Raw genomic sequence first — 120,819 nt, 5'->3', positions numbered from 1 at the left:
TAAAACATCAGACATTAAAAGCTTCCCTATACTGGGCTGCCTTCAGATGTCTTCTAAATGTCCAATAGTTGTTTATTTCCTTGACATCTGATGGGAGGATGTTCCACAGGGTGGGTGCCACTACCAAGAAGGCTCTCTGCCTGGTTCCCTGTAACCTCACTTCTCGCAGGGAGGGAACTGCCAGAAGGCTCTCGGTGCTGGACCTCAGTATCTGGGCAGAACAATGGGGGTGGAGATGCTCCTTCAGGTATACAGGACCGAGGACATTTAAGGCTTTAAAGGTCAGCACCAACACTTTGAATTGTGCTCGGACACCTACTGGGAGCAAATGTAAAATGGGCCTGCAGCACACTGTATTCCAAGGTCTCAATAGAAGTAGCAAGGGAAGGAAGAGTGTAGCAGCTGCATGAGCAGATTCCCCCAAACATACTGGAACATTTTATAGATATAGATATCTAGACATGCATGCACACACAAGCATCATACTATGCTTCCATCACCATAGTCAGTGGGGATGAGACTGCAAAGGGATACTTGCATTAAAACTGGTGCAGGGAAGAGGCAGGTGGTGGTGGGAGAAATTGTCCTAGTGGAAGCCATTAAGGTGTAGTGGTTAGAGTGTTGGACTAAGGCTGGGAAAATCTAGGTTCAAATCCTCACTCTGCCATGAAGTGCACTAGGTGACATCAGGCCAGTCAGCTTTAAAAAGTTGTTGTAAGGATAAAATTGGGCTGGTGCGGGGTTGGGGCAACATTGAAGAAATGGTTTGCCTGCCCATCTCAAGGCCAACAGAGAAGGCACCAGCCCAACCTGCTTTTGGAGGGAGTGCCACAACTGGGGCAAAGGTTCCTCAGCTACAAAATGGAGATGAGTCTGAGACAAGACCAGTTTTGCTAAGTGAGTTTGTGGCTGAAATGACATTTGAACTGGGGGTTGTCATGGAAACCTACCCAACCTACATACCATTCCTTCAACCTCCATTTCATAGAGGCAGACAAACCACATCTTTCCCTCCTCCTCTGAAGCTGAAAAACCCTGCTGTCAAGCAGAGAAGCTAAATCGCTCCAGCAATAGTTGATATTTTGGTAGCTGCATCTCTTTGCCATTGACACCTTGATCATGTCATCTTCTAGCCCTACAAAAAGGTCCTAACCCTACTTTCTTGCTTACCTGCAACTCCATCTCATAGGTTGTCCCTCCCTGCAGCCCCTATCACTCAAAGTCACGAAGCCCTGAACCCCATCAGCATAGAAGTGAGTTTGGTGTGGTCCCTCATTCCTCACCATCAATGTTGCTGCATGGGTTTACTATTGAGGTGACCCTTGTATTGTGTATTGTATTGTATTGTATTGTATTGTATTGTATTGTATTGTATTGCATTGCATTGCATTGCATTGCATTGCATTGCATTGCATTGCATTGTATTGTATTGTATTGTATTGTGTGAGTATATGACTCCAGAAAATAAGCTTGCTTCTTTCATTAAAGTTTAAGCTATTTTCTTTAAGCACCTTCTTTGCCTTTCCCTTTTATTCTCTTTAGACGTATTCTTAATAAACCCTCCTAATATTTTCTGCTGGAGTTTGTGCATTTATTTTGTGTCAGGCTTTTGTGTGAGTAGGGGGAGATTTTGAAAGAAAAGCAAGCAGCCTTGCTCTCTGGTGAAGAAGAGGGGCTGAAAGCTGGATGCTCCCACCACCACCCAAAAAAATACCCCAATTCCCTTGGAATTTCACTTCTGCCTATGGGGAAAGAGAGAAAGGAAAGCATGGTGTCAGCATGCTGATGGTAACACCTCATTGCATGACCAGCCTACAGGCCCAGTACCAAGTCAGGCACTAGCTAATGGCTCCAGGGGGTCAGAAAGAGCCCCTCAGCAGCCAGCCCCAGCTGCACTGCCTCTCACTGACCTGAACGGCTCTTTTAGAGATGGGCGGTGCCACTTTGGAATGAGATTGAAGCTTGGCACCCATTTGTAGTGGCCCCCTGTCCTTTTAATATATCCAAAATTCAATGCCCGTATAGATCTAAAAAATGTATGATTGAGTAAATTAAAATGGTGGGCAACTGCTGCCCAGCTGCCACTAAAATGCCAAGGGTCCCCCAAATCCTTCTGGCATAGCCCATCTGGCAGACATGACAAGAAGAAGAAGAAGAAGAAGAAGAAGAAGAAGAAGAAGAAGAAGAAGAAGAAGAAGAAGAAGAAGAAGAAGAAGAAGAAGAAGAAGAAGAAGAGTTTGGATTTGATATCCCGCCTTTCACTCCCTTTAAGGAGTCTCAAAGCGGCTAACATTCTCCTTTCCCTTCCTCCCCCACAACAAACACTCTGTGAGGTGAGTGGGGCTGAGAGACTTCACAGAAGTGTGACTGGCCCAAGGTCACCCAGCAGCTGCATGTGGAGGAGCGGAGACGCGAACCCGGTTCCCCAGATTAGAGACTACCGCTCTTAACCACTACACCACACTGGCTCTCGCCACACTGGCTCTCGGGACTTTTTACCCACAATGCTCTACTGATGTGCCAGAATGTTCCATGCAGCAGTGCTAAGCAACAGCTCTGGCTTGCTGACAGTTGAAAGAAATAACTAGGCAAAACATTCCAGCATGCTTTACAGGTCTTGGGTTAACTGTAACATACTTTGGAGTGTGGAAGTCTACCAGGTGGCAATTTAAGCAGATGTTAAAAATACATAGAGGAAGCCACACAAGCCAAACTATGGGTCTTTGAATGTGAGTCAGCTCCCCACTGTGTGCAAACCCAAATAGCCTTGGGGCTCCTATCATCTTTAATCTGGCTCTGTTATAGGGCAAGAAGAAGCTGTGCTCGCCTTCCACTTCACCTGCAGCCCCCCTTCTTTTTCTCTTTTCGTGTCAAAGTAAACCTCAATAGTTTCCGTCTTCTGTATCTGCCTGATCTACAGCTGCAGGAGCCGCTTCCTTTCAAACAAGAACCTCTTTTGTTTTTTTGAGAACAGTGCAGCTTCAACCCTGATCACAAAAAACCTGCCTGCACTTTGATGGCACTTGCTAGGTCAGGGCTGCTGCTCAGCTGCAACATGAGAAAAACCAGAGAGACAATGGTTGCAAGTCCTTTTGAGCTCAGTGAGGTTTCATCTGTGCCTTCCAGTCCTTAACAAAGCCTGTTAAGCTAATTCTTAACTTACTGTTGAACTGTTTCTCTAACACCTTTTTCCATTAACAAGGTGAAGCATTGTAATCTGATGCAGTTGAGATCCAGATGGTTTTGCGGTAAAATCTTGATTCCCTCTGCATAGTGGCCACAGATTGGGCTAGGAATGCTAAAATCAACTCAGACAAAAGTAGTGCATCTTGCAGAGCTGTCTATAATGAGATTAATTCCAGCCTCACAATGGACAGGTTCCTACAGTCATCTCTATCAATGTACTGGTCTGAAACATCTCCACAACCATCTCCAGTAAGCTCTGGAGTCTACTTTGGCTCAAAGGAGAGGATGCCCCAGGCCCCACAACTTTCCCCTTATAGCGCCACTTTACCAAACTGAAAGGAGGCCTTGAGAGGCCTTGAGAAAAAGGTCTGCCTGGCCAAATGCAGCATGTATTTAGGAAAGTGTAATTTCATCTGTTGCTTGTACCACAATGTCAGTCTCACTGCCCCGACCCTTACTGCAGTGGCTTCATGCAATAGCCCTGTCTAATCTGTACACAGATCACATCTGAAAGCAGGGATCAGCACTTTCTCTCTCTCTTGTACTTTGAGCCCTGGTCTTCACCTTCCACAATACAAAAAAATATCAGTACAGTGGTACCTCTAGTTATGAACATAATTCGTTCCAGAGGTCCATTCTTAACCTGAAACTATTCTTAACTAAAGGTGTGCTTTCGCTAATGGCGCCTCTTGCTGCTGCTGCGCCACCGGCACACGATTTCCGTTCTCATCCTGGGGCAAAGTTCTCAACTAGAGGTAACTCTTCCAGGTTAGAGGAGTTTGTAACCTGAAGCGTTTGTAACCTGAGGCATTTGTAACTCAAGGTACCACTGTACTTGTCTCCATTTTGAATGCTGATCTACCACACAGACTTTCCATTCCACCCTACCCTACCCTGCCTCTTTTGCTTAAAAGGAGTACTTGCATGTCTTTCCATTCCAGCACTTAAACACACACCTGCACACCCACACACAATCAGATTTTTTCAGTTGAGGGGTGCAGGTGGCTTCATGATATCACAGGCACTAGTCAACCAACCAACAGCTCAGGGCCACAATACAGCAAAGACCACCTCTCCCCATATGAACTGACCTGGACCCTGCAATCACCATCTGAGGCCCTTCTTTGTGTGCCCCCTCCATGAGTGGTCCAGAGGGTGGCAACACAAGAACAAGCATTTTCTGCGGTGGCTCTCTGTTTATGAGCCTCCACAGGGAGGCTCACCTGGCGCCCTCATGACGCCCTCATCTTTAGATGCCAGGCAAAAACATTCCTCTTCACTCAGGTCTTTGGCTATTAAACAATCTATGACCTTTTAAACTGGGTGGATGGGGTATTGTTTTGTTTGTTACGATGTTTTGTATTTCTGTGTTTTTGTACTGTAATCCACCCTGTGATCCTTGGATGAAGGGCGGTATATAAATTTAACAAACAAACGAACAAACACTGCACGCAGCCAGTTCTTCTGTAAAATGAAAAAAAATAAAATATCTGGTACTGACTGAAATTGACCCTGAAGAGAAATGGTCCTTTTGACCAAAACACAATGAGCTTCCATGGAATCACTTGATTTCTATATTTCTATGCAGCCTATTTTAAAAAACGTTATATGAGTTGGATATACAGTACACTCGAATCTTACACACATTTAACTTGTGCCATTTCAGCAATATGTGGCCATGATGGAGATCCTTTTGCAAGATCTCATGAGAAGTCAGATTGTCCCATGAGATCTCACAAGAGCATCCCTACCAATCCCAGAGCTGGTGTGCAGAGTTTAAAAGCTCTTTTCATGCTGGGTAACCCCAAGCTGCCCTGGCATGAGAAAAGCTTTTAAGCTCTCGGCCTTGCTTCCCAGACAAGGCCTGCTCTACCACTGAGACTGGTAGAGATACTGCCTGTCACCTGCCGCCTTACAGAAAGTAAGGGTAATGTGATTTTGGCTATACTGTATGTGCTTTTCGCATTCACGCATTACAGTTGGAACTGAACCCCCACATAAGATGCAAGCCAGCTTTACAATAAGTGGATTTGTTTAACACTAAGCAGCAGGGGTCATCTAGTCCAAACCCCTGCAGTGTATTCAGCTCCCTAGGTCTCAGGGTTCCCAAATGGTTCTGGGGTAGGGGGCAACCCAGCCAGATGGATGATGATGATGATGATGATGATGATGATGTAACCACATTCCAAAATGGGTAGGACTTCTGAAGAAGCTATAATTTCCACAGACACAGCCTTTCCTGTTTGGAACAATGAGGAAAGCCATACCTGCAGAATATCACTTTGTTTTAGACCCTTTCAATGGGAAAAAGTGCTTTGCTTTTTGGAATATAGATGCCCCAGTTGTGTAATTAACACTGAATGTTTATTGTTGTAAGCCCTGATAAAGCTTTCTGTCCCAATGAAAGTCTTATCCCTACGCTCTTCTAAATCCTCCTGTTCTAAGTCTCTTGTCTTTTGTGGCCAGAAGTTTCCCAAATTCATTGTGCCCTCTGTTGAGATAATTTTTCTTCTGACACTTTGCCTTTCGGTTCAATTGAGCTATTCCCTCTTTTATTATGAATAATGGAAACCAGAGCAAAGCCGCTTGACATTTTCCAAGCGTTGCTTCTCATAGAAAACAAGGGTGTATGACTGTGGGGGAGAGAGAGAGACAGCTTTTGAAAGATGCTGTCAAATGTTCCTGAAACCAAGGTTTTCATTCATCATGGGGGTTTATAGTTTAAAGAAGAAAAACAAAACCTAGCTTGTCTGTTTCAAGCACCTTGGAGGGGAAATATTTATCTTCTCTTTCTTCAAGAGCCTAAACATGCTAGAGAGGCTGCTAATCTATTTCCTCTTTATCTCATTCACCAAGAGCAGATGAATGGAGTGTGTTAGCTGTCGCAATGAAGGTGCTGAGTACAAATTGTAGAAGTAAATCAGTGGAGTGGTCTGTTGGGGAAGGGCCATAACTCAATAGCATAGCATCTGCTTTGCATGCAGGAGGCACCAGAGTCAATCTCTGCCAATCCTTCCAGGCAGGGCTAGCCCCCTGCCTAGAACCCAAGACATTTGATGCCAATCAGTGTAAGCCATACTGGCCTAGAAGGATCAATGGTCTTACTCAGTGTAAAACAGCTTCCTGCATTCCTATGTTTTGTTTTACATGGAGCCTGAGCTACCACTCACATTCCTGTCTCACCTTCTCATCCCTGTCTTCTCAATTCGCTTCCCAATCATAGGAGCCAACCTCAGGGGGCCATGGGTGTTTGGGCACCCACAATAATATAATTGTGGGGGCCAGGCACCCACAAAGTCAATTAAAAAAGCCAGCAGGCAGCAGCGAGAGAAAAGCAGTTCAGCTCCATCCTCCGCAACTCGCCAGCTGCCACCTCTGGCCGTTGCAATGTGGACATGCTACGTCACATGATGCACATGCCAACACATAGTGTGCATGATGTCATGTGATGTCATAGTGTGTGTGATGTGCATGTGACGTTGCATGTCTGTGTTGCAGCGGTGAGCACCCACAATCCTGAGGGGGAGATGGCATCCCTGCAAGCATGAAATGCCATCAGGCTCCTCATTCGAGGTGTCATAAAAGGGCAGCAGATTGTTAGCTATTTAAATGGTTGTTGAATCTTTATTGCCAGGGAAGGAGAGAGGTGCTTGGGAGATTTTCTGAGTTGCCAAAACAAACATTGGATAATATATTATATACCTTGCCTCGAAGGCGGTGGGGGGTGGGTGAGATTTCTGCTGCTCCTTAGGCAGCAAAATATCAGGTGTTTAATCTTAGCTACTTGCCCTTTCATAGACACATTCAGCTATGTGTGTTTTTGTTGTGGTTAAACAAAAGGTCAGAAGTACTGATACTGCATTAACGACTGCATGAGAGATATGGAAAGCTACACTTGTTGAGTTCCTTCACTGCATCTTCAACTGCTGAATAATCTGCCTGTCATTCAGCTGTTAAAAAAAAGGTGCAGAGCCTCTGTCAAGTGCGGGGGCAGGGGAGTGGCAAGTACATTTTTGCATTTCCGAACTTTTAATGAAGCAGACTTCATTCCCCAACGGCCTATTTTTGTTTAGCGGCCTGCTTAGATGAAGCATCCCCCAACTGTATTTTTAATCTATATGATAATCCCACAGTCCCAAGGAATGATAAGACCTGCTATCTCCACGTAGTGGAGGGGCCCACAGTTAGCCAGGCTATCATCACCCTTGTTTAAATAACTGAAGAAGAAGAAGACGACAAACGAGCGAAATCCAACAAAGAAAAGGGGTTTGCAAAACAGTTGGATGGTGAAGAAGAGAGGGAGGACAGTAACAAGGTGGATTTTCTATATTTAAACAGAAGGACCCAAAAAGGGTAGGGACAGGTTAGAGGAACTTGCTTTGCCAGTCAATGTATGTGTCACAGGGAATATCCAGTCGGCGCTTGTGACACCTGTAGACTCCTCGTTAACTACAGCTATACTGGGGTTTTGTGTGTGAGAGAGCTGCCTTGGGGGATCTTTGGATCCGAAAGATGGGATAGTAATTAATTAAGCGGAAGGTGCTGCCTTATACAGAGTCAGACCAATTATTCACATAACCCAGATCTGTCTATGCTGACTGGCAGCAGCTCTCCAGGGTCACCCACAGAGCTCTTTTCAGCCTTGCTATTTGAAAACCTTTAACTGGATGTGCCAGGGACTGAATATGGGGCTTTATACATGCAGAGCATGGTCTCTGACACTGAGCCACGGCCTCTCCTTCTCATGCTGCAGTCGCGGTAGCAATGGGGGCGCCATCTGGAGAAAAGGCTGTGTTTCCCCTTGAATAGCTGCCTCAAAGAGCTCCAAAAATACTGCATTCCCACTCATTCTCACTGCTTCTGCTCAGGGCCGACCCTACCGTTGGGCAGAGTGGGACAATTGTCCCAGGTGGTGAGACAGAAGCCCCACTGCACCGCAGCCATTTCTCCCGAGTTCCTTCGTCATTCCTCTGTTGGGACATCAGAGCTGTGCTCCACACAGCCTACCATACACCTTTTCAATGAGTCTACTGCCCTCAGGTGGAGAGGAGAATGCTGTCCCGTTGCTAGTGCTGAAGCAAGATTAAAATTGCCAGTCCAGTCAGTTTCTATACATGGTATTGGGGGGGGGGACTTTTTTCCCTAAAGCAGCAAAAAGCCTTGCACCGCCCCTGCTCCTGCTGCTCTACAGCAAGTCTGCTCCAAAGCTCAAGGATGCAAAAATAACAAAAGGAAATGCTTGAATATTGTAGTCCAATCAGACATTAACATTCCCAGAGCTGCAAATTTTGTCACTGAAGTTCATTTTGCTCCCCTGCTCCCTCTCGTTTTGTCACTCCTCCTACCAAGGCAGTTAGGCCGGCAGTGCAGTGACTAGACCACTTGCTTGCTGGAATTGTTAATGCACCAGAGGCTGCTATCCTATGCACACTTAGCTTGGGAAAACATCCCATTGAACTCCATATGAGAGACCTCAGAGTCAGGCAAGCCTAGGATTGCATTGTCAGGCACTGCTTATCATGCCCTAGCTTTTCTAGCTGATGGTGTGTGTCAAACAGAAGCCTTCTCTAGCTGAATAAGACAAAGAAGACAATGACAAGTGCTGTGATGCCTTAGTGGTTGATTTATTCTGGCAGTTGAAGAGTAATGCCTACTTCATTAGAAGCTGGTACAAGGCCCATTTTATCTCCCAAGTCACAACAGCTAAAAGGCTGCAAAGACAGATTGTTGAAAAGTGTTCCTGCGTGAATATGCCCTATCCTCAACGTTAGCACATTTGTGTCTCTCTCTCTGTGTGTTTAAAAGCTCTTCACGGCATCACAGTGTCTTCTTTCTTCTATTTTATAATGGCTACTATGGTAGCTTCCATTTCTAGACGCCATTTTTCAGGTGTAAAAGGGATTCGGATGACACTATGGTCTGGGAATCCACAGGAGCCCTTACAAACCATAACCTGTTTCTGAAATTAACATTATTTACCAACATGGACCTTCCATTTAGAACCTCTAAACTGGAGCTCTATAACTGGATGCAGGTGGTGCTGTGATCTAAACCACAGAGCCTAGGGCTTACTGATCAGAAGGTCAGCAGTTCGAATCCCCATGACAGGGTGAGCTCCCGTTGTTCAGTCCCAGCTCCTGCCCACCTAGCAGTTCAAAAGCATGTCAAAGTGCAAGTAGATAAATAGGTACCGCTCTGGTGGGAAGGTAAACGGCGTTTCAGAGAGCCAGGGTGGGGAGAGCCAGGGTGGGGTAGTAGTTAAGAGCGGTAGTCTCGTAATCTGGGGAACCGGGTTCGCGGCTCTGCTCCTACACATGCAGCTGCTGGGTGACCTTGGGCCAGTCACACTTCTTTGAAGTCTCTCAGCCCCACTCACCTCACAGAGTGTTTGTTGTGGGGGAGGAAGGGAAAGGAGAATGTTAGCCGCTTTGAGACTCCTTCGGGTAGTGATAAAGCAGGATATCAAATCCAAACTCCTCCTCCTCTTCTTCTTCTTCTTCTTCTTCTTCTTCTTCTTCTTCTTCTTCTTCTTCAGTGCACTGCTCTGGTTTCACCACATGCTGGCCACATGACCCGGAAAAACTTTCTGTGGACAATCGCCAGCTCCCTTGGCCAGTAAAGCGAGATGAGCGCTGCATACTCAGTTCATCAGGTCGTTTTCCATAACCTTTTGCCACCTTTTAATCTCTAGACTTGATTTTGAGAGTCCAAACAATGTGTGGAGGGCCACGTTCCCCACCCCTGCCATAAAGGGTGCCAACAGGAACCTTCTTGATTCTGCAGGATCTCTGGGACCATAATGTCCTCCTGAAATACTTGCACATGTTGGGAGCAGCAGGAGTGACTTTTAAAAAGTTCTACCCTCCACAGAGCCATGTTCCAGAAAGTGCTCTTCCCTATGAGAATTTTCCCTCAAGCTCCCATCTTGTCTCCTTTTAGCATCTACACAAAACTGCTAGGATAAGCGATTCACAGGACTCAGGCACGGTGTCATCAGTATGCTTCTGATGTCCCATTATGTTTCTCTTTTCCCTCTGCATCAGGTGTGCACGCGCTTGATGAATGACTGCCCGAATCAGTAATAGACTGGGCGAGAGTGAATAAACTGAAATTCAATGCAGGCAAAATGAAGTTGCTGATGATGGGAAGATCTGCTGATCCAGGTGTCAGGGGAATTACCTGTTCCTTCTCCCATCAAGATTCGCAGCTTGGGAACGATCCCGGATTTAGTGTTACCTTAACACAGAGAGCCGATAGCCATTGCCAGGAGTGTGGGGTTTGGCTTTTGGTTTATTTCCACGTTGGCTGATTCACTAGTTGTGCTCCTTTCTGGAGACTAAAGGCTTGGCCACTGCTGTGCACATTCTGGCAACTTCCCTAAGTGACAACGGCAATGTGCTAAATGTAAGGCTGTCCCTGGAAACTGTTCTGAAAGTGGTTCAAAAGATGGCAGCTTTGCTTTTAGCTGGCATAAGCCACAGGGTACATATAACTGAATCCTTTCCATACACAAAAACTTGCACTTGCTACCACATTGTGTCTAGGCAAAGTTCAACATGCTGGGTTTGATGTGAGGAACATGTGGCTCTCCAGATGTTGCTGGACTTCTATCAGCCCATGCTAGCATGGCTAATAGACAGGGCTGGTGGGAGTTGTTGTCCCAAGAGCATCTGGTTCCCCATCTCTGTTTAGAGCTGTGAATGGTCTGAGTCTGGGATACCTCAGCAGCACCTTCTCCTATGTGCACTTCTGTCCTTAACCTGACCCTTCCCCAATCACAACCAGTGGATTGAGAGCTGCTGCAAAATAACTTTTCCAGATACCAGCAACATTTTCCTTGGCCAGGAAAATATCAGCTGTATTTTCAGTGCTAGCTGTGGCATTATGGAACTCACCCACAAGCGAGACCTGCTAGTCCCAGAAAACCAGTTGTTATTTTAGGTGACTAGTAAGAACTACCAGGTTTTTGTAGAAGGTCGACAGTTCGAATCCCCGTGACAGGGATTCCCATTGCTCGGTCCCTGCCAACCTAGCAGTTCAAAAGCACAAAAGTGCAAGTAGATAAATAGGTACCGCTCCAGCAGGAAGGTAAACGGTGTTTCTGTGCGCTGCTCTGGTTCGCCAGAAGCGGCTCAGTCTGCGGACAAACACCAGCTCCCTCGGCCAATAAAGCAAGATGAGCGCCGCAACCCCAGAGTTGTCCGCGACTGGACCTAATGGTCAGGGGTCCCTTTACCTTTATGTGTTTTAGTCCTGCTTTTAATCTCTTGAGTACCACGACCAAATCCATCTCCCCACCCACCCCTGTTTAGTGCCCCCAGCAGAATGCTGTTACAGGAGAGGCTTGTCTGCCAAAGCTGCTTTTCTCCTCCTAGGAATTTTAGCATTATTTATTTTTTTCCTTTCCAACAGTTTGTAGCATGCACACTCTCTCGCTCTCCATTTTCCTCTGGCGGGGGTCTGTGGTGGTTCAGACTTATGTTAAGGGATGGAGGTATTGCTTTTATGATTTGATTACTTTGTGTTGTGCTTTGGTTTAAATTACTTTGTGTTTCATATATTGTATGGTGTATTTTACTGTATCTTGCTTTGAGTGATTTGTAAGAAGCTTAACTACTGCTAGTAATAAAACCGAACCAAAACCGGTTTCGTTTTATTGTTGATTGATTGTCTTGCTGTAAGCCATGTTGAGGACAATTTTTGGTAGAAAGGCAACACTAGAAATTTAAATATAAATAAATAAGTCTTTTTGTTGGAGTCTGGCAATATACCTGGTATAATACCTGAAATCCAGCCTCTAGAAAGCACTGCTACAGTCGCTCTTGCTAGGATATAATTCAGCTGAAAGTCATTAAAAATTACATTCTTGTTCTCTCTATTACAAATCCTGTTACATTAACATCCTCCCCATAGTAATCCAGAACCAGTTCTGTAATTTGCACATCTCATAACTGCTGTCAAGAGAAGGTCCAAACCCGTAGAGAGACACATAGCATTCAAGAGGCCAGCAGAGTTTAGTCTCGGGACAAGATAAGCTTGTTTTCATAAAGCTTGGTGTGGGATTAGGAGATTGGAGAGAGGACTTGCAGTGTCAGCTGTAAAATGATGCCCCAATATTGAATCCCCAACAGCAGCTGCCAGAATACAAGGAAGCTGAGGGAACATCTTTGACTCATGAGAGTCAGTTGAGAGAGAAAAGAGCATTAAAATTGGACAGACATCTGTGTGCGTTAATTCAGCCTTCCTCAGTTTAACGCCCTCCAGATCCACAAATGAGGTCAATTAGGGTTGAAATCCAAAACATCGGGGGGGCGCCAGGCTGGGGAAGGCTGGCTTCATTCATCCCTTGATTGCATCTGCAATAACCACCATGGCAGAGAGGAGGGAACCGAAAAGGGTAATTTGGCAGCACAGCCTCAGAACGCTGAGACTATGATTGGAAAGTGCTGGCTAAGTGGTGTGAACTAGACATAGACACCATGACCTGGCACCTGCCAGCAAGAGAGAGACCTTTCTAGAAACTATTCTAGTCCTCTAATGCTCACTGCCCTAGCATCTATTTAAAAAGTTTTAGGGCCGTTTAAAATACTCTGCAAAAAAAATAGAGTTCTCTTTCTGTATATAGATATATATATAAAATATAGACATAAATATAGATAGGCATTTGTTGAGATTTAAAAGCACCTCGGTTATTTTCATAGTTCCCAAATATAAAATTGTCACAGTATTTCCCCCTCCCCTCTCTAATAGCATCTCACTCCATCTGCTCAGCACTCGGATTCCACATTCTGTTCTCTGTCACCCACAAGCTCCCCACCTTCCCTGTCCCTGGCTTATACAGTGGTGGCATCGTTGCTCAACAAGCCGTTGGTGGCTGCATTGTCCTGGAGTTTCATCTGGGCACCGTTCGCCTGATCTGGAATCCCTTCTTTGGCTGCCTGTTCCTGGAGGAGCCTGCGGCGGTAGAAGTAGAGGTAGCTGGGAAGCAGGAAGCCCACAAAAGAGAAGATGAGGAGGGGAAGGTTCACCTGGGGAGAAGGGCAAGGAGAATCAGCAACGGGAGTGCAGACCCAGTGATGTACACTTATGCTAAATGCTGATGGGGGGCAGAGAAAATGCTAGCCCCACCTCCTGGCCTGCCCTTAAAGTGGGGTACTGTCTTCACTGTGAAGTCCCAACTCAGAAAAGGAAGACAAGTGAACAGAAACTTTTAATATCCTCCCTTTAATGAATTAAAAGGATGCATCCTGCTGTTTCCACATGTAAAATAATATTATACCCTGCCCATCTGGCTGGGTTTCCCCAGCCACTCTGGGCAGCTCACAAAATAATAATAATAATAATAATAATAATAATAATAATAATGCAATAAAACATCAAACATTAAAAACTTGCCCTAAGCAGGGCTGTATTTGGATTTAGATGTCTTCTAAAAATCAGATAGTTGTTTATTTCCTTGACATCTGATGGGAGGGCATTCCACAGGGTGGGCACCACTACCGAAAAGGCCCTCTGCCTGGTTCTCTGTAATTTCGCTTCTTGCAGTGAGGGAACCGCCAGAAGGCCCTTGGCATTGGACCTTAGGCTGAATGATGGGGGTGGAGACGCTCCTTCAGGTATACTGGGCTGAGGCCATTTAGGGCTTTAAAGGTCAGCACCAACATTTTGAATTGTGCTCAGAAATGTACTGGGAGCCAGTGTAATGATGTGCAGGCACATGCCCACTCAGCCACCATCCTGTGATTGCTCCTTTTCCTGCACTGCACCAGCATGCTAGAGAAAGGGTCAGAGCATAATGCTGGCTGCAGCAGGCACTTATTGCTCAGCACATGTGACATTACCAACCTCTCCACACAGGCAGGGTAGTTTTGTAACTGTTTTTAAAATGTTAGTGGATCTCTTTCTTTCTTTTTTTGCAAGATGTGGGGTGAATGCACAAATGCTGATGCTTGTTTCTTTGTTAAAAGAAGTGCACAAATATAAATCAGATCCAGTGCTGGATATACGTATAAGCTAAACAAGCTATAGTTTATAACTCTCTTGGGTTGGGGGCCCCAAAAAAATTTAAAGGGGAAAAAACTGAATGTACATTTCCAAAATATAAGATAAAAAACAAATAAAATAAAACCTACATACAGCAACAGTGTTTTGTGTTGTGTAGGCTCCTATTTGTTATGCGCAAATGGCTTTAGATACCTATTAGCTCCATTAATTACCATATAGCATATATTCAACACAAAAAACAGTGACAATTTGTTATTGAGAAAGGACAGCTGGACATATAAAGGGCCCCATTACCTTCAATAGCTTAGGGCCTCATCAAGCCTAAATCCGGCCCTGACCGGATCCACACTGCAAGTGAAAAGTTCAATGCGATCCCTCTTAAAAAGCAACCTCAGTCTTCACCCTGAGAAGCCATAACTCACCCAGAAGGGATCACCGTGTAGTGGTCCCACCATAGCCATGAAGAGTGGCTGCTGGAGGAGAGCAAATACAGCACTGATCAAGGACTGTAGACCGGTCAATGTACCAAAGTGATTGGACGGATACCTGGCAACCAGAAATTGCGTACAGAGGGTGAGACTCAAAATGCCGCAGAAGCTGGTAACACCCCTCCCCCACTCCCAAGACCCATTGCACACACCTTCCAGATATCTGGGAAGTAGATCAGCTGCTCAAAAGTTTTTAAAATCTATCCATATTTTAAAGCAGCCTTTGCCAACCTGGTTCCTTCCAGATTGCTTTGGGTTTTAAATCCCCCCAAAAGTAATGCGGTACAAAACAACTGGAGGGCACCAGATTGGCAGAGGCCAAGCAAGGACATGTGAAACACATAAGGATGTCTATCTATGAACAGGAAAAGGAAAAGAATGTGTGAATGGCAGTGGCGTAGCGTGGGTTGTCAGCACCCGAGGCAAGGCAAGTAATTTGCGCCCCCTAACCCGTGGATTTGTGCCCCCTTACCCTAACCCCCAGATGTTGCGCCCGGTGCAGCCTGCCCCCCTGCACCTCCCCACGCTACGCCACTGGTGAATGGGCAAAGTTAGTAGTGACATGAACAACAGCTTCTACTGAAAAGCAGGAACAGCTTTAAGGTTTGGCAACAGAAATGCAAATATAAACTGCCTCTTTATTGCTGCTCCTTCCCCCCTGCTCAAACTCTCAACTGTTAGGGAAGATATGCTGCCTTTAGAAAAAAGATAACTAGAGATAAAGAGAAGGGGAAAGCCAGCCGATAGGACATCTCCTCCTCCTCCCTTCCAGCTCTCTTTGCCTGTCAGCCAATGAGTAGAGCCAGAGAGCAGAGCTGCTCTTCCCACAGGTGTCACAGCATGAGATTTTGGAGTGGCAGACAATCCTACCAGAATGCAAACGCACACAGGGCCCTCCCTCTCCCCCACCTCTATGGTCTTGCTTTGCAGCTCCAAAACGGAAACTGCTATTAGGAAGGGGAAAGGAGCACACTTGGCTGTCTCTCCGGCTTCATCCACCACCTCTGGAACTCTCCCCATGCCTTGTGCTTTAGCCACATAGCTTTGGGAGGGGGAACTAAAACTAGACCCAAATCAGGGTGTATCCACATTTGAAAGCGTTTGATAAGAGGCCTTCTTTGGCCTGAGATTTCCATATCCCTGGTGTAGCGTAAGAAGCACAGTGCAAGTTCTCCTCTCTCCTGACCATGCTAGCTGGGGCTGATGGGAGTTGGGGGTTCAACTACATCAGGAGGGCAGGGCACCAGGTTGGGGAGAAGCTGGTGCTGACCATAATCTTGCTCCCACTCTGAAGCTGGGAAGGCAAGGGCGCTCCACACAGTGGCATAACTCACACAGCGGCATAGAGACCTCCGCAGGCAGAATGGAAAAAACCACGCACCATGGTGTGAAAAATGAAGGTCACATACTGTTGAGAAAGAAACAAAATGAAAGAAGCCACACTGGGCTGATCTGATGAAGGGCAGGATCAGAGGGAGGCCATATGCCAAGGTGCATCATGGGTGAAATGAGACGTGGGGCAGAAGTTACCTGGAGAGGGAGGTTGTTGATCAGGCAAGTGGTACCAAATCCCACCAGCAGTAGGTTGGTGATGACAAAGGCACGAATAGCATTGGTGAGCTTCTGGATTTTACAGTAGCGAACTTTGGCTGGCTTTCCTTTTGTCTCAGTCCTAAGGAGAAAAAAGGAGAACGGTCAGCCCCCTGTGACTGTATCAACATCCTCACACCAAGAGCATTCAGGTTTGGTCTTCGTACCGATTCAGCTTTTGAAATTAGGAGAATTGTGACTCTCACCTTGCCGATCCAGCGCTGTTGACATTCCCTGGTGCATCCACACAGTCCTTCATGCGCCAGTCCATCACGTAGCCAATGAAGGGACAGGTGAGAAGGCACAGTAACTGCATGACACCAAAGATGGAGGAGTAGAAGCCAACTGCCCAGCAAAAAGAAAGGGGGTAGGAATGAGAGAACAGTCCGAAGCTAACCAGCAGTGGTTAGACTGCCATCTGAGAGGCCTTATGAACACCACTCTGAACTCGCTGGAGGCAGGGTGGAACAAACACAGGAGAAATAATAATCCTTTGCGCCCAGTGCAGATGGTGTGGGAAGTATTTACCAATTGCCATGGGGAAATGCTTTGGTCTAGGCCTGTCCACACAGCATGAATTCACCACTCCACATTTCATCCTTTCCTCTTTGTCCCTGCTTCCCATTATCTTTCTCTCAGCTAATCAAGTCTGGCCCTCACTTTCCCCAGGTAAGCTTTTTTTATTTAAAAGTGTTTCTAGGCCACTTCTCGGGGCAAAGGGCCCATCCTAAGCAGCTAACATTCAAAAGATAAAAAGAAAACAAAATTGTAAACCAATAAACTACCACTCAACAGTGCCTAACATCACCTGCTATGTTAGACAAAGGACCAGAAACCCAGTATTCCTCCCATGGGATAAAACTTGCTTTTCCCCCATTTCCAGTCTCTCCATTTTGTATACAGCTCAGCACCAGGTTACTTGAGAAACTGTCTTATCCCTTATATACCCAGAAGGGCAGTGCCTTCAGCCGGAGAGTTTCTCCTTAAAGTGCCAAAAATATCAGAAGCTTGCCCCATAGTAAAGTAACTCAGAGCAGGGCTTTCAGTGTGGCTATCCCTTGTTTTGTGGAACAGCATCCCTGTGGAGATACAGCACTATCTGTACTTTCCAGAAACAACTGAAGACATTTTTGCTCTGACAAGCTTTTCCGGCTAGAAGAAAAGCTTTCTTGCCTTAGGTGTTCATTTTGTATTGCTTCAGTTGTTGTTTCCTACCATTTTCAAAATTATATTTAGCTGTTCTTATGGTTTGTTTGTAAGTTGCTTTGAGACACATGTAAAAGGTAATTCATTTATTAATAACAGCAGCTGCAGAGGCAGCCCTGGTTATCAGTCAAGATGGGCCAGTTCTGCTCCATCAGCGCTCATAACTTGCCACTGTGAAAAATTGCTACTTGGACTTATTAAATTTTCCAAAGCAGGCTGAAAACCATTTTATGTTTGCAGGGAGGCGGCTTTGAGATTTTAAAAGGAGACTTGGGATCCCTTGTCTAGGCTTTGTTTCTTAGGAAATGGAAGTTCCCAACCAACCCAAAGCCTGGGCAGGCAGAGCGATGAACAGAGGGCTTGTTTACCGCACACATACATGGAGAGGTCTGCACTAGGCTCATCTCACATGAGGGTTCCTACCTGTTTCCTCAGCTTCATCCGCCAACTCTTCTGGAACTGGAATGCCCAAGAAAAGAAGAAGGAAAGAACAAGACTGCATCACAGTAATTGAACCAGGACCTTGTCCCAACAGACCCAGATTCACTCCCCTAGCAACTCTACACAATTATTCTGTAGGTCACCCTGCAAGCAATACTTCTCCCAGTCTCCTATGTTGTTTATTCTCCCCCCAACTCCCATCTTTCTCTCCTTTGCTTCCTGGTGTCCTTTGGCAGCTGGGAAATCTTTCCCCTATCAGTCCTCACCGCCTGTCACTTGGAACTCCAGCATCTTGTTCATGGCTGCCATGTAGAAGATGACACGCAGCTGGGTCATGCCCATGGTGAAGAGACTCCACAGAAAGATGGGGGAGCAGACACTGCGGCGGAAGGGGGTGGTACCTGGAGCCAAACAGAGCACGGAATACAGATCAGGAATGGAGAAAACTTCAAATTTCCCTGGACTGCAACACCAACAAGCCCTGCCACTGGCTATGGTGGGCTGGGGCCTAAGGGGCCAATCATTTGTAGGTTCCCCTTCCTAATTTAGAGGATTGATGTGGCACAGCAGCCAGAAGGACTAATAAGGCTGTGCAGATAGACAAAGCAGAGCAAAATCTTGTGTTCACTTAAGGTAAAGTTAAAAAGGTAAATAACCCCTGGACGGTTAAGTCCAGTCAAAGGTGGTGGTGTGGCGCTCATCTCACTTCAGGCTGAAGGAGCCAGCGTTTGTCCACAGTTTTCTGGGTCATGTGGACAGCATGACTAAACCACTTCTGGTGCAATGGAACAGCATGACGGAAACCAGAGCGCACGGAAAGGCCTTTTACCTTCCTGCCATAGCAGTACCTACTTATCTACTTGCACGGGTATGCTTTTGAACTGCTAGGTAGGCATGAGCTGGGACAGAACTATGGGAGCACACCCCATTGTGGGGATTCAAACCTCCGACCTTTCAATCGGCAAGCCCAAGAGGCTTGGTGGTTTAGACCAGTGTTTCCCAACCTTGTGCCTCCAGATGTTTTTGGCCTACAACTCCCATCATCCCTAGCTAGCAAGACCAGTGGTCAGGGATGATGGGAATTGTAGTTCAAAAACAGCTGGAGGCCCAAGGTTGGGAAACACTGGTTTAGACCACAGCGCCACCCTCTTAAAGTATATGGGGGCGTCGAATTTTCCACTTGCTGCCCATCCCCATACACCAACATGGAGCACACTGGCTGGGCTAACAGGGCAATCCTGCTCCCTATCCATCATTGTTGAAGGCATAAGGGGTTTTATCTGAACAGCCCTGCGGGTGGCAAACACCAAAAAAGATGATGGGAAAGATTATCTCATGGAAAAGCACTAGCTTCACTATCATTTCAGCTCTAGAAAAAGGTGAGTTTTAGTAGAGATGGAGGCACTTCTGAGACTCAAAGGTTTGGAAATTATGCCTTGTTAGAGAACAAGAAGGTGGTGGCTTTTTTGTAAAACCTTTACCTTTTGAATTCAGGCTCAACACAGTTGCTGGCAACTTCCACTGGATTATTTACAAGGCTATATACATCTCCCCAGCAGACCTCTTAACTCCAGCCTGCAGCAGGGGATTCATCTGGTTTATGGGACGGGAGGTGAGACTCTTTAAGGGGACAGTGTGTAGTTAGTGTACTGTGCCTGAATACAGGAAAGGGTTTTTTATTTTTAAAAAAGGAAGGACTCAGGAATGGGCTTCAGCCCTGTTTTCTGCTATGAACTAGAATAACCTCCTCCTCAAGTTTAATTCCTTCACATTATGCAGGCAGAGAAAGCCCAGCCACTCCCTAGAAGTTGTTTTTCCTCACAAGAGCGAGACAGATGTCAAAAGGAAACGGCAATGGCTTGCTCCTGCCGATAGATGGAGCCAGATGCCAGGGCCTGTTCTCAGCTCTTGCAGCCACTGCCAGGAACGGAGCCTGACGCAAGAGGCCCAAGGCCTTGCAGGAATAAATCTATAGCGCTTCCCATCCCTCAGGAAGCCTCGAGGAAGCCCCTTGACCTGCAAGAGACCTGTGTGTGTTTGTGTGCAAGCCATGGAACACTAGATGGGCGCTAAACCAAACCGCAGGCTTTGTTCGACAAGCCGGGGAAGCCGGGATTTCCTTCCTTCTTGGGGAGCTGTGGTGATGTGATGAGGGGGCACTCACGATCAGAGGATTTCATGGGCTTTCGGTGCAGGTCCTCCACAGATGGATAGAGGCCATCGAGATGTGGCGCTCTCTGGCTCAGCCGCTGCCCCACGGCCGTCATGTGCACATAGAACCGGTCGCCCGTCACCTTGTGGTCAAGGGCTAAGCTGCTCAGTTTGATCTTCTTCCTATCTCAGGGACATGGAGGGAATGTTACATGCTTGCTGTCCCCCCACATTGGGCAAAGCCTATGGGAGAAATTCAGTGTTGTGCTATGATGGACGCCATCTTGTCTCATGGGAAATTGGTGCCAATGCCAGTGCCACTTCTACACCAGCAGCAGAGGCAGAGGCGGCATTTCCGGTTTCGCCTCAAGCAGCAAAACAGGACACGCTGCCACAGCTCTAGTGGAAAATAAAGTGGACCCTGCAAGCCTAAAGCTTGCCCACCTCTGGAGTAGTGAAAGAGCCCAATGGGCCCAAGTCCAAATATGAGCTGCGTTGGGCTGAAGGGGGGCGATAAAACTGAGTCTCAGATATTGTGGACTGCTTAGAGTGGAAACAGGCATATGTGGTAGAGGTGCCTCAGGGTCAGGGGTCAGCAGCAGCACCTGGCGTCTTTGGCCATGTGCCATGACTGGCAGGGCCCACTGCTGCTGCCCTGCCTGTTTTGGTTGTTTTTTCCTGGCTTGGCACTTCAAGCAGCACCAGACAGCTGGTTTTAGACACTCTTTAAATTTCCCACAGTGCTCATTTCCTAGGAAATCAGAAAAGGTTGCCAGACCCAGCTGCCCAGTTTGCCCAAACAGAGAAGGCCACTCAGCGTACCCAAAGTGCTGCTGCTCTTGGGATAGGCACCTCCCCACTCCCTCACAGAAAGCAGCTCTCTCTGTCCAGGGGACAGCCTGCCCCAGGTGACGGGAACAGGAGCAACCTTCCTCAGTTAAGGCTGAACCGGCTGCTGCTTACATGTAGCTGACTTCTTCGGGAGCCGGGAAGGATTCACGGGGCCAGTTGATCACGCAGTTGAGGAAGATGAGGCAAGCCAGGCCTGACCAGACGAGCATAATGGTGATGAAGGAAACTCCGCTGTCGTAGATCAGCTAACAGCAACGGGACAGGAGACAGAAATGAAGGGGTGGGAGAAGAGAGAGGGCGGCAGAGGAGGCCTCAGGTGGGCTTGGGCAGTCTCCCAAAGTAGAATCAAGGGGGAAGCCAACAGGTAGTCCAGAACACCTGGAGAACACAGAGTTCCCATCAGCCCCAACCAGCATGGCTGATAGTCAGAGAAGATTGGAGCTGCAGCCTGCAATATCTAGAGGGCACCACGTTGGCTGCCCTACACTAAGGCACGATTGGTTTTAGCCAAAGTGTCTTTTCTTTGAGCATCAAACCCAGTCTAGCACTAACCATGGTTTGTTGTTGGTTTAGAAACCATGGCTTGCTTTAACTAAGTGTGGTGTTCTGTCTGAACCCAACAGCCTTTGTTTAACCATGGTTTGTTTGGCCACCCCACCCTAGACACTTGCCAAGCTACAGAGGCACAGGGCAAGAGCCTCGGGGAGGGGCAAGTATCAGAGAAGAAAGCCATGGTTTGTTTGCTCATGTGAGAGACACCCTGTGGATTGTTGAACAAACCATGGCTAAAGCAAGCTATGGTTTAGTGTTATGTATGAACTCAACCAATGCCTCCTGGATTCTACCCTGCCTCGCCTTATGCCTCCCTTCAATACCCCTAACAGGTCTAATGGAGGAAATATTATCTCTGACTCAACTGTAAGGCTCCGTCAGCCAGGAGAGAAGCACATCTGGGAGCTGCCTCAAGCCCTAAGTAATAGTGGGACACTCCACACTAGGCAGCTGGGGTGATTCAGGTTTGCTACATACCTTGACCCCAGGAAATGTAACAGCAGAGGAAGCATACGAGCCAATCATGAGGGCCATGAAGGTAGACCGCAGGTGTCCAAACATGTTGGGCAGCTAAGGAGAAACAAAAGGAGAAAAGAATTAGCAGAAATGTCCTGCTTCCACTCCAATTCAAGGGCTTCTTCTGTAGGGCTGCTAGAGTCCTTCTGCCTTATTCAAGAACTTCACAGAACACCATGGAAGCTCCAAAGGCTGTACTGGAGAATTATCACACTCCAGGCATCAAATGGCTGGAATCTTGTTTATTTTCCAAATTCTCATTGCATCTCTCATTCTGAGCTTTCATTTACTACAGATGAGGCACATTCTACATAAATGTATCACAGCTTAATCCAACATGTGTTACAGCCCAACTTAAATATGCCTGCTTAGAAGTATTTCTCACAGAGTTCAAGGGGGCTTAATCCCAGGTAAGTGTTGCAACTTTAACCAAGTTCAGTCCACAGAAGGTAAAAAGTAGGGTTTAGTTCGCTCTTTCAATTCATCTTGGGAGGGGTGTTTCTAGGATGAAGGGGAAATTGTGAAGCTCCCTTGTCATTTTTGCTATTGGGTTCTGCATGTTCTTTAAGGAATGCTATATTTACAGTTTTGGAATGTGGTTTTCTGGTATGTTATTATATTTGCTATTTGCCATGTTATTATGAAATTGCTTTTGTTTTGAAATTGTTGCTATGTTGTTTTGCTATGTTACTATGATATTGTTTTTATTGTGTTTGTTTGAAATGCATCTGTTTCTTTGTTGTAAGCCACTTTGAGCATGATGTGTGTGTGTAAAAGCGGCACACAAATAAAATGGGTGGTGAATGCATGAAAGAAAATGAATGGTACATGGATACATGCAGAAGATCTGGATACATGTGGTTTGTTGCAAGTGGAGAACTAGGAAGTGAGAGTCATTAGCCCAGATTTACTAATCCACAGTAAAACAAAGCAGAGAAAGATGTGGCTAATATCCAAGAGCAGAAAAGATAAAGACTATTGTCTTCTAATCTCTGCAAATCAAGCTGCTGTTTAAGGTACTGGAGCAGAGGCTGGTAAAACAATTGGGTGTCTCAGAGACACCAAAAAAAAGCCACCTGTTTATCAGGAGGGGAGTTCAGGTGTTGTGAAGAGTTAAGAAACCTCCGGGTAGGAATGTGTATAAGTCAGTGGGGAGCAGGAGAAATAATAACCTGGCTTCCATTTAGTTTACTGTTCCGGAAGGGAAACTCCAATTTCTAGATTGATTGCAGCATCTTAAAAATGCAAGGTTGGGTATAGAACAGCTGTGGCCCTCAGAATCCTTAGTAAGATGTAAGCTACACCAGCATCAGAGAGAGATAACCGAACATATGGTGTCGCCTTATTCTGCCAGGCCATTGACCCACCAGAGACCATCCAATATCTCAGGCAGGGGTAAAATTCCCAGCCCTATGACTAGAACCGTTTCAACTGGAGATGTCCGAGGCTGGACCTGGGGCCTTCCGAGTGCCAAACATTTACATCCACTGAGCTATTTGTACTCCACTCCCGAGAAAATATGCTTATACTTGGAGGGAGAACCTTCTAGTTATCCACCTGTTTTTCCTTTGCAACAGCCCCGGGGTTGTGGCGTGCTGCCAACCAAGCACTTTGCTTGGGTAAACAGTGGCGCACAGGGAGAGTCTGCCACACTCCAGCTCTTCAACATATGCCCTTGCCAAAGGCAAGGGGGGAGCGGGTGGGGCACTCGACCCTGCCTTCTGATTGGCCAGATGCTACCCTTTCCTGGCTTATGTATATGTACCCTGTGGGTACAAGAAGGCACAAAAAGGCAGTGTAATCTAATAGTGAGGCAAGCACCGTTCCTTATGTGTTCTGGGAAGAACTGGAAACAATCAGAGCATGCACACAAACACCACCACAAAGGGAATGAGGTAAGCACCAGGTAAGATATCTCTCCCCTCCCCAAGGTTTCCCAGACTTGGGTCTCCAGCTGTTTTTTGGACTAAAACTCCCATCACCCCCCAACTACTGGCCCTGCTAGCTAGGGATGATGGGAGTTGTAGTCCCAAAACAGCTGGAGACTCAAGTTTGGGAAACCTTGTGCTAGGGTGACTGTAGCACAGAAGGAAAGGGTCCATGTGCCTTTTAAAAAAAAGTATAATAAGAGGGAATTCCAGTAAGTGCAGCTCTTCTCAGTCCCAGATGATGAGATGCCTACAACATGCCCTCTTTGACATGGCTCTAAAAGGTACAGGGTGTCTTCGGTCACTTCTCCCAGGTCATGTCACCACAGAGCTCTGTCCTCAAAACTTTGCACTCCCTGGAATCTTACACAACAGGAATGAGAAGGCACGCATGTCCCTCCTAATACCTGAACAGGAGACGGATTACACAATGAAATACGCACACCCTATGCCAAAACAGACAAGTTGTGGACTTGCACGCGCACAGAGAAGTGCTCTTGCAACCAGTAAAAGGGGCTTCACATTTTACACGAACACTCTCTGCGCTTGCAAAGAAGACACGCATGCAGAGCAGAGAGATGTCTCAACCTGCAGGGCTGAGTTCCACCACACAGATTTGCATCGCTTTAATTGCTGAGCTTTACGAGGGCGGATTTTTCTCAAATTAACTTGTTGCCAATACTTCCATCATAAATCACGCAAATTATACCACAGCGCAGAGAAACAAGGCATGAGAGAGCTAGCGGGACGGAGAGATTTAGTAGAAAACAAACACCTGGGCTTTTAATTATGGTCTCAAAGGGAGACTACTTATTTCTTCGTGCTTTTATCCTGCGTAGGTGTCCTTCCCTGCACCAACCCACCCATACAGCAGCCGAGCTTTGCTTTCCCCGCTTGTTTTTAAATACAGCGAAGGAAGAAAAAAGCCTATTTCTGGACAGTACAACCTCAAAATGCAGATGGAAGCTGGCATGACTTAATGGTCCTCCACACAAAGAGGAGGGTGAAGATGATGTGAGTCATTTGTCTTCTGTGTACAAAGATTTAATTCCATGGGAAAGTGCTCAGTCACATGAGTCTCCCTCGGGCCCAGGGGCCAGATGAAACTTCTCTATCTGACCCCTGGGACTCTTCCCAGGCCAAACTTGTCAATGGTCCTTCTCTTCACCCCCTTGAGTTCTTTTGCTTGGCTGGAACATGTCCTTGAACAATGCGCATGCATCTCAGTGGCCGGAATGGGGGTTGGGGAGATGTGTTTGTGTGTGCAGAGCAACCCCTGACTTGTGCATAGCTGGAACATAGCTTACGATACAAAGGCAAGAGGACTATCAATGGCTATTAGCCCTGACGGCTCTGCTCTGCCTCCAGTTGGAGGTAAAAAAGCTTCAGAATACCAGTTGCTGGAAACCACAGGAGGGGAAAAGATTCTTGTGCTCAAATCCAGGCAACAAGATTTGAGAACAGGATGCTGGACAAGATGGGCCACTGGCCTGATCCAGCTGACTCTTCTTATGCTCTTAGGAGTCTCATCTGTCATTCAGCCCTGTGATCTTTGGATGCAGGGCGGTATACAAATTTGACAAATAAATACTAATATAAAATTTAAAGTTCTGAGCAAAAGAGGCTAACCTCCAAATTTCCATTCTATGATTTCATGGACCATCATGGCTTTTACATGCAGATCTCAGAAACCCGACACATTAACAGCAGCAGATGATCTCTGGTATCTCCTCTTAGATATCATGAGGATTCATGCATCTGGTCTATTTTTTTGCAGCATGGCAGTGTCATGAAGTGAGGGGTCTATGGTGTTCACAGAGCAGACTGTGGACACAGATGTAAACTGATGGTTGAGAGTGGATATAGGATGTCCCCATGTAAAAATCACACCTTCTGGGTTCCTTGCAGCTTCAACTGCAGGAGCGGGGCTGAGATTCCCAGTAGGTGTTTATACACAGAACGCAGTATATTTAGCTCAGAATAAAAGATGATGCCTAAGCTCAGATACGAGCAAGTATGCAGCTGTGTTTGAAATGAGAGAGGGGCCCAGCACTTCAGTTAGTTCTTGCCTCAAGTTATCAGACATTATGAAAGAAATCAAAATGGTCTCAGGTGCTATCAAAGAAGAAAAACCTAACTCCTGAGCGATGCAAAGAAGCTCAGTGAGAAATGCAAATGACGAGGAGGCCAGCTCTGCCCTCTCTTAAGTACTCCTGCAGCCACATACTCAGCCTTGACACAGGACTGCAGCAATACTTGTTGCAAAGTATAGATAGGCACCCTGCCAGTCCTGTGCAGTGCCCTGCCCCTGCCACACCTTGCCTCTGAGCCAATCATTGTGTGCGTCCCCGTTTCTTGCTGCTGGTTACCCTGTTCCTTGGGAAACAAGTAGCAGCTACCGCCTGGAACAACCAATTATAAACAAGGACAGGGCTTCTGTATGCTCAATAGCCGTACAAAAGAGGGAGTCTTTGGCAGGTTCAACTTTTGCACGCCACACCCTGCTTGGAAAACCACAGGTGCCCAAAGCTGCACTTCTCCACCAGGGTTAAAGAGACAGAAGCCCTGCCCTCACTGATCTCCCTGGCAGGGGAATTACGTCATTATCATCTGCAGTTTCCCCAACCCGGTGCCCTCTGGATGATGTTGGACTGCAATTACCATCAGCCCCAGCCAGCATGGCCAGTGATCAGGGATGATGGGAACTGTTGTCCAGCAATATTTGGAGGGCATCAAGTTGAGGAAGGGGGCTGTCTGAGTTCAATGAGGACGGTGCTTTTTTAAAAAAAAAGCAAAAAGAGTGTTCTTCAATAGATGAAGCCAAATCCCAGCCTAAACCAAATCATACAGATCAATAAATGTGCGTATGTGTTTTCATACTGCCTAACCCCACGACGGTGACAAAAAAGCTCCACTCATATACTATGTAAAGAATGAAAGTTGAATGTGTCCCTCACCTTCCCCTTATTTCTCTCTCTTTCTCTCTCTCTCTCTCTTCTCTCTCTCCCCACCTCTCTTTCTCCCTCAACCCACCTTGTCTACAAAAAAAGGCCTCAAACTGACTGCAACTGACCTGTATGAAGGATTTTACCATTTGAAAACAGCGACACTGAATGTACTTTTGCTACCTATGAAAAATCTTTCAATAAAAACATATGTAAACTGTAAACTGAAAGTATTTGCAATGCCATTCTGTGCAATTTCTTTTTCGCTGCAGGTTTTATGAGATCTGGCTTTTGGGGTGGTATTATTGAAGGAGGACAGGGAAGGAGGGGGATGCTGTACAGTTCTGGCAATGTAACCCACCCCTCTCAGCTCCTGTGAAAATGGGAGAGAGGCCACCAGTACAAGACAGACCCTAAAGGAGGGGTGAGGAATCTGTGACCTTTCAGAGATCGCTCAACTACAGCTCCCATCATTGCTGTCCATTGGTGTGGATGGGAGATGGAGCCCAGCAACACCCAGGGGGCTACACGTCCCCCACCCCCGACTTAAAACTCATCTTGAACTCAGGCCACGTGGAAAGCTCTCCAACGTCCTTGGAATGAATATGGGTGAAGAATCTTGTTCCGGTATCTCCTACTATCGCCACCCATCTCCTTATGCAGTGAAAGGGCCAATATGTCGGTTTCCCCCATACTTACAGTTAAGGAGGTGAAGGTCAGGCAGATCCCACCAAAGCCATTCAGGGAAAGGCCAAGGAAAATCAGCTGGGAAAGAACTAGCAGGAAGAGAACAGAAATGTGGGGTGAGCACAAAGGAGATTGTGGGATGCTGCAAAGAATGGGGGCACAAAAAATAGTGGGGTGACATTGTCCACAGGGCTTGAGAGTACCATGTGAGTTTGCTAAGGGAAGGGGGTGGAGCAGACTGCAACCTAAAGAACCATCCCATCATCTTTAGGTTTCTGCAGCCAGAAAGGGGGATCCAGCCATGGCTTCTGCAGCAACTCTCCTTTGCAAGCCCCAATGCTCAGGCCCACATGCTGCCTACTGTGGAGGCACAGCAGGAGGGGGAGGGTGGGCTATGGGAGTTGGTCAAGAGGGGTGATGCTGCAGAACCATCCTCCTTGCTGGTGGGAAGGAGGGAGGGTGGGGGAATTCTCCACACTGCTACTGAAAGTAAAGTGCCACATGGCCAGTCTTACCTGGTGGTTTGTAGGCTGCCAGGGCCATGAGAGCGCAGGAAACAGCAAAGCTGGCACTGCAGAGAAATTAAGACAGATGCATGAGAACAATGCAAAGCTAAGTCATGCCTTCAATGAGATGCCCCACAACCGTGTCAGGAAGTCATCCCCCCAAACCACAACCCATTCTCAGTTTCTCCGCGGCCTATCCAGTACACCCCACCCTGCCATTCCAGAGAACCAGGCAGAGGGCCTTCTCGGTGGTGGCACCCACCCTGTGGAACACCCTCCCATCAGATGTCAAGGAAATAAACAACTATCTGACTTTTAGAAGATATCTGAAGGCAGCCTTGTTTAGGGAAGTTTTTAATGTTTGATGTTTTATCGCTATTAATATTATTATTCTATTGGGAGCCGCCCAGAGTGGCTGGGTATAAATAAATAAATTACTATTACTATTCCAGACCCCTTTGAAACAAGAACCCACTTGCCAGCACTCTCAGGGCAAATTTGTCACTGTCCCTAGACCAGGGGTGGGGAACATCAGGCCCACGGGCCAAATCTGGCTTTCTAGGTCTTTCTATCTGGCCTTCAAAATTTTCCCTAGGCCACAGCCCTCCCTAGGCCTTCTTTTGCCTGGCTGGAATGCGTCCTTGAACTCTGTTAATGCCTCTTGCTTGTCCAGATAGATAAGAGAAAGGGGCATGTCTAGAAACTCGTCTACCATACAAAGGCAAACTGTACATTACTGGCTCTGCACACCCCTGGAAAGTGGCCCTCAGAACATTGTCCAGAAAGGCCCTTCAGTTGAAGAAAGGTTCCCCATTCCTTCCTCTCAATCTCTGATCCATACCTGCCGACCAGGCGCAGTGGCCTGGGGCCAAGCCGGTCCATGAGGATCCCCAGAGGCAAAGTGGCAGCGCTCAGTAAAAAGGAGCCGATGGTGAAGCCCAGGTTGAGCATCTCCTCCTGCTCCACGCAGCTGGGCCAAGGGTGAGATGAGTTAGTCGCAGCTGAGCCGTTAGTGGCATCGGTGTCATTCGCACCTAGGAAGAGAAAGAGGCAGCTTGGGTCAGAGACTTATCTCTGACTTATCTCTCACTTTCACCCCCCCAGTGTCCTACAGCAAGCAGGCTGCTCTCTACCCCTGAGGTCCCATTTCTCATCCTTCCCCCTCCCTGATGTGCTGGAGGAAATGCAGGAAATGTTGCTCCACAGCAGGTTGAGCAACAGAGCCTGGGGTGGAATAAGGTTGGGGATCCAGCATCAGTGCTGTCTTGGACCTGTAAAGCTATAGAATGGTTGCCTCGTTTACATTGTGGTCAAGGGAAGGAATCTACCTGAGATATGCAATCACGGGAAGCATCAGTGTGAGGGCAAAGTGGTTCCCTGGGGCAAGGGCTTGGAGAAGGGAGGGTATCACTTCAATTTATAATGGAAGCAGGTGTTTCTAAAGTTTTGCCCCATAGTAAGATAAGATGGCCATCTGCGGCTTGCAAATTAGCATCCTGGGAGGGGAACAAGTGTCTTGCCCTGAGGCCTGTAGGAGGGAACCAGGCACTCTCACTTCAAGACAGGCCCATAGGCTATGTTTATCATGTGGAGAATGTTTGAAACAGCCTCTGTGTGATTGCTTCTGCCTACTATTGCCCTAATGGGTAGCCGCAGTTGCCATATTGTGCTTCCACAAGGTGTGAAATGTCTCCCACCAGCCCTACCCACTTGACCTCAGCGTGGGGAAACTCCAGAGGGATGCCAAGTTTGTGGGGACCCATGACAAGGCCTTTACAGAGGTGGTTCCCCATTGGCGGAGAACCCTCCCTAGTGAGGCGTGTCTGACTTTCAGGAGGAATTTAAGAACATTCTTGCTTACCCTGGTATTTGATGGCAGTAAGACACTGTGCCCAGCAACCCAGAGATCACAGGTTGTGAAAATTTTTCACTGTTTTTAGAATGTTTCTTAACAGTTTTTCATTGTTCTTAATAATAATAGTAATAATAAATTACCATTCCCGTGTCTGACATCCTGGGCGCCTTTGAGAGGAACAGGATATAGATTAAATGAATAAGGATAAAAAAGTATGATGTGGATGTATGTGGCGTCCTACTTCGTGTGCTATGATGGCATCAGTAGTATGGCATTGTCTAGAAGCTCTCAAACAGCTTCCGTGTGATAAGTCTAACATGCCACTTTGCTTTGACTTTCAGTCAGTCACAAAACCCCACATGCTTGAGAGTGGGGAAGACACATGAATTAGGTATCTTTGCAGTAGTGGTAGTACCAGTACATATTTAATTTCTTACCCACCTTTTTCCAAGAGGTCCCAGGGTGGCTTATGATATAAAAATACAGTATCAGAAACAGATAACAATCAAGAAAATTGTGTGCAAGGATACAGAACTCCTTTTGCAGAAATAAAATTCATTAGAAGTGTTAATACAAATGGAAGTCAAAAACTCTGTGGCAGTTGATAAGGGATTAAGATCAAGACTGAATGTAATTGGATTAAATAAGCTTTCGGAAGCAGGATGAAATAAAATTATTTTACCTTGAAATCTGGCACGCTCAGCGGGTCACACAAAATGTACAATTGGCTTTTTAATTTAATAATTATAATGATATTTGAATTTGAATTGCAATCTGGTATTGATAAAATGTGGTTTATATTGGATTTTAGTAATTGAAAACTAATTTACAAAAAAATTACAATTTACAAAAAAATTACAAAAAATAGTAATAAAAGAAAACTATGTGCAGTGTCAAAAGGTCAGGATAGAACCAGAGGCAGTTGAATGCCAGCCCTACCAAGGCTGAAGTGGATGTGTCCTTTTGCTTGGTCTCATATCCACACCAGAGTTTCTACTGCACACAGTACAACCTTCTCTATCAGGCTAGTTCATAAAAACTCTGCTCCAACCAAGACCCACAGCCAGAAGAAGTCTGACCTGGTTAGAAACATCCTTGTGTTGATTAGGAATCTCAAAAGAGCAGAGTGTGAGGAAGGGGTTCTGCAGAGCTTTTTGGAAACCATCAGTCAAGGGTTCTGCTCAGGATCTTTTCTGAAATTCACCCTGCCCAGTCCCTACCACATTCTTCATCTGCCTTACCCCACTCTCTCCCTCACCATAAATGTGCAAGCAGCGCCCTGGGCTTTCCCCTGTCTCACCTATGCATATATGGGAGTAGAACCCTTCGTGCTTGAGCATGATGAGCAAGGAGCCCCAGCCCAGCAGAACGGCAGAGAAGAAGAGGTTTTCCACCACTGCGGTGCAGGCCATCCACCAGCGCCTCTGGTACGCCTGCTGCAGGCTTGGCGCCATCTTCCCTTGGACTTGGAGACCAGGCTGAAAAGAAAAGGAAGGTGGAGGTCACTCCTCGCACCCGGCAGTCTTATCAGAGGCATGGAAAGCAGACATCGCTGAAGCAAAGCAGAGATGGGGGAGTAGTGTGCAGTTTGCCACCCCACTGACAACTATGACCAGGGATGTATCTTGATGCAGGAAAGTAAACAGGTGCAAAGCAGAACAACAGCTGCTGTGTCCTGATTCAGAAAGGGAGAAAGGAAGGGACTGAAAAATCTAAACATGAGGAAAACAAAATAGTCTATTCTCCACACTGTATTAGCACTAATCCTGATGCAACATCCTGTCTGCATGTTAATACTACATGGTGGGGTTGTATTACTATTATTATTATTATTATTATTATTATTATTAAAGTGGATGGGGACTGCTAGCAGGGTTAAGATAAGGAAGGGGTAAGGCACTGGAGAGGGAGAGCATACAATTCCCACCAAGTCACAAGTGCATTTCCTGGCCCAGCCATCAATGGACCAATGGCTGCTCTCCCACAGACAACTCAGCTGCATTGTGGCTCTTCATATGAGGGAAGGAGAGCCTGGCAACAGCAGCCATTCAGAGGGGTAAGAACTGCAAAGAAAGTTGCAAGCCCACCCTCCCTGCAAGAGCACATAGCAGACCTGCCAGCCACTCTCTGCTGCAGAGCACTGACTGCTCTAAGAGCCTATATATGCTCTACATTTAAAGCTGTATCATACCACAGTCATAGCTTCCCCCTAAAAATCCTGGGGAGTGTTGTTTATTAAGGGTGCTGAGAGTTCTTAGGAACACCCCCCTCCGGAGAGTAACAATTCCCAGAATTCCCTGTGGAAAGAGAAATCCCCCTTCCCTTTTAGAAAGGAAAAAATGTGAAATTGAAAAGATTTACATATAGCTATCCAGAACCTGAGCAAACAAAATAGCATGGTGGCTTGTGTAGTTATACTACACAGAATTAAAACCCAAAAGGAGAGGACTTCCACATGTTCAGCTGGATGTCTGCAAACAGCAACATATGTATAGATGCTCATGGGTTCCATGCAGATATTAAATTAATTATATTTACATCAAGGATAGGCAGCAATCCAGCTACACATGTGAACTGGGCACAGTTTGAACATCTGTGTGCTATTTTAGCTGTGAACCAAGGAGGCCTCTATTTCAGGATGACAACACCATACATTTAAAATGCATGGCTTTTTCCTACTGTCATTCGTTAAGGATGCTGGGCTCTATGAGGAGTAAGCTACAGATCCCAGGATTGTTTGGGGGAAAGCCATGTACTTTAGATTTATGATGTGAGTGTGACTAAGACCTCCCCTCTGCCATGAACTCCCAAAGCAGCCATAAGCAACTTGCTATATCTTAGTCCCCATCTAAAACAATGGGATGATACTAATGTTGTCCTGCCATAAAGCGCTGCTGTAAAATGCAGGCAAAATGTTGTATGAGCGAGCAGAAAGCTCAAGTGTTAGGAGCTGCAAAGGGAAGCTTGAAAACATGACTCCCTCATGAGACTTAACTACAAGTGCCCCAGCCAAATTGCCCAACCGCAGAACCTTATCCTTACTTGTAAGGGCTCCAAGTGTTATGCTGGGCTCCCGAGTCCTGAAGGCAGCCTTTTGCTTCTGAGCATTTGGGGCTGAGACTTCTGAAGCTCGACAGATACAGCGGAGCTCCCAGAAGACTTAACGCTTCCTGTGGCAAGGTAGAAAGGGAAGCAAACAGCTTGGCAATGGAATTCAGAAAAGACACTCAACCCAGCAGCATTTGTAAACAAGCAACATCAGGGGGACGGAGGCGGGGTGTTGATAGACCCAAAAGAAGAAAGAAGACCAAGGAAATGTGGCCACCGCAAGATTTCGCATGGAAGCAAAAGAAAGAAGAGCCGTAAACACAGATGTTGCCTTTGGGAAACAATGCCAGAAAGCAGCTGCTTCTTGAAGTGCTTGAAGGAAGCTGCCGTTACGGGAATGTGTTGTCGAACACAGGGAACATGGTGGAAATTATTTATTTTTTAAAAGGTGTCCCATTCAACAGAAATGAGAGGAGACAAGGAGGTGAGGACAGGTGGTCTTTTTGAAACATTTTGAACGTTCCAGGTGAGTGTAAGTAAACTCTAAACTTTAGGATTCATCCCCATCCCAGCACCATGATGTTGCTAAGGACGTTGGAAAAGCCCTACTGAATGAAGCCCAGTGGCCATTTTGTTAAGCATTCTCTTCATACAGTGCCCTTCCTAGCAACTGGCAGGTGCTCAAAGGCATAGGCCCCAGACAGTGGTGAGAACCATGAATGGTAGGCATGGGTAGGGTTGTCATTCATGAACCTACTTAACTTACTTTTAAAGCCATCCAAGTTGGATTTCTGTCACTGTGCGCATTAGTTTCATAATAAAAATAACTCCACAAACACATGCACACAAACTCCACACAGATCAGCTGAGGAAGAGGGAAGCTGAGCAGGAAAAAGAAGGGGTCTGTGTGTGTGACTGTCTGGCTACAAGTGGCTGTGTGTGCGCATGTTAGGAGAAGAAAACATCACTCCCGGCTCCTCAGCTGACCTGCACACGTCAGCCAAGGAGAGGGAACAGAGGAGCAATGTATGTGTGCATTTGTGCATTAAAGATGTGTGATTATGTAGGTGTCTGGCATCACCTCCTGTGCGATCTGGCCCCAACTACTCCAGGCCCTTGGTCAGAAAAAGATTCCCCACACCTGCCCTAAAGAGAAATGAATTCCAAGGGTGGAATGTTTCTATTGCTGCCCCATAATTTTTCCTCAGGCAATTGGCTTACAAAGACAGGTGAGAAGGCTGAGCCATTTGACTGGAAGTATGTTTCCATGTCTTTATTCTCTTATTTCCTCCGAGTACATCCTGTTATAGAAGGAAAGGGTATGAATTATAGAACTAAAGAATACATAAATAAATATTTCCCCCTTGTCTCTTCCAGCAGCGATAAAGAAAAATCGCTGTGAAATATGCTGATCTGCTATAGGGTTGCATGTTATTGTTCAATTCAAAGTTGCGGGGAGGCAATTGTTCTGTTAGCACAAGCCATTCTGCTTGCCAGGCAGAATGATCTTCCCCTCTTCTCCGGGCCACCCAGAGCCCCATTGCAGAGGGAGGCAGCCCCATTGCCCTAGTGTGACTTGTTCTGCTGGCTCCTGCAAGTGCAACAACTCAGCTGAATCCACCCTAGAGATTCTGAAATTTCATTTTACAAGAAAGCAAGCTTCTGTTCTTATGGAGGCAAAGGAAAACCTGGAAGACATCTGGGAACCAGTGTTTATTAACTAAGATGGGAGCTGAAATAAACACTGAAGAGAGAAAGATGTTATTGAACTCTGCACAGTTCCCCACGGTCTAGTGTGCCTGTATCTCCTGCTGCCCATCTAAGTTTCTCTGCTTTCCTGTGCTCCACACACCCCTTAAGGTAAGGTGATCAAATTGCACAGGAAGGCAAAGCTCCTAGATGTCTAACAGAAGAGGGGAGTTCAATAGATTCAGCTTTTCTGAACACTGTGTGTCCTGCCAAAGCTCTGCTGCTGTCCTCCTTTACACAAAGCCACTCTAGCTGAAAAAACTTCAGAAGGGGGAAAGAAGTTCCACAAGTTATTTAACCACCGCAAGGTTACAATAAAAACAAATAGTGAGACGTAAGAACATCGAAACAAAGTTGCATCATTCATTCCAAACCCTGGAAGCGACCTTCTCCAGAAGTCTATATTTAGGCATACACACACACACACATATTTGAAAGTAACATATGTGCACACCACTTCAACATAAGCAAAAGAGGAAAGGAAAGACAAGTCACTGCACCAAGGAACTTGCAATTTAAAATGTTGGCCTGGCAGGCACCAATCTGTCAGTCATCCAGGTGTATTAAAAACAAGGATGCATCAACACAATGCATGCTATCACTCTCTCGCTCACACTAGCTGGATGACAGCATGTACACAGCGAATGGGTTTGCCATGCCCCAAAGTGGCTGCTTCAGATGTCTGCACAAACCTTCAAACAACCATTTCTTGGCTCTGATAGTGGTAAGGTGGGAGGGGGCATGAGAAACTCTCCACCACCAAGACAGAAGGAATAATGTGACTTGGCCTTAAGAAAGACCATTAGGAAGAGGAGGGCAAGATGTCCAATGGACCCCATTCTCCCCGACAGAAGAGTTGAAGATTATGGTGGGAAATCTGTGGAACATATTGGGGTTTTTTTTGAGAGGGGCAGGTTCTAGCTGGGCATCATCAACCCAGCATTGGCCCTGGGATGGAAATGTTTTCATCTTCTCCAGACATCACAGGGATCTGAGAGTCTGAGAAGAGGCAGGCTAGTGCATTTGGGCAGCACTGCACACCAGCAGATTGTCAGTTATTATGACTATTGTGGGGGGAACACAACTGGGCTTTCTGCCCAATGGACACCAAACAGTCTAGCAGAGCCCCCTTAGGAATGGGTCCCTCTCTGTAGCTGAGACCCTGTCCTATCTGCATCCCCCGGGGGGAAATAAGCAGCAGAAGAAAAGCTACAAGTTCCCATATGCCAGGGGCTGCAGTTTGGGGGAGGAGAACAAAAGGCAAGAGTTTCCAGGAAGATGCGATTTCCGGGGAAGAACATCAGACTGAGCGCCCTAACGGCAAAAAAGGAGGAAAAAGTTGCCCCAGGAAACTGTGGAGTCTCCGGAGGTGTGAAGAAGAGCAGAGGGAAGAACATCTGTTAGGATTTAAGTAGAGGGAATTCAGTTGTTGCTAAAGGGCAGTGCTCGGATTGGAGGGAGGGGGTCCTTAAGTTCCCCACAGAGCCCTGGCCGACCCTCCCGCCCGCCCCCCACGCCGCCACTGCCCCACTGAAGCCAAACCATGCTCCCCGTCGCCTCTCCACCCACAAGGAAAGGGGCAAAGTGGGGCATCGCAACAGGTAGGAAGGAGATGATTCTAAGCAAGCCCACATATGTTTCAAGCACTGCAGGGATTGTCCCATTTCCTCGGTGACCTCGCCTACCCCCATTTATGAACCCCGCAAAGCCCTCCGGTATGGGGGGCCAACTTGAATAAAAAATTGGGGGTCTGTAAACCCCGCCTCGCATATTCGATCACAAGATGCGGTGCTCAAACACCATTTGAATGCCAATGCTCATAAATTTGAGGGGTCCCAGCCCCTTCAAATATTCTATTGGGGGCCCAAAGATACCCTAGGAGTATCCTGTGCCCTCCGGAGATCCTGCCGCTTTATTCCCTTCCAGAATGCCCGTCGACTTGGAAATGGGGGCGGTGGAGGGGCAGCGATCAGAATATCCTTATCTCCATGCAGAAGGAGCCACCCCATTTCGGTAGCTATCAGGAAGGTGAGGGGGGAGATCATTGGTTTTAGTACGACCCCCTCCCAGCACTTTCTAGCGACTCGATCCCCCCTTGAAGCGATCCCTTCGCTCCCCCCCCCCTTTCTTCCAGCTTTCGGCCAGGCCCGGGCCGGCCCTGCTTCTCCCTCCTGCCGCACACCCAAAATATCTATGGCTGGCAAAATCAACACATGGCCGAAGTTATTTGTTTTTCCCAGCCCAGAGGAAGCGGCTGCCACGTGGAAAGGAGAGCCCTGCCTGGCAGGCGAGCGGAGCGCAATCCACAAAGGAGGCTTTCAGGGCGAGCCCCGCCCGGGCCACTCGCCGCCCCGCGCCCCTTTCCCGCCCGTCGAGCAACTCACACGGGGCGCCGGATCTCCGGCGGGCGGCAATGGAGTCGCGCCTGCTCTTCCTTGGCGAGGTGTTGCCGGCGCTGCGCTCGGGAGGGGTGGAGAGCTGGAGAGGGGATCTCCTTCTGGCCCTGCCCTCCACCTCGGCGAAGATTACGCGCCACGCCGCGCTGGCGGGTCTTGCCAGCGGCGGCCGCGGGGTGGCTTGTCCCGCCCGCCCCGGAGAAACAAGCGTGTTGCGCGCCTGGAGGGCTGGGGAGGGCGCGCAGCGGGCGGCCGGGAGGGAGCCGGAGGCGCGTGTTACTTTATAAGGCCATCGGAGAGTGTGTGTTTCTGTGTTTCCGTGTCAATCAGTCAAGAGGGGGGAAAGAACATGGGACTCGGGGAAAGTGGAGCAAAAGAGCCCCAGGCCAGGAAAAGAAGGAGCGCAACCCTTTCCACGTGGGGCATCGTCGCCCCAGCCTGCGCGCGCACACAGAGCCTCTTGTTCTAAGCGCTTCTCGCCCGCCTCTCTCGCTTTGGAGCAATAAGCAGCTGGGATATTGTTGGCGCTAGAGGACTGGCTTTGTAGCCAGGGGCAGAAGCGCAGGATTCGAATTCACCGCTACCCCAGGCTACGGAGCCGGGGCTCCATGTATGTGCATGTACACACACACACAATGGGGCTGGGACCGCTGGGTGGCTATGTGAGCACGTGTGTGTGTCCCCTCGCTTTTCTCCCCTATGGGGGAAATAAAATTGACCCGCCTCCCTTTTGCTCCTGCCGCTCTTTATTATGCGCAGCAGCGGAGTAGAATTTGTACTAACGCCTATTACTGTACTTTTCATATTGCAGGTGCAGATATGCATCCCTTGGTGCTGTGTGCGAATATGAAAAAAGTATTTTCAAAGTAAAAATAAAAGAGGTAAATACTGAAAAGCTTTTCAGAACAAGCTTGCTTAGAAATTCAACCCTTGTCTATCTGTATACCAATGCAGCTGGATTAAATGCATAGGGTGCAGGGAATGTTGCAAGACAGCATGTTTCTAAGTTAACCATTCCTCTGTGTAGCCGAGTCATTGGTTATTTTATTTTTTAAAAAAATCCAACTCAGAACACCCTTGTGCTTCCCCTTTCTCTTCTCTGCACACATTCAACCCTATTGGACTGAAGTGCAGGAGCCGCGCTTTGGTTTGAAATAAACAGTTTCTATAGTTTAACTATGTGCTGTGTATAGAAAAACTTTCTTCTGTCCAGTGGCGTAGCGTGGGGGGTGCAGGGGGGCCCGGCCGCACCAGGTGCAACATCTGGGGGTTAGGGTTAGGGGGCGCAAATCCACGGGTTAGGGGGCGCAAATCCACGGGTTAGGGGGCGCAAATTACTTGCCTTGCCCCGGGTGCTGACAACCCACGCTACGCCACTGCTTTTGTCTGTCCTGAACCTTCCAACGTTCATCTTCATTGGATACCCATGAGTTCTAGTGTTAATGCAGGAAAGGATAAAAACTTTTCCCTATCCGCTTGCTCTGCACCATGCATAGATTTATGCACTTCCATCATGTCACCTTTTCTCTAAACTACAAAGCCCCAAATGTCCTCTCCTCGTTGAGGAGTCGTTCCCTCTCCTTGATTGTTTTGGTTGCCTTTTTCTGAAACTTCCAGCTCTACAGTACCCTTTTTGAGGAGAGACAACCAGAACTGTACTCAGTATTCCAAATGTGGGCGCACCATAAGATTTGTATTGTCCAGCTGGCCATGGCAGAAAACAGGATGCTGAACCAGGCAGGTCTTTTGTTCCAGGAGGGCTCTTCTTACGTTGCTAGCTGGAGGACTTATTTTTTTTGTTTTCAGCCCCATGTTCTAGTTTATCCATGTCATTGTCTAGTCCAGACACAGCCAATGCAGTGCCTTCCAGATGTTGTTTGATTCTCATCGATCCCAGTTAGCATTGCCAATGGTCAGGAAGAGTGGAAATTGTTTTCCAGCCTTGTATTGAGGACATCACATTGGCAACCCCTGGACTGCTGAACCTGGAGTTGTGGATTTGTATTCCTAGCAAACTAGATGAGCATCCTCCACACTCCTCTGTGCATGTTATTAAAACAGCAAATAGAGCAGGAAGACCCACAGCTGTTCCTTTGGAAAACCCCTTGCTCCTTCATTCGCTGCGATTCATTCCTGGCTACATTTTGAGTGCACTTTTTCCACAACCCGACACATCCCCCCACCTTACAGGAGGCAGCTTTCCAATCCATTCTTCTTTCCATTTTATTTATGACAGTGTGATGTGGAACCATGCCAGAAGAGAAATAGCTCAAAGCTCCTCCTGTAATTAAGAAACACAGCCTATTCCAGGCCATTTCAACATCCTGAACACATATAAGATCCTTTGTCCAACCCCCCTCCAAGGGTTCCTGGGTATGCAGTGAAGATGTTAAATGCCTTCGGCCCATAGGAGAAAACTGCTGCCGGATGCAGCACCGGTAGGTAATGAGGACAGAATGCATAAAATAGCTGCTCAAAATAACCTTGAAGCAAGCAATGATGAGTTAGTCCTGTCCAATTTAATTGGAAGGGCAAACGGAGCTGGAAATGCAATGAAGGGTTCTGGAAAGGGCAGGTCTGGAGAAATCAAGGCAGCTGGTTAATGAGGGAGGTGAGCTGGGCAACGGAACTACATGCCCCCATATGCAGACGAGGGTTTTAAAGGTTATAACCAGCAGTGAGTCGCTTATGTACCATATGAATGCCAAGGAAGGCAAAGGAGCCCGAGGGAAGTGGCTCCAGGCCTAATTGGATGTGTATCATGCAAGTCAGCCTGGAGCTTATGGGGCAGCGTTCATGTCAGAGGAACAAACGCAGCTTTGCTTTCCTGCAGCATCGTACATGTGGAAAGTATAGCTGACACAAAAAGCTCTACCCTGTGAGCTACTGAAACCCCTACAGTGGAAAGATAGACCTGCATAAATGGGCCCAGTCAGACACAAGTCTGGCACTGGGCAGGGTGACATGCCAGAAGGTGATGGGGACTGTCCCATGGCAGACTTACATGCTGGTTCCAGCAACGGGATCAGCTGGGCTGCCGTCACCCCAATAGACCTGTACATTTGGGCTGCAAGGCATATCCTTGGAGTGGAGAAATGCCAGGAAAACAACTTGTTTGAGGAAACTGGCTCCCTCGGCCAATAAAGCGAGATGAGCACCGCAACCCCAGAGTCGGTCACGACTGGACCTAATGGTCAGGGGTACCTTTACCTTTATAGGAAATAAAACCAGTTGGGCCAATTAAAAGCAAATTGCAAGCATCGGTGGCTGCAGGTGGAGGCTTCCAAACGAACTCTGCAAAGTCCCTTCCTTTTTGGTACACTTCTGCCAAAACATACATGACAGCAGATTCCAAGAATAGCCCACAGGACAATGTTCTTTAGAAAACTTGGGAGGGTTCCTCCAATGAGAAGATATGTAACCACAGATAAGCTTCTGAAACCTGCCAAGACGGTTCAGTTTGTGCTACACCACATTCCCAGTTCACACAGCGGGTGGGTGGGTGCAAGAGAAGATGGTGAGGCTCAGAGTCTAGGACAAAGGGAAGGGAACTTTTCCCAGCTCAAGGGCCACCTTCTCTTCTGCACAACCTTCTGAGGGCCGCACGTCAATGGTGGGCAGAGTCATGAATATGAATGTTATCCTTTTAACAGTAGGCTTGTTTCTACTTTCTATCCTCCCTCCAGCCAAGCAAGAGGCATTATCAGAGTTCAAAGGCACATTCTGGCTGGGATGCAAAGCAAGGCCAATGGGGGGAGTAGCCTGGAGGGCCTCGTGGTTTGATGTTCTCTATCCCAGGCAAGTACCTGTATGAACTGAACATAGGCAGGGAGGGAAGGTACATTACTATGTATTTTACTGTTTTATTTGTAAGATGCCGAGAATGATTCTTTTTTAAATTGAAGTGTGACTTACATTCTTTAAACAAAAGTGTGAAAGTAATAATAGATGAAGATTTCCCAGACAACCTCTGGATCAGTTGCAATAATAAGCAATTGGACTTCCACTGGATGCAAAAGTCTGGTTTTCTGGCCCCAAATTCAGCTGGTTAATGAAGAGTGTATAAGGGGGAGTGCAGAAGTGGGGTTTTGGAGAAAAGAACAGCAAGCTCAAATCTGGTGCACAAATCCCATCCCTGGGCTCAGCTCAGTCTGTTAAAGGCCTCCCTGTTCCTTATTTCTAACTGTATTCTCTGCATCCCACTTTAGAGCAGCGTCTTCTGAAATACTACATGGCAGGAAGCTCCACTGAGTTCATAGGGACTTGTTCCCAGGTAAATGCATGTAGCAAGCACTCCAGCTCTCGTGACCAAGTCAGGGATGAGTTGGGAGTTCAATATCTGGAAGGCCACGGGTTCCCAAGCCCTAGTAAGCAGGACTGCAGCTTTTAGCCACTTTTTTGCTTCTATATCAGTGTTCTAATAAGAACCAAAGTACACCCCCCCACACACAAGTCTGCCCTAGATCACGGCTCAGAATATTTGTTATTGATTGCATGTGCGTCCTACCTTCCTCCAAAGATCTCATGGTGGCATACGTTATTCTCCCCCTCCTCGTTTAACTCTCCCAGAGACCATGACCGGCCCAAGTGCGGGAGGAGCTTCCTGGCCAAGTGGAGATTTGAACCCTGGTATCCCAGGTCCTAGTCCAACACGGTCTAGTCTAACCACTACACCACATTGGCTCTTCAGGGAAAACAAGCAGGAACTCCTCAGCATTCGCATCCATGTAGGAAGCAGCACCTGGAAGTATAACGTTTGAAGTTCACCGCTGCAGAAAATCATGAGGAGGAATAAGCAACAGATTAACATCCAATACACCCTGAGCCCTGCTGAGGCGGTGAACTTTTCTAGCAGGATGTGAGAGGTCTTGGGTTTTTTACTAGCTCCCTTAATTGCTCCCGCCACTGCGCCTCTAGCTCCCCCTTGCCCTTTCCAGCCACCACGGGGTGGACTCCAGAGCTCTGCCAAAGCAGCCGCAGCACAACGGCCTGGCCCTGTGCAGGCATCAAACCGCAAGGAAGGCTTGCCAAATAACTTCCAGCATGTGGTTTTAAATAACTTCTAATTGCTTTAAGCAACTCTAATTGAATAAGTCACCCTTTGGCTAAACACAGCTGGTATTTAATTAGAAAATGCAGAATGAGGCTGTAAGAAATTAAAGGGGCCCAATTATGAGGTATACTCATAAAAAAATAACAGTAAGAGTGCCTGAAAGTTGTTACTCACACACTGTCGGTAAAAAAAAAAATAAAAAGAAAGAAAAGGCACGTGTTTTGCAATGCCCCCAGCTGGCCACAATGAAAAACACAGCAAATGTTTAAATCCAGAAACAAAACACTTCTTCACGGGCCATTTGGTTACAATCATGCTAGAAGAGGGAGGGGCGAGAGTTTAATGAAAAACAGCATCGTGCCTCCTCCTTTGGAGAGGATCAAAGGGAAGGGAGGTCGGATCTCCAGTTCAAATCGTACAGAGAAATGGCTTGAGGGCTCCCAACGAAAAGCACCAGAATGGAGGTGGCTTAACAAGCACATCGGAAGAACTAAGTTTTAGCAAATACAGTATGGTGAGGGCTGCTGGACGTTTACCCATTTATTATTCTTTTCTCACACATCCAGTTTTCCAGTGTGTCAGAATTTCCGCATGGCCTTCTCCTCCGAGTGCACCTATTAAGATTGACATACAATCTGCTCTTGGCAGACACAGATGCCGCCCACGCTTATCCCTTCACCAGCATCACCCTTGAACTTCTGCGAAACCCTGTGCCTTACTGCTGCAGGCACAGAAAAGGAAATAAATACTGTATGAACAAAATCACAATCTTACAGGCTTTAGTTCCCTCTAGCGATTGCCTTCTGCAATTGCAGACAGCTTCCCTTTCTTTCTTTTTGGTGCCTTGCCAACAGCAGTGTGACCACTAATGCTCATTTCAAATTTTTCATAGTTAAATTAACTGTGCTAACATGCATAGCCTGCCAGGTAATGTGTGTATCACACTCTACTCAAAACTTCTTTTGAAGAAGACTCAGGACACTGAACCATCTCATACAGGGCTAGGAATTATTTCTGCAGTTAGCTCAGCAAGTGACTTCAGATTTTTATTTTTGGACTTCCCCTGTAGCTTTCCTGACTTGCTTGAATAATCAGAAGTGATTTTCTGTGCTAACAATATTATGTGGCACCCTTGCTCTCCCACTGTTATGGGCAGATGATCTTTGTTATGGGCATAGACCATGTTTCCCAACCATATGGTAAAAAGTGCGTAAATGGGGGGCCATAGCACGAGGCTAGGGGGCCACAGGTAAAGGTAAAGGGACCCCTGACCATTAGGTCCAGTCGTGGACAACTCTGGGGTTGAAGCACTCATCTCGCTTTATTGGCCAAGGGAGCCGGCGTACAGCGTCCGGGTCATGTGGCCAGCATGACTAAGCCGCTTCTGGTGAACCAGAGCAGCGCATGGAAATGTTGTTTACCTTCCCGCTGGAGCAGTACCTATTTATCTACTTGCACTTTGACGTGCTTTCAAACTGCTAGGTTGGCAGGAGCTGGGATCGAGAACGGGAGCTCACCCCGTCGCGGGGATTCGAACCGCCGACCTTCTGATCGGCAAGCCCTAGAGGTCAGTTAAGTGTAGTGGTGGGGTGGGAATGGGTAGGGCTGGGCGAGCCAGAGCTGCTTGTTGCTGCCACATGCTGGCTCTGACTCTGCAAGGTGCAAAGTCCAATCCATCCCAGCGCCTAGTGGATCAGGGCCTTTGGATGTTGCCGAGGGTTGCAGGGTCCGTTGGCACTGTCAGCCCGGCTCTGCAGGATACGGAGTGAAATCCACCACAGGGCCTAGCTGATCGGGGTCGTCTGGTGCTGCTGACTGGCATCTAGTAAATACCGTATTTTTTGCTCTATAAGACTCACTTTTTCCCTCCTAAAAAGGGGAAATATGTGTGCGTCTTACGGAGCAAATGCAGGCTGCGCGGCTATCCCAGAAGCCAGAACAGCAAGAGGGATCACTGTTTTCGCTGTGCAGCGATCCCTCTTGCTGTTCTGGCTTCTGAGATTCAGAATATTTTTTTCCTTGTTTTCCTCCTCCAAAAACTAGGTGCGTCTTGTGGTCTGGTGCGTCTTATAGAGCGAAAAATACGGTAACTAAGTGTCTACTCAGAAGAAAGCTGCACTGAGTTCAGTGGGCCTTACTCCCAGGTAAGTGGGGGGAGGGCTATAGTGTTTTTTCTAGGCAGCCAGGGCTCCTCCGGATGACAAGATCTTTTTGCACCAAGTCGGTGAGGACCACTTGCATTTTAAAACTCTCGCATATATACAGAACTCCATGTGCACCTTTGGGACTGTATCTGTACGTTTCCCCATCTGTGTCAAATAACTTGGGTCAAATAAGTGTTGTTAACTTTTAATAATACATGGAAGGTGGATCTTCCTCAGGTGGTAGACTCTCCTTCCTTGGAGGTTTCTAAGCAGAGGTTGGCTGGCCATCTGCCATGGATGCTTTAGCTGAGTTTCCTGCATTGCAGGGGTTTGCAATAAAAAGATAACCCTTGGGGTCCCTTCCAGCGCTATGATTCTGTTTTTCTGCTTCAACAACATTTCATTATGTTCCTATCATTTTATGTAATTTTATTTTGTTTAAATTATAAAAACTATAAATAAAACATGTTCTATTTACAAACAAAACATTTAAATAGGCCCTTTCTACCAGTATGACCGGTGAGGGGGGCATGAGCATAGCCAGGATTTTTGTTAGGGGGGCAGAACCTCAAATTTATATTGATTTTGACTTATTTGGGGGCTGCTGCCCCGCCCCCCAGCCATGGGGAGGCCACAGGAAGGAAACCAGGTTAGAAGGGGGCCATGGTCGGGAAACACTGGACTCTTTTAGTCTAAATAGCACGTCTTGTAATTGAAGCATTACCTAAATAAGAAAGATTATAAACTCTGCTTCTACCACTGTTCTGCTATTGCAAGAGAGCAGCAAGAAGTCACCAAAACCACCTGTGAAACCAGCTTTTAGGAAAGTGAATCCACCCAGAAGAACGGGATGTGCCAAAAGGCATTCAGTCTCTCTGCAGCCTTCAAATTTATGTGATGGCACAAGAAAGCTCTTTAGGATACCACAGGGGAAGAGGATCTTCCTTGGCAAGAGAATCACAGGCTGCTCCCATCTTCCATCAGGCCTAGCAAGGAAGGACGAAAACTCCAGCATACCTGGTCGTTAACAGATAATATAATGTTCAACATTTTATTGGCAAAAGGAAGGATCAACACAGAGTCCAGGCACAAAGTAGGGGAAAGGGGGTGGTAAGCACATGTTGTCCATTATCAAAAGTGTGCACGTGTATTTGTTGGTGTTATGCTGGCCCAGCCCCCTGCTGCATCCTCTTCATCAGCTCCTCATCCTGCATTGACAGCTCCGTCAGCTTCTTGCCCATGCGCTCATGGATGTCCAAATACTTGGAGACGCAGCGATCCAGGCACACAGACTCTCCCTTGGACAGCTCAGCCTCCTTGTAGTGTGGAGGGACGCATTTGCGATGGCAGGCATTGGTCATTCTGGGGCACAGCAAGGAAAGAACAGAGCGTGAGCAGAAGGAAGTGGCCATCTTTTGGCTGTTCCGAGCCGGCTTTATTTATATTCAGCTAAAACAAGCGCATCACAGTTCTTGCCTAAAAGCTCTTGATCAATGCCTAAAAAGCCATGATGTTTCTCCCCTATCACCACCCAAATTCTAATGATCACCAACACAGTCATCCTAAAGAAATCTATCTGTGTTTTCGTCAGTGCCAAAGTTCTGCAACCTGCCACTTCAAGCAGGAGATGCCACTTTTGGGGCTACCAATGGCCTTGCCTCTGCTGCTCTGAACACGTGCAAAGCAGAAGAAGAGAAGAAGAAGAGTTTGGATTTGATATCCCGTTTTATCACTACCCGAAGGAGTCTCAAAGCGGCTAACATTCTCCTTTTCCCTTCCTCCCCCACAACAAACACTCTGTGAGGTGAATGAGGCTGAGAGACTTCAAAGAAGTGTGACTAGCCCAAGGTCACCCAGCAGCTGCCTGGTGTCCCTTAGGAACTGTACGTAACTCCACAGAACAGAGTAACCTGGTTTATCTCAGTTCCGGACTTCCTAATCTGCCTGACACTCTGGCAAAAATGGGCAGCACCACTTCACTCACCTGCTGCCAATTTTGCCCCAGGATATAGGGATAAAGGACAGTACCTTATTAGTAACCCCCCCCCTATTATTATTTTATGTATTATCTACTAAATTCATATACTGCCCTTCATCACAAGGTTTCAGGGTGGTTCACAGAATAACCACTACCGAATGTCAATCAGCATCATGAACTTTGGGATTAAAGAAACTTATTAAAACACCTCTATTTCTCTACTGCAGCAGGTTCAAATCTTCTGTCTGCATAATCTTACCTGTAAACAATTCCACTCAGGCAACTTCCCCCTATAAACCCTTGATCACCACTCTAACTTCCTCCTCCTCCTCCTCTGTCTCTCTTACAACCCTCATCATCCTTCAACTGTCTCTCCCAAATGACATCCTTCACATACTCCAGGCAACTTCTGTCAATTAGACTATTTCTTCAGCAGATCAGGTGTAAGATTCTAAAGCTATAATTCTAACCCTGTTTACCTGAGAGTAAGAGCCATTAAATTCAATAGGGTTTAGTTTCTGAGTAGACATGGTTAGGAATGTGCTGCAAGTTATTTCCCAAACATAACTGGATGGCGGCTAACAGATTGAGGTTGAATCCTGACAAGACAGAAGTACTGTTTTTGGGGGACAGGAGGCGGGCAAGTGTGGAGGATTCCCTGATCCTGAATGGGGTAACTGTGCCCCTGAAGGACCAGGTGCGCAGCCTGGGAGTCATTTTGGACTCACAGCTGTCCATGGAGGCACAAGTCAAATCTGTATCCAGGGCAGCTGTTTACCAGCTCCATCTGGTACGTAGGCTGAGACCCTATCTGCCTGCAGACTGTCTCGCCAGAGTGGTACATGCTCTGGTTATCTCCCGCTTGGACTACTGCAATGCGCTCTACGTGGGGCTACCTTTGAAGGTGACCCGGAAACTACAACTAATCCAGAATGCGGCAGCTAGACTGGTGACTGGGAGCGGCCGCCCAGACCATATAACACCGGTCTTGAAAGACCTACATTGGCTCCCAGTATGTTTCTGAGCACAATTCAAAGTGTTGGTGCTGACCTTTAAAGCCCTAAATGGCCTCGGTCCAGTATATCTGAAGGAGCGTCTCCTCCCCCATCGTTCTGCCCGGACACTGAGGTCCAGCTCCGAGGGCCTCCTGGCGGTTCCCTCACTGCGAGAGGCTAAGTTACAGGGAACCAGGCAGAGGGCCTTCTTGGTAGTGGCGCCCGCCCTGTGGAATGCCCTCCCATCAGATGTCAAAGCGATAAACAACTACCTGATATTCAGAAGACATCTGAAGGCAGCCCTGTTTAGGGAAGTTTTCAATATGTGACATTTTAGTGTATTGTTCATCTCTGTTGGAAGCCGCCCAGAGTGGCTGGGGAAACCCAGCCAGATGGGCGGGGTACAAATAATAAATTATTATTATTATTATTATTATTAATCAGTTTACAATTCTAACCAATTGTACAAACACACACAATATTGTCATATCCCATTTAAAAACTAACCGACTGAGCCCTAGGCAATCATTCTGCCAGGGACACACAGTCCACTTCACAGTGAAATGATTAAGACGTACATTAAGACATACAGACAAGGAGTGTTTTTGAGTAGCCAACCAGCTTCAGGAACATCTAAGCTGCTACATCCAAATAAACATGCATGGAAACAGTTTGCATGGCTACAGTCCCTCCACACTTACTTGTGTGTAAGCCCCCAGCGAACATTCAAATAAATGTGCATAGGACCAGACTGCATGCCTTCCAGGCTAGAAAAATCTCAATAAATGTTTTTCCTCCAGCTGAAGACTGTCAGTGTCTGCTTGACTCCTTTGCCTTATTTGGTGTCTGAAAAAGATTCCCTGCAACAAAGTGTCTCTGCTCCAGTGTCAAGGCAACAAGCGAATTAAACAGCTGAGCAACTAGAGGGTAAGTACGATCCTTTTATATAAATCATTGGTTTAAACAACACAGTAAGACCACTGTGTGCTAAAAGCTTAATCCTGTAAAACTTGGAACTCAGGAGCTATAAATTCTAGCGGTAGTAAGTCTGTAGAAGCCTATCTTTCATCTCTACTCAAGCAGGGCCACAGTATACCAGACACCTAGATAAAATTTCAATTTTAGAGAGGTGGTATTAAAGAACAACATAAAATCAACCTCAGATTTATGATTCCCCTTGCAACAGAGTAACCCTTAAGCATTTTGGTCCAGAATATCTTAAGGACCATCTATTGGCTTAGATTCCTCTCCAATCAGTGAGGAAGTCACTTTGGGGAAGTCACTGTTAATGGTTCCCTAAGGCTCAGATGCAAGGCTTGTATCCACCAGTATTGCCATTAGTATTGTGGGCCCAGTCTTATGGAACTTCTTCCACTTGAGGTCAGACAGGCCCCTTCCTGACTGAACCTCTGAGGACTAAAAAAAAAAAAATCCAGCAGGCATTTTAATTGTAGTTTTGATTGTATAGTTCTAATTTATACTTATTTTTGGATTGTCTCTTTTTAAACTTTTTAAAATTTATTTATGCATAAATAAATAACAAAAATAAACTAGTGACAGAGTAAGCCTAGATTTTAAAAAGCAGACTTAGCTTTTAGATCAAGCTTAGTATAGTATAGTATAGTATAGACTTCAGTTAAAAAGGGCGGTAGAAAAGGACAGTATAGAACAGGAGTCAGCAACCTTTTTCAGCCGTGGCCCAGTCCACCATCCCTCAGACCATGTGGTGGGCCGGACTATTTTTTGGGGGGTGGGAATGAACAAATTCCTCTGCCCCACAAATAACCCAGCGATGCATTTTAAATAAAAGGACACATTCTATTCATGTAAAAACACGCTGATTTCTGGACCGCCCACAGGCCGGATTGAGAAGGCCCCCGGACCTTAGGTTGCCTACCCCTGGTATAGAAGCTAATGCACAAGGGCAAGATTCAGCTGAAAGTTTCAGTTCAGTTTAAATAAAACTAGTTCAGGTTTTCAAAGCTAAAGTGTAACTTACAAGTTAAAAACTACAGAGTAATTTGCACTTTAAAAAGTCACAGTACAAGTGCAGTGTAGGACTGCTTTAAGGTTATTAAGTGCAGCATACAAGCTAAAGTCAAAGAATTGGCTTCAGCACCATATATACCAGTTAAAAGCTATTTTCAGTTTTAAAAGCAAACTTTCACAGCAAGTTAATCCCCAATTAATTACTGCTCACCCCGATAAAAAAAAATCTCCATACCCAGGGTGTTAAAATGACCTAAATTCACACACCCCTTCCAAATTCCTACTCACCGGAATTTGAACAAGCCTAGCAGTTGTGTTACAACTTGGTGTTTTTCAAATGAGAACTTCCTGATCTGACTAGCTGCATTAGCAAGTGGGGAAAGCTAGCCAGGGACATAAATCTGGAAAAACCTAGCCAGGGAGCCTGGTCCACAAGCAAGAGGAGAGCCCCTGTGGATGCCTCATCAAGGAGTGAGTTCCGCAGCAGGATGAGGTCAGGGCAAAATACTTTGGCCTGCCCCTTAGTGACCTAACATGTCCCAAGCTCCCAAGTAAACAAACAATAAATTGTACAGAATGCCACGCGTACAGCTATCTTCCTTTTGGATAAAAGTAATGGATGTGTGCTTAGTAAAATGAGCTCCTGGTCCTCAGTTTGTTCCCTTGAGGACAAGGTGGATGACCTGAAATAAGGCCAAGAGAGGTTGGTGGACAAGGCCTCTGGGGACAAGCTGTGTCCCAACTCCTCTGCTGACATACAGAACGACTCTCTATGCAGGGGTGCCCAAACTTTTTTCAAAGAGGGCCAGATTTGATGAAGTGAACATGCATGAGGGCCGACCAAAGTTGTTGAGCTTTTTTTTACAATTTACCCCATGACATATACTGCCACAGGGGCCGGATTAAATTTTAAATTATTAAATTGACCGGCAGGCCGGATTAGGCTCCCGAGATGGACTTTGAACATGCCTGCTCTAGGGGAAGGAGTGCACCACTCTGAGCAAGAGGAAAATGAACTCTTAGAATGACCCAGTCACTGGGGTATGAGCTGTTATCCTCTCATGCAAAGGATACACCTCCAGGTGGAGACAGGGGTATCCTGGTCATGGGTGATTCAATCATTAGAGATATAGATAACTGGGTATGTGACTGTTATGCAGATTGTAGAGTGAACTGGCAGACACTGCTGGGGAGGAGTCAATGGCCATGGTGCATGTTGGCACTAGTGACACAGAGAAAAGTACTTGTGTGATCCTAAAAGAGAAATTTAGGTTGCTAGCTAGGAGGCTTAGAGTCAAGAACTTCAAGGTAGCTTTCTCTGATGTGCACAGGGCCAGCTAGACAGGAACAGCTGTGTGGTCTCAATGCATGCATGAAATGGTGGCACCTGGAGGAGGGCTTTGGATTTAACAGATGCTGGGGAATGTCTTTGGATAAGCTGGGCCTGTATAAAAGGAATCGGTTCCATTTAAGGCAGATTGTTGGTGCTTAAAAACAAAAAGGTGGCAAAGCATATTTTTAACCAATTGTTGAAATCCCCACCATGTCTGTCTGTCTATTATTATTACTATTAATTCGATTTAAATACCACCCTTTATCAAAAGATCCCAGGTAGTATACAACATTAAGAACACACTTTATGGAGAATAACAATAAAAACACAATAAAAGCATTAATTTGTGATATAATTTCCCCTGCGCAGGGCCAGCTAGATCACTTAGCAAGCAGCAACTAGAGCATTTGGGGTTTTTAAATTTAGCTAAGTGGAACATGGTAGAGACTTATCAAATTTTGACTGAACAGAGGAATCTTTTGCCATCTCTAATTATACTGAAATTCAGTGTTACCCAATGAAACTAACATACAGTATGTTCAGGGTGGACAAACGTAAGTATTTTACCCAATAAGGAATTCTCAGACACAAGAAGCAATGATGGACACCAGGTTATGACACCTAGATCTGTCAACGACTATGGTTAAATAAAACTTCTATGTTCAAATACAGTACCCCTGCGAGCACTAGCTGCTAGACAGAAAACAGGGAAGGATGCTTTGCCTGTATGTCCTACCTGTAAGCTTCCCAATTCAACCAGACAATTCTATGATGTTATCCTATGTTTCTATTTTATGAACCACCCTGTGATCTTTGGATGAAGGGTGGTATACATTAATAATATGTTCTGTACAATGTCTAGTAAGGTATAGGTCCTAAAATAGTACATTTTTGTGGGAGAATAATCTTGGAAAGTCTGGGGTACTTAGAGAAGCAAAACACAAGTCACAGCATACAGTGCCCGTATTGTTTTCATAGCTCTATTGTTTTCATAGCTCTTTTAAATGAGCACCACTGAGGAGTGCCTTCACGCTTGTGGTTAGTACCTGTTGTACATATCAGCCATCATCTCCACTTCCAACTCAGCCGCCAGCTGCTGAGCCCTCACAGGATCCATCACACATTCAAGTATTTGTCCTTGACACTGCTGGAGAACACAAAGGATCAGAACCCAAGGACTCTAGTACACACACACACACAAACACTATCAACAAGGTTGCCACTTAGTCTGTATTTTAGATCGCTGCTCAGTTTTTCAGTGGTCAGGTCCATCTGCAGTCCTGGCAGTAAAAGGGCAGATAAGTGTGAGCTGGTTTGCGCCCCACCTAACAGATCAGTGCTGTGACAAGAGCAGACGCTATCCCTCTGCAGCAGGGACCGGGAGCCCTTCAGATAGTCAGCCCATAGCCAGAGATGATGGAAGCTACTGTGCAGCAACATCTGGAAGGCCAGAGGTTCCCTGCATTAGGGGATGTCTGACCTGAATGCAGAAGACCACTGCTTAGGGTGAGGGAATGTGGGAATATGGACCCAAAAAGACAGCACAGGAGCTGCTGCTCTGTTTGCTTTTCAAAATTAAAACGGGCAACGTCCATCCCGCCGGCTCACCGCTTCCCAACCTGACCCTCGCACCGCCCTCATTCCTCACAGCCCGTGTGAACCCCCCTCCTCTCGTACACGCACACGGAGGGAGCGAAGAGCCCCCAGGCGGCAGCTCCTGTCCTCTCCCCTCGTCCCCCCGCCTGGGCTGCTCTGCCCATCAACTCCCGCCAGTTGGACAGCAAGTCTCCCTCACCACGAGCAACGCTCACCTCCAGCCGCAAATATCAACCGGAAGCACGAGGAACAGGCGCTTCCGCAGCGCGCCTTTCAGGGAAACCATAGAGACTTCCTGGCATGTATAATGCCTTTCTAGGCGGCCAGTTTTTCCTTTTCCCCAGCGAGGGACCATGGCCCGTGTTGCCATAGAGTTCAGGAGGGGGTGATGGACGTTGGGAAGGAGGCGGGATTTCCCCAGTTGCGCTGTCAAGGGATGAGAAGCGGCTACGTCATCGCCCACCGCGGAGGGGCTTCTTGCCTCATGCCTGCATTATTTACCTTGTGTATTATTTAGTGAGTTTCTTGTCTGCCTTTGTCTGCAAACGCAGGCCGACGGGGAGAGGGGTTGTAAATAAAAATGCATGGAGGATTGCAAAGCAACACAAAGACGCAGCAGTTCACAGGAGGGCTTTTCCCTCCACTTCTTATGTGTTTATTTTTATGAAATCCAGCAAAAGCTGAAAGGTGCAACACACACACCGACACACACACACACAATTTCATAATTCATTACAGCAACGAATTATAAGCTGAATTAAATATGCTGCCTTTCAAACATTTGTTTGATAACTGATCAAAAGGAGAGGGGAAACAGTTTGATTTACATATTTAAATACTCCATGGGTGGTACTCAGTTTTACTTAGAGTAGACCCACCGAACTTGCTGTTGTTTACCTAGCTGGAAAATAATAATAGACTCTTGGGCAGTTGTGAGTACAAATGGATTTTCAACAGATTACTTTCTAAAAAGGAATTGCATGTTTATTTCTATCTTTTCATATTCCAGGAGCTTTAAAGGCTGTGATTGTATGAATATTTATTTGATTATGGCCCTTTAGATTTAGTAGTCTTCTGAGTAAATATGCACAGGCTTGTGCTGTGTGCTGCCTACTACACTGAACAACAAGACTTCTCAGAAAGCAAACATTTATAATAGGTTATATAACATGTAACAGTTAGATGTGCTTTTGTTTGTTTTTTGTTTGGTCAGCTCCTGAAGCAAGCTTTTAATATCTGACCTGGACAATTAAGGAATCAGACACATAGTTTCACTGATCTTATATGCAGGCTTAAAGAAAAAGCTATATTCATAAGCTGACACCTTTGGAAACATAACCATCCTAAACCTTTCAGTTTCTTTTATCAAGTGCAAGTAGACAAAAACAAAAAATCCCTGGGGGCATCTGTGTGACAGTCCCCTGAAAAAGGACAGAAGGAGTGTGGCAGGTATTAAGTCACCGAAGGCACGACAAGAAAATGCTCAGATACTGTACTTGGTGATACTGGCCCAAAAAGGACCAAGCCAGTACAGTCAGAAAAGGTTATTTGTTTATCAGCCTTTTATGTACAGTATTCTGTCCTGATGGTGTTAGAAGGAAGAAAAAGATCAGCAGTCATATTAAAGTAGAAACAGAATATATGACTTTGAAGAAAAACAGGAAAATCTATATTCCAACTCTAATGTACCACCTATACCTCAAAGTTCTGGTTGGACACTGCCATCTCAGGCCTAGGGCAAACCTAATGACTTGTCTGCATGAAAAATGAATCCAGGGCTTTGAAATCTGAAAATATGAGTCATAATGTCTGGGGAAATGCTATTAATTTTGAGACTTTAAAACTTTACCCTGGACTCCTGGCTCTGATGTAGCTTATGCCCTGCTGCTTAACTGAGCTGGAGCCCTCTGCAGAGTCATCCTTTTATGAAGAGCCCTCGCTGTGCTTTTCTGAACCTGTAACGAGACAGCCTAGAGACAGCCTAGACTGTCTGCACAATTACTTTCTGAGGCTAGATGCTTCTCCGCATTCCGAGTTTGCTGTCGGTCAGTGCTAGATGAAATGTGATTTGGCTTGTGGCTGATTTATTTCTGCAATGGGAAATGAGGTGGGCACAGACAGGAGCTGTCTCGATGCCCAGTTCTCAATGCACTGCCCTGAAATGGGCAAATGACCCCTGTAAAACAGAAAACGACACAAAAACAGTCTGGGGACAAAAATGGTGTGTTAGTTCCATATTTAACCACCAAGGTTGTTATGTGTGGACTCAGCTAGATTGCTCCTGCGTCTTGCTGTTCATATTCTGGCTGAAACAAAACTGATATCATACCAACAAGATGATTTGGGATGGAACCAATTCTCCATGGTACAGCACTTCCTTTACACACAAAACATCCCAGGTCCAGTCCCTGGATCCTGTTAAAAGGCTCTGTAGTAGCAGATGGTGTAGCAGCCAATCCTAGTAGACTATACAGAAGTAGGTGGACAAATAGTCTGACTTGGTACAAGGCAGTTCACCTTGTTTATATGAGTTGCAGCTAAAGTCTAGCTTTGTGTGTAACTGAAGCTCACAGGGTGACCTTGGGCCAGTCACCATCTCTTAGCCTAACCTACCTCACAGGGTGAGGATGAAATGGGGAGGTGGAGAACCACGTACACCACCTTGAGCAACTTGGAAGAAAAAAGGTGGTATATAAAAGTACAGTGGCACCTTGGGTTAAGTACTTAATTCGTTCCGGAGGTCTGTTCTTAACCTGAAACACCACTTTAGCTAATGGGGCTTCCTGCTGCCGCCGTGCTGCCGGAGCATGATTTCTGTTCTCATCCTGAAGCAAAGTTCTTAACCCGAGGTACTATTTCTGGGATAGTGGAATCTGTAACCTGAAGCGTATGTAACCCGAGGTACCACTGTAATAAGTTAGAAAAAATTAAATAAATAAACCGAATATTTGTTTCCTTTGCACCCACATGTGTACATATATACTGTATGTAATCTGCTAGCAGAGGATATAATTTCATGCATTTGATGAAGTGCATCTAGGTTCCTGAAACCTTATGCCATAATATGCTTGTTAGTGTTTTCGATGCTACATGACTCATTTCTTTTTTGCCTTTCTCTTTTGCATTTAAAGTATTTATGTGCAGCGCACTCTGTGACCACACAAGCCTGGCAAAAACTCTGTTGACAAGGTTTGAAGAAAATAAAGCACTGTGGTAATGCAACAAGACAGCCATTTTTGTTACAGGATAAGCTCATATTCATTTCTAATTCAGTAGCAGTTTCGAGAATCAGATGCATAAGTGATGCAAACCTTAGAGACCATACAATGCCAGACAAACCTGAAACACATTGTAGTCCTTAGATTTCCACCCACCCCTTGACATTCACCACAATACATGGTGCCACAATGCCAAAGAAGGAAACAATGATGTGATCCCAGGGTTCATATTTATCTCATCATAAGTATACCATTGCCAAAGACCTGAACACTATGTATTTAGAAAAAGACCTGTACTGTACTTGGTTGCTCACCTGAGGACATATTTACATCATTGGCTTAACTGACTTAAACAAGACAGCCATTAATAGTGAAAGTGGTGTGGAACTCTGATGACATTCTTTGCATTTGTGGGTTGAATTCACACTTGCTTTCAAATGATTTCTGGCCATTTTCAGATGACACAGTTGTAACATGGAAGCCTGCTCCACTGAGCTGGGAAATCTAGATTGGGCAAATTGCAGTCATTTATTTCCATTCATGGCTTGCAGTGAGATTTGAGCGCCGACAGCTGCCAAGCTTTTAGGTGAATTGTATGAAGTGTGTCACTGGAGCTATTTTCATCAAGGCTGAATTTTGACACCCAAGTGACAAATTGGCTCGGTTTTCTTTCCAGCTCCTTGGAATCTTGTCTGCTTGGGGGCCAAAGCAGTGCAAGTGGTGATGTTTCTTGAGGCATTTTTCAACAATTTGGCAGGAGTCAACTTTTTGCCACATGGTTATATTTAGCCATGCAGCAGTTTGCTTCTTTTTATGTTTGGAAACAAATTTGAACCCACCCTTGTGTAGCCTTGTTATGCAAGCAGTGAATAAAGCAACTTCTGCCACGAGCCAACAATGTCTCCTGCCTTGATAGGACGCTCCTTCTCGATCACTTTGGTTACTCTCCATTTACAGTACTTAGGAAAACAAACAGGCATGGTGGAAAAGGGAGGAGGCCTAACATAGATCACACAGCAAATCAGTCAGACAGAACATCAACAACTTTTCTAACCCCTGGGCCATTTTACCACTAGGGTGGTAACTTGGATAAATCAGCAGTGGAAAGCCGCAAGGCGTCAGAAAGACCAGTAAAAAGAACTTTTTTGGGTGGAAGATGGTCAGGACCACCTCGGTGTGTCCACCATCTGTCTTGTACGATTCTCCTGTGCCTTTATTAGCTATTGGATATATAGCACTGGTCACAAGTGAGTCTTCTTCTGCCCTGACAGATTTCCCAGACATATCATACACTCACAAACACGGTTTGTGAACCAGGATAAAACAAAAAACTTCATAATACACTACCAAATCTGCCAGTCCTATTGCAGGTTACAAAGGGCCATGTGATATTTAAATGTAGGACTGTCTGCTCTTTGAAGCCCGGTCCAATTCTTCCTTCTCACTATACACACACCCCTTCCTGCTCCTGTTACAGCCCTGGTTAAGCGACCCATTCAGTCTCTATTTGGCCACAAGAGGTCAGAGCTGCTTCAGAAATGAAAAGATGTGGTGGGAAGAGTGTTTACTTGAGTGGATTGAGTGGGTTTTGTGATGAAGAGGTTAATCCCATAGTTTTCACCAGGTTTTCACTGTCACCCTAGGAAGACATTTTAAAACAGGCTTAGAAAGGATAAAGTCCTTGGCAAACAAGGCGTTTGAACCATGGGGTTTCTCCCAACCGAGAACTCTTGCAGTTTAGTTCCCATAGCAATGTTTATAGGAAACATGCTCTGTCAGGCTGTGAAAGATGCAAAAAAGGACAGTGACAATATTTGTGTAGCTTGTGTTGCCAGCGAAACATTATTTAGGTCTCTGTCATTGAGGAAGATCTTTCCCAGAGGAAGCTGGACTGACACAGACTGGGATTCTATTCCTAGGGACTGCTCAGGTCAGAATATTAACATGCTTTGGGGTCTTGTCCCTAGGCTATTACTAAATTTTCTATATGGTAAAGTACTAGCTATATAATCTGTCCCTTTATGGAAATAAGGTTGCAACCCTAAATTAATCTGCTAGTCTTTAAATTCTACTGAAATCAGTGGCATTTCTGACCAGCTTTTGGGGGGGCGGGGGGTAGGTTCAGACCACAAGGCTTGCTTGCCCTTACCTCTTAGAAGAGTGGGTGCTTCTAACATCCCACATGCTACACAGCCATTTCAGCAGATGGCTGCTTTGCCCTCATATCACAGCAAAATACTGTTGTCTTGTGCCCAGCCAGCTTAGGACCTATACAAGTCTCACCCCATCTCAAGGATGAACACCTTGGCCCAGATGGAAATGTATATCTCAGCTTGCCTCCAAACATTGTGCTCCTGTAGAATTTCCTCACCTTCCCAGGATAGAGACAGTCCTAGGGCCTTGCTGTGGGAACAATATAATAAAGTGTCAGAGAGTGGGAAAATGAGGCACCCTGTTCCAGCCTTCTTCCAGGCCTAGATATGAAAACAGAACCCAGATTTCTTATTTATTTAGGTTTTGACAGCATGGGTACAAATTTCAATCCTAATTTCAGCCAGTGCATTGCAACTTTTTAAAAAAAAGGAATTAGAAAATTAGAAATTTATTTATTTGGTTTTTCAGATTAAAATTTTACAGTCACATATCCAACATACAACATAAAAACAAGATTCCAAGGAATCTCTTGGACTTCCTACTGTTAATCGTTTGTTCCTGCATCTGTTATAATAATCCAAATCTTTTATCACTCCATTGTATCCAAAATTCACCATTAAACTACAAGTGATATTCCAGTCCTACTAATGATTTTAGCTGATTACAATTGTCTTTAAGATAAGTTATAAATTTCCCCCATTCCTTATTAAAAATGTTGGTCTTCCTGATTCTCATTTGTTTCATGCGTGCTCTCTTCAAAGTATTGTTTCCTTCTTTTCTGCTGGCTCCATTTCTTTTCATCTGAGTGGTCTCTGAATCCCTCTCTTCCGCCTTTCATCTAAATGCCTTGTGCTTCATAAAGAGTAGTCCTGTTGCTAAGAGCTCCAGGACTTTTGCCACCAATGAAATACATCTCGTTCCCAATGTACCTCCACATGGGCAATGCCTCAAGGCATCGGGTCTCTAGCAGACATTTTGCTAGACAGCACTCTCTCCTATAGGGGAGAAAAATGTTTCCTGTAGTTCTCTCCACTAAGACCGGAGTTGCTCAGAGGCTTCTGGGAGAACTGATTTCTCTTCACCTTGCCCCGGCTCCATCTGCCCCTTCTGAGAAGTGGGAGCTGTGATTGAAAGAGGCACCTGTTGGCTTCCTGATAAAAATAGGAGCGTCCAGTTACCCATCACAGTAGGGAGGGTGGGTGTATCAACAGAGTAGTAAACAATGAGAAAAGGCACAGCATGCACAGTGGAGGGGGGAAGAGAGGCTGAGAGGAGGCCAGGAGGAGGAAGCAGGAGAAGGAGAGAGCAAGGGAGAGACTGAGCAGAAGACCAGCCGCTTGGTAGGTGCAACCTCATTTCCAAAGCCCCCTCTTTTCCCAGTAGGGGTTCAGTACTCGAAAAGAACTGTTTGTGTGCATGTGTCTAGATAAGTGTTCATTCTGCAAACATGCCAGGATGGCCAAATGGTAGCTCTGGAGCCATAGTCAGGTCCCATGTACAGCTCCTGGACACTCAAGAGAGAATGATAGAGGTGGAAGTCCAGCCTGTGCATTGCTCTCCTGTTCATTCAGGGCCCAAGGAGCAGAAACAGCCACAAAAAGTGAGGCAAAGTAGGGCTACAGATGAGGCTGTGTGGGACTACTTAGCATCTCTGCAATATGGGCCCTTCTTCAGGTATGTTTTTCAGCAGTGACTCCCTCATTGGAATAGACTCCCAAAAAGAGTCTTACCTGGTGTCTATGCTGATGCTATTTGGTTGCCAAAGACTTTTCTATGTCTGTAGGCTTTTTAATATAACCTATTTTTACCTCTACTGCTCCTCTTTATTTATTTAACGTCCACACCACCTGCTTCTTCCAAGGAGCTCAAGGTGGTGTACATGGTTCTCCCCACACCCCATTTCACCCTCACAACAACCCTGTGAGGCAGGTTAGGTTAAGAGATGGTGACTGGCTGAGTGGCGATTTGAACCCTGGTCTCCCAGTTCACAGTCCCACAATCTGAACATTACAACACTTTTACAGATTGCTTTTATGATGCTCTTTTAAACCCTGTTGTCTTCAGTGCTTTGTCTTAAATCGGGAGCCAATGAAAGACTGGGTAGGTTTCCCTAAAATGAATATTAGAGTTATCTCATATTTTATGGGCAAAGGTTCTGTTTCTTCACCTTATGAATTTTTGCCTGTAACCAGAAGGATGCTGCCTCTGATTGCAGAGGCAGACCATGAATGAGGCTTTTTTATATATGGCCAATGGCCAAAGGCCACGTCAAACTTTGCTCCCTTGCTTCCTGAGCATCCAGGGCAGTCTGTGAATTGGGGAAGGCCTGTCGCTCAGTGGTAGGTCAAATGTATTATGTGTGAAAAGTCCCAGGTTTACCTCCCAGAATCTCCTGGTTAGGCTGCCCAGGTGAAAAAGAGGGAATTCAGCAGGTATAGTTACAGAAATTTCCTCTTTTACACTACTATTCAAGGTATAGGGGCCCTGGCTTCTTTTTCATCTAGTCACTCGACTCCAGGAAGAGCTGGAAAAGACCTCTATCTAAAACCTTGGAAGACCATTGGTTTGACTGGTGTAAGGGATCTTCCTTTATTCCTAATGAGCAGTTTAATTTGATGGAAGGAGTTTTAGGAGGTCTCTGTGAAGACTGGTTTCTTTTCAGCTTTACAGATTGGGAAAACAGCTGAGGCAAAATTCAAGGCAAAATTGATGCAGAGCCCCATAATTCCTGCGCTCACCCCATTATCCATTAGTCAGCTCAAACAACAGCTAACAATCCTATTTCCTTCAATTCTAGGAAGACCTTCGTATGCATTGTGACTGGTCAGCCATACTAGTTTGAAGGGTTCCTTTCTTCAGTGAAGTGTTCATTTTATCCACCCAAAGTTGCTCCCATCACTCAGTCATGCCACCAGTGAGCACCTCTGAGGGGAAAACAATGCTTGTATAGTATTCACAGTCGGTCTAGTTCAGCAGATTTCCATGTCTGAAGAACACCAAACAATTTCAGACAAAGCAAGGATGGAAAGTGGCCATCACTGTCTCTTGTGGGAGCAAATTCCATAGTTTTAACAATCAACTGTGGGAAGATGTACTTTCTTTTGTCTATCCTGAATCTCACAACATTCAGGTGCTAGTGTTATGAGAGAGAAAAACGTTTCTCTGTCCACTTTCTTGCACTGTGCATAATTTTGCACACCTCTATCATGTTACTCGCCTTTTCTGTAAACCCAAAAGCTCCAAATGTTGTCATCTTTCTTCATAGAGGAGTTGTTCCATCCCCTTAGGTCTTTTAATGGGATCCTGCACAAAGTCCCAGGTTTAATCCCTGGCATCACCTGGCAGGACTCGCAGATCCCTGTCTGAAATCCCGAAGAGTCACTTACAGTCAGTGTCAACAACACTAAGCAAGGTTGGCCAATGGTCTGATTCAGTATAAGGTAGCTTCCTAAACTGCCATAGTGTGAGAATTTAGGGTGCTAATGAATTGTGTAGGTGCCTGTAGGAAATCCAAGAATGGAATAGCAACCGGTGGGTGAGGATAAGCTTGAGGGACATTTGTAGGGACATGAGATCACAGCAGGGGCTGACCAGGAAGGACTGGAGGGGTGCAGGCGATTGCTTCTGCATAACTGCTCAGATGTCTTGATACTGCAGCTGCCAATACAGCTTTATTGGGTAAATTGCACAGTCTTAGCTGGAAGCAGAGCTGCCTTTCTCCTCTGGTCCTCGTTTCCTGTATAAGAGCTTCCTTCTCTGAAGGTGTCAGAATGCTTCCTAGGGTCTCTCTCTGCATAGGGCTCTGACAGGTCTTACTGTGCTAACAGCACAGCAGAAGCGTTAAGAACTGGGGTCGGTGTTCAAACCCTTTAAGCGTGGGCTGCACTGACAACGAAGCAGTGTTAATGACAAGAGTGTTTATTTGAGGAGTGATGAAAACAAATTGTCAGTAAACTGAAGTCTGGGGTGAATGTGATTCAACCCAGCAATCTAAATGCATTCCCAGCCACCTAAGGTAATTCCATCCATACTCACACACTTAATGTCAATATTCCCACCCATACCCCAACTGCCATTTAGTACTTCCTTCAGCTCCCCGCTCCCTTACCTTAACATCCATTACTTCAATCGAACCCCCTCCTCTCCCCTCCCCTCCAAACACAAACCCCAAACATGGTTCCTTAACAGCACTGTAAGATGTCACAAGGGCTACAGAAGAGGGATAAGAATGTGTGGCCTCCTTAACTGAAAGAGCCCGTTCATTTTCAGTGCAATCCTACAAACGGATAGTGCTTAGTGGTATCATGGTGTTGGATTAGGACCTTGGAGGCCAGGGTTCAAATCCCCACTCGGATGTGAAGCTCCCTGGGTGACCTTGGGCCAGTCACTCGTTCAATCTCAGCCTTGCCTACCTCACAGGGTTGTTGTGAGGATAAAATGGGGAGGGGTATATGGACCGCCTTGAGCTTCCTGGAGGAGAGATGGGATATGAATGTAATGAATAAATACATAATCCCAAGTCCCACAGAGTTCAGTGGGACTTATTCTTGGGTAAGAACATGTAGGATCATTGCCTTAGGAAGACGGAGCCGCTCTTTGCTCAGATGTTCTGGGCATCCTGACCTCTTGACTGTATCTGAAAATGTCAGAGGGTTATTTTTAGCAGGTGACAGCACAGCTCACCTGCCCCTTCTCCCTATAATTGCCTCTTGCACGTTACATCCCTGAATCACTGGCTGCTCCTGGCATTTGTCAGCAGGTTTTATTTAAAGATGATTTACTAAGTGACAAGAAAGGAGTGGGTAGGGGCTTACCCCTGCCTCCTCGCCTTAAAGGATCTTTGAAGTTCTGTTTCAGATAGGTGGCTGCTGTTTTGCGGGGCTGACCAAAGAGTGAGGTGGCTGCCTGAGGCAGCTGATTTGGGGTGTTATTATGAACAGGCAGCACATTTTTAGTTACTTAATTTATTGTAATATATTTTCTGCCTGGGAGGGGTGCTCAGAGGATTTGCTGCCCCACATGCTTAATAATAATAATAATAATAATAATAATAATAATAATAATAATAATAATAAATAATTTATTTATACCCTGCCCATCTGGCTGAGTTTCCCCAGCCACTCAAAATAACTCATCCAGCTTTTGAGACTATTATGTACCTTGACTTGAGGAGAGGGCTCACCATTTGCTGTTCCACCTTGGGCAGCAACACGTATTGGCCCAGTCCTGGTACAAGGCTTGCCAGGGATTCTCGTGACTAATTTAGCCTTCTGCGTAGCTCTGCCTGTCTCCGTAGAAAGAAGCAGGATTAGGACACATGTTGGGCAGGATCTACGCCAAGCCATACTTCTGAGCCCACCGGATTCCTGAACTATAAGCTAGGCTGCTTCCTTTACTTAGACACAGGTTGATTCACATCAGTGCAGTGCACCCTTCACTGGAATTTGTGAAGCAAGGAGCTTATCCAGATGCTATTCTAAAATACCCAAGTATCCTATATTACCTTCTGGCTGAAAAATATTGTCTACCACATTGTGGGGATGGCGCAGTCACACCATTTCCTTGAGTGACAGAGACATTTAAAGCAGCACCACGCGTGAAACAAGAATCTATGTTCACTGCCTCGAGTGTAATTACCTTCTCACATAATTATATCACACACAGCAAGACCCCTGGCCTGGCTGGGCTCCTGCTGTGTAGCTTAATATTTCCATAGCTCTTAAAGACTATTTATAACATACACCCAGCAGAGGGCATCCCTTTTACTCTCCCCCGCCCCTCCAGTACTGCTGGTGGAATTCTTGGTGAAACTTGAGAAGGAAGTATTTGTATTCCAAAAGGTGTAGTATAGCAGGGATGGGGGAATCCGTAGCTTTCCAGGTATTTGCTGGACTACAACTCCCATCATTCCTAGACATTTGCTATGCTGGCTAGGGCTGATGGGAATTGGAGTCCCATGACAACTGGAGGGCTGCCCCTCTTCTATGGGCCACCTCACACATGTATGCTAAGGTTACCAGATTTTTTTCAATGAGTCCAGGAACACTTTTCAGTTTCAGTGGATTTTGTACGGGGGCTGATTTGTAAATTCAGGGACTGTCCCTGGGAAATGGGGACGTCTGGTAACTTTAACGTATGCTGATCACATGATGACTGCCACAGACACGGATGACTTGCATGTGTGAATAGGCCACCATAGATAGATTTGTCACAATGCCTCAAAAATCCAGTGCTTTTCAATGGAGTCGCCTATGTAGCTGCGGGTTATCAAGCGAAGAGAAGTCAGGTGTTAACTATGTATCTGGGGAAATGAGAAGGGTAGATCCTTGCTATACATTTAAAGCATATTCAACAAACATTTAAAGTGCATGACTCCCGTCCACCCCCCAAGAATCCTGGGACCTGTAGAGAACTACCATTCCCAGCACCTTTAACAAACTACAGTTCCCAGGATTCTTTGGGGGAAGTTGTGCACTTTAAATGTGCTCCGGATATGCATGAAATGTATACCGTGTGCCTGCCCTAATAGTTGCAACAGTTGGTATCAAAGAGTGACATATTTTTGCCCTCTGATTTTCACGTTTTGTCCCTTGCCCAGTGAATTTCCAGAACTGGAGCTGGAAGAGGCCACCAGCTTCATCGTCCACTGAAGCAGCCAGAGGAACTTGACACCATGGAGGCCGAAGGCACTAAGGAGCAGCAGGAGGAGAGCCAGCAAATCAATGGACTGGAGCAACAGAGCAAGTCAGGAGATGCTCAGGTTGAGGCTCATGGAGAGAGTGAGGCTGGGAAAACAGAGGCGGCTGCTGCTGGGAAGGAGACCAAGGATGAGAATGAGCCTGCAGGAAAGGCTTCAGGGGCCGAGGAGATGCTGGGATCTGAGACCAAAGAGAAAGCAGAGGAAGCCGGAGAAACCAACCAGGCAGCCTCTGAGGATAGAGTGGCCGTGGGTGTATCTGGAGCAGAGCCCAAGAAAGAAGCCGAGGTTTCTGGAACGCCAGAAGAACGGCAGGAAGAGAAAGGAGCAAAAGCTGATGCCTTGGAGAGAAACACCAGCACTTCCAGCGCAGAGGTGGGAACAGAGTGCGTTTCGCTCCCTGTCTTGTGCATCTCACTCCCCTGGCTGGCTTCTCTTGCTCTCTTTTAGCGTCTATGTTAGTTTCTTTCCTTTATAGCAGCCTTCACTGCTCCAGATGTTTTGGACTACAACTCCCATCAGCCCCAGCCAGCACCCCGATTCTGTGTAGGTCTATTGCACCTCTTTGTCTTTAAGGTTCCCTGAGACCTTTTGCATTACTCCCAATAGTTAGTTAGTAGCTTTATATGCTGTCTTGAACCCCATATTGGAACTCAAGGTGGTGTCCATGGGATTTCTGGCTGGTCCCCTACCCTGGCAGCAGTGGCGTAGCGTGGGGGGTGCAGGGGGGGCCGGCCGCACCGGGCGCAACATCTGGGGGTTAGGGGGCACAAATCCACGGGTTAGGGGGCGCAAATTACTTGCCTTGCCCCGGGTGCTGACAACCCATGCTACGCCACTGCCCGGCAGTGGCCAGACACAAAAGCAAAGCAGGCCATGCAACTGCCAGGGAGCTGGACCAGCCGTCTGAGCCAGAAAGAAAAACAGAAGATGAATGAGACTGATTTTAGGAGGAATTTATGTACATACAATTGTGTCAGCCACTCGTTTCTGTCTCCATGTGTAAGTGGCTCCTTTGCAAAGCTAAGGCACCAGGTTTCAAAACAGTTTCTGGGAAACACTGAGGGAGCAGGAAAGAACATAGATATGCTCTGAGAATGGTGAACAAGGTGACAGGTAAATGTCTCACCCTACAATTCGTGGAAACTATTCACAGGGCTTGGCTTATTTATAAGGTTTTCATTCTGTCTTATCGCATATGGCCCCAAGGCAGCTTACAATTGGTTGTTGGTGGTGCTGGGTGATACCTGGTTTTCAACATTGTAATATATCATCGACTAAACACCACAATATACCGATATATCACAATGTCTGAAATAAGGATGGAACTATGCAGAAGCGAATGGGGTAATGTCCTGGCAACTGCTCCTGATTAGGGGGTCTAAAACTGATATACTTTTACTTACTCCAGATTAATGTTGGGTTCACTCCTTATCCCACAAGACAGTGGAGCTTACAATAACCGCACTGAAAATGTGTTTTGGCTTGTCCCTTCTCTCTTATTCATGTAGGGCCGAACTGGCAGCACTTCAGATGAGCCTCTCTCGCCAGAACCAGAGGAGGAAGAAGAATTCTGGCCAGAATTCTCTCCAAGTTCTCCTGAAGAGAGCCCACAAAGCCCCACAGAGTTCAAAAATGTGGAGAAGGGTAAGAAAAATATGATTCAGTGCACTGAAAATTTAAACCAGAGGTGGGGAACCTGCAGCCTATGAGCCAATCTTGACCTGCCTGACTGTTTTCACCAGTCCAAGCACACCCATTGGCTGACATAACCAGTGACATCAGTTGATGGGCGGGAGGACAGGGTTTAATCCTGCCTAGGTTGTGCTGCCCTATTCCCAGCAGGATCACACAGTCTAGGCAGCAGGATTTAATATTCTCTCATGAGCTGATGAGCAGAGATTAAAACCCTTTGCCTGTTCTTTTCATTGGGCATGGGAGGTGAGCCACGGCTGCCACACCCACTTATTCAAGGTCACAGTTCTCCACTGCTGCCATCCACCTGTTCGAAGCAGTGCTGTTTGAAGCAGCCTCTGTCTCCTTTAAAGGGTCAAAAGATACTTAGCAAAGCCACGGAGCGGATTTTGACAGGTGGTCTGCCCTGCCTGCCTGTCAATTATATACTGTCACAGTGACATCACAGGATTGACAGATGTGTGGCCCCCATTCAGTTCTCAGATTGGGCCTGCAAGGCTGATCCGGAGAAGAATCTGTGCCGTGGAGCAAAAAAAAGGGGGGGGAAGGTTCCCCATTTAATAGGAAGTACGAAATACGCTTGAGATTAAAGCTCTAGGTGGCACTCTTGATTTATTGATTGAAAAGGTACCTTACATGGAATGTGTCAACAGACACAGAATCCTGAGAAACTCAGTTTTATTTTATTTAAAGCATGTTTCTAGCCCTCATCATTCTGAAGGCATAACTGAAAGCAAGCAGTAGCTTCACTTCCTACATACGGGAATTTCCTGCCTGACTGCATGGGATCCCTCACAGTCTTCAGTCACATTTCACAAGTTGGGAATGGGTGCAAAAGCAATGCCAAGAACAGTGATGGAGAAGTGTTCGGTGTCTGTGTGTTGTTTCCCCTCTCATCATGTCATTTCTCACATCATTTCAACACAAGTGTGATTTTTTTAAAGGTATAACTTTCTGTAATTCCATCTAGGAAGCACTCCTTCAGGCCCAACTGCCCCTGAAGCTGCCACGGGGAACAGCACCAGGTGAGACAGAGTCTCTGAGAGCAACCCTGGCCTAGTAGAGCTGTATTGTGTGACCCCTTGCTACCACGGGGCAACGTACACAGAAAGCACAGCTCAGCAATGATGGTGATGACAAAGATCCTGAGCAATAACTGTTGCCTCATGGAGGAGTGCTGCTAGGTACTTAACGGGCCCCAGGCAGTCACAGGCCCACAACACACAAATGTCCATGAAATGCATAGTGTGCCTCTGGGCATATTAAGATGCCAGGTTGCTAAGGGCTCACCAGCACTGCATTTTGCAATGCACCCAGACACCTTGTAAGCAAAGATAGATATATGGTTGGGGAAAGGGGCAAGAGATTTGGGGTGTGAGGGGGAAAGACCACCACCACAGCCCAGTGTGTTGGGCCTGGGGACTGGAAATTCAAACATTGCCCTGCAAAGAGCACCAAGTTGAGATTTTAAGCCAGCAAAAACTATACTGAGCAATGATAGGGAACTTGCAGACCTCCAGATGTTGGACTTCCATCACCCCTGACCACTGGCCATGCTGGCTGGGGCTGATGGGGGTCCAACCAAATCTGGAGCACCCTAGGTCTCCCGCTCTTGCCATGGAGGACCACTACCATTATAATATTTCCCCCTTCCCTCAGAGTGGCACTCGTCAGGACTGATGGGGATGCTTTTCCATGAGTGGTGAGGGGAAGGGCCTTCTCCTGGCCACCATCTTGGCCTCTCCTCCTCCTTTTCCTCCTATTTTGAGAAGCTCTGGACTGAGAGGTGATCACAGGTCTACCTACTGCCATGCCCTCATCCACTACCACTCAGCCTTCTTGGGTTTGCTTGTTTGTTTACTTGCTTTTGGTTCTCAGCACTGAAGCAGTCCCAAAGGGGGATGAAAAGCAACTGCCAGCTGCTGAGGGAGCAGCCGCTGCCCAGGAGAAGAAGAAGAGACCCACTTTTGACAGAAGAGAGATGACAAGGCCTCGTATGCCACCCAGAGCTCAGTCCCGCAAGGCCATCATGGATAAGTTTGGAGGGTAAGCCTGGGACTGCACCACTGGGTGCCTCCATTGCAATCCTTCACTGATTTTCTCTTTCTCTCTCTTTCTTCATTGCCCCACAGCCTTTGTACTTCCTGTGTAGCGCATGCATGCTTCCTTCTGCCACAACTCCTAGATAAAGATAAAGGTACCCCTGCCCGTACGGGCCAGTCGTGTCCGACTCTGGGGTTGTGCGCCCATCTCGCTTAAGAGGCCGGGGGCCAGCGCTGTCCGAAGACACTTCCGGGTCACGTGGCCAGCGTGACAAGCTGCATCTGGCGAGCCAGCGCAGCACACGGAAACGCCGTTTACCTTCCCGCTATAAAGCGGTCCCTATTTATCTACTTGCACCCGAGGGTGCTTTCGAACTGCTAGGTTGGCAGGCGCTGGGACCGAGCAGCGGGAGCGCACCCCGCTGCAGGGATTCGAACCGCCGACCTGACGATCTGCAAGTCCTAGGCGCTGAGGTTTTACCCACAGCGCCACCCGCGTCCTAGATAGTGCAATGCATTTTAGGAGCAGGCGCGAAGCCTAAACCCACAAACATTGACTAGGATCAAGGGAACTTGATTCCAGTGAAGGTACACAGGGGGGCAGCTTCAGTTGTTTTACCCTTTTCATCAAACAGTACCACATTTGTATGCAGCCAGATATTATTTTATAATCTCTCTGTTTTAAAATGTTCATTTACCACCTGTCACGTAAACATTTCCAGGAGGAGCACAAGAATAAAAGCAGTGCAATAATTAAAATCATTAGCCAAAATATTTTAAATCGTTAACGGCAAGCTAAAAAAAGAGGCCTGAACTATAGCATGTTCTTTATTCTGGTGCATGGGTAGCCAAACAAGGTAGAGAAGGCAGCTTTAAAAGATAGCTTTGTAAGAGATTGCAAAATAGATTGTTCCATGTTAAAGAGAAAGAGCAGGGCCAGCATCACCGCCTGTCCTTCTCAGGTAACTGCCAGGGTCCTCAGCATTCTGGCGCTGCTGTATGCTGCCCTGAACCACCCTCAGTTTTTTATTCCTTGCCTCTGCCCCAACTGGCAGGATCTAGTCACTCTCTTCATTTCACACAGTGTCCCCACATCCAAGCATTGCTCTGGGGCATTGTAAGAAGACCTAGACATGCAGCACTGCTTGGAGTGCTGCCACCACAACCAGCTAAGCACACCAACTCCTAGGGGCCGAAGCTGTGTGTGCATATATATATATATATGAGATTTTTATTAATTTTTCATTAATAATACTCCAGTTGATACAATGCCAAATCTTGCCACATCATAATACAAATAATAAAACCAATTATACATTCCAATTTATATATTTTAAAAAGACTTCCCATGTTCTGGCCAGTCAGAGAAAGTTTTTGTTTCTTGTTCCTGCTTTTTCTGGGGCCGAAGCAGTTTTGGGCCCTTCAATGTCTTGTTTTGTTTTTGAGGTGGCTAGGCCCCCTCAATGTTCAGAGGGTGTTCAGCTGCATCGCTGGCTCCTTGACACGTCATGTGGCATCGGGACGTCGCATTGGGCCCCTTCAATCATCTTGAGAAGATGGTGCCTCTGGCCAGGGGACACAGAGAGAGGACGGGACCCAGCAAAAGACACGTTGCCCAGTGGCTGTCAAACCTACAACTGGCCTGGATAGAGAGGTTTCTCTTGGGCAGATCAGTGAATAGATAAGAATCTAAGCAATCGACTAGAAAAAAGGCCACTGACGAGGAATCTTATTATTGTGTGGACAACATTCCAGGTGCCACGTTCCAGGTGTAAATGGGGCTGGAGGGAATAGTGGGTAGAGCAAAGGGTGGGACTCTTGTAGGCTACATTTAAACAGCAAAGAAGCCAGCAGGTTCTGTACATGCACATCCCTCTCCAGCCAGGTAAACAAGAGGCATTATCAGAGTTCAAGGGCTCATTCCAGCCAAGCAAAAGCTCTCAAGGAAGGCATGCAGCAGGGATGGTGAGGGGTGTAGCCAGAGGACAGCAGACAAAGGCCTACATTCATTCATCTAGCCTGAGGTTACTCATCTCAAGTATAGGACTTCATCCTAAAGAGGCAGATCTGTGCCCCCAAGGCTGTCCAGTAGAGAAGAATAGGGAAATGTAAATCAGATCAGTTAAATTCTATATAATCTGTGGATTCCTGATAAACTTGTCTTTTTTATTCTGGCTCTAGTCACTCATTATTTTCTCCCTCTTTTGGTCATTTCCCTACTTCCGTTCCAAAGGGCTGCAACTGGTCCTGCCCCCAATATCAAGAAGACGGGAGGTGCCAACACAGTGAAGACTATGTTGCTGGAGTGGTGCCGGGCGAAGACCCGTGGCTATGAGGTAATGAGTCTGTATAAACTGTGAAACTCAATGCCTCCTTAAGTGGTCCTTCAGCTCATGACCCCACTGTTCCCCAGAAATGCAGCAGGCACCCTCATTTCCCTTGTGAGGATGGTGTTGGTCATGCAACTTGTGTGTGTGATCAGCTGTTGTATGACAATAAGATGATTTCTTGTGAAATATAGGTGTGTTTTTTTCCTGGTACAGAGGAATGTTCCCTGTTCTTATTATATAACATCAGCATCAGTGTGTGATCAATACTGTGTGATCTCCACAGTCGGTCCCAACAGGTTGTCAAAGGTGGCTGTCTCTCTCATTTTGTGTTAGGCCATGCCCCCCATGCCAGTCATTTTATGACTAGCACCCACAGCACTCTCAAAATTTGAAATGCGCCCATTGATCCAAAAGGCTGGCGATCCCTGCAATGCGTGTTGGAATGCCTTGACATAAAATTACTGACCATAGAGGCTTGTCTGAAGTGTTGCTGAGAAACTGCAGATCCAGCCGGGTCGTGTGGAGTTTTTAAAGACTAACAAATGTGTTATGGCACAAGCTTTTACATTGCTGCCCTGATAAATTCCTTAAAGATGCCCAAAGACTCTTTTTTGTGTTTGCTGCAACAGACTGACATGGCAACCTCACTGAAAATTGAGAAAATGTCCATGAAAAATGAAGCACTTTCTAGAAGGGCTATATAACTGCTACCATTTCCCTACACTTCAGATTGCGGTGTGTTATAAATAGGCACAATGTAACCTCAGGTTTATGTTAATACTCTGTGCTTATCACCCTCAGATACATTTTGTAATTCCTCAAAATAGTAGCACTATTTGTCTCACTCTTTCTCTCTCACACACATACACAAATACACACCCCAGAACAGTGCAATCTTGCCAAGAACAAACTGTTGGAGAAAATGTACCTATAAACCAAACCTGAGATTCACCCTACACAGAGGTGCCAGACACAGTGACAAATTCATGGGATTTCCACCCACAGGTTGTTGGTTTTTTAAAAAAAAATCAAAGCAAATAGTAATGCATCTTTCAAGTTCCATTTGGTCACTTCCGAACTTCTGTTTCAAAGCAGTAATTGCAATATTCCCACAACTGATTATCAAGGGGCAAAAGCAGTCTGAACTGCTGTTTGGCTTTAAAAGGGCTTTGGTAGACGCTAACAATCGTGCAAGCCTTTTTCCTGACTTTAGACATTTGCTAAGCAGGCAAGTAATTTTGTTTATTACAGATTCAGCAGTTTTCCTTCTACACATTTGTACTGCAGTCTTTTAACTGTGATGAAAACCTGCCTTTCCCAACCATTTCAGTATTATACATAGTAATGCCATGACCACAGCTATACCAGACATCTTCAGCGCAAACAGATACGTATTCATGAGTCTCAAAGCAGAAAGAGGCAGTGTGGTTCAGTGCTAGAATCTTGGTTTGGATGTTTCCATTCCCACTCAGTCTTGATGCTCATTTGGTGCCTGGCCTACGTCCCGGGGTTGTTATAAAGATTTTTTTTTTAATGAGAACTCCATTCACATGACCCTGAAATGATTGGAAGATGGAGGGGCATAAATGGGATGGACGAATAAGCAAACTAGTGCAGATATGCTGCTAATCATAATTAACGACTGTTGCAGCTGCTGGGGGTGTGGGCCGTAGAGACTGAGTGTATGCCCAAGGAGAGAAGACAGGTGGCCCTGTTTATGTTTCTCTTTCTCATCCCCAGCACGTGGACATCCAGAATTTCTCCTCCAGCTGGAGCAGTGGCATGGCCTTCTGCGCTCTCATCCACAAATTCTTCCCGGATGCGTTTGACTACGCTGCACTTGACCCAGTAAACCGCAAAGAGAACTTCACTCTGGCCTTCTCCACTGCAGAGTGAGCACCTTCCCAGACCCCAGGATCCCACAACCATAGGGCAGGTTGGGCTGGGTGGAAGAGCCAGGCTACACTTCCACATACCCACATCCTGGTGATTGTGGGTGCATTGCTGTTTGCTGCAGTGAACATGTAAACAAATTTATACTGTACCTGTTTCAAATTATTATTGTTGTTGTTGTTGTTGTTAATAATAATAATAATAATTCCCCAGCCACTCTGAGTGGCTCCCAACAGAATAAAAGGGGGATAAAATACCAAATATTTAAAAATTCCCTAAATAGGGCTGACTTCAGATGTCTTCTAAAAGTCAGATAGTTGCTTATTTCCTTGACATCTGATGGGAGGGCGTTCCACAGGGCGGGTGCCACTACCAAGAAGGCCCTCTGCCTGGTACATGTAACAACATTTGGGCCTTATCTACACTTACCTCTCCCTGCCCCCCGCTTCCACTTTTTCCAGGCACAGGCCCACACTTTAAAGCTCTGTGTCCTTGCAAAAGCTCGCTCTTTAAAGCTGAAGCACAACAAACAGCAATTTGTGTTTTCCACAGATTGTTGTTTGCTCGGATTCAGATTTAAAGAACTGGCTTTCACTGGGAAAACACCAAAGCAAAAAAAGGGGGGCAGCACTCAGACACAGATCTTTAAAGTGTGGACTTGTGCCTGGAAACTGCAGAGGAAAAGTTGTGTGTGCATAACAGCAATCCAGAGCATAGCTAAACCATTTCAAACAACTGAGCAACAAAAAACAACAAAGCAATACTTGTACATTTCAGCACAGGTTAATATCAAAGTGCAACAAGAACACTTGGGCAAATAAACAGGTCTTCGCTTTGCACCAAAGAAATATCAACATGGGGGGGGCAGAAACAGGGTGCTATACCCAAGGAAGCCATTTCTCCTGTCACTTGACCTCTGGAAGCAGGGGAAGCTGGAGAAGGGCCTCGGAAGGTGATCTCTGCATGCAAATAGGCTTGTTTGGGAGTAGGACAGCCTTTCCCATGCCATGCCAGCCGCAGGGAGCTGTAGTCCAAAACCTCTGGTCTCTTTACACCTTCCGCATCTGCCTGAGGAACTTGGCATAAACCAAGCCAGAGTCAAAAAGCACTAACAGGGATGTCTCACCATCTGTACCCTAGCATGTAATGTATTATATGGGCCATGGTTTGTTCATCAGTGGGGAACCTGCTGCCCTCCAGGTGTTGCCACTGTAGGTTCCCACTACCAGCAGCCCCAGCCAGCACAGCCAAGGATGATGGGAGTTGGAATTCAGCACCCAAAGCACTGCACATTACACACACACATACACACCCACGCTTTAGATCACAGTTCTCTTCGATCCTGTGCCAACTTTCCAAAGTCAAAGGGATGGGGTGGCTTCACTGTTTTTTGGTTTAAGAGTTATGTTCAAGAGATTCCCTGTAGCATCTGTGAAGGTGAAAAAGGTGTCAAGCTAAATCTGGATGCTCTTTGCCATCCTCTTCCCAGGGAGCTTGCTGACTGTCCCCAGCTTCTGGATGTGGCCGACATGGTGCGCATGAGTGTCCCTGACAACAAATGCATCTACACCTACGTCCAGGAGCTTTATCGCAGCCTGGTGCAGAAAGGGCTTGTGAAGACCAAGAAGAAATGAGAACAGAAGGCAGGCTTGCGTTTGAGGCTTACTGGAAGCTGGAGGGAAGGTTTGGCAGAACAGGTGAGAAGGGCTCCATGGAGGACCTCTTCACTAAGTGAGAGCATAATATAATGGCCAGTAGGGGATGTGGGTGGTGCTGTGGTCTAAACCACAGAGCCTCTTGGGCTTGCCGATCAGAAGGTCAGCGATTCAAATCCCCTTGACAGGGTGAGCTCCTGTTGCTCTGTTCCAACTCCTGCCAACCTAGCAGTTCGAAAGCATGCAAGTGCAAGTAGATAAACAGGTACCACTGCAGCAGGAAGGTAAATGGCATTTCTGTGTGCTCTGGCTTCTGTCATGGTGTTCTGTTGCACCAGAAGCTGTTTAGTCGTGCTGGCCACATGACAAGGAAAGCTGTCTGTGGACGAACACCGTCTCCCTCTGCCTGAAAGCGAGGTGGGCACTGCAACACCATAGTCACCTTTGACTGGACTTAACCATCCGGGGTCCTTTAGCTTTTATATATATATATAATGGCTAGTAGAAATGGGGGACAGGACACTGGCTCAGTTATTATCACATCTCTGGAAGCAACCTTATTTTAACATTTATACCATGCCTTACAGTTTCAGCTTGAAGCTCCCAAGGTGGCTTACAGAGTGGTAAGAAGCTTTTGGAGGTTTGGCAGTGGCTAGTGGGAAGAGGGCTTAAAATGGGAGGTTATGAGTTGAAAGTGGGTGCCCAGCATAAGAGTGTGAAGTGGCAATTGTGGACAGCACTGGTGACAGGCTAGTGGCAGGCAACATGTGGAAGCAAGGGACATTGCTAACCATAATCCTACTACTGGTCTCCCCCTCCAACCCAACCAGGGCAAACCAACCAGTGGGGTTTATGATGCAGATTATGGCTGTGGTCCATCTGTATCTGTCCCTCCAACCCTTTTGGATTCTCCTCGTCTGCGCTGGAAATTACAGCTTCTCTTAGGCTAAAGTGGACTCAGATTCAGGATTTTCTTCTTTTGCTTTTCAGAGAGAAGGCGACATGGGATGTCCCCTGGTCTCTATTCTGCCATTTCTTGTGCGCTGCACTGGATCAAACCAAATTGGCTTTTGCTCTAGCATTTAAGTCTGCTATACACAAACTTTCTGCCTGTGTGCTTTTGAGATGTGTGGGGAAAGGGATCGTTAACTCTGTCCTGTAGGTGCTTCTAGTCACCTTCAGCAATCTGGCCTCCAAGGAACCAAAAGCCTCTGTCATAAGCGGGCATGGCGTGGAACAAGGAAGTCTCTCCAGAAAATTACCACTGCCCATTTCGTATACTATTCTCTTGGCTGCAAATGCTGGCAAGTCCTCCTCCAACCCGTGCTGCACTTCTCTTTAACCTCGCTCACTTCTCCTTACCAAGCATCATTAAAGCACAACTGTTTGAAGTCCAAGGCAACTAGGCAGTGTCTGTGATTCCCGCCCGCCTCCCCAAAAGCAAACTACAGTTCAATTCCCACCCATCAATGGTGAGGTTACCAAGGAGATAGTATGAACAGCTCTCCTTGAAGATATTAAGCACAAGGCACACTAGAGCTGTGCAGCGTACAGGGAAAACACAACCTCATCCTATGCCTGCTTACTAGGAAGGTAGCTCCATGAGAGACTGTGGCCAGGGAGGAATATGGCCAGATAACCCCAACAGTAAGAGGTCCAGCAGAGTGAGAATGAGAAAGACCAGCTGCCACAACAGAAGGAGGAAGAACATTTTTTTATTAGAAAATGCATTTACTCACATATATCTGTGCGAGGCATTCCCATTTCCTAGGGTGTAAGATTCCACTGAAGCAAGAACTTGCCTCTAAATATGTTCTGCTTAGAACAGAACAGTATAAGTGATTTAAAAATAAAATAAAATCTAACTTCAGATTTTTGGCAACATAGGCCAATTGTTTGCCAGCTCCACGTTTGCCCTGCTCTACTCGGAAGAGCCTTCCAGCTCACTTACCTACTGTATTTCAAAATCTCCAAGCTAAGTTAGGGTGCTTCTAGGCAGTGGAGCGTTGCCCATTAGGGAGAATGGGGCATTGCCCCACCAACTTCAGTCTGCCCTCAACCAGTCTCCCACCTGCCTACCTTCTTACAACCAGTCCAGGGAGTGCTCCTAGCAGCCAGCTTCCCCCTTCTTACTCAATGCTGCCCTTGTAGGACTCAGCAGGAAGGAGGATGTAGTCAAAACTAAAATGAGCTGCCTTCGCCTATCAAAGGCTCTGGCTCCACTTACTGCTCCCTCTGCCTTCTGCCCCAAGAGTCTCAGTGGCCACTTGCCATCTCTGCTTCCAGTTCCAGACGTGAACAATTAGCAGCACTCCGTCTTCACTGCTATGTTTTAAGGTGGAAGTGGAGTAGCTGCTCAGAGAGTGTTAGAAATCTGGAAACAGAGGCAGTCCCCACCCCATTTCCTCAACCCCAAATGTTGCAGGTAGGGGGAGATTTTCATTCCCTTTTGCCACTGAACTCATTATTACGATGTTTTCTCCCTCCCTCCAATTTGGGGTCAGAGAGAGACAAGAAATACGTGCAAGGCAGTTCTATTTGGAAAGGGAAGAATTAAAATGCCAAGTTGATTTCTGAGATCCAAACCATCAAGAAGGAAGTGGTTACAGCACAGACTGTACAGCCCTTCACCAGCCTGCAATAGAGCAGAACACCTGCGTAACAGGTTGTCTGAGGAAATTGCAGAGCTGCTCCATCATTGTTGTTTTTTAAAAAGGTTGATTTATTTATTTATTTAGCTTGGAGAAGGAGGCAGGGAAGGAAGATGAACAGGGAAAACATGGGAGGAGGACGTTTTGATTACAAATGGCATGTACATGTCCTGTAAAAAAATGGATGACAAAGTGTACTACGGTAAATGCCCAATGAGAAAGCTGCCTTGGACAAACTAAAGAAAGTCATTTGTGCCTCTTCCCAGGAATGTTTAGAGCAGGGGGCGGTGTTAAGGTGAAAAGCAAAACTGTAAGAAAGCAAGAAAGGTAATCCAAACCCCAGCGAATGCAAGGCGAAAGCACAACATTTCACTTCTAAGTGCAACATTTCACTTCCAAGAGCAGAGTCCAAAGCAAAGTCTCTCCTCCCCAGGGCTGAAGTCTCCTCCCCCTCAGATGCAGAATTAGTGTCATGAGCCAGAGCAATGCAGGATCCCACCGTGTACATTCCTTTATTGAGAATGCAATGGTGGGGACAGCTTCTGTGGTCCCACTTGCATTTCATCCCACTGGGACTGTGCCTATGTGGAAGGTTCCCCAGCCAGCCAGTGAAGCAGGCAGTGGTTCAGGAGGGCAGCAGGTCACTCGCATGGCCGCTTCTCACTGAATTTGCTGGTCTGCTCTTCAGCTTTGGACAAAAAGCGCTCGTGGTCCTGGATAAACTCGTCAGCCAAGTCAGCACGCAATGGGTGGTCTGGGTCAGGTTTATTCACCAGCACTATCAGTTCCGCAATCACTGTGGGTCAGAAAAAGGTAGGAGGGTCAGAAAAGAGCATAACGTATGTAATAACTTCAAGGAGAGAAAGCGCAGCAGAATGGACAGATGAGCCATGGCCATCCAACAGTCAGTTGGCTCTCCCTGTGCACTGACACACACAGCTTTCTTGGCCCTACCTTGGTCTGCCTTGGTGGAAGGTCTCCAGTTCTCATTGCTGACAATCGGCAAGCACACCTGGCCCTTCTCATCCACGTTGGGGTGGTAGATCGGAGTCTTGAAAGTGACCTTGGGAGGCTTGAGGGGGTACTCACTTGGAAAGCTGATCTCAATCTGGAAAGCGCCTTTGTTGTACGGGGGGTCATCCTGAGCACAAGGACAGGAAAAGGCAGTAGTCACCTCACAGTGCAAATGGTGCTTCCCTGTATGTGGGCTGTGGGGATCTAAAAAAATAAAAGCCCAGATTCAAGCAGACCCTTTCTGCCACCTCAAGGCGAATGGAAAATCTGGACCCTCCTCTGTAAAATAAAATGATACGGTGCTGCCTTTTAACGATGCCCAAATACATTGCCTGAGGCAGTCACTTCACCCTACCCCAAAGGCCAGGTTCATCTCTCTATGAGCCATTGGTGTTGCCTTTGAGGCTATTCAGGCCCAGCCATTTCCTTGCCTTCCCTAAACTCACCGGCACTAGAAGTCCCTTCCACAGCAGGACATTGTTCACATCTACTTCAACATCCCGAAGGCAACGGAACCCGGACTTCTTAATTCCATCCAGCTCCTGAAAAAGCAAAAAAGATGGTTCCAGGCCTAGCAGTGACAATTGCCCAGCAATGCATGGCCATCCTGTTGGACCAGGGGATCTCAAACTTTTCACCTCCAGGAAGAACCACTTGCCTGAAAATTACTGAGGCCCACCAGCCACAAAAGGGAGGCAGAGTTTAGCATAATCCACTGGCATTCACTGACATCATTTTCTACAGGTATATAATCCATCTTTTAAAATTACTCCATTCCTTCCTCGTCTTTTCACTTATAGCAAGCAGCACCAGAGCTCGGCTTTCCTCAACCTAAGTACAGACATTTACTCATAAGGTATTCTGACAGCCTCCCACTTCTAGGAAGAATTTGCTGATCCAGAGGCACTAAGTGGAGACAACTTTTTCTTTTATATTTTTCATATCCCATCCTCATGTGTCTCAAAGTATTTTCCCCCTCTCCGATCCTCTGCCACCAATTTCTTTCATCTCTCCTTCCTGGGCAAACCATGGTTTGTGACATCTCAATGCTGCCAATGTCTGCATACTGAACACCTTCGTTTTGGTCTACTAATATAGCCTTGCCATACCATGGAGGACTTGGCAGCAAGAACAAGTGAGACCCTCACTCTCCATTTCCACATGTCAAGTTTCCCAAATGCTTGACACAGGATCTGTGTTTGTGTCATTTACCTCCTGTAAATCAGTTATATCCACCACCTTTATTTTTGTCTCTCTTCCCCTCACTCAAACAAGTCACAAGCTGCCTTCAAAAAAGATAGCAAAATATTAATCTTGGGTATCAGTACATTTCTAAAAGTGAGAAAGATCTTTCCTAATTTGGTCCCAGCTGGCCAGCTGTCCCAGCTCTCTTCCTTGCCTCTAAGTTTCAAAACAAAAAAAATTCCTTCCAGTAGCACCTTAAAGACCAACTAAGTGCTACTGGAAGGAATTTTTTTTGTTTTGACTATGGCAGACCAACACGGCTACCTATCTGTAACTGGATCTAAGTTTCAATTCATTGACAGAAACTTCCTCAAGAAGTTGAGATCATAACAGCAGGCATATCTCCTTTCTCAAACTTTATGGCTTTTCTCATCCACATGCTGACATGCTGCCAACAGCATTATATTTTTGCGCAATTTCCTTGCTCTTTCCAAGCTTAACAGTAACAGAAACTGAAAGCTATTTTTCCATTGCAACTGAATTGGCAGCTACCCAGCCTCCCTCCTTCAGACATTTCCCCTTCAAACCAGTATTTCAGCTTCAGTCTGTTTGAAAATTGTAGTCAACATTCCCCCTGCTAAAATAATAATAATAGTAATAATAGTAATAGTAATACTAATCACCATCATCCTGGGAACAACAGTTTAGTCTTCAGATACACAGTTCCCAGCACCTTCACTAAAGGTACCAAATTGTAAGTAGCTTTTGACATATGCTTATCTGTTCCACAATGAATTCAGAACTGCCCCTTAATAGGGAATGTTATCCAAGAAAGTTGTACTTAAGGGTTTGCTGTCTGTTGCCCACCTCACCATTTATTTATTTTTTACAAGTCTCTCTAAACTTGGATTTTGATTGTTGTAAAAGTGAGAGATGGGCAAGTTGCACCCCCCTGCCAAAAGCATGTTATTACCCATGCATTTCTATATGTTCAAGTATGCATATCACCCCGGTGAGGTCTTCCGTGCTCTGGGCAACTGCGCGGCAGGCACGCCTTGGCTCAGCCTAGCGGTGCCGCGACGAGAAACGCTTCGCCCGTCATCTGGCCAGCTGTGGAGGGTCCATGAAACCTTCCCCGGCAGAAAAGAGGCGACCCGATCCTAAGGCGGGAACCGTGGCTGGATCGAAGCGCCCCCTTACAATAAAGCGGCGGCAAGACTAGGGCAAGTGTCCCTCCCTCCCCTCGAAGATCCCACCTTCACAAGCCCGCCTGGCCCGCCTCTCAGCCCTTCCTAAGCAGCGGATCTCCAGAGGCCGCGAAAGAGCAGCTGCGCGGGACCGAGAAGGTCGGAGATCTGCCGCGCCGCCCCCCGCGCCTACCTTCGCCACTCGGCGGGGCGCCGCCGCCATCTTCGCTTGAAGCGCCTTCCGAGGCTCCTGCTGCTGCTGCTGCTGCTGCTGCTGCTGCTGCTGCTGCTGCTGCTGCTGCTGCTGCTTCTCGGTGCGCCGGGTGGTTGGCTGCAAGTTGCGCTATTGCTCCGCCTCGGAGAGAGAGCCGCGAGATGCGAGGAGAGGGTTTTCCTTTCGGAAGAGCGGGCAAAAGCTCTCTCCGGGTTAGGAGCTGGATTTCCCCGCCGCATGCATGAGCAGCACCGATTCCAAAATAAACTCCCGTCAGCTAATCGGAATCACTTCCTAAAGTGAACCGTAGACATTATTTGCATCATGTACGACATGCACACACTGGATGCAAAAAAACGCAACAGCAACCTGTTGCATAAAAGGTTGTTTTCTTTTTTTATATTTCAGATTACCATCAGACTTGGGGGTTGCTACTTTCCAGGGGCAAAGAGGGAAACTGGAGCTTTCAAGGTGCCCCTCCGTTCTCAGATCCCCTCCTCCCAGACACTCAGCATTCTGTGCCACTGTCCTTAGTCCTCATTGGGGTGTTTTAGGGTTTTTTCCTCTTTGGGTTTTTTTCTTCGTTTCACTTAAAAATAGTTCGTACTTTTGCGAATCTTGGGGCTCCTCCAAGCCTGCTAGTGCTTCCCTCTTGTGCACGGTTGGTGATGTTGTGTGGCTGTCTATAATACAAGGGTGCCATCTCTCAGGGTTTTATCCCCAATCAAACGGCTTGTGGCTAAAAAAAATAAAATAAAACCCCAACCCGTAGAACATCCCCCTTTCCTTATATACAAAGTGTGTGTTTCTACTCCTTATGGCTGCAGAGAAAAACTCAAAGACATGGCTGTGAAGAAGTCACACGCGGATTCAAAACTTAGCTTACCTGAATGTGAGGATGCTTCAAACAACACATGCTTCAAACAACATTCCCCCCTCTTCAACATATGTAATAAAGTCAGCATGGCAGCATGAGTGTAAAAGCAGTTACATTTGAGGTCGGCGGTTCGAATCCCCGCAACGGGGTGAGCTCCCATTGCTCGGTCCCTGTTCCTGCCAACCTAGCAGTTCAAAAGCACGTCAAAGTGCAAGTAGATCAATAGGTACCGCTCCGGCGGGAAGGTAAACGGCATTTCCGTGCGCTGCTCTGGTTTGCCAGAAGCAGCTTAGTCATGCTGGCCACATAACCCGAAAGCTGTACGCCGGCTCCCTCGGCCAATAAAGCGAGATGAGCGCCGCAACCCCAGAGTTGGCCACGACTGGACCTAATGGTCAGGGGTCTCTTTACCTTTACATGCTATATATTTAAAGCACTCTTGTTCCCTCAAAGACTTATGGGTGTTATTAAGAGTTGTTGCGAATTGTAACTCTGTGAGGGATGAACTACAGTACCCAGAATCCTTTGAGGTGAATAATGTGCTTTGAATGTGCTTTGGATGTATAGTGCGTACCCAATAAAAAGACAGGGCCTGGCACAGTTGAAGCAGTCATCCTTAACAGCAGCTGGATATCTGCCCCTCACGGCCATCTGCTTCATAGGATGCAGAGGCAACCTAGAGGAGATGGAAATATGACTGAAGTACCTTAGTTCACACAGCAAACTACCAAAAATAACTAGTTAACTAGGAAAGAGGGGAATAGGCGAAGAAGGGTGGGAAACTGTAGGGCAGGGGTGCTAAACATAACTCAGGCAGGCACCCTTCAGAACATTGTGGACCATCCTCTCTGCTTTCAAAACATTTCGGTGGTTGAAGCCTCTGCCTCCTGAGTCACTGTTTGCCACATTCTGCAGCCACCAAATTGGTCTTAGCTGAAATGAATGGGCAGTGTCTGTTTCCAAGAAAGGGATGCCACACCTCACAGAAGTGGGGAGGGGTGGGGTGGGGGGACTCAGCCGTGTTGCTTTCACATATAGAAGCCTATTTGAGACATATGGAAAAGTTCAAAATGGCTGTTGCCTAATCATGACAGAGTTTGAAAATAAATATTTATTTTCAAATTTTGTCATGATTAGGCAACAGCCATTTTGGACTTTTCCATAGGTCTCAAATAGGCTTCTATATGTGAAAGCAACTCTGTCACTATTAGGCAACAGCCATTTTGAACTTTTCCATAACTTGGCTGGCAGCGGCTGGCAAAGGACCCAGTTAGGCAGGTTTCAGACAGTTCAAGTGTTCCCAGGACTAGAGACATCAGAGCAGGACGACCTGCTAATTTTCACAGGCTGCACAATCCCAGTCAAACAGCACCTGCTTGTATCTCTTGAAATACTTGCCAGAAGTTGCTTTTGTCACCTAGGTTCTGTGTATCATAGAATCATAGAGTTGTAAGGGACCTCAAGGGTATAAAATAGATAGGTGGGGGGGTGTAGCTTCTTTTGTTATTTAAAGGTATATAATATTGTTTTATAAATGTATGAGCAGGAATTGGTGAACCTCACCTATTGGATAAAGGGAATTGAATATAAGGAAAGAATTGTGACCCAGAGATAAATATGTAACATCAAGCAGCAGTGGGGAAAACAGCATCTAGGATCATCATCATCATCATCATCATTTTAATTTGCATACCATCCTTCTATCTTGCAATACTCAAGGCGGTTTACAAGCTGAAGAAACAGAAAATGTACACCTTATAACAATCTAATGCAATACAACAATGTGATAATAAAACATAATTTTAAAATAAGCAACTTACATCAAAAAAGAAACATTCAACAATCATTAGAACAGTATAAAATAATAATATCAGCATATAAAAGTTAAACAGAGATTCACTCTTAACGGTTACAATAAATAATTTCTAAACTACAATAAATAAAACAACAGCAAGCCACAGTACATCAAATAATACAATACAAACTGAGAAGCAGAGACTAGAGGGTGGAGCAAGGCAGGTGGAGGAAGGCCTTGCCTGATGAAGTCAACTTTTTGGAAATATTGTATTAAATTTGATGTCATTTGGCTCTGATTTGTTAATCTTTATTGCCCCCCTCCAGTTATTTAATTGGCAAAAAAGGAATGCACCCCGAAAGTAATCTAGTTCAACTCCTCAGTGCAGGAACCTTTCACCCAACATGGGGCTCAAACCCAGGACCCTGAGATTAAGAGTCTCAAACCACTAGTAGGCAGCTGTGTACTGCAGTCCAGCGATCCTTCGGTTGCAATGCTAAACACACTTGCTAGGGACTTGCTTCTGAGTATGCATTCATAGGGATGCACTGCATAACTGTGAAATTTTCAACGTGCTTTTGATTATATCCACAACAAAAAGAATGGAGGGAAACGGCTAGGCAACATTTCCCCCCAAAGTGAATAGGGACAAATAAGTAGGGATGGGAGAATCTGTCAATTTGAGTTTCTTGTTTTCCAGTCTTAATTTCAGTTCTTCACATTCATGTGTAAAAGTTCTAATGAAAGTTACTCAGCATTTTTGTGTTAATTTCCCCCAGCATACATACACATTTGTATGCAATGTCGCCTAACATATGCACTTTATTCTAAAGCAATGTTCCCTTACGTTATGCATTTTGGTGTGTTGTTTTCATGACTACACACATCTTTATGCACACTTTGCCCTGGGATATGCATTTTTGCACATGTTACTTGGCTGGAGAGCTACATTGCAAAATTCAGAAAAGTGTGAACTTTGAAGGATAGCTGTGGAATTGCTTTGGAAAGCGCAGATTAGGGAGCTTCCCCTTTAAATGTAAACTGAATCCAATTTTCCCCTCAGTCCTACAAATAGCAAATTAATTTCTTCTGCATTTTAGTGCAACTTTATCAAGCACTCAAGAATAAAAGGAAAACATCACTAGGCCTAGGCATATTTCATGTCACAAAGATATTTCTTGAGACATCACTGTTTAGAGCCAATCAGTCCTGAACAGCAATTCCTTCTTCACTGACAAATGCTGCAGTGACATGAGCAGTGGAGACAAGTATGGCAGTGGGGGCCACTATCCCACCCTGCAGCATAGACCACTGACAATATGTTTCCCAATTTGTTACTGTCACTGCCACTCCTGCCTAGGACTCATCTAAACTTACATTTTTGCCCTGCACTTTCTAGGCACAGGCCCTCATTTTCCTGTTTCATGTCTGAACACTTTCTTTTTTGCCCCACCACTTTCCCCAGGAAAACCCGCTATTAAACACTGAATCAGAACAAATGGCAATTTTGGTCCATGGATTGATGTTTGCTCCAACTCAGTGGTAAAGTGCAGTGCTTCACAGGGAAACAAACAAACAAATGCTCAGATATTAAATCTGGAAAGCCTGGACCCAGAAATGCAGAGCAAAGTTAAATAAGGACAGGGCAAGTAAGCTTATACTGTAGTTTATTTAACTGGGAATAGAGGGACTGCCTGATGATATCCCAGTTTCTTATAAGTCAAGGGCATGTTCTTTCTGCTCATTGACATTTTGTTCCAAAACGGGGACTAAAAAAATTGGTTTCATTCCCATCCTTGTAGTTGACCTGATCAATTACCTCATGTCAAAAGCTCTCCCCTTTTTGTGCTTCCATTTCCTCCTTTACTGGTGTGTCTGTCTGCCCCTATCCCTGTTTCCCACCAGATGCTTTTGTGCAAGGACAATCACAGCGGAGACACCTCCACCTGTCCCCACCCGTGACCTTAGTCATGGGACTTCTCTGGTGTTCCTTCTACAGATCAGTCATGGGACTTCTCTGGTGTTCCTTCTAAAGATACTGTCTCTTGGTTGTGTAAGTCATTCCAATTTGCCCTAAGGATAAGTCAGATGTTTCTGTTAGAGAGGCAAGTAGCCATACGTCATCCTCAGCCACAGACGCACATGCCCTTGTCGCCTCAGGCGACAAAACACATACAGATATGTACACACAAGGGAGTTGACTGAGTGCAGAGTAAACAGGAGTGTGTATACAGCCTTTATGTCCACTGAATGGTGGGCACTGCTGCCCCTCACATAGAATCCTATTACTTTATGCCAGAAAACTCAGGCAGCACAGTCTTCTGGATGGAAAAAATGTACAGGGCAACAGGTCCACTGGCTTGGCCCTGGAGCCCTATGTTCCCAGGGGTGCTCCCGCTGCACACACGCAGGCATTTGATGTCAGCCTGCCTGCCAGCATGCCTGATGTCAGCATGCACACGTCATGTGCTCACGCATGCGCTGGCACAAAAATTTGTGGGTGCCTGGCCCCTTCATGGGGCTGGAACACCTAAGGCCCCAGGTACCCAGTGCCTATGCAAGGCAACCTGGAACAAGGGGCTTGCAGAGAATACCACAACCTTGGTGCTAAATATGTACAGCCACATTGACAATGGCTTCTTTTAGGAATTACAGGGAATGAAATTAGAAGAAAAGACTGTAAACTTTTTCAATATGCAGCCACAGCAGCAAGAATTCTACTGGCCCAGAAATGGAAACAAGAGGAAATACCGACAATAGAAGAATGGAGACTGAAGCTGACTGACTATGCAGAATTGGACAGATTAACCGGGAAAATTATATATCTTCAAGACCAAAAGCTCATCGAGGACTGGGGGAAATTTGTTGAATATCTGAAAAGAATATGTGATGTGCAAACAACACTGGTGGGATTTCAAGAAGCACTGTGAAAGCAGAGATATATTGTTAAAAAGAAATAGCAGTGGGAGGGAAGTTTAATGGCAATATAAACAGAGGAATGCGTAAACTGAGAAGTAATTATGGATGATTGTCAGAGAAGTCGAAGGAAGTCTAAAAAGAGTCAAATTTGCGAAAATTTGTGAAAATTTGACAGAATTGTATATTTGTGTTGGAAAATAATAAAAATTATTTATATATATAAAAAGACAATGGCTTCTGTCTTCATATTTTAATTAGTACGGTGACGCCAAACTAAATGCCTGCTTTTGATAACAATTCTTTGCAACGCAAGTGTCCTGTTCTGCATCCCACACATTCTGCCAAAGTTTTGAAAACTGGACAAATTGACCACCAGTCCAACTTAATCACCTGCTGTGATGGGCTCCAAACTATCCTAATAGTTGAAATGTCACAATGGCACCCATCATCAGCCACAGGAAGCTCTTTGCAGGAAGTGTGCTTGCTTCTTTAAGGCACACCTAGACAAAGGATGGGTTGCATTTTTGAGATGTTTCTGAGAGAGCTACAAGATGAGTCAGAGAGGCCTTGCTTGCAGAATATTTTGCATGGAAACCTTTGCTGTTTAGTGTGTGTTTCTCACCCCTCCACCCACACTCCCGACACACCCCACACACGCTCCAGAGAAGCAGTTTTTTTCCTGCCATGGAGCTGACACAATATTAAAACAAAGAGCCTGACCTGTTGAAATTTTGCCCAACCTGTACCTGTATAAGGCAAAGGAGCTTGGCCTGAGAAGGAATGGCATACCTACATTCAGCGTCTCAACTACTTGTAGTCTACACTGAACCCACCTCAGTCACTTCCCCTTTTGCATGGCCCATGGAAATAGCTTGCGTTATGTGTCTAGTGTGCATTGGGTTGCCTGCATAGTTCAAGATGCAATGCTGGCAGCTGGGTGAGCCCATAGCATTATCATAACTTATTCGGGAGGTGAAGTCTCCTTTTTAGCATTAAAGTGCTGAAACAGCACTTTTTTGGCGGGGTGTGTGTGCGTGCAAACAAGGGGAGAAAGTCAGTTGGAAACTCAGATACAAATCCAGAGTTCAGGTCAGATCAGGGGACCCACGGCTGCTTTTCCTTCAAAATAAAAGTGGTGGTGTTAAGCATACTTTTTAAAAAAGAGTGCTCAATATTAATACTATATTAAGCACACATTTAAGAAGCATCCTTGATACTAGCATTATTATTTTGAAGGTGAAGTGGTTAATCTCTAGAAAATTCTGCAGCAGCTGAAATCTGGAAATTCTTGAATTTATTAGCTCTGTCTCCTCTAAACTGTGATGTGTGAGAAGTGTCTGTGGTTCTGGCGAGGGAAATGTGTCTTACATGTGCCCTTCCTGCAAAGGTTCAGTCCTAACACTGAAAAGGAGATGCCATGTCTCAGCTCTGGTGACTCCTCCTGGGCCACATCTGGCGACCAAGCTGCCCAACCAACAGCCGATGCTTCCCAGAGAACATATTTCATTAAAACTAAGGGATATATTAGGGTGTCACTTGTATTAGCTATGGCAAAGGTAGCGGGGATTGATTCAGCTTGCATTTAAATTGTAGTTCACTACACAGATTCTTTTGGTGGGACTCTTCTTGAGACTGCAAGAAGATCAAACCTATCCATTCTGAAGGAAATCAGCCCTGAGTGCTCACTGGAAGGACAGATTGTGAAGCTGAGGCTCCAATACTTTGGCCACCTCATGAGAAGAGAAGACTCCCTGGAAAAGACCCTGATGTTGGGAAAGATGGAGGGCACAAGGAGAAGGGGACGGCAGAGGACGAGATGGTTGGATAGTGTTCTTGAAGCTACCAGCATGAGTTTGACCAAACTGCAGGAGGCAGTGGAAGACAGGAGTGCCTGGCGTGCTCTGGTCCATGGGGTCACGAAGAGTCAGACATGACTAAATGACTAAACAACACACACAGATTCTGCTGTGAGAAGAGACTTGACTTTCTCTGATGTTGCTTTCTCTGATTCATTTGCAACAATGCTGCACTCACTTCTCAAAGCAGGGCCAAAATAGAAACTTAATTTCAGGGCATGCGCCTAAATAGATACCTAATTTCAGGGCATGCGCCGCGTACCAGACAAATGGGACTTCACATTAACAATGTAGTCCCTGAGGACACAGTGAAACGACAAAAAGCTGGGAACCAGTAGAAATATTTTGGAGGGGCAGGATCTCTCTCTTGGGATCTGAAGTAGGGTAGTTTCCACTGCACATGCCAATTGCCTTCATGTATTCTTCAACTTGATTATTTGTAGGTAAAGCAAATATTGCAAAAATGGCACCAGTTTCCAGTGCTCTCTCCCCACCCAAGGAAACCAAACTTGGGCCATGCTGCCATCTCACTGCGAGGAGGAGTGAGCAACAACTGTTTCTTTGACCACCCCAAATGATACCTCTGTGCCAAATGCGGGAAGAAAAACAGATGAGATCACATATTGTGAAAGAGCTAAAAGCTTGATTTGGAGTCTGTCTGTTGTTGCTGGTATGTTGATGATACTCAGCTCTTTTTCTCCTTTTTGCCACATTCAGAGGAGTCATGTGGAAGTGCTGAATTGGTGCCTAGGTTCAGTTAGAGCCTGGATGAGGCCTAGTAAACTCATGTTCAATCCAGAAAAGATGGAGGTCTTGTCAGTGAATAATTTGTCTGATGTAGTGTTTCTGGACAGAGTTGCTCTCTGTCTCAGAGTCTTTCTGGACAGAGTTGCTCTCCCCTTGGTGGGCCAGACTTGCTGTTAGATCCAGTGTTTACCATAAAAGGCTCCAATGGCCCCTGTAATATGAAGTACTATTCATCAGCTGAGGCTGGTATTCCCGTTGTTGCCATCCCTCCTGGGCAGAGGTATCTTGTTGCTAATGGCAACAAGTGTTGCTCTTTTTGCAGCCCATGGGGCGGGGACATACTCTATTGCTCCTGGGGGACTTCAGGGGCTAGGATCTCAGTCCGTTTTCTCAAAATACTTACCAAATAGAGTGGGGTTCAACATGAAGCATAGTCTCAACAAGGCAAAGTAAGTAGCAGAGAGTGTTCCAGGCAGGCAGGGGAATCCGGAGCTAAAGACCTATGCTATTTCCAGCAACCAGGAGACTGGACTTTATACAATGCATGAATATGTACTTTCAGTTTCAACACACCTTCTGCTTTGTTTCTGCTAGTAAAGCCAAAGGAGCAGACCAGATGTGCATGTGTTTAAGGAGCAGAGGAGCACGTGAAGCAGATGCTCTCCCACTGAACTACAGCTGTTTCCCATCACCAAAGAGGTGAGGTAGCTCATATTTGTATAGCGCTGTGCATGGAAGCCCATCGACGAAGGTATGAACAGAAAGAGCTCAGGGAAAGCAAAAGTTTGTTGTGCGTACAGAGATCTATAATTCTATTATTCTATCCACAAAACATACACTTATGACAAACATTGCAAATAAATCTTTATTCTAGCAAAGTCTTCTCATGAGTCTGCACTGGCCTAACTTTCCTCAACTACTCTTGGGCATAAAGGTGGGGTATGTGACTTGCAGAGCTCAAATATACTCGTATAGCAAGCTTTTCCAACTTGGTGCTCTCCAGACATTTTGGGGACTACAGCTGCTATGAGATCCAGACAACACAAAATGTCAGGATGGCACCAGTTGTTTATTATTATTATTATTATTATTATTATTATTATTATTATTATTATTATTTTAAATTTGTATACTGCCCTACATCTGAAGGCTGCAGGGTAGTTCCCAACATAAAAATGCAAAATGAAAAGACAAAATACATAACAAAACAAAAACAAAAACAAACCAATAACCTTCCTTCCTCATATAATTAGCATATATAAATCTGAAACAAATATTATCCTTTTACTTGGAGGGTGAAGTTCCTATTTTTTGGAGCTGTTTCAATTAGCTACCCTGTTTATACCAGTTTGAGGAAGGCTTCACTACAGGAGTCAAGCCTTGCTGACTACAACCTAGACCACCATCTTGGGGAAGCTGGTTAATCATATATACCTAAAATCAACTCCCTTCCCTGAAATTTCTAATATCTTCTTAATATGTTATTTAACCAACTTTGAACCATCTAAGACTTCTATACTTCTATCATTACAGCCAACTTTATTTATACCTAATTGCTCCTGAAATTTCCTTATCAAATTGAATTCATTAGATTTATGATTATATTTCCATTTTCTGGCATATAGCATCCTAACCATTATTAAATACACAGACACTGGGTCTGATGAATAGATTTTGTTTTTCCAATAATTGAACAGAAACAAGAAGCAATCTAAAAAGATTCCTGTCCTAAAACATTTCTCTAATAATATTGGCAGGCGGCAGCCGTGACCGATTGTTCCTTCATCTTAGCTCACTCCCACCATAAATGAATAAAATCCTCTTAGTCCTCAGGCTGGCATGCTCCCATTCCTGCCTCATGATTTACAGGAATTCTCATTTTTTAGAGAATTAATCCTTAATTTTTAACTAACTACTGCCTGCAGCCAACCAATGAGATATAAATAAACCCCCTTTTCCCTCCCCCATGATCCACTCAGAAAGTAGATAAGGTATGTCACAACAGTTGGGCCATATTGCTTGAAGAATTCCCCACAGAGAAGGTAATTTCTTGAACTATTTCTTTTCTACTTGAGAAGTAATTCTGTCCTCGGCCTTCCCCTCCTTTGACAGTTTTCTTATTTCATCACATCTTCTAATGATTTCCTCTCAAGCCAGGGAAACTAGGGAACTGGAATTCCCCTGAAGTCCATGAATCTAATGTTTTCTTTAGGCACGTGATCCGAGATTGCGAAAAATGGGAGAGAGGAGCCTGCAAGCAGCCAGAGAAGGGGGGCAAGGAGAGGAAGCAGCTGACTGGAGCAGATATTATTCAGAAATTTCTCCAGTGAGGAACTGTGTTAGTCCCATGCAGGGAGCAAGTGCATTCATCTTCTTTGGGGATTAAATTCAAGTTTCTCTCTTTGGCAGGATTTCTGCCACCATGAAGATCTGGCTGATCCTCCTAGGCCTGGCCGCAACTCTGATCCCAAGCTTCTCACAGGTGAGTAGCAGAGGTGTAAGCAACACAGAAAGGGATCAGACTAGATGACATCTTAGGTTACCTTCCAGTTAGGGCCAGCCCTGCTCCCTAATATTAGGCAGAGTGGTTTGGAGTGCCACGAAAAGCAGGAGAGGGCTTATTTATTTAACAACTTATTAGTGCATTTTTGATGCCAGGAAAGGGAGGGCTCCTTGTGGGATGTTCTGCCTCAGGTGCCAAAACAACTTGCCCAGTCTTGGGTAGTTATTTATGCAGCTTGACTTGGGGAGGAGAGGAGGCAACATTCGTTGTTCGGTTTCAAGCAGCCAAATACCTTCAGCTGGCCTTCTTTCCAGCTCTGCTCTTCTGTTATTACATACTCCTCCCCAGCTTCAGAAAGATCCCTACAAAAGACAACAGCAAACCAGGAAGAGGCAATGGCTGTGCTATTTATTTTAATTTATTTATTGAATTTATATACCACCCTATACCCGAGGTCTCAGGGCGATTCACAGAACAAAATCAGAATGTAAGACCACAAAATATATAATCAAAATAAAAACAACAGCCCAATAACCCCCCCCCAAACCCCCCATGTTTTAAAAAGGTATAGAATGCCCACTTTGGGCTCTGATCCTGCCCACTGTCAGCTTCAGTCCCACCCGCCACGGACATGTAGAAACCCCAGACAGTTTACTCCCTGAGGTAATGTGGCCCTTGACAAAATATTGTCCACCCCTGTCCTAAATGATCCACAGCATGCTTATTTGAAAGTTTACTCCCCTCAAAGTGCAGAGGACTTGGTAATGGGAAGTACTGTTCGTTCTCCTTTAGAAATCTAACATGCAGGACAAAGCTGCACCTTTGAAATGCACTCTGCCCAGCCCTTGCCTCCCCCACCTGCCTGGCCTGCACTACTTTGTTTTGGTTATATAGTAGTCCTTCTACTGGTTGCAGAAGGCTTCTGACCTGGACACATATCAGTCCCAAGGAGAGCTGGAGTCATGCCAAGATGCAGACTGGGAGATTCCTGGTTCACACTTTGCCTAACCTTACCATTGTTACTTCCTGGTTTTCAAGTTGCATTTGGAACAACTAACTCTCAAAACCTATAGCCTGTTGTGGGAATCTGTCGCTGCTACAGGTGTGTCCAGCAGGGCCCCAGGACAGTTTAGGATCCACATTCAGATTGCAGTGCTGAACCATCTGCCAGCAGGCTCCTCCTTGTCCTGCTTATTTTAACACATGGGATGCTGAAGCCAATGAGAGCAGCAAAGCTATGGGAGTCTTTCAGTGGCTTCTGGAGAACCGGTGGTGCTCCCTGCTCCCAGAGTTTTGGCACCTTTATGCCTCTTGAAAGGGCCCTCCCAACTCTATAAAAATCAACATGCACATGCTCAGGTTTGGGGTTATTTTTAAAGCCGTATTATTTTAAGGCTCCATTGGCAACCTCAGTGCTGCAATGAGGAGGAACGTATGTGAAGGAAATACAAGGCAGCCTGGCTGGTGGAACACTGAGTGGACAGCACCTGCCTTCCCAAGATCCTTCTCTCATCCAAGTTTCTCCTTTCTAGTAGGAGGCAAGGAGAACTGGGCTCTGTTGCCTGGGCAGGAAAATAAGCCCAAGATTCAGATGTTGCTTTCTTTTGAGGCAGTGGGGAATGGAGGACATTGAGGGTTAATTAGAGAGGGGCTCCTCTAGGGCAGAATTGGGGTCAGAAATTACCGTATTTTTTGCACCATAACACTCACTTTTTTCCTCCTAAAAAGTAAGGGGAAATGTCTGTGCATGTTATGGAGGGAATGCCTACGGGTGGCATGCCTACAGATTTCCCTCCTCTAAAAACTATGTGCGTGTTATGGTCGGGTGCGTGTTATAGAGCGAAAAATACGGTAATTGCAAATTAATCAACTGAAGGGTCATCAGGGTGTGTAATTGATGGTAAGTAAATTCACTGAAGGGGCATTGATTTGAATTGGAAGTTAGCTCACCTGCCTTCGTTGGTGTGGGTGTTATGCTGAGGCAGGAAAATGTGTGGTCAGAGGAGTGTTTGAGTACTCAGATCTCATTTTTTTGCATTGTAGTCTCTCGGGAAGGTTACTTGTCTCCAAGCACCATCAGTGCTTCTGTGACCTGGGTGTCCCCTTGGAGCAGAAACATGTAGGATTCAAGAGTGGGTGGGTGTTTTGGGGTCTCTGACCCAATCTCTGCTTTGCACTCAGGTTCTTGGGCAGGCTACTTGTCTCTAAGCACCATCAGTTTGCCTTCTGTGAAATGGGTGCTTTTGGGTTGCAGTATCAAATTCAGGGTCAAATATGTGGTTTGGTATTTAGGACTCAGATCTAACCTCTGCCTTGTATTTGCTTTGTGGTCTTGGACACTTGTCTCAGTCTAGTCCAATGTTCTGTATGTATGTGGTTGTGGACAGCCAAAACCATCTGGCAACCTTAAAAGTAGGACATGAGGACAGCAGTACTACTTCCTTGTTAATTCTCCTGCATTTAGTATTGAAAGAGAGAGAGAAAGATTGGGAGGGGGGGCGTGTTATGATGTGGTATGAGCCTCATCTGTGTACATGAGAAAGAGAGGAAGGCTGTGTATGTTGTCATCTCCTGGGCTTACCCCATCTCAGATAGCTGCATGCTTTCAATGACATCTTGAATATATTTAATTTCTTCGTCATATTTGTCAGGGTAAATAACAAGTTATCCAGTGGGCCTGCCTACCTGTCCATCACCTGACATCACAAACTCCACTGCATCCAGGTCTTTTGCGCGGGGTTAACAGGTGAAAATCCCCTTTTGGCCCAGCCATGTCTTTACCTGCCCCGCATCCAACATCATATATGATGCCGCGTGTTTGGACTACTAGTCCAAATAAACACATTTGAATTTTAGCTGCCAATCTCTGTTAAATTCAGTTGTGGGCAGCAGACTGGGATGGCAGCACTCACATGAGCTCCAGTCTCCCACATCACTGCTACATGCCAGAAGGGATAGTGGAAGGGGGCAGGTGGTGGCGAGGCTGGTATGGCAAAGATGCAGTCCAGTGCTCCTAAGTCTGAGCTGAGCCATCAATCCAACAAGCTCAGTGTCTCCTTCTTCCTTTTGAAGACTAGGGAAGGCCCAAACCTTAGCACAGACAACGACAGTACTTTCTGCTCTGGGCAAACAAACAAGAACTTCTGTGAGTGGGCTGGGCTTGTGCTATTTGTTCATGTTGGCGCCAGCACCTCTATGTCCTTGGTGCAGGAGTGCAGTTTCAGTATCTGACGTACTCTCAGGCATCTCCCCTGAGGAGTGTCTTTACAGACAGGAATGACGGGAAAAGCTGGCGGCAGCAGCTCTTTAGGAGGTGCCTGACTAGACGTATCCAATATCTCAGGGGGAGGACACCACTCCGACAACCACTTGAAACTTACCCAGGATCCAGCTCCTGACTCTCTTGATCATTGTCCCCCATCTGTCAGCCCGGCCACCTCTTGAGGCTCCAGTTTCACCTCCCTCACCCTACCTGAGCCCTTCCTCAAGTCACCCAGTTTCTCCCACCTTTTCAGTGCAATTATTTGTCCACCTGCTCTAGAACCCAACACAGTTTCTGATTAAAAGAATGAAGCACATTTGTTGGTCATGATAAACCAGAGAACAAAGACTTTCCTAATGGGGATTTATTTCTCCGTGACTTCTTGCAACAAGGGGGTGCCAGAAAAGAGCGTAAGAAAAGCTGAGAATGACGGACCTGAGACGACTCAACCCACAAACAATGGCGGATGGAATTGGTTCAGGAATATCTTCAGACAGGTGTGCTTGTTAATCTGGATTAGAATAAAAATTAGGTCCTTTATCCTTAACCCCTTGTTCCCAAGAGAACAAAGACTTTCCTAATGGGGATTTATTTCTCTGTGACTTCTTGCAACAAGGGGCTGCCAGAAAAGAGCATAAGAGAAGCTGAGAATGATGGACCTGAGCCAACTGAACCCACAACCAATGGCGGATGGAATTGGTTCAGGAATATCTTCAGACAGGTGTGCTTGTTAATCTGGATTAGAATGGGAATTAGGTCCTTTATCCTTAACCCCTTGTTCCCAAGAGAACAAAGACTTTCCTAATGGGGATTTATTTCTCTGTGACTTCTTGCAACAAGGGGCTGCCAGAAAAGAGCATAAGAGAAGCTGAGAATGATGGACCTGAGCCAACTGAACCCACAACCAATGGCGGATGGAATTGGTTCAGGAATATCTTCAGACAGGTGTGCTTGTTAATCTGGATTAGAATGGGAATTAGGTCCTTTAGGCTTAGCCCCGTGTCCCCAAAGCAGCAACTATTGAATTATTCGTTTAGAAAGAGAAGCTATTGATAGCTGAACAGTTTCTGGTTGAAGAAAGAAGTGTTTTAATTGGTTATGATAATCAGGAGATCAACAATTTCTCTAATGGAGATTGGTTTCTCCATGACATTTTAAAAACACAAGGAAGTTGTATTCCAAAGAATCTGGAGGGTGCCATGGTGTGTGGGGGGTGTTGGCCACAGAGGTTGCAGATGCAGGAATAAATGATTCTGGGATCCCTCTTCCCTTCCAGGATTATGAAAATGAAGAATGAGAGCTGCAAAGTACTATAGGGGCTTATGCACTTACAACTGAGAGCAAAATGCAGGAGCAGAAGGTGTGGTTAACAATACGGACTAGAATGGAAATTACTTTATCCTACTACTAGTCCAAGTAGACATATTTCAATTTTAGCTGCCAACCCCTTTTAAATTATGTTGTGGGCAATAGAATGAGGGAGCTCCAGTCATGTTTCTGGATAACAGGACAGAGAGGAGAAGGGATGAGACATTGGTGAGGTCAGTGTGGTGCAAATGCACCAGTGCAATCCAGTGTCCCCACCAGGATGTTTGATTGTGCGAACCTTGCCACTGCCTCACCTCTCTTTACCCCAGTTTGCAGCAGGGATCTAGAACCCAACACAGTTTCTGATTAAGAGAAAGAAGCACATTTATTGGTCATGATAAACCAGAGAATGAAGACTTTCCTAATGGGGATTTATTTCTCCTTGGCTTCTTGGAACAAGGAGGTGCCAGAAAAGAGCATAAGAGAAGCTGAGAATGACGGACCTGAGCTGACCCAGACCACAAACAATGGCCGATGGAATTGGCCCTGGAATATCTTCGGACAGGTGTGCTTGTTAATCTGGATTAGAATGGGAATTAGGTCCATTTTCTTTAACCCCTTGTCAGGGGGGGTGGACTGGGTATATGCTCTACCTCTCATTTAATATGCTCTACCTCTCATTTAAATTGGAACCAGTGATGGCGGTGAACGCCCTGTGTGAATGTCTGGAAACAGATGGAGGACAGATGGCAATCAATGGATTGAGGATGAATCCCAACAGGACAGAAATATTATTTTGGGGGGACATGGGGCAGGTGTGGGGGACTCCCTGGTCCTGAATGGGGTAACTGTGCCCCTGAAGGACCAGGTGTGCAGCCTTGGTGTGCAGTCATTTTGGAATCACAGTTGTTCATGGAAGTGCAGGTTAATTCTGTGTCCAAGGTACCTGTTTACCAGCTCTGTTTGTTACACTAGCTGAGGCCTGCCTGTGCACTGTCTTGCCAAAGTGGTACATGGTTTGGTTATCTCCCACTTTGACTACTGCAATGTGCTCTGTGTGGGGCTACCTTTGAAGGTGACACGGAAACTACAGCAATCCAGAATGCAGCTGCCAGACTGGTGACTGGGAGTGGTCGCCAGGACCGTATAACACCAGTTCTGAAAAACCTGCATTGGTTCCCAGTATGTTTCCAAGCACAATTCAAATTGTTGGTGCTGACCATTAATACCCTAAACAGCTCTGTCCTGTATACCTGAAGGGGCATCTCTGCCCCCATCATTTAGCCTGAACCAGTTTGAGGTCCAGCTCCAAGGGCCCTCTGGTGGTTCCCTCACTGCAAGAAGTGAAGTTACAGGGAACCAGGCAGAGGGCCTTCTCTGTGGAATGCCCCACCACCACCATCAGATGTCAAAGAATTAAACAACTATACAACTTTCTTGAAGATATTTGAAGGTAGCCCTCTATCAGGGAGTTTTAATGTCCAATGTTTCACTGTGTTTTTATACAGTGGTACCTCGGGTTAAGAACTTAATTCGTTCCGGAGGTCCGTCCTTAACCTGAAACTGTTCTGAACCCCAGATACCACTTTAGCTAATGGGGCCTCCCACTGCCGCCACGCCACTGTCGTGCAATTTCTGTTCTCATCTTAACCCGAGGTACTATTTCTGGGTTAGCGGAGTCTGTAACCTGAAGCGTCTGTAACCCGAGGTACCACTGTATTCTTTTGGAAGCTGGCCTGAGTGGATGGGGCATCCCAGTCAGATAGGCAGGGTGTAAGTAATATTCAAGCTGGTGGCCATCACTGGCTCCTGGGTGTCATGAGCCCTATGGAGATGTCATGGAAGGGATGGTCAGATCCTGAGGAGAGAGTGAGAGGTCGATGGCTCAGAGGAGGATCCTAGAAGGTTGGGGGAAGTGAAATTGGGCCTCCAAAAAAAGTCTGAGCCAGAGGATGGGGCCAATGATCAATGGAGTCAGGAGATGGATACTGGGAAGAGTCCAAGCAGGTTGACAGAGAGGTGTTACACCCCTGTGTTTTCAGAAACCTCTAGTCATGAACTCCCTAAAGTGTAGCCACCGTCACCTCCTCCTGTCAGTTAGAAAACTCTGCCTTCTGGGGAGGTCCTTACAGTAAGTTGGATACTGAGCCAGCACTGACTCCACCTCCATCTCCCAGCACATGGAGACACCAGTGCCAGCATGAACAAACCTCACAGGTCCAACTCACTTGGAGGAATTCCCATTTGCTTGCCTAGTCCTGAGATGTGTGCTGCTTTCTGCCCTAAGGGCTATGCTTACCCTGTTTTCAAAAAGAAGATGGGGGCGGGTGTCTCTTCTTGGATAATCTCAGCTCATTCTTAGCCATGTAATTCATCTGCTGTGTTTTTTTAAACTTTGCCTTCCTTCCACTCAGTTTTATGCATTCTGAGTCCAAGTTCAAGTTCATCATCCAGCAGTGAAGTCCAGGACACTGCAGGAGCAAATTCCGTAATGAAAAAGTACTTTCTTTTATCTGCCCTGAATCTGCCAACATTCAGCTTGGCTATATGTCTACAAGTTCTAGTGTTATCTGAGAGAGAAAGAAATATTTCTCCATACCATGCATAATAATATTATAAACTTCTATCATGCTACCTCTTACTCGCCTTTTCTCCAAACTAAAAAGTCCTGGAAGCTGCAATGTTTCTTCAGACTGGAGTCACTCCATCTCCTTTATCATTTCAGTTGCCCTTTTCTGAACTTTTCCCAAGTCAACAGTATCCTTTTCGAGGAGAGGGGACCAGAACTGTACGCGGTATTCCAAATGAAGTCAAACAACAGATTTCTATAATGGCATTGTGCTATAAACATTTTTATTTTCATTTCATTTCCTAATGATCCCCAGCATGGAATTTCCCCCTTTTTCACAGCTGCCAAACTTTCGGCAGACATCTTCATCAAGCGATCCACTGCAACCTCAAGCACATTGTCCTTCGTTTCAGGGTCCTGAGGTTACGGAAGAGCCAACCCGGGCCACAAGAAGCAGCAACAACAAGGAAACCGGAAGATGGCGCCCCCTCAGCAAGTTCCTTAACCTTCAGGTGTGACTATTAATCCTATGAATATTTGGAAGTGGCCTTTTTGCTGGGAATTACTTCTTTCACCTTTGCTCCCTGTTTTGTTTAGATTTTAGTTGTTGTCTGAGAATGCTAATCGGGATTTATTTTTAATTTTTTGCTTTGCATTAGAGATTTGTACCTTAGTTATTGAATTTTAACACTCAGCTTTCTAGTCTCTCTCAGCTGTACTCTTACATATCTTTTCAGTAATTAATCTAAATGCCATGGGCATGATTAAGGTACCTCTGGGGTAGCTCGGATATACAACTCCACCACCACAATCTCCAACAAAAGACAAGAGTGCCCTGGCTGCTAGAGCTGATCCAGACTCTATTTCTATTTGAATAAGAAGCACATTTATTAGTTGCAACACCCAAAAGAACATTGATTTATGGTCTAAGTATTGTTGTGAGTTGGGTGTGTGTGTGTGATGCCTTTAGTCCCTTCCAACTCCTGGGGTCCTGTATCCATTCCATCAAGGGTTAGCTCTGATATAATTATTATAATAATAATAATATTAATTTATTATTTATACCCGCCCATCTGGCTGGGCTTCCCCAGCCACTCTGGGCGGCTTCCAACCTAATATTAAAATATAGAAATACATCAAACATTAAAAGCTTCCCTAAACAGGGCAAAGTTTGGTAGTTGTTTTTCTCTTTGACATCTGGTGGGAGGGCGTGCCACTACCGAGAAGGCCTTCTGCCTGGTTCCCTGTAACTTGGCTTCTTGCAGTGAGGGAACTGCCAGAAGGCCCTTGGCACAGAACCTCAGTGTCCGGGATGAATGATGGGGATGGAGACGCTCCTTCAGGTACAGGACCAAGGCCATTTAGGGCTTTAAAGGTCAGCACCAACACTTTGAATTGTGCTTGGATATGTTCTGGGAGCCAATGCAGATCTCTCAGGACTGGTGTTATGCCACTCCCAGTCCCCATTCTAGCTGCCGCATTCTGGATTAATTGTAGTTTCCAGGTCACCTTCAAAGGTAGCCCCACACAGAGCACATTGCAGTAGTCCAAGCTGTTCTGTTCTAACTAGCCAAGTGTAAGATAATGGCCTTAGCTGAAGTACACTCATTAGTATTACCAAAGAAGCTGCTCGCTGCCTAGGGCAAATGGATGGGCCTTTCCCTTTCCCACCGGGCTGGTAGTTAGAAGAACAATGGAAGAGTAGTTGTGTGTGAGCTGAGCAAGAAGGTAGAGACAGAGACATGTTTCAGATACATGTTTGCTTGGTGCTGGGCTCTGGGGCTCACCTGGGAACCTAATGAGGAAGCAAGATCAGTTAGGGGGTTAGTGCTGTGAGCCCCTCCCCCTGCCCCATCTTAGGCTCTGCTGGCCTTCATTCCAAGGAAACCAAAACCTGGGCAAGCACCCACCCTGGAATGCCTAGAATTGCCCTCCGCTCAGAGATTGAGATAGCGTGTAACAGTACAATAGTGATTTCGAACACATTTTGTATAGAGTTGAACCAAGCTACACAGCTGTGGGCAGCGTGTGGCAGCTCCATCAACCCTGGTGCCTGCCAGTAAAAGCAACCTTAGAGGGTGGAACTAGGGGGGGTGATAAACCCTCTTTTGGGGGAGATTTTGGGGGTGATTTGTGAGTTTGTTTGGGCCCTGGGTGAGAGTGGGGGTGGATGGGTGGAGTCCTGGGTAAGAGTCAGGAAGCTGAGAGGCATTGGGTGGGGAGTTGTGTCAAAAGAAGGGAAGAATAGATTTATTACTAATTTGTATTAACATTGCATTGTTTATTTTTGTCACATTTGTTGTTGTTTTAGCTTCCTGTATACCTCGTAGACATATTTTTATATATCAAGCAGTATTTGAAATGGCATTTTTAAATCATCATCTATTATGGTATATTGCTAACACTATTTGACAGGGGATTCCAGTTGAGAATGAAGATGATGCTCCAGTGAAGCTGGAAGAAGGAGGCGAGAGAGAAAACGAAGGGAGCCATGAGCAAAAGGAAGCTACTCATTTGGAAGTTGCATCTAACAAAAGAGATGGGGGAGCAGAGGGCAATGAATGTAAACAGTCAAGAGTCTCTGAGGTTGGTGTCAAGGAATGTCTGGATGACCCAGAGATGCCTGCTGGGACCACAAACACAACAGAGCCAGCCACAAGAATACCAACAACAGCAGAGGCAGCGGCAAGTACCCCTTGCACATCCAAACAGTGCCAGCCACGCATTAATCCATGGGCCACGTGCGCTCGTGCCACTACAGAGGATGAAAAGAAGTTGTTTGAGGCTCTAACTGAATTTTCTGTGGAGTTCTATAAAGCAGCAATCCTACATGAGAAGCCTGGCTCTAACTTGATCTTTTCACCCTTCAGTGTCGCAGTGATGCTCTCCAACCTATTGCTGGGTAAGGCCATACCTACCTTCAGGTGTGCACATCATCACTTCAGTCTTAAGACCTCTGCATCTGATAATTTTTTTTCCTGCATGGAAATAATCTCTGTGTAGAAAAACGGGCATTTATCAAGATTTATAAAGTACAGCATGATTGCTCCTCTGGCAACTGCAGTGCATGCCATCCACGTGATTTAATATTATTATTATTATTTCCCTAAATGGTGTTCCCAGAGCTTCAGCGTGTCCTTTCCTTCTCAGCTTCACCTGGTGGACCTCCAGCCCCTCATATATTATCATTTATTCAATTCATTGTCCCCGCTTTCCTCCTTACCTGCTCCATCACTCAAACCAAAAGTGCCAGTGTGTATAACAAAAAGCAGCAATGAATGCCTCAGCTCAGCACAGCTTGGCAAACGCTTCCTCGGGCCAGTGACAGGTCAGGGCTAGAGGGGACATAACCAATGGTCAGCACTCCATTTTCCCTTGAGTCACCCTGCTCTCTTCCTGGTCCTGTTGGTGTTGTGGGGCGGGTTGTCACTCACTCCTTAACAAATTCCTCACTAAATTAAGGGAAGCCATGGACCATGCACTGACAGATACCTGCTCCTCACAACCCTGTCTTTGCCATCCAGGCACCTGCAATCAAACCAAGGACCGTCTTGAGAAGCTGCTCTTTTATCCTGAAGGATTCACATGTGTCCATAGAGCACTAGAGAGTCTCCAGAAATCAGAGGTCTTGACCTCCGCCAATGCAATGTTTTTCCAACCAGGTGAGTAAACTACCAGGTTCAAGATTCCCATACACCATCTTTTCCCATGCACCATCTTCTCTCAGGTAAGATCTTATTCACATTGACAGATGTGTGTCTCAAAATAGAAAACATCTGTGGAAATTGGTTTTATAGCTGTGGAACATAGCTGAAATGCTCTCCATATTCTCCATTTATGGATTATAGCTGAATTAAAGGGATGTGCGTGGTGCTGTGGTCTAAAACACTGAGCCTCTTTGACTTGCTTATCAGAAGGTTAGTGATTTTAATCTGCTTACAGTGGTTAGCTCCCGTTGCTCTGTCCCAGCTTCTGCCAACCTAGCAGTTCAAAAGCACACCAGTGCAAATAGATAATTAGGTACTGCTGCAGCAGGAAGGTAAATGGCATTTCCATGGGCTCTGGCACTTGTCGCTGTGGCCTGTTGTGCTGGAAGCGGTTTAGTCATGCTGGGCGCATGACCTGGAAACGCCACCTCCCTCAGCCTGAAAAGAGAGATGAGCGCCGCATCCCATAGTCGCCTTTGACTGGGCTTAACTGTCCGGGGTCCTTTACCCATTTTTTTAACAGTTTGAATTCCCCAAACTGTTTACATCAGATATTCAATCTCTTGTGGTTACCAGTCTCTGGGCTAAAGCATCCCCCTACTGCAGTGCTAATAAGCTTGATTTGAGTATGTCCTGGTGCACATTTCAACCCTGCAATATGAAGTACGGTGGTAGAGCAGAAATAATGAACATTCATGAGACCAGGAGGTTGAAACAGATGGATCTGTGAGCAGGATCCTAGCCAATTCCTATATAACACCCCCACTCACACAAACCTTTAAAAAAATCCATGAGCATAGAACTTCATGTTTAAATTAGTTATGGTTGTCAACTACCAATTTATAACTTTTAAATGTATGGCTGGCTGACCTGTGAAAACATGGTGGGAACATGTTCAGGAGGTGCATGTGTGGTAGGGCAGAACTGCTCTCCTGGCACTGGCATCACTACCAGAGTCGTCTTACCCACAAGCGCTAGGGGTGCGGGGCACTTCGGTGCCAGGCTCTCAGGGGCGCCAGGTCGAGAGTCCAGGGCCCGAGAGTCGAGTGTCGAGTCCGGGGAAGACTCAGTCGGAGCGCTGCAGAGGGCTCTTCTGCTGCGGGCAGCTTTCCACCCCAACCCCCAACCCTCCTGCCCAGCGTCTGACGCCAGAGTTGTCATCAAAGTCTTAAGGTGCCACAGGACCAAAGTGAGCGGGCGCTCCGGATCCCCGAACGGGCTTTCACAAGCCGCCTGCAGAGGCTTGCCACTTGGGTGCCCAGCAGCCGCCAGCCTTAACTTCCCTCCTTCCCTTTCTCTGCCTCCCAAATTATAGGCACCTTGCTGGAGATGGAGGGCAACACGTGAGCAGGGAGGGCAACGCAGGTGACAAAGAAATCGGCTTGGCAGAGTCGCTGGGCATTTGATTTGATTTGTAACCCCCTCCCTGTCGCCAACACCCAACATCTGACCAAGCTCTCGCCGCAGCAACTCCGTCCAGAAGGCAGGGGGGCGCCAGGCGGATTTTTGCACCCTGGCACCGCATATGCTTAAGAAAGCCCTGATTGCTACTTAGCAGGGTGAGGTAGGGTTGCAAGACTGGGGCAGCACATGTGCACCAGCATGACCATTGGAGGTTGTGACAATGCAGTTGCAACAGTGAGGCCACCCTTGACCCCACTACTGCCCTGCACCCAAACCCCATCAAGATAAGCAGCAGCAGGGATGCCAGGAAGGCAGCTCTGCAAAACCACCATACCTGCCACTACTGAAAATGTTCGTGTGTTCCACAGCCATGAGAGCCAGCTCTGTAAATACCTGGCATTTAGCATGGGTTAAGGAGTCCTCTCAAGATAACCCACAAGAGCAAGAAGTATGTCTCAAGGGAGTATTTTTCTGTTTCTGTTTTTTTCTTCATGAGCAGCTCTCGCCTTGGAAAATGATTTCCGCAACCTGACAAGGATGTTCTATAAAACCAAACTGGCTCACCTTACAAATAACAGCAATCAGGATGTGGCGGACATCAACAGTTGGGTGAGCCAAAGTACTAACAAGAAAATCAAGAAGATTGTGAATGAGCTGGATTCTGATGCCAAGATGATACTCCTTAATGCTGTCTACTTCTACTGTAAGTAGGAAGGTTCTCGGGCCTTCTGTCCCCCAACGTCTGATCCAGAGAGACTGCTCACCCAAAGCCAGTTTGGCTTCCCTACCCTTTGGCACTCAACTCCTGAAACACTGGTCCCCAGGCAGATTCCAGTTAAACCCCTTTCCCCACACCATGGCATGTCTCGAGGTTCGACCATTATTGAGCTTTTATATCACTTTAAATTTCAAGAGACCTCCCATTGGTTGACTTGTCTCAACAAAAATTGATATATATGATGTAGAAATACAAAGCCCACACGCAATACAAGTGTGACTGATGGGAAAGAAGATGGGCTACATATAGCCCCCATCTTCTAGGATTCTTAACTGCACAGGGAGCCTCCACTGGTAGAAAGGTCTCCCTACAAGTGGAAGGCAGTGAAGCCAGCAACAGGAATATGATGGTTGATGCAGGGCAAATGACTTATTCCCCCTTATCCCACACAATGGATGTAGACATGCTGGGCTCTTGACACTCCTGCAGCCAGAATCCTCACTGTATGCATACCCAAACAAAAATACTAGCTGGAAATACTAGCTGGAGAGGAAAATAAATTTTTATATATATATGGAGTAGTGTAGATCCTCCCTGCTCCATAACAATTAGTAACAGTGGTGCTTGGAGAGCACAAATCCATTCTGGAAGCAGCCAGTATTTGGCTGGGACAGGCAAGCTGTGACTCTAGTAGGGACAGAACTGTGCTTCATCAATGCCGGGTTGTGAAACATATAAAGAGGAGTGAGTAGGAAAGTTCAGGGACTTTCTTTAGCATTACCCTTACAGGTGCAAGTTTAGATTGTGGATTAATTAAATATGAGATATGGTGTCTTTTTCTTTCAGTCTTCAAAAATGCATAACTTACTCTGCAACCTGATGATAGGGTGGATTCTCATGATACTAGACATGTGGTCATCCAACAAAACTTCTTAGCAGGAAACTTGGGAAAGACAAAAAGCACATAGTTAAGCTGTGGAACTCACTGCGACAAGACATGGGGATGGAATATTTGTGTTTTTGTAGTTTTAACTGTAAACCTCTGTCTGGCGAAAAGCAGCATATAAATGGTGGTGGTGATAGCCACTAGGCATAATGCCTTTATGTCGTGCTTGCGAGGCTTCCTGGAGGCCTATGGTTGGCCAATGTGTAATGTGTACTTTTTAGTTGGATTCAAGCAGAGCTCTTCTGATGTTTATGCCTCAATAAGCTGATCCAAGCTCTTCATCTTTTCAGCCAAGTGGAAGGAAATGTTTGTAGTGAAAGACACAAAGAAGGCAAAATTCTACCGCCCAGGCTTAGCTCCCATCAATGTTCAAATGATGATGAGTAAGAAATACCCAATGGCCTCCTTCATTGACCACAGCCTGCAGGCTAAGGTAATGCCTATGAGGATTGGGAGAGGCTTACATTTTCAATTTCTAAGACCTGGTTCATACACTCTAGTAAGGATGGCTTGCAACAAAGAAAGCAATATATTAAAAAATAATTATTAATGCAATGAACATACCTATAGAAGCAAAAACTAGTATCAGCTTGGCTTAATGTTTAGCACTCCCATCCAAGAACCTTGGGAACTGCAGTTCTAAGGTAAGAATTGTTTTTGTTCCTAGCAAAACTACAGTTTCCAGGTTTCTTAAACTGGTTTCACACTTGTTGAAATTTGCAGTGCAGGGATGCCCTTATACCTTTAGCTCCTAAGGCATTCCTGTTCTTTGGTGGTCCCACCAGATTGACTATCTTGTGCCTGTCTTGGGTTTCTCCTTGAACAGTTGCTCCTGCTGTTGAACTGGGTCACATCTGTAAAGGCTTAGGCTAGTTTGGTTTGTCAGTTGCTTCTCGCAGCTGGTAGAAGTCCCATAGCAATTTGTAGAACAGAAAATAAAACGCAAAAATACAGTTCAATCAAATAACAATTAAAACAATACAGAATAAATATATTGCAGTCATCCAAAAAGCCACCACAACACAAAACATGCACCCCATATCCAACAGGAGAATCAACACCAAACAGACTTAGTGTTCCTTATATAAAAAACCGTTTTATGATTTGTGTGTGTGTGTGTTAACTTTACTCTGTTGAGCCCACACGAAACCCTTTCTTCTTTTCCAAATATAAAAGGGAGAGGGGGGAGCAAAAATGGAAAGCAGCAAATTAGAGCTATACCATATTGGTCTGAATATAAGCCACAGTGTCTCCCCAATTCTGGTTTGTATAAAACCTAAGTGTGGGATAGCCAGACTTAAGCAACATGCTTAAGTCTAATTAATGCATGAAAGGTTTAATGCCATGGTGGAAGCAATCCTACCAGGTTTCTTCTAGGTCATTTCCCATTGCCTTGGGAGGTAATAGGTAAGCAAGTCTATTGTCTCTGCCACATGTGAAGAGGTTTGAGCTGGTTGCTCCAGCTTAGCTGCATGTCTCTCACCAGCCAAGCCACTCTTGAGTTTCTATACCAATAATTTAGGAACTTTCACCACTTTGTAACTAAGCTAAGCTTTACTGCCTGTGCAACTTTTTTGAAGCTCACAAAAATGACCTTTGGAGAGTTTGTAAGTAAAGAAAAAAAAATTTACCTTGCCAAACATGTGGTCTTTTCTTCTGCTGGGGGGAAAGGGGAACTTTGGGAAGAAACCTTTAAGACTACATTTTGGAACTCATTTGGAGGGGCATATTTTAAAGGTCCAGCAGCCTATATTCCCATGCTTTATTTTGCTTCATATTTTGTGATTTTAAATATCTGCTGGGGTACTTGCCCCAAACCTGGATCTTGGGTCCATGGGGTCACGAAGAGTCAGACACAACTAAATGACTAAACAGCAACACCAACCATATACCATATATATATATGTATGGAAACCACATAGATGGCTTACTCTCCAGGTGGTGCAATGGGTCAGTGCATCTGGCTGTTAACTTCAGCCATTTTTGTAAAAGGATCTCACACCCTTCTCAACAAGTGGTGCTGGTTGGCCAGCGAGTTGTTCATTGTGAGATGAGTTCAGAAGCTGCATCTGGTTTTGTGTGGGGTTTTTTAGATTGTAAAAAGCACTGGACCATACCAGATACTTATAGTACGTAGATATAGTTTCAAAGAGATCTCATTTTAGCAGTGTGGGGAATCTTGTGTTTCAACCAATACAGCATTGGAAAAATGGGGTGTTCCTCTAAAGCAGGGTGCATGAGAATATGGGAGAAAGGCAGGAGACTGATGGTGTTTAATTTGCTAGGTTGGCCGACTGCAGCTGTCTAACAACATGAGCCTGGTCATCATCATGCCCCGCTCCATAACTCAAAATCTCACCGAGGTGGAGGAGCGCCTCAGTGCAGTTGTCTTCAAGTCAGTGATGGCCAAGCTGGAGAGCACCCATTTCAAGCCTACCGTGGTCTACCTACCCAGATTCAAGGCGGACACTTCCCAGAACCTCATGAACATAATTGGGGAGATGGGTAAGAAAAATAAAGCTGGAGAGAGGAGAAATGAGCTAAAGGCAAAGAAGCATTGCTCCTTTTCAGCATGAAGGATAGGTTGTGTCAGTGATAGAAAGAAACGCTAACCCCCACACTCCACCACCCTGTCACCAGTATATTTAATTGACTCAAGCCCAGGAAGAAGCCGATTTCACACCATTGTTCACAGAGCAGGACTGGCTGCATGGCTTTAAGTGTCCTCGACTGCAGAGAGATAGTGCTTCTACTCCACTCCTTCTCCCCAAACTAGATTTCTTGGGATAAGAAAAACAGATGGAAGCAGCACTGGGAAAACATGGGTGGTGGTTTACAGGACAGTAACCATGTCATATGTCCATTAAACATGAGTTCAAAGGGCATAGTTATTGCACAATAAATGCCTCAGCTGGAAACCACCAACCTCAATGTATTCCAGTATTAACAGTATTGTCTTTCTGTCCTTTCTTCTCCCCACAGGCCTGATTTGCTACCATTTATTTGCTGTGAAAGAATTGCCGTGCCAACCTATCCGGTGTGGCTAAGCAAAGCACAATGCCTTTTAAAGATTCTTGTGTCTGCTTCTAGATTAGCCAACGTCTTTTCCTCTTGGGGTGTTCTGTGTTTGTGTGTGTGAAATAGTGCTGTGGTGCTAATAAAGAAATAAGAGGGGGAAATAATAATTGAAGGAAACCAATTCTCTCTCACTCTTGCTCTCGCTCTCTCTCACGCGTGCACACACACACACACACACACACACACACACACACGAAAAGAATGTGGCTAATTCAGGAGACATGCATCACTAATTTCCTACCCATGCTAAAACAAGAAGAAATAAATTGGGCTAAACCTGCAAAAGGGAAGCCTTTAATTAATGTTGCTGGGGACTTTTGCTGACTGGGAAATACTTCTAAGTCAACATTAAGTCAACATTATAAGAAGATCTTTTCCTTGGGGAAGGGCACTGCTGGTTAACATAACACTATTGAATGCTATGTGGCACCTCCATTTTAATTCTACCTCTAGCTAATTGTGGGGAAAGCATTGCCTTGGAAGTACTACAATGTTTGCAGGCATGTACTGGGATCTCTTCCCCCGTAGCTCTGCTTTGAAGCCCATTTCCTGCCAAAGGAGAAGAGAGTTCAGGTTTCATCCGATATTATCTTTATGCATTTAATCCAACCTTCTCTTTCAGATTTTGGCTTTTTCTATGATGCCGATCTGTGTGAGATCTCCACGGATAAAGAATTGGCCGTGTCCAGTGCTCACCACAGGGCTGTGCTGGAAATCAGCGAGGAAGGAGTGGAAGCGGCGGCTGCCACAGTTGTCTCCCTGGCACGCACAGCCAATATCTTTGAAGTGTCTCAGCCCTTCCTTGTTGCAGTGATGAGGGATAATGGGTTCCCAGTCTTCATGGGGCGCATCAACAACCCACAGGCAGCATAACGTTCTCCTCCTTGCTCCTGTCAGCTTCCGCCAGACACCCACAGGATTGCCCCTGGTTCAACCTTCACTGTTTACACATGGAGCCTTGTGCAAGTGGCTGTAACATGTTCCTTTGGTATTTCCTCCCATTTTATTCTTTTGCGTTATAATTTTATCTTCCCATTCCTATGCCTTTTTTTTTAAAAAAAAAGCTGGTTTCCCTCCCCCTTGTCATTTTTCTGTATTTTTTTTTTTTTTTGTCCTTCCTTTGCGTCACTGAGCAATCCATCTGTTCCCATTTATGCAGCAGGCTTGAAAAGAGTTCTCCTCTGTCAAGAGGTCCTCCTTCTCCTCCTTTCCCCCATGTAACCACTGCAACAAACCATTCAGCCTCTTCCATTTCGCCTTCATAAGGAATAAAGCGAAACTATATTGGCTCACGGGACTGTGTTACTGCCATGTCTGAGGCAGAAGTGTGCCTGTGTTGTGTTGCTTTAGGCTGCAAGTGGAGGCTCAGCCAATTAAATGATTCTCCAGACCAAGGAAGGGAACCTACCACCACTAGCTACATGCCCTCAGCGGATTGTGTCATGGCCTGCATGCCCATAATGGGCAGAGTTGGGGCAAAAAAGGACAACCCAGAGCCAAAAATGGGGGGGGGGAGAGCCCCTTACGCTTTTCCTTGCTTCAGGACACAAGGATGTCAGGAGTCAGAGCACACATACGGGATGGACCACAGACCAAGGTCCAAGGTCCACAGTCTATGGTCAAGAGCACTGCCAGGTCTTGTACCCTCATGTGCCTGTGGTCTTTCAGGCTTGGAAGTGGCTCAGCTATCAGTCTATCAGATATGGTGACAGCTGGAATGCTGTAAGGCTTGACTGGCCTGGTTTGGCCTTGCTGCTACCTAACTCCACCTCTTGCTCCATATAGTTCCCTTCCGCGATTGCTATTTCCTCCTCTGATGAGGACTCCTGGAGTGGAGAGCATGACTAGAGAGCCACTTGCTCTAGAAAGGGTTGTGAAAATGCAGGGAGGCTGCTTTGGCCTATCTTTCCTAGGCCATCCCTTGTTAAGGATGCTAATTTAGAAAGCTTCCTGCATCCCCCCAATTCATCTCAGAATTAGATGAGTTGTCATTGGCATCCATCTATCTCAAGAGAAAATGGAGTGTGCCTCCAACAGCGAAGTCAAACTGCAGTGTTAGCAGCACCAAAGTGACCTCCACAAAGAGCAAGCCTGGGCAGTGTATATGGGGGGCCTTGGCTGCCCAGACAACAAGCCTTGGCCTTAGTGATGTGATCCAAAGGAAAGCAGAGCAACACGTTTGGCACCAGTTTGGCTGCAGGAGTTGCTGGGAAGAAGCATATAAAGCACCACCCAGCCATCTTAGGGCCTCTGCTCCTGATTTGTGTAGGCTTTACGCCTTAGCCTTTTCTTCTCCTGAAGATATCCCGCAAGGCAGCTGAGGTTGAGGATCAGAGTTTTCCTTCTCCTAGATGGGCTGGCTACCTGACCTGACCTGACCCTCACTTCAAAAAACCTGCCTTCTTGACTGTTGAACCTGGTATTGGTCTCATCCGCTCAATCTGCCTGGAGCTTGTCTTCTCACTCAGGGGAAGTCCCTAACTCACTAAGGGTTTGAAACCCATCAACTATCTTCATCTGGTTTAGCTGGCCAGTCAAAGGCATTCCCAGTGTGTGGCCGGTGTCACATGGTGACAGCTTCTAGGAGCCACAGGTGAGAGCTGAGTGCAGGGTGGAGACCAAAGGTGGACAAATGACCCCAGAATGAAGGGAGCACATATCATTTTCTAATGGAAAAAGTGTTATATTCCTGGAGTTAGACACATAGAAAAGCATTTGAGCTTATTAAAAAATTTCAGACTCCCGACATCACAGCTGGATATCTCTTTAAACATACTTCAGTTGATTTATTTATTTATTTTTAAAAAACTGATATTACACAATGTTCAACTTCATATTATACAAGATATTACAATAAAAATATAATACATTATTAATATTATTATTAATTTATTATCATAATACATAAATAGGTTAACCAGTTAGTAGCCAACAGGGCCATGCACCGGATTCATGAGGGTAGCATAGCCAATTGCAGCATACTGTGGCCTTAATTAACCAATCATTTGTTGACACATACCAAACGTCTAATGTCCTCATTGTCTATTGGCAATAGAAGTTGGTGGCTGAAGATTGTTAAATGAAACCTGTTAAGCAAATCCTTGGCTTGAAATTGGTTACATCAAATCCATTGCTTGAAATCTCCACCGCTTTTAACATTTAACATCTCAGCTTTATGACTAAGAAATTCTACTTTATTTTATTTATAAAAATATCTATAACTCATAAATATACATATATATCTATAATAGTGTTGTGCAATATAATTATATGCCACCAGCTCATTAAAAAATCATAGTAGTATACAATCAAATCATTAAAGCATCATTAAATTGTAAGCTAAGAATATTAACAACAAATGACCAACAGTGAATCTAATTAACCCTCTGAAAATGCTTAGCAAAACAGGCGCCCCAGCAGAGATGATGATATCTCCTGGGGTGCTATTTGCCAGTCCTCCACATTCCAAATAAATAATTTTTTCTCAAGGAGAAACCCACCAAATAAGCAAAGGAAGAGGTGGATTGCAAGATGAATATGCATGGCTAAGGCTTTAACTGCAACCTAAAAAAATATATTTCCAGAGTCGTTTTGCTATCGCCAATCAAAATGTCACAAAACTGTGAGCCAGTGTTTGATTCCACAATGAAACAGGAGGAGGGGGGAATGAGGAAAAAGCCGGCTTTGTATTGAAGCTTTAACACCTGGTCAAAAAATCATGTTTGTTCTATAGGGAGTGACCATGAAGACTGACTGTGCTTCAGAAGGTACCACTAAACTACTGTTGGGTACTGATGACCTTTGGGTATGTGCGTATGTGGACTCTCCTTGCAATGATGAGTTTCTGCACTTCAAGATGCATGACTGCACCTCTGCCTCCCGTACACAGGCACGCACTTTGAGACCCAGCTTTGTATAGTGCTTGTACACAGAACGCCTCCTGCACACACACATAGGCACTTTCCCTCTTCTTGCGAAGAAAGAGCCTCACCGCATCTCTACACCCCACCTTCTGAACGAAGGTCAAATCATACATATGGAGGCTGAGGCAATCGTGATGTACCTACTCAGTCCATGGTTCGGAGTAGGCACATGAATGTGCACTTGTCATCTCAGCTGCAGGAAAATTTGAGGTGCTCCAAATACTCCAGCAGCTCCTGGGCGAGGCGGGTTCCTTTAGTGAGCTCGTCCCATTGATCAGTGAAAGTCCAGGAGATTCTGCAGGAATCAGCAGAACATGGGGCTGTGGGCAGCAGCTGGAAATAAAAGGCATGAAGAACCTGAGTCAAATGTCAAAGCACAACCATACAAATGCAGCATGTTCAGCACATACAATGGAACATGCAAGTGAAGGAGGAGAGCATTCTACATCAGGAATGCCAGCTTAAATAAATGGGAGGGGTCCATGTAAGCCCCGCCCAGCATAATCGATCACAAGACACGGTGCGCCATTTGAATGGTAATGTTCATCATTTTGGGGGGAAACCCCTCAAATATTTTATTGGAGGGAGCGATGGGACCTCGGCCGCTAGGAGTTGGCTTCTATGCTCTGCATATGGGACTGTTGGGTCTCACAATCAGATTAATGGTCTCATAAACTAGGAGATCTATTTGAGATTCTTCCCACATGATTCTTTTTTAAAAAAAAATATCAAAAATCTGAATATTGAAGATTTCCATTAAGTGCACCTGTAACATTTACAAGTTTAAAGGATCAGTTAGGACCCAAAAGTTGGTTTCTCTTTTCAGGATGACAGTAATGGGCAAATGGGGGTGTCCATCATTTTTCAGGCAGAACTCTAGTCCAATTAACGGCTAAAAGGCAGAAATTCAGTAGGCATTTACTCCATTGCTTTGTATTCTTGCTGGGGAAAGATACTCCTGTCACATTTGCCAGGAAAAGGGGGGGACGTTGCAATACAACAAGGTGGCATTGCCTGTCCCACACAGAAACATGGGAAGCCTGCCCAACTCTTGATCATCTGCATCTATCTGTGGAAGAAACACCCTGGAATGGGATGTTTAATGTAACTACAGGTTGTTATCCCGGGAGCATCATATAACAACTGTGGAATGCTTGTTTTACAAGCAAGCCCTGAAGGAGCGGCTTTTTTACCTTCATTTTCTTAACAGTGTTTTCCAGCTGGTTGAGGTACTTCTGGCAATATTCAGTTTGCCTATAGATGTTGGGTCTCAGTCTGCCGGCAATTGGTCTGATGATGCCTGCATAATGCTGGAAGCACTTTGTGTACTGACACAGTCTCGTGTCAATGGTGCCCTGTCATACAAGAAAGATAAACACCTTTACTGAGTAGTCTATTTAAGCAGCTCTGTGTAAAACGTGCAATGATGGCCAGATTGCATTTTGGAAATGTTAAGTGCAGTGTTCATGGTTTGTTAGAACTCTCAGATTCAGGAAAGGGCTGAGGTACCGTGCTGTTAACAGAGGTGTAGAAGACAGAGTTTTGGAAAGTTGAGTCGTACCTTGGAGGTTGAAGGCAATCTGTTCCGGAAGTCCGTTCGACTTCCAAAACGTTCGGAAACCAAAGCACGGCTTCTGGTTGGCTGCAGGAAGCTCCTGCAGCCAATCAGAAGCCATGGAAGCCCCGTCAGACGTTTGGGTTCCAAAGAATACTCACAAACCAGAACAGTCACTTCTGGGTTTGCGGTGTTCAGGAGCCAAAATGTCTGAGTACCAAGGCTGTCGGGATCCAAGGTATGACTGTATGTTTTTTGCCTCCACAACAGGCCAAACATGCAACACCCACTCAGATACTCTTTTCTATGAAACTACCAAATTCCTACCTCCTGTTGAAACTGGCATCCCTAAAATTTGTCCTGAGCCCATCTAGTCCAGCATCCTGCTCTCACAGGGGCAAACTAGATGCCCATGGGAAACGTACAAGCAGGCTCTGAGCGCAAGAGCATTTCCCCCGGTATTCAGAAGCGTTGCTACCTCCAACTGAGGAGGCAGAGCAGAGCCATCATGGTTAATAGCCATTGATAGCCTTAACCTCCACGAATCTGCCTTATCCTCTCTTAAAACCATCCAGATTTGGGGGCCATCACTGCCTCCCGGGTGAGGAAGGTCCAAAATTTAACTATATGCTGTATGAAGAATTACTTTCTTTTATCTGTCCTAAATCTTCCAACATTCAACTTATTTGGATGTCAGTGCATTCTAGTGCTATGAGAGAGGGAGGAAAACTTTTCTCCATCTGCTTTGAAATATATACTGCTTTGCAAAAAAATTGTATATTAGGCAAAGTTGTTTAAAAAGAAATTGCAAATTGATGTGGAAATGTGGAGAACTGAACATAATACTGAAATAATATAATGAAAAAGTAGGAGAAACCAAAATTGACAGATTTGCCCATTCCTGCCCTACACACAGATACTGTGCTCGCTCTCCCTCTTGCCAAATGGCTCCTTACCAGGTCGGTGGGCTGGGCCACAATGCCATTGTTTCTCGGGATGCACACAGGTCCTCTGAGCTCTCTGCCTCCATAACCATCGTCCTGCAAATTTGAAAAACAAAACAAAACTTGGATTCCGGAACTGGCCAAACCAATTTTAATTGTGAAAAATAAGTTATATATTATTTGTCTTTCAAGCATTTGAAACTATTTCTACTATTATGAAATTTGGTGTGCTTCCCCTCCTCTGTTGAAACAGCTGAAAGATTTCATTACAACTTAGTATTCCTATACCCCCCCACACACAAACTTTAGTAAAATGTTGAGAGCCAGTGCAGTCCTGTCAGCAGAGTTGCCTGTGGTCTGGACTCAACAATTCACCTGTAGACCAATAAGGGTGTTAAAGGAGACACCATCCCACAAATGCAATAAGGGTGAAGGGACTTTATTTATATTTAGGATCTGATTCATCATCTCTAGTAGAGTCAAGAAGGAATGTTCACTAGGGTAGCAGAACTGCCATCCTTTGCAGCTTGTGGTTTGTGTTTTTCTTTTGAATCATCTGAAGTGGAGCTATTTGTTCTCCAAAATAACTCACTGTAGATTCTACAGATTGATAGGCTGGAGGTGGAAACAGATGAGAGTTGTGAAAGAGGACTGAACCCAATAACCTCTTGTTTCCTTCCAAGGCTATGAATTGTAAGAGTGGGGAAATAATGGCCCATCACACAAGATTGTAGTGGGAAGGTCGAGGTACAAAGCTTAAAGTCTGTCAGTCCAATCCTGAACACATTCACTTGAAAGCAAGTCCCACATGCTTCAGATCATGCCTGACCTTCCATTGCTGATGTCCTAATGACTGCAGAATGTGGGAATAAACAGGACTTTGTATACTGAAAATCAGGGACAAGGGAGACCTACAACAAAATGTTGCTGTGTGACATGCTTCTGTTCAAGGTTCCAACCACTCCAAGCCATTCCTATTCCCACTAAGTATTTTGTACCCCCCAACTCAATAGCCAGGATTCCATACTGAGCACGTTCAGTCCTCACTTAGCAATTTGGAGGAAGGTTAAACCCCCTTAATTTACTCCCCGAAATATTATTAGTTTTGCTTCTGCAAAACATGGGGCTATTGATACCTCCCTCTTGTGCGTGGATGTTTTGGCTACTTATGCATGGTGACTCAAAAACCTGAGATCATTCTTAATATCTAGATGCTGCTGCTGAAATGTAGGACAAATTGGTACTGATCCTGCCCTGGAAGTCACGTGCACCACACAGGACACTGCCTGCTGCTCGGAAACACAGGAGTGCATGGCCAGCAGCATTAAGCCAACTAAATATTAGATTTTACGTAATTTTAGTCAGCGACTCCAGTCGAACCAAAATATTTGGATCTCTTTCAGCTGACACTCTAGCCCCAACATCTGCCAACAATGCCAGTAACTCATGGCTGAGCTGGTCCAGTTTACCAAAGCACATTTCTTTGCGGGCCCCACAATTTTCAACATCTGGAATGCCTCTACTAAATTCTACTCTTAGCCAAGTGGAAGGAAAGGTCCTTTAGAGACAAAGGAAGGAAGTGACACAGAAAGCAGGTGATTCATTCTTTTACATACCACTAAGGTCTTGTAAAGATCCCTCAGGCATTTCTTCAAGCGACTGATAATGGAGATGGCATTGGGCAGTTCCTCTGCACATGTCGGTCCGGCCTCAGTGGGGCATCCCTGACTCAAACTGCAAAGCACAGTCATCAGTGACACCACCGATACAAATGTGTGCCGTCCTGTAATAAACATAAGGATTGCGTCATCAGACTTTACATTGAGACAAATTGTGCAGTGAAATGCTATTTCACACTTCTTCAAAAGGAAGTCACATGGCATTCACTGGAGTTTACTCTCAAGAGCGTATCCATAGGATGGGTGCTTTAATGGCCTTAATCTCCACACAAGAAGGCCAACATGGAAATAGTAAAGGTAGAATCCAAGGCAGGGGCAAATGAAGGCATCGTGACACCTGGGGTGGGGCGTCACTACGTAGGGTGCATGTGCAGCATTGCTACTTACGATGCATGCACCGTACGTAGTGAGGCTGCACATGCACTGTACATAGCGCTTTGCCAGCAGCACCATACAGACAGATTATCAAAACATCTTTTTTTAAAAGGGGGGGGCTCTTTTGAATGAGAGAAGAATGCAGCTGTGAGAAGAAAAAATGATAAATATGTTGCCAGGCTGCACTTATGGGTTATTTCCTGCCATTTTCCCTCCAATCACCCAACAGACACTCCCCCAGCACCCCTCACATGAGAAACCAAAGAGACAGATTCCTGGTAGCAACAGGTAAGGGTGGGTCTCTCTCTCTCTCTCTCTCTCTCACACACACACACACACACACACACCAGTCCTAGGAATGTAAGTCAGGTAATGTGGCTGCAACCTGCCATGCATCAAATGGGACCAGGCAGAGTAACAGAGTGACAACATTTCCCCTCCTGAGGGGCAGCTGTCACAAGACATGTGAAGCTACTTTGCTTATTTGTGGCCAGAAGCAGAGACAGTCAAGAGGGACTTTCCCCCTCCGCCAGGCAAGAAGGAACAGTGGAATTCCAGCACCAACTTTTACTAGGAGTAGCTAAAGCCAAATACCTTAGTGAGGTCAGAGCTGTGGTGAAGTTCAAGTCAAGGCTGCCTCCCTTGTCACATGCAGTGTCACATGAAGTTTCCTGGCTGAATACTTCATCAATTGAGCTCCCCCCTCATACCAACTCATGCCCCTTCGGCTCCTCTCAGTGTGGAGAAGGCTGAGCATGGAGCCAAGTATAGCACAGCTTTGGTGGCTGGCTCCTCCAGAGCGCTTGGCCTCCTCCAGATGATGTGACGTCGCACATGCATTGCGTGTGGGATGTCACATGCATGTGTGTGATGCATGTGACATCACACACACGTGTTGCACATGTGATGTCATGTGCACATGGCATGCGCCGGGCCCCCTCGATCTTGGGAGCAACTTGGCATCTCTGGGGCTGATCCAAGACATTTTGCTGCCTGAGGCAAAGGACAAGATGGTGCACACACAGACATACACTTCATGTACAGTAGCCAAATGGGCAGTCTGGTCCATGAGGTGGTGTCTTCTACCTTAAGGAGCACAGGACAGGCTGAGTGGCACACACAGCTTCAATCTCCAACACTTCAACACTGCCCCTTGACCCTCAGCACCTGCTGCCTGAGGTGGCTGCCTCATGATAGGGCTGGCCTGCATTTCCTTGGTATTCTAGGCAAGCTATCACCATGTACAAAAGGCTATGCACACACCATACATTTAAAGCACATTTATAGCATATTATTCCCTCACCCAAGATTCCTGAGAACTGTAGTTTCCCCCTAAGAGTTACAGTTCTCAGCACCATTAACAAATTACATCTTGAGGGGAGGGGTGAGCCACGTGCTTTAGAGATACGTTGTGTAAGCGACCATAAAACCCCCACAGCTCTCACCATTCTTGGGAGATGTGAGTGGGTCAGATCATCAGCTTACAAAACCACAAATGCAAGAAATGGGTGGGGGGGGGCAGACCTGGGTTTCAAAACAGTAATGCACTTCATGTTTGGGTGGGGGACCCAAAACCGTAATGACACCCTAAATTACAAACCAAATTCCAACACCAAAATTCTCTAGAGCTGCTCAGTCCTGTCCCAAGTCCAGAACTCCTGCTAACAAAAAATATGTAGAGTCTTGCCAGGAGGAAAACAAAATCCTCACTTCCATTCCCCAACCCCAACCCCCATGGCAGAGTTCCTCTGCTTTTACATTTCCACACCAAGAAAGCACCACCTGTTTAATTGCTACTCATCAGACAGTCACACAAGCCCTGCAACCATGCACATTTAGTGCACATTTAAAGCTCATGGCTACCAAGCTACAATTCCCAGGACCCCTTGGGGGGTGAGAGGAATGTGCTTTAAATGCTCAGCCTTCTGTTGCTGGAAGCCAGGGCTCCCCTGCTCTAAGCATGCACAGCCTTGTTGACATCCTAGCAGGCCCTCAGGCATTCTCAACCTTTTTTTCTTTTTGTTTTTTGTTTAACTCATCACAGTGGGCAAAGCATGATAAACACCCTTGCCCCTTGTTTCTACACAGGTCGACTATGCCCCAAAGGTTCAAAGAAAAATCTTGCATAGCAACAGAAGAATCCAGGAATCCAGCAATGACATCTCACCTTGGGTAGATTTTTTAAAAAAATAAAAACATCTCTGCTTCTACTCGAGCACCCAAACAAGAATCCACATCGCCAGTGCTGCCCAGTATGACAAATCACAGATGTGTGGGCAACTCTGCTCCCACCACCGAGAGAACTCAGCACTGGAAGTGTTACAATCCACTGTACAACTTTACCTTGCTGGCTTTTCTCTAGGAAACATCCAGAACCTGCCCTACCTCCCATCTCCCCAAACACTTGCCTCAACATTTTGTCCCACTCATAACACACACACACACCACAGACCAGCTTATTGAAGAAGACTTTCCCTCCACTAGCTCAGCCCAGATAAACTTCTCAGCCAATCAGCCCATCTCTCCACACTGTCTTCCAAGGAAACATGCATGCAACAGAGTGCCCTCCAGCAGCCTCCACTACTTACGCTGCCTCATCCTGCTTCAAGTTAGATGCCTTTCCACTCCTTAATTGTCCCTCTACCTACTGCTTTCCCCGGGTCCTTATATCTCACCTGTTTACTGCTGATCACACCCCTAGTCTGACATCACTTCTAGAGAAAAGCAGGCTGTGAAATTCTGTGAATGAACAGGATGTGGGTAATGTAATTCAGCTGTGTAGAATGAACTCATTGGACACTTCTGAGCAGGGCAGGGCAGGGCAATCTATGGAGGTGTCCTGCGTGAGAAGCTGGGTCTGGTGGCAAGGATCATAGAATCTGGAATCATAGAATTGTAGGGTTGGAAGGGACCCTGTGTGTCATCTAGTGCAACCCCCTGCAATGCAGGAATCCCAACGAAAGCATCCATGACAGGTGGCCAGCAAACATCTGCTTTAAAACCTCCAAGGAAGGAGACTCCACCACCTCTGATGGGAGTCTGTTCCACTGTCAAACACCACTTACTGTCATAAAGTTCTTCCTGATGTTTTGTTGGAATCTTCTTTCTTGTAGCTTGAATTGGTTCAGGTCCTAGCCTCCAGAGCAGGAGAAAATACACTTGTTCCATCTTCCATGCAATAGCCCTTTAGATATTTGAAGGTGGCTATCACATCTCCCCTCAGTCTCCTCTTCTCCAGGCTAAACATACCCAACTCCCTCAACCATTCTTCATAAGGCTTGGTTTCCAGACCCTTTATCATCTTGGTCTCCCTTCTCTGCACATGTTCCAGCTTGTCAACATCCTTCTTAAATTGTGGTGCCCAGAAATGGACATCGTATTGCAGGTGTGGTCTAACAAAGGCAGAATAGAGTGGTACTATTACTTCCGTTGATCAGAACACTATACTTCCCCAAAGAAGAAAGTGTGAGAGCCCCTAGCCTAGATCTGTTTCTGTTCAGTGAAAAAGAAAAAAACCTCAATTGTCAAGTTTCAAAAAGTTAGGAGATAACTCCTTGCTGCAACTGAATCCTACTTTGGTTTGTTGTTTTCTTCAGGCAGTTTTTAATCTCTCAACAGCTTTTTATGCAGAGGTGCTCAATTCTCTTTCTGCTGAATCAGATCATCCAAACCCCCCCTTTTCTCTTCTTTCTGGATATGTTTCTTTCTCTTCTGCCAATGCTTCTTAAAAGATCAATGTCATGATCACATTGATCCTAGAAGTCTATAATAGGTAGCAGGCATAATTTCAAGTGGAGGTATAACAAACCCACAATGTCAGGAAACAATGTATGATATTAGAACTATATAACAGAATACTCATGTCCTGAGGAATCTTCACAGTACTATCCTCTGCATGTCTACTCAGAGGCAACTGCTAAGTTCAGTGGGCTTACTCAGTAAAGTAGGTATAGGATTACAGCCTCAGATATCCTTCTGGAAAAATGCACAATGTCTATCTTGGAGACATGTGTTTATTTTTATAATCAATTACTGTGGCTGTGTACAAACCATGCCTTTAAAGCACATTCGAAATGGCATGCTTTCCCTCAAAGAATTGCGGTTTAGCCCTCATGGAGTTACAATTTCCAGCAGCCTATAACAAACTATGTTGCCCAGAATTCTTTGAGGGGGGAAATGTGCTTTAAAGGCATAGTGCATATAGAGCCTGGGTGAATGGATGGAGTAAATTAAATAGCAGTTTTTCTCTGCCTGAGCCTATTGCATCAACTCCTGGACAATGGTCAAGGATGATGGAAGTCATAAGAGGGGCAAAAATTCCATGGCCCTGAACTAGATTAGTGTTTCTCAGCTAGGGGCCAGATGGCCTTCTGGGGACCTCCAGGATACTCCAAGGGGGCCACAGGTGGAAATCACATAAATGGGGGTGCATGGCATGAGACTAGGGGGCCACAGAGGGAAGTGAGAAATGAAGAAAACAGAGAAGTGACTGAAAACAGAAAACAGACAAGAAAAAGATAACAGAGCAGTT

At 45.9% G+C, this 120,819-nt stretch overlaps 6 protein-coding genes and 2 long non-coding RNA genes across 12 annotated transcripts; 3 read left to right on the top strand and 5 right to left on the bottom strand.

The window, feature by feature from the left end:
* Positions 1-11,812: 11,812 nt before the first annotated feature.
* Positions 11,813-37,339, bottom strand: SLC43A1 (solute carrier family 43 member 1). The gene is made up of 16 exons (XM_081882496.1): positions 37,089-37,339; positions 32,950-33,077; positions 31,208-31,385; positions 28,894-29,086; positions 28,062-28,117; positions 27,559-27,635; positions 21,948-22,040; positions 21,030-21,163; positions 20,080-20,249; positions 18,182-18,316; positions 17,898-17,933; positions 16,475-16,613; positions 16,209-16,350; positions 16,013-16,086; positions 14,613-14,736; positions 11,813-13,214 (listed from the first exon to the last, which is right to left on the bottom strand). The coding sequence occupies exons 3-16, from the start codon at positions 31,359-31,361 to the stop codon at positions 13,020-13,022; spliced, it is 1,722 nt and encodes a 573-aa protein (XP_081738622.1). The 5' UTR covers positions 31,362-31,385; positions 32,950-33,077; positions 37,089-37,339; the 3' UTR covers positions 11,813-13,019.
* Positions 22,047-27,545, top strand: LOC309353219. The gene is made up of 3 exons (XR_014161734.1): positions 22,047-23,892; positions 24,754-24,928; positions 26,965-27,545. It is a non-coding gene; the product is annotated as an uncharacterized lncRNA (long non-coding RNA).
* Positions 37,340-45,321: 7,982 nt separating the features above from the next.
* TIMM10 (translocase of inner mitochondrial membrane 10) lies at positions 45,322-52,547 on the bottom strand. 3 transcript variants are annotated; one of them, XM_081905914.1, is made up of 3 exons: positions 52,404-52,547; positions 51,639-51,739; positions 45,322-45,659 (listed from the first exon to the last, which is right to left on the bottom strand). In XM_081905914.1, the coding sequence occupies exons 2-3, from the start codon at positions 51,707-51,709 to the stop codon at positions 45,458-45,460; spliced, it is 273 nt and encodes a 90-aa protein (XP_081762040.1). In that variant the 5' UTR covers positions 51,710-51,739; positions 52,404-52,547; the 3' UTR covers positions 45,322-45,457. The 3 variants fall into 3 exon arrangements, with proteins under 3 accessions (XP_081762040.1, XP_081762042.1, XP_081762041.1); XM_081905916.1 differs by having other exon boundaries at positions 51,639-51,736; positions 52,404-52,543; XM_081905915.1 differs by having other exon boundaries at positions 51,639-51,736; positions 52,270-52,404.
* Positions 52,548-57,986: 5,439 nt separating this feature from the next.
* LOC309366945 lies at positions 57,987-64,153 on the bottom strand. The gene is made up of 2 exons (XR_014166921.1): positions 62,720-64,153; positions 57,987-58,681 (listed from the first exon to the last, which is right to left on the bottom strand). It is a non-coding gene; the product is annotated as an uncharacterized lncRNA (long non-coding RNA).
* On the top strand, positions 58,747-75,269 carry SMTNL1 (smoothelin like 1). The gene is made up of 9 exons (XM_081905176.1): positions 58,747-58,900; positions 64,170-64,632; positions 65,769-65,904; positions 66,923-66,977; positions 67,831-67,998; positions 70,228-70,330; positions 72,065-72,216; positions 73,707-73,914; positions 74,863-75,269. The coding sequence occupies exons 2-8, from the start codon at positions 64,234-64,236 to the stop codon at positions 73,849-73,851; spliced, it is 1,158 nt and encodes a 385-aa protein (XP_081761302.1). The 5' UTR covers positions 58,747-58,900; positions 64,170-64,233; the 3' UTR covers positions 73,852-73,914; positions 74,863-75,269.
* A 298-nt stretch (positions 75,270-75,567) lies between these two features.
* On the bottom strand, positions 75,568-80,176 carry UBE2L6 (ubiquitin conjugating enzyme E2 L6). The gene is made up of 4 exons (XM_081905885.1): positions 80,103-80,176; positions 77,984-78,079; positions 77,478-77,664; positions 75,568-77,319 (listed from the first exon to the last, which is right to left on the bottom strand). Exons 1-4 carry the CDS (start codon positions 80,130-80,132, stop codon positions 77,165-77,167), a joined length of 468 nt encoding a protein of 155 aa, XP_081762011.1. The 5' UTR covers positions 80,133-80,176; the 3' UTR covers positions 75,568-77,164.
* Positions 80,177-90,576: 10,400 nt separating this feature from the next.
* On the top strand, positions 90,577-109,104 carry SERPING1 (serpin family G member 1). Of its 2 annotated transcripts, XM_081922976.1 has the most exons (9): positions 90,591-90,799; positions 95,851-95,955; positions 98,373-98,471; positions 100,375-100,861; positions 101,484-101,621; positions 103,570-103,773; positions 105,025-105,167; positions 107,020-107,239; positions 108,435-109,104. In XM_081922976.1, the coding sequence occupies exons 1-9, from the start codon at positions 90,740-90,742 to the stop codon at positions 108,683-108,685; spliced, it is 1,707 nt and encodes a 568-aa protein (XP_081779102.1). In that variant the 5' UTR covers positions 90,591-90,739; the 3' UTR covers positions 108,686-109,104. The 2 variants fall into 2 exon arrangements, with proteins under 2 accessions (XP_081779101.1, XP_081779102.1); XM_081922975.1 differs by lacking the exons at positions 95,851-95,955; positions 98,373-98,471 and having other exon boundaries at positions 90,577-90,799.
* Positions 108,899-118,926, bottom strand: LOC309376562 (uncharacterized protein). Of its 2 annotated transcripts, XM_081922997.1 has the most exons (5): positions 118,877-118,926; positions 115,851-116,017; positions 114,247-114,330; positions 112,929-113,090; positions 108,899-112,068 (listed from the first exon to the last, which is right to left on the bottom strand). In XM_081922997.1, the coding sequence occupies exons 1-5, from the start codon at positions 118,884-118,886 to the stop codon at positions 111,925-111,927; spliced, it is 567 nt and encodes a 188-aa protein (XP_081779123.1). In that variant the 5' UTR covers positions 118,887-118,926; the 3' UTR covers positions 108,899-111,924. The 2 variants fall into 2 exon arrangements, with proteins under 2 accessions (XP_081779123.1, XP_081779122.1); XM_081922996.1 differs by lacking the exon at positions 118,877-118,926 and having other exon boundaries at positions 115,851-116,091.
* Positions 118,927-120,819: the final 1,893 nt, after the last annotated feature.

This window comes from Podarcis melisellensis (assembly GCF_964234715.1).
Source record: "Podarcis melisellensis genome assembly, chromosome: 1".
Taxonomy (NCBI): Eukaryota; Metazoa; Chordata; class Lepidosauria; order Squamata; family Lacertidae; genus Podarcis; species Podarcis melisellensis.
This window is presented reverse-complemented; position numbering and strand designations above follow the sequence as displayed.

Coding starts and splice junctions, on each gene's coding strand:
- SLC43A1 (XM_081882496.1), bottom strand. CDS start 31,361: ATGGCGCCAAGCCTGCAGCAGGCGTACCAGAGGCGCTGGTGGATGGCC. Junction 18,317..20,079: donor GCCCATGAAATCCTCTGATC/GTGAGTGCCCCC, acceptor GTTTGGCTCCAG/GTACCACCCCCTTCCGCCGC. Junction 16,614..17,897: donor GGATGAAGCTGAGGAAACAG/GTAGGAACCCTC, acceptor TTTGCTGGGCAG/TTGGCTTCTACTCCTCCATC.
- TIMM10 (XM_081905914.1), bottom strand. CDS start 51,709: ATGGATCCTGTGAGGGCTCAGCAGCTGGCGGCTGAGTTGGAAGTGGAG. Junction 45,660..51,638: donor ATGGCTGATATGTACAACAG/GTACTAACCACA, acceptor GCTGTGCCCCAG/AATGACCAATGCCTGCCATC.
- SMTNL1 (XM_081905176.1), top strand. CDS start 64,234: ATGGAGGCCGAAGGCACTAAGGAGCAGCAGGAGGAGAGCCAGCAAATC. Junction 67,999..70,227: donor ATCATGGATAAGTTTGGAGG/GTAAGCCTGGGA, acceptor TCCGTTCCAAAG/GGCTGCAACTGGTCCTGCCC. Junction 70,331..72,064: donor CGAAGACCCGTGGCTATGAG/GTAATGAGTCTG, acceptor TCTCATCCCCAG/CACGTGGACATCCAGAATTT.
- UBE2L6 (XM_081905885.1), bottom strand. CDS start 80,132: ATGGCGGCGGCGCCCCGCCGAGTGGCGAAG. Junction 78,080..80,102: donor CGCCCCGCCGAGTGGCGAAG/GTAGGCGCGGGG, acceptor TTGCTTTTTCAG/GAGCTGGATGGAATTAAGAA. Junction 77,320..77,477: donor TTCCACCAAGGCAGACCAAG/GTAGGGCCAAGA, acceptor TCTGACCCACAG/TGATTGCGGAACTGATAGTG.
- SERPING1 (XM_081922976.1), top strand. CDS start 90,740: ATGAAGATCTGGCTGATCCTCCTAGGCCTGGCCGCAACTCTGATCCCA. Junction 90,800..95,850: donor TGATCCCAAGCTTCTCACAG/GTGAGTAGCAGA, acceptor TCTTGGAACAAG/GAGGTGCCAGAAAAGAGCAT. Junction 105,168..107,019: donor ACCACAGCCTGCAGGCTAAG/GTAATGCCTATG, acceptor TTAATTTGCTAG/GTTGGCCGACTGCAGCTGTC.
- LOC309376562 (XM_081922996.1), bottom strand. CDS start 116,030: ATGTTTATTACAGGACGGCACACATTTGTATCGGTGGTGTCACTGATG. Junction 114,331..115,850: donor ATCTTTACAAGACCTTAGTG/GTATGTAAAAGA, acceptor TCAAATTTGCAG/GACGATGGTTATGGAGGCAG. Junction 113,091..114,246: donor TGGCCCAGCCCACCGACCTG/GTAAGGAGCCAT, acceptor CTTGTATGACAG/GGCACCATTGACACGAGACT.